This window comes from Chlorocebus sabaeus, chromosome 19 (assembly GCF_047675955.1).
Source record: "Chlorocebus sabaeus isolate Y175 chromosome 19, mChlSab1.0.hap1, whole genome shotgun sequence".
In the NCBI taxonomy this organism is placed as follows: domain Eukaryota; kingdom Metazoa; phylum Chordata; class Mammalia; order Primates; family Cercopithecidae; genus Chlorocebus; species Chlorocebus sabaeus.
This window is the reverse complement of record NC_132922.1, coordinates 34391827-34536005: the sequence shown is the minus strand read 5'-3', so window position 1 is coordinate 34536005 and position 144179 is coordinate 34391827. Positions and strand designations below refer to the sequence as shown.

The 144179-nt window shown below is 46.0% G+C and overlaps 1 protein-coding gene and 2 pseudogenes across 1 annotated transcript; 2 read left to right on the top strand and 1 right to left on the bottom strand.

Moving 5' to 3' along the window:
* Positions 1 to 64707: 64707 nt before the first annotated feature.
* LOC103247859 (L-lactate dehydrogenase B chain pseudogene) lies at positions 64708 to 65557 on the bottom strand (annotated as a pseudogene).
* Positions 65558 to 85704: 20147 nt separating this feature from the next.
* Positions 85705 to 91478, top strand: LOC103247857 (tubulin alpha-3 chain). The gene is made up of 4 exons (XM_008019851.3): positions 85705 to 85929; positions 86879 to 87027; positions 87686 to 88366; positions 91130 to 91478. The coding sequence occupies exons 1-4, from the start codon at positions 85809 to 85811 to the stop codon at positions 91424 to 91426; spliced, it is 1248 nt and encodes a 415-aa protein (XP_008018042.1). The 5' UTR covers positions 85705 to 85808; the 3' UTR covers positions 91427 to 91478.
* A 2647-nt stretch (positions 91479 to 94125) lies between these two features.
* On the top strand, positions 94126 to 114265 carry LOC103247856 (sphingomyelin phosphodiesterase 4-like; annotated as a pseudogene).
* The last annotated feature ends 29914 nt before the right edge of the window (positions 114266 to 144179 follow it).

Genomic DNA, 144179 nt, shown 5'->3' with positions numbered 1-144179 from the left:
GGTATAACATTCACTAATTTAGCACATCTTTAATGTCAGTTATGGGAGACACATCTGAGGTACTGAGGATATATTGATGGCAAAGAACATTTCCTTAGACTTCAGTTTTTTCTTGAGCTCTTAGAAAACTTTGCCTGAAGATATTTTGATGTTTGAAGTGGAGTAATTTTGCGAAGTTATTTCCCATGAGTTTAAGTTTTGTTGTTTATTGTGTGTTCATTTAAAGCCCCTGTTAACAATATCTTAGTTTATAATATTAGAAAATCACATTGTCTTTTGCATCCTACTCCCTGGTTCTGGGTTCACTTGTGCCGAAGTACTTGTACTTATTTCATCAAAAGTCTGCAGTTGCTAAATTTCAGTTTTAGTTTGTTTAAAATTTTAAAAAGTTACAACTCCCTCCCATTTGTTCTACAATTTTGTATTTCTTCTTTTTTTTTTTTTTTTTCTGTTTTGCTCTGTCGCCCAAGCTGGAGTGCAGTGGTGCAACCTCAGCTCACTGTAACCTACGTTCTGCTTTTTTTGTAGGAATCACTCTTCTGTATTTTAAGTCTCTTTTGTATCCTTTAATGAAAAAAAAAATTTGCATAAGTCATTAGATGTTTGTGTGTATTTGTAAGCAAAAAACCAAAAATCATAACAACAAAACAAACTGGGTGCAGTGGCTCATACCTGTAATTCTAACACTTTGGGAAGCTGAGGTGGGAGGATTGCTTGAGTCCAGCAGTTCAAGACTAACCTCAGCAACATAGTGAGACCCCATTTCTACCCAAAGTACAAAAATTAGCCGGGCCTGGTGGCATGTGTCTGTAGTTGCAGCTACTTGGGAAGGCTTAGGTGGGAGGATCACTTGAGCCTGGGAGCTTGAAGCTGTAGTGAGCTGTAATTATGCCATTGTATTCCAGCCTGGGTGATAGAATGATACGTTGTCTCAAAAAAAAAAAAAAAAAAAAAAAGCTGTTTACCTTTTCTGTACCGTTTTTACTCTCTACATGAATATATATGTAAATATCTGCCTTATATTTTTAATGGCCATATGATATTCTTTTATATGGGTATAATTAGTTTAGTTCATTCTCTTTTGATAACAATTTCTCTTTTCAGTTTGTTTTTAAAAGCAGTGCTGCAAAGAATATATATGCATGTATCAGAAAATTTTTGTAAAAATTTTTTTTTTTTTTTTTTTGAGATGGAGTTTCACTCCTGTTGCCCAGGCTGGAGTACAACGGCGATATCTCGGCTCACTGCAACCTTCCACCTCCTGGGTTCAAGCGATTCTTCTGCCTCAGCCTCCTGAGTAGCTGGGATTACAGACATGCATCACCACGCCTGGCTAATTTTGTATTTTTAGTAGAGACGGGGTTTCTGCATGTTGGTCAGGCTGGTCTCGAACTCCTGAACTCAGGTAATCCACCCGCCTCAGCTTCCCAAAGTGTTGGGATTACAGGCATGAGCCACCACACCCAGCTGTAAATGTTGATTCTTATTACACATACGGGTACCTTATAATAATAATTGTTTCATTTATACTTTACTGATAGTTATTTAGTCCTTTCTAGATTAAAATCCCATTATACTTAAAAAAAAGTGTTTTTTGTTTGTTTGTTTTTGTTTTTTTGAGGTGGAGTCTCACTCTGTTGCCCAGGCTGGTGTTCAGTGGCATAATCTCAGCTCAGTACAACCTCCACCTCCCGGGTTCAAGTGATTCTTCTCCCTCAGGCATGAGCCACCATGCCTGGCTAATTTTTGTATTTTTAGTAGGGAAAGGGCTTTGCCACGTTGGTCAGGCTGGTCTTGAACTCCTGGCCTCAAGTGATCTGCCTGTCCCTGTCTCAGCCTCCTGAAGTGCCAGGATTACAGGAATGAGCCACTATGCCTGGCTCCATGACGTGTTTTTTTTTTTTTTTTTTAACTTTTATTTATTTATTTATTTAGAGACGGAGTCTCACTCTGTTGCCCAGGCTGGAGTGCAATGGTGCAATCTCCGCTTACTGCAACCTCTGCCTCTGCATTTCAAGCAATTCTCCTGCCTCAGCCTCCTGAGTGGCTGGGATTACAGGTGCGTGCCACCACGCTTGGCTAATTTTTTGTATTTGTTTTTTTTTTTTTTTTGAGGAAAAAAATTAATTCAGTGTCATAAATCCAGACAAATCAGAGGCAAAATAAAAACTGAAAGAAAAAGAAAGAGGAGACTAGTATTTTCAGAAAATGGAATTGTTAGATCAAAAGTTATACATTCAGTTTTCGTAACTTGTGCAATATTAAATTGAGAAAACACTTTCTCACAGTCTAGCAAATCAAAATTTTAATTTGTTTATATTCCTTTTTTCTGTATCTGATACATTGAAATTATAGCATATGATTTCATGTAATTTTATCATTAAACTTGTTAGGACAGCATTTTAATTAATTAATTAATTAATTAATTAATTAATTTGAGACAATCTTGCTCTGTCACTCAGGCTGGATTGCGATGGCACAAGCTCTGCTCACTGCAACCTCTGCCTCCCCAGTTCAAGCGATTCTTCTGCCTCAGCCTCTTTGACTAGCTGGGCAGGCGTGTGCCACCACACCCGACTTATTTTTGTAGTTTTAGTAGAGACAGTGTTTTGCCATGTTGGCCAGGCTGGTCTCAAGTGATCCACCCGCCTCGGCCTCCCAAAGTGCTGGGATTACTTTCGGAGGCCGAGGCAGCCTCCCACTTTGGTAAGCCACTGTGCCCAGCCAGGAAAGCATTTCAAAGTGTTATTTGGTTTAGTAAGTAATAAGTAATACTGTAGATGTTGCCTTCTTGTCTGTGGATGGCTTTGTTTTATTTTATTAAGAAAAATTCCCGAGTGTAATTTCCTGGATCAAAAGATAAAGACATCTCTAGTTACATACTTTTTACAGTTTTTTCCCCTAGAAAGATATGATCATGGCAGTGTACAGATGTATAAGCTTTAGTGAAATTTCAGGAACTTTGGGTATTAGGAACTTTAAATAATATATAATTTAGTAAGCATAAAATGGTAGTTTTAAGTTTATAGTTCCTTTAAGTATTAGGTAATTGTGCTTATTTGAGAATTTGATTGTTGAAACCTTTGAGCTAATCATACCAATGTTACAGGTAAGGTAAGAAGATCTGAGAGGTTAAAAGCAGCTTTGTTAAATTGCATAGTCTGTCAGTCCTGACTGCGGGGAGGCTGAGGTGGGAAGATCGCTTGAGCCCAGGAGTTTGAGGCTGTAGTGAGCAACCATCATGCCACTGCACTCCAGCCTGGGTGCCAGAGCGAGACCCTGTCTTTGAGAGGAAAACAAAAAGGTATTTACGTTTTTTTTATTTTTGAGACGGAGTTTCGCTCCTGTTGCCCAGGCTGGAGTGCAATGGCGTGATCTCCGCTCACCGCAACCTCCGCCTCCCGGCTTCAAGCGATTCTTCCACCTAAACCTCCTGAGTAGCTCTGATTACAGGCGTGCGCCACCACGTGCAGCTAATTTTTGTGTTTACTTAGTAGAGACGGGGTTTCTCCATTGTTGATCAGGCTGGCCTGGAACTCCCGACCTCAGTTGATCCGCCTGCCTCAGTCTTCCAAAGTGCTGGGATTGCAAGCGTGAGTCACTGCACCCAGTCAGGTATTTAAGTAATTCTAATGAGCATTTAAGGTTAAGAAATTACGTTATAAAGGTTCAAAGTAACTGCAATCATGTTTAACATTTTTAAGATCGTTGAGTGTTTTCTCTATGGGCCTATTATGAGAACTACCTGGTCCCTGTCTCATATACCAAAACAGACTTTTCTTAGCAATATCCCCAAACGCATATTTTTAAGTTTTCCAGTTGAGTCTGATCAACTAGGTTTGGCATACTTTTTAGAAAGAGCTTTGGAATAAGGAGAGGTTTGGCCTGGCATCCCAGTTGAATCATGTAGTAGCTGGGGCAAATTTATAATCTATCTGAATCCTTTTTTTTTTTTTTTTGCCTAATTTATAAATGTCTGTTTTTAATCTGTAAAATGGGGAGAATAAGATTTACTTCGTTATGGTTATGATGCCTGTCTTGCTATTATTATGAAGTTTGGGTTATTGGTACCTTACATTAACTTTAGCTATAGTATTATGTAAGTCAACTGTTGAGTATAGTGATTTGTTAAGAAACATTCAATTAAGGCAATTTGTTCACTTTAAATATTTCAGATATAAAGAGAAAAGGAAAATAAAAGCAACCAGTAATTGTGCCATCCAGAGTATTTTAACATGTTATTATTTTAAAATATATGCATGTATACATACATAATTTTGTACAAAATCACAGACAAAGATTTTTAGCTTTGGAGATTTTTAACATGGAAAGTTTATACACTACTTCTCAGATGTGCAATACAAATGTACTTTTCATTATCTTACTCTGGAACCCCCCCCATTCTTGGTATGGCAGGGATTGGTGATGGTGGAAATGTTTTTTTGTTGTTGAAAAGTCTTGTTTATATCAGCATTTATCTTTGCTTTCTTCTTTGAAGAACTCTCTCCTCACTCCTCTTCTTCATAAGACATTGGCTTAGTGAGGGAGGAATTTCATGCTAATTGTGTTGCGAGGGAGGTTCCTTGGGTTTTATGTCATGACTCCTGTTTGGTCTGGTTCTTAAGTAATCTCTGCTGGTGTCTCTGAAGGCATGTGTTTGGGCTTTGCATTTGCTGCTGAAAACAATTACAATGTGTTATTTTGTTTTATTTTAGAGACAGTTCTGCTATGCAACCCAAGCTGGAGTGCAGTGACGCAATCTTGGCTCACTGCAACCTTCCCCTCCTGGGCTCAAGTGATTCTCCTGCACCTTAGCTGCCCAAGTAGCTGCGACTACAGGCGTAGTCCACCATGCTCGGCCAATTATTATTTTATTTATTTATTTATTTATTTAGAGACAGAGTCTCACTCTGTCGGACAGGCTGGAGTGCAGTCGTACGATCTTGGCTCACTGCAATCTCCGCCCAGGTGATTCTCCTGTCTCAACCTCCTAAGTGGCTGGAATTAAGGCATGCACCTCCATACCCAGCTAATTTTTGTATTTTTTGTAGAGATGGGGTTTCGCCATGTTGGCCAGGGTAGTCTCAAACCCCCCACCTCAGGTGATCAGCCTGCCTTGGCCTCCCAAAGTGTTAGGATTACAGCCATGAGGCACCACATCTGGCCCTAATTTTTGTATTTTTTGTAGACAGGGTTTCACCGTGTTACTCAGGCTGGTCTCGAACTCCTCAGCCGAAGTGATCTGCCTACCTCAGCCTCCCAAAGTGCTGGGATTACAGGCACAAGCCAGCCTATTTTAGTTTCTTGACCTAAAGATGAATTTTTATTCATTTATTTGTATTTTTTGAGATGGAGTCAACTCACTCTGTTGCATTTGCTCTGTTGCATTTTATTTTAGAGACAGTTCTGCTATGCAACCCGCTCTGTTGCCCACCTGGGCCTCCCAAAGTGTTGGGATTATAGGCGTGAGCCACCGCGCCCAGCCAAGAGGAGTTTATGATGCTTTTTTCCCCCAACAAGAATGAACTTGTTTTTGTGATGGAGTCTTGCTCTGTCATTCAGGCTGGAGTGCAGTGGCACAATCTCGATTCACTGCATCCTCCATCTCCCGGGTTCCAGGCTCAGCCTTCTGAGTAGCTGGGACTACAGGCGCGTGCCACCATGCCCAACTAATTTTTGTAGTTTTGGTAGCATTGGGGTTTTGCCTTGTTAGCCAGGCTGGTCTCGAACTCCTGGCCTCGAGTGATCTGCCTCTCTTGGCCTCCCAAAATATTGGAATTAGAGGCTTGGGCCTCCGCACCTGGCCAAGAATGAACTTGAATACTCTTTTTTATATACATGAAGATACGTGCTCAGAAAGGATATTTATTTGATTAATTACCCAGCTTACAGTTTATTATAAAATGAGTAATATACCAATATATTGCCAGTGATAGAGAACTTCTATGCTTATTGGTATAAAAATGTAGAAAGGGGAACTAAAAATATTAATGTGCAGTCATTATTTTATAGAACTAATGAGGCGTCAAGAAGAACTCAGACGCTTGGAAGAACTCTGAAACCAAGAGTTGCAAAAACAGAAGCAAACACAACTGAGGTAAAAGAAGATCAGTGTAAGAAACATGAATTGTATGTCTTATTAATAAAAATGCCCCACCACCTGTTACAAGTTGTATAAGTTGAGTATCATGGGAAAAATAGAAAAGTTGCCCATTTTAACCACACACAGTGAATTACTTCATAATGTAGCATAATTCTTTCCTATTGTTAGTATTTTTTAACAGGTTAAGGGCACTTTGAAGTTAAGCAAGGGTTTTAGGTATAATTATATGTAATTTATTGTAAGAATATGCTGTGAATATCAACTTTTCCAGAGATGGATATATTTGCATTGCTCTTAGTTTTTATTTTGTTATGTTTATAACTCTACTATGAATATCTTTATGTATCTTTATGCTTCTGATAATGTTTAAACAAGATTTCTGAGGCTGGGGGTGATGGCTCATGCCTGTAATTCCAGCACTTTGGGAGGCTGAGGTGGGCAGATCACATGAGGTCAGGAGTTCGAGACCAGCCTGGCCAACATGGTGAAACCCTGTCTCTACTAAAACTAAAAAATTAGCCAGCTGTGGTGGCACATGCCTGTAATCTCGTTTACTCAGGAGGTTGAGGCAGGAGAATCACTTGAACCTGGGAGGCGGAGGTTGCAGTGATCTGAGATCTTGCCACTGCACTCCAGAGCTACAGAGCAAGACTCCATTTCAAAAAAAAAAAAATTTCTGGAAGTTGACTCTGTGCTAAAAGGGGTTATGGGCATTTAAAATCTCAGTACATAATAGATAATCATGATGGTCAGCTTAAAATCGTTTAGGTTTCAGTAAGGATGTTTGGGAGAATGGTTAATTCAAGATGTATAAACCCACACTGACAGCTTACCTTGTGCCTGTGGTATTTAATTGCAAAATATAATGGTATAAGCATTACTCTTTGAAGGTTCAAAAATCATACTAGTTAGGAAATATTATGAACAAAGCTATGATAGTTGAAGCAAAGTTAGAAATCTGTTTTTGAAAATAATGTTTGTTTTAAAAATATCAAGTGCTTGTGGTAAGAAAATAAGGTGTTCATGGGGAAGGAAAAGTAAAGAAAAAAGTGACAAACCGTGAACAAATATGAAGTTTCTCTGGTCAGCAAATAGGTGATGTTCTGTATATTTTGATGTATTTTTTCAAACTTTGTACCTGAGTTTATCAATTTATAAATATTTCTATATGATTTTGCTCTACCCAATTCATTCTTAAATCAGATTCCCTGGACAGACAGCATTAGCATTTCACTTAGGGAACTGTTAGGAATGTAGTCTCAAGCATCCCTGCAGAACTACTGAATGAGAAACAAGAGTGGTGAGGCCCAGCCACCTGGAATCCTCCAGTATTCAGATATATCTGAAAACTTAAGAACCGCTGTTTTTTACAACTCTCAACATCATGAATGTGCCTTCCTCAGGAACCTTTTTAAAAACTTCTTTCTTTTTTTTTCCTGTTTTTTTTTTTTTTTTTTTTTTGAGACAGAGTCTCACTCTGTCACCCAGGCTGGAGTGCAGTGGTGCAATCTCAGCTCACTGCAACCTCCGTCTCCTAGGTTCACGCCATTCTCCTGCCTTAGCCTCCCAAGTAGCTAGGACTACAGGCGCCCACCACCACGCCTGGCTAATTTTTTGTATTTTTAATAGAGATGGAGTTTCACCATGTTAGCAAGGATAGTCTCGATCTCCTGACCTTGTGATCTGTCCGCCTCAGCCTCTCAAAGTGCTGGTATTACAGGCGTGGGCCACCATGCCCACCAAAACTTCTTTCTTTTTTCCTTGTTATATAGACATGTTCAAATCTCTTCTACCGTTTTTTTTTTTGTTGTTTTGTTTTTGTTTTTGTTTTTTTTTGAGACGGAGTTTTGCTCTTGTTGCCCAGGCTGGAGTGCAGTGGTGCGATCTTGGCTCACTGTAACCTCTGTCTCCTGGGTTCAAGTGATTCTCCTGCCTCAACCTCCTGAGTAGCTGGGATTTTAGGCATGCACCACCATGCTCACTTAATTTTGTATTTTCAGTAAAGATAGGGCTTCACCATGTTGGCCAGGCTGGTCTTGAACTCCCAACCTCAGGTGATCTACCTGCCTCAGCTTCCCAAAGTGCTGGGATTACAGGCGTGAGTCACCACGCCCGGCCAGTTCTTTTCTACTTTTAACAAAGACAAGGAAACCTCCTCTCCCCTAACATATAGTCTTACCTGAATCCAGCTTTTTCTTCTTAAAACTTAGAGATGACAGCTAGACTTTTTGAAATTGTACCTACCCCTCATGTAAGCAAAATATAAATCATTAAGCCAAACAGAATATGAAGGGTGGATTCCAAAATAGGATACAAAAATACAACAAATTAACCTAATTGTCTTACAAATGAATAACATAATCACATTGAAAGGGGATAGGGAAGAGGCTGGGCACGGTGGCTCACGTCTGTAATCCCAGCACTTTGGGAGGCCGAGGCGGGCAGATCATGAGCTCAAGAGATTGAGACCATTCTGGCCAACATGGTGAAACCCCATCTCTACTAAAAATACAAAAAAAATTAGCTGGGTGTGGTTTCATGTGCCTGTAGTCCCAGCACATGCAGGAGGCTGAGGCAGGAGAATCGCTTTAACCCGGGAAGCGGAGGTTGCAGTGAGCTGAGATCGCGCCACTGCACTCCAGCCTGGATGACAGAGCTAGACTCTGTCTCAAAAACAAAAAAGAAAGAAAGAAAAGAAAAGAAGGAAGGAAGGGAGGGAGGGAGGGAAGGAAGGAAGGAAGGAAGGAAGGAAGGAAGGAAGGAAGGAAGGAAGGAAGGAAGGAAGGAAGGAAGGAAGGGAATAGGGAGGGAAACAAGGAACCTAAATAACTGGAAAATAGAATCTTGACTGGATATCATAATACTAATGATAAAAACCATACATAAATTCTGTAAGCTAGTTAGGCGTATGGGCTAGTAGTTCTGAAACTACTTTGTGTGTATACTTTTTACATGAACAGATTAGTACATACAGTCTTTTGTATCTGTGGGTTCTACATCTATGGATTCAGCCAACTGTGGATTGATAATATCTGGGGGAAAACTGTGTATATACTAAACATGAACTGACTTTTTAAACTTGTCATTCTCTAAACAGTGCAGTATAACAACTATTTACATAGCCTTTACATTGTATTATGTATTATAAGTAATCTAGAGATGCTTTTAAGTGTGTAGGAGGACTTTTTTTTACTTGTCATTGTCTGTAAACAGTGCAGTATAACAACTGTTTACATAGTCTTTACATTGTATTAGGTATTCTAAGTAGAGATGCTTTTAAGTGTGTAGGAGGATATGCATAGGTTATATGCGAATATTATACCATATGTCAGGGACTTAAGCATCAGTGGATTCGGATATTTGGGAGAGGTTCTGGAACCAATCCCCTGCACATACCAAGGTATGACTGTATATTGGGGATAATGAGACTCAGGTTGCTCATTATTAGAGAAAGATGAACCACTAAAATTAAAATCCTGCGTGAGTGTGATTTGAATCAGAGGTATGAACTCTGTGGTGTTTAATATTGACAAATACATACAGAACTATGGATGTGTGTTTATGTATGGGTTAATATGTATACATATACTGTATTTTATTTTTAATTAAAAAAAAAATATTTCTTTTAAGAGACAAGGTCTTGTCCTGTCACTCAGGCTGAAGTGCAGTGTCGCAATCATAGCTGACTGTAACCTCGAACTCCTGACCTCAAACAATCCTGCCTCAGCCTCTCAAGTAGCTGGGACTATAGGTGTGCACTACCACACCCAGCTAATTTTTTAATTTTTTTTTTTTTGTAGAGATGGGATTATGCTATGTTGCTTAGGCTGGTATCAAACTCCTGGCCTCAAGTGATCCTTCCCACCTCAACCTCCCAAATCACTGATATTACAGGCATGTGCCACCATGCCTGCCCCATGTGCTGTATTTTGTGGCTTTTTCTACTGAGAGGCCCTAGAAGCGGTGATGCTTTAGTAACAATGAACACAGCTGGTGCCTCGATTTTTAATAATAATTGTTACAGACAAGCTTTTTTGATGGATGCTAAAGTTGGTGGGCAGAAACTTGAGAAACAGGGTTTTTACATAGTCGCAAATTTGTATTAAGTACAAATGGAAAAAATACTAAAGTGGAGAAACCCAGTAGACACCACCATAACCAAACACTAAATTTCATATCACCTGGAATAAGACAGTTGACATCAGGAGCCCCTTGATACGATTCACTGAATGGGATATAACATTATTTCTGTGATATTTTTGCCAGATATATATAATCTTTCCAGTCATGAGAAAATATCAGACAAACCCAAATTCAAGGACATTCTACAAAATCAGTTCTCTTTAATAGTGTCAGGTTCATGAAAGATAGAAAGACTGAACCGTTACAGACTGGTGGAGACTAAGGAGAAATAACAACTAAATGCAATGTGGGATTCTGGATAAGTTCTTGGAACAGAAGAAAGGTGTTAATGGGCCTGTAGTCCCAGCTCCTTAGGAGGCTGAGGTGGGCGGATGGCTTGAACCCAGGAGTTCTGGGCTGTAATTGCACTATGTCGATTGGATGTCTGCATTAGGTTTGGCACCAATTTGGTGACCTTCTGGGAGCAGGGGACTACCAGGTTACCTCAGGAGGGGTGAACCGGCCCAGGTCAGAAATGGAGTAGGTAAAAACTCCTGTGCTGATTGGTAGTGGGATAGTGCATGTGAATGGCCACTACACTCCAGCCTGGGAAACAGCAAGAACCTGTCTCATAAAACAAATAAACAAACACAAAGAAAAAACATAGTAAGGCCCTGTCTCTTTAAAAAAAAAAAAAAAGATTAGTGGGGAAAGTGGTGAAATTTTAATAATGTCTGTAGTTAATTATAATATTGTGCCAGTATTCATTCCTGGTTTTCATAATTTTATACTATGGTTATACAAGGGGTTAATATTAGGGGAAGCTCGTGAGGCACATAGAGGATAGGTTGCTGATTTAATCATAGGCTGAGATATGGAATGCTTATTGTATACTTGGTAATTTTTTATTGCATGATTTTTTTTTATTATGTAATCCCAGTATACCAGGGCATCAGATTCAATTTAAAATTCAATTAACTGACAATATTTCCACATGAGGTGATAATTTGATGAGTAACCTTTATGTTTGGCTAAATTCTAGTAAATACAGGCAGTGATAAATCTGTTACCAACTTAGTCTTGCCTGGTGGCTGGGGAGTTTCTTTTGAAAATAACTGTAAGAATCTTGATTTAAGACGTGTGAACAACTTGCCTTAAAATTGAGTAGTTTTGCAGTATGTGTAAAGGAAAGAAAAAAGATTATCTCTAGGGACTCATATATATTTGCAAGATGGAGCAAATGAAGAAAATTGTCACAATTAAACTGAAGAGATTTATCCGGCTGAGGCTGCTACGAGGTAAGATAGCTTTAATTGTTAACAAGCCAAATAATCTGAGCTCTGCCTTTGCGTTTTACTTTAGTTGGAAGATAGAAAACTTGGCCTAGGACAGTACATTTTGAGAGAAATGTATTTGGAGTATACAAGTTTCTGGTTTTACTTTCAATGCTATAAATAAATTATTTAGTTTTTCATCCGTAACTTAATTCTTCAGAGGTTGTGGCAGGTACTGAAGGAAGACCAGGATGAAGGGCTTACAGGAACTGGTTCAGCCTGTGACTTGACCACTTAGTAGTTATTCCTTTGTTTTGTTCATTCACTTATTCCTTCATTCCTTCTCTTTCTCTCTTTCTACCCATTTACTCACCTACCCATTTCCTTTTGTTTTTTTTTTTTCCTTTGTTTTTTTCTTGAGACAGAGTTTCGTTCTTGTCACCCAGGCTGGAGTGCGGTGGCACGATCTCTCCTCACTGCAACCTCTGCCTCTTGGGTCCAAGTGATTCTCCTGCTTCAGCCTCCGAATAGCTGGGATTACAGGCGCCCACCACCATGCCTGGCTAATTTTTGTATTTTTAGTAGAGATGTGGCTTTACCATGCTAGCCAAGTTGGTCTCAAACCCTTGGCCTCGGATGATCAGCCCACCTTGGCCTCTCAAAGTGCTGGGATTACAGGCGTGAGCCACCGCACCTGGCCCCACTTCCTTCCTTTCTTTTCTTTTTTTTTTTTTTGAGACGGAGTCTCACTCTGTCACCCAGACTGGACTGCAGTGGCGCCATCTCAGTTCCCTGCAGCCTCCGCTTCCCAGGTTCAAGCAATTCTCCTGCCTCAGCCTCCTGAGTAGCTGGAATTACAGGTGTCCACCACCATGCCGGCTAATTTTTGTTGTTGTTGTTATTGTTGTTGTTTTTGAGAAGAAGTCTTTCTGTGTCACCCAGGCTTGAGTGCAGTGGCGTAATCTCGGCTCACTGCAACCTCTGCCTCCCAGGTTCAAGAGATTCTCCTGCCTTACCCTTCCAAGTAGCTGGGATTACAGGCGCCTGCCACCATGCCGGGCTAATTCTTGTATTTTTAGTAGAGACGGGGTTTCGCCATGTTAGCCAGGCTGGTCTTGAACTCCTGACCTCGTGATCCACCGCTTTGGCCTCCCAAAGTGCTGGAATTACAGGCGTGAGCCAGTGCGCCTGGCCCCCACTTCCTTTCTTAAATCATTTAGCAAATTATTTTAACGCCCTTCTTATGTCTTGGGCTCTGTGTTGGATGTGGAGTCATTGTGCCAAACAATGACAGCGAGGAAGTTTTATCCAGTAGGCATCTTTCAGAATCCTGCAAAAGTATTTGAGACCTGATAATAATTAATGGGCCTCAAAATAAAACAAATTGTAAAATTGAAATTTTATTAGTTTTCAATTAAATGTAACGTGAAGGATGTTAAAATTTGTAATAATTATCAGTTCTCCTCTCCTTAGTAGTTCCATTTGTGAATATAACCTAGGAAGTAATAATCCTTGACCTGAAGAGGTAATTTATATAATTATAAAGGTGGTCATTAAAGCATTTATGGAGTAGAAATAATTGAAAGCAAACATACATGGACAACAGGAATGTTTCCATCTGCTGTCATTGAATTTAGCTTATAGAATCATCTGTGCGGTATAATTGCAAGGGCAATGCTCCTGTTCCCCTAATCATTTCCAGTGTGGTATAAACTTTTTCATACCCTCTTCTCTGGTTATAAAAATGATTTTTATTTTATTTTTAGACAGAATCTCACTCTGTCACCCAGAGTGGAGTGCAGTGGTGTGATCACGGCTCCCACAGTCTCAACTTCTGGGGCTCAAGTGATCTTCCCACCTTAGCCTCCCTAGTAGCAGGGACTACAAGCCTGTGCCAGCATGCCTGGCATATATATAGAGAGAGAGAGAGAGGAGAGAGAGAGAGACAGAGAAAGAGAGAGAGAGAGAAAGACAGAGCCCTGCTCTGTCACCCAGGCTGGAGTGCAGTGACATGATCTCAGCTCACTGCAACCTCCACCTCCTGGATTCCAGCGATTCGCCTGCCTGCGCCTCCTGAGTAACTGGAATTACAGGCGCACGCCAACACGCCTGGGTAATTTTTTTGTAATTTTAGTAGAGATAGGGTTTCACCATGTGGGCCACATTGGTCTTGAACTCCTGACCTCAAGTGATCTGCCTGCCTTGGCCTCCCAAAGTGTTCAGATTACAGACATGAACCACCGTGCATGGCCCTGGCTAATATTTTCTATTTTTTTGTGGAGAGAGGCTGTCACTCAAGTGATCCTCCCACCTTCACTTCTGCCTCCGCCTCTGAAAGTGCTGGGATTACAGGTGTGAACCACCAAGTTAGGCCATAAAAATGATTGTTAAAAGCAGTAATAGGAATACCATTCTTTTACTTGCAGTATGTATAAAGGAAAGAAAAAAAGATGATGTCTAGGAACTCATATATATTTGCAAGATGGAGCAAATGAAGAAAATTGTCACAATTAAACTGAAGAGATTTATCTGGCTGAGGCTGCTACGAAGTAAGATAGCTTTAATTGTTAGCAAGCCAAATAAGCCTTTTTCCTGACATTTGCATCGCAGACATTCTTTCATGCCAGTAGATAGTAATCTCCCTCTGTAACAGATGTGTTTCTTGATGTCAGTGAACCTTGTCTCCCACTTATAACTGATTAATGTGTCCTTGACCTTTTGCTTTTATAAATAATGCTACAGTACATATCTCTGTATACATATGTCCCTGCACATTTGTGCATATATTTCTGTTTATGGGAAATGGGTTTGTTTGTTTAAAATTATGTGGGAGAAGTTGGCCCCAACAAGATCGTTGTGTCTACAATATTGTCTTTGCAATTCAGAAGCTTTGAGACTAAAAAGATTTTTTTTTGTTTTTTGTTTTCTTTTTTCTTTTTTTTTTAAGATGGAGTCTCACTGTGTTGTGCAAGCTGGAGTGCAGTGGCACAGTCTCAGCTCTCTGCAACCTCCACCTCCTGGGCTCAAGTGATTCTCCTGCCTCAGCCTCCCGAGTAGCTGGGATTACAGGCACACGCCACTGTGCCCAGCTAATTTTTGTATTTTTAGTAGAGACAGGGTTTCACCATGTTGCCCAGGCTGGTCTTGAACTCCTTACCTCAGGTGATCCGCCTGCCTTGGCCTCCCAAAGTGCTGGGATTACAGGCGTGAGCCACCGCACCCGGCCAAAAGTTTTTCTATGTATCCTTATTGAAGTGGCAATCTGATGTGAATCCATTTGCTGGCAAAGGTTGATCTGAACTCCTGTTATGTGAAACCTTTATTATCTCCAGAGTGTGAATATTTTGTCTTACTGCAGAAATATTAATATGGGATGATTGTGGGGTGTTGCCCTAGATCCCACTGAGCATATAAGTAGTATTAGTATATCATTAGTATATTGATCCTTTTTATTAAGTAGTATTAGTATATTGTGAGTATATTGACCCTTTTTAAAATGAGAAAAACTGAATTTCAACACATTTGGCCTTATTGGATCTTCCCGTCCCCACCCCCACCCATGAATGTGAAGTATTTTCTTCCCTGTAAAATGTATGAAATGTGTTAATATCCAGGAAAAGGATTAACCAATTTACTTGAAGATTATTAAGGATTATAATAAGAGTTATATTTTAGAGAGCAAGACAACAGTCTTAAAATAGTCCAGATTTTGCTTGAAATCCCTTAGGAATATTTGTGTTCCTGTGGTCTGACATGAAGTTCTGAGTTTTTCCTCTGGCAGTGGAAGAAATCACCATATCTTTTAATCAGTGGACTCAGATTTAGCAGGAGTGTTATGCAACTAATAAGAGCAAGGTATCTTGAAATTTGAGAGGTTGCAATTCTAAATGTAGGAAAAGTACGCTATAAGAGAAACATACTGGAAAACGAGACCTAATAAATCGGCATCTTCATTAGGTCCTTTTAGGTCCTTCACTATTTAAATTACTGTTACAGTTTTATTGGTGGGTGGGCATACATGTTGAGTATCCATTATGGGAAATGTTTAACACCAGAAGAAGTATTTTGGATTTTTTCACATTTTCAGTATTTGCATTGTGTTTACCAGGTAAACATCCTAAATCTAAAATGCTCCAATGAGCAATTTTTTAAATATCCCGTTGGCTATCAGAAAGTTCCAGCCGGGGCGTGGGGGGCTCACACCTGTAATCCCAGCACTTTCGGAGGTTAAGGTGGGCAGATCACTGGAGCCCAGGAGTTTAAGACCAGTCTGGGCAACATGGCATAACCCTGTCTCTACAAAAGTACAAAACATTAGCTGCGCGTAGTAGCACGTGCCTGTAGTCCCAGCTGCTTGGGAGGCTAAGGTTGGAGGATTGCTTGAGCCTGGGAGCTCAAGGCTGCAGTGAGCCAAGCAGAGATTGGGACACTGTACTCCAGCATGGGTGACAGAGTAAGACCCTGTCTCAAAAAAAAAAAAAACCAAAAAATCCAGATTTTGGAGCATTTCAGATTTAGAAAGATTCAGAAATGCTTTCAGATTTTTGGATTAGGGAAACTCAACCTGTGTATATTTGAATTTGCATTGGTTTAAATGCCAATATAATGTGAGTCTGTTACTTCAATATTACTATATAGGTTTTTCCTCTTAATCATTTATAACTTCATTACTGATTTAATCGTAATCCTGCTATAAGTAGGTAGTGATTTTCCTTTGAAGACACCTGTAGTGCAGGGGTCAGCAAACTTTTCCTGGAACTAGATATTAAATATTTCAGGCTTTGTAGGTTAGATTGCCTCTGTCTCAGCTACTCACTGCTTTAGCCCCAAAATAACTATAGACAGTAATGTGCATGTTTATGCTATAACACTTAATTTCTAAAAACAGATTGTAGGCCGACACCTGCTTCAGGGGATTTATTTTAGTGGGTTGATGAAAATGGGGAGAGAGGAGTTGGTAAAGTTTCCTTTTGGAAATAGGATTTTTGTCTAGGCATTATGGTTTTTTGAGGTGGCTTATCTCTGGGTATGTTCTGAGTACCTTTAAGAACTGTGCAATGCCAGTGATAGATCAATAGATCTCAGACTTTTTCCTTTCTTTCTCTCCTTTTTTTTTTTTTTTTTTTTTTTTTAAGTGACATCTGGAGTGCAGTGGTGCGATCTCCGCTCACTGCAACCTCTGCCTCCTGAGTTCAACCTATTCTGGTGCCTCAGCCTCTCGAGTAGCCGGGATTATAACACACCTGGCTAATTTTTGTATTTTTAGTAGAGATGGGGTTTCACCATGTTGGCCAGGTGGGTCTTGAATTCCCAACCTCAGATGGTCTGCCCACCTCGACCTTCCAAAGTGCTGGGATTACAAGTGTGAGCCACCATGGCTGGCTGAGATATTTTCCTTTTTATAGTAAGAGAGTACATGTTTGAGCCTTTCTTTGACTCTCAATTTCTTGAATATACACAAATAACTGTCCTAGTTATGATTTTACTTTGTTTTTCTGGTTTACCTTAGCTAAGTTACTTTATGTCTTTGGCTTATTTGATTTATTAAAGGCTTGGAGCGACATAGAAGGAAGGTAAAATTTAGGGTGCTGTGGCCAGTCGTGATTACATGTTTAGCATAATGTGATTGCATCAATGATTTTATTTTACATGAAATAAAATGTCCAATGACAGCTCACATGTCATGATGCTGAAATTTTTATTTAAAAAATATTCAGAGCATCGGCGGCGTGAGGAGGAAATGATCTGACACAGAGAACAGGAGGGACTGAGGCCACAGCAAGACGGCTTTAAGCCAAACTATGTGGAAAATGTAAGTAAACTACTACTTAACTAAAAGGATTTTATATTTTCAGGTGTATGATGTATATTTAGAATTCTTTAGATTTTGGTTTATACAGTAGTCTTTAATCTTTCTAAATTCATCATGTTTGATAAATTAGTGATTTTCTTTTCTTTTCTTTTCTTTTTTTTTGAGACGGAGTCTCGCTCTGTCGCCCAGGCTGGAGTGCAGTGGCCAGATCTCAGCTCACTGCAAGCTCCGCCTTCCGGGTTCACACCATTCTCCTGCCTCAGCCTCCCGAGTAGCTGGGACTACAGGCGCCCGCCACCTCGCCCGGCTAGTTTTTTGTATTTTTTAGTAGAGATGGGGTTTCACTGTGTTAGCCAGGATGGTCTCGATCTCCTGACCTCGTGATCCACCCATCTCGGCCTCCCAAAGTGCTGGGATTACATACAGGCTTGAGCCACCGCACCCGGCCCAATAAATCAGTGATTTTCTTAACCTGTCATGGGTGGTAAAGTAAAACTAGTTTCTGAATATAACATTTACGTTTTATGAAGTGGATGTTATATTTTTTCCTATTATTTTAGTTGATCTTTAAAAACATATGCTATTAAATTAGAAATATTGATATATACATCATTTCCACTTGACTGATTTTCACCATATAGTAATATTGAAACATCTTTGTTTTGGAAGATTTCAGACATGTACAAAAGGATTCTAGTGTGTACTCATCATCAGCCATAACACTTATAAACATATGGCCGATTTTTTACATCTTTAAGTATAACCACTTTATTTCCCAATTTATGTTATTTGAAATACCTGGTTTCATAGAATTTTATTATTTTCAGTATGTATCTCTAAAAGATGAGGACTTTAAAAAAAATCTTTATCATATTTTAAAAATGGCAGTTCTTTCGTTTTTAACTAATTAAAGCCCAGATTTGCACAGGTCTTAATTTTTTTTTTTTTTTAACATTTGGTTTCTAATTGGCTGATATATTCAGGCTCTTTTAGTCTATAGGTTTTCTCTTCCTGTCTTTAATTTTTTAGTAACCATTTTTTTTTTTTTTTTTTTTTTGAGACAGAGTCTTGCTCTGTCAACTAGGCTGCAGTGCAGTGGCATGATCGCAGCTCACTGCAACCTCTGCCTCCCAGGTTCAAGCGATTCTCCTGCCTCAGTCTCCCAAGTAGCTGGGATTACAGGTGTGCACCACCACACCCGGCTAATTTTTGTATTTTTAGTAGAGACGGGGATTCACTATGTTGGCCAGGCTGGTCTCAAACTCTTGACCTCAAGTGATCTGCCTGCCTCAGCCTCCAAAAGTGCTGGGATTACAGGTGTAAACCACCACGCCCAGCCGACATTTCTAAAATAGATCATCTATTGTTTCATAAGATTATGCTCATAGAAAAGCATTAGGTGACAATATACCTTCTTTTCTAGTAGCTTCTTAACGTGTGTATCGCATACTTGAAGCATCATGATAAATAGTTTGGCTAGAGTGTAAGTTGGCAAGCTATAGCCTGGGACCACGGCCTGGTTTTTATTACTCCACCACAGAGATATTGATGGTGTTTATGTTTTTAAAGGGTTATTGCAAAAGAAAGAAGAAGATTAGAAATGATTTGTGACCCACAGTAACTTAAAATATTTGCTTTCTGATCTTTTTATAATGTCTGTGGAAACCTGGGCTGGAATATTTATTTTTATTTTTTTCATTTTAAAATTAGTATTGATGGTAGATAGACCACAAACTTACTATGCTCTTAACTTTTTGGAGTATCCACGTTTCAAATAGTATGTAAATGAGGTATGACAATTGTGTAACACTGACTAGTGTTCTATTAGTTTATTTGCGACTAGAAATTATATAAATCTGCACAAGTTTTTCATTATTTTGCTGTCAGTTTTATTTGGTTCCAAGCTTCACAATGCTCCTTGTTACTATAAACTTAATCAAGCACTAAAAGCAGTATGAATGAAAGCTCTACCTATCTCAAATATTTTGTGTTAATAGGAGTGTATTATTAGGAAAACATTGTATTAAGAATGCATTGAGGCTATTCTGTCAGTTGTTCTTCATTTACTTTGAAAACTGTCTTTGGAGAAAATTATTAAACAATTTGTGTGTGTGTGTGTGTTTTAAGCTTTGAAACTAGGCCCTCTTATGTGCTTTCTCTTATTTCACTGTTCAATTTAAAGGGAGGAATCAAATGGTAAGTGTTCAACTTGTCCAAGTAATGAGTAAAGTTGATTTTCTTCGTCAATTTTAAGATGCCGCCTCTCTCTTCTTGTCTTCCTAATTGAAATACTTCAACACAACTAAGGGTTATGGAACTTTTAAGTATAAAATAAATATTCATTTACATATTTCACCTTTTAAATAATAATTTCATGTAACAAAGAATGACAGAAAACACATGTCATGTCTGGTCATCTTTTTCTTTGTCAGTCTTCAACTTGACCATAATTTTATCACACATGGGAATATATTTTTAAGAGTTTCAAGGATATAAGCCAGTACTTCATCAATATCAGTTGTCATTTTTATTTAATACTTTATTTTTCCTTAGAAGACAAACTATTTGATAATTGCTGTTGAAACTATAAATTAAACAACATTTTTTACTCATTTAGGATAACATTCAACTGCCTTAAGAATGAATACATTTTTATAATATGTCTTAATTGCATGTAGGTTTGCCTTTACCATAATATAGAGTGTATTTGATTTTTTTTCCAGGCAGTATTTACTAAGTGGAAATTTTCTACTTATCACAATTTTTGGACACATTAAAAGCTATTATTCTGGAAGCAATGAGAATTTCATGAGATTGTTTTTCATAATTGTCTTGTGATTGTTTTCATATTAGGTTACTCCACCACCTGTAGATTAAGTAGTTTAAACACTTCAGTACTTACCAGTCTTTATTTATGGGAAAAATTTGCATTGGAGTAAATGACAGATTTCAGTTCTAGCATTTTGTTGATGCAGTTTCTTGGAGTAACATTGCTTCTTGGGAAAATGTTAATGTCATAAAAATATCCAAATGTCCATCTTATTTTAGCTTTAGTTTTTGTATCATGTAGTTATGAAATATTTGAGTTAGGAAAATTGGGGTGGTGTTTAAATTGTACGTTACTTGATTTTAAAATCTGAGAAGTTTCTTTTTTTTTTTAAATTTATTTATTGCGACAGAGTTTCGCTCTTGTCGTTCAGGCTGGAGTGCAATAGGTCGATCTCAGCTCACTGCAACCTCTGCCTCCTGGGTTCAAGCGACTCTCCTGCCTCAACCTCCCGAGTAGCTGGGATTACAGGCAACTGCCATCATGTCATCATGCCCAGCTAATTTTTGTATTTTTGGTACAGATGGGGTTTCACCATGTTGGCCAGGCTAGTCTCGAATTCCTGACCTCAGGTGATCCGCCCACCTTGGCCTCCCAAAGTACTGGGATTATAGGCATGAGCCACCATGCCCAGCTGAGAAGTTTCTTTTTCTTGTATGGTACATATTAATGTTTGCCTTTTCAATAAAGAAAAGAATAATTCTTCATACCCTTTTCAGGTTTCCTGCATTCAACTAAATATATACCTGACTTGCTATTAAAGCTTATTAGTCCTATTTGAGTAGTTGGGAATAGCCCTGAATATTTCAACACAGTTTATTCAACACACATAATAAACTTGAAAATAAAGATATGTTATTCTAAGGCAACAGTTTGACTCAGTTGTATTTCTTTGCTTGTCAGAGGCGTTCCATTGTAGCACCCGAGGGACTGTGAGGCCAGAACCATTAAGGAAATGTTGGCAGAGGCTAACAGTATAGTGCTTCTTCCAAAGACAGTGTAAAATTTTTTTTTCTCTTTTAGAGATGGGGTCTTGATATATTGCCCAGGCTGGGCTCAAGCAGTCCTCCTTCCTCATTCTCCTGAATGGCTGAGACAACAAGCATATGCCACTGCACCCAGCAGAACAGTATTTTTCCAGTGTACATAATTAACCCTCAAGGAGCTTTTTAAAAATGTGGCTTCCTAGATCATATTACTAATAATTGACTTGTTTGGTGATCCAGGTAGATTGTAATACATTGATCTTTGATGACTTTTTTTTTTTTTTTGCTAAATCTAGTAGTTTTCAACGTTGCAATATATTTGTGGAACTTAAGGAAAAATGCCTGAGATCCAGTCCACCAAGTATTTGGATTCAGTATGTCTAGGTTGGTGCCAGGGGATCTACGTGTTAAAGAAAACTCTACACCTTGCTTATTTCTTTTTGTCAGCAAAGATTCAAAACTACTGGCCTTGTATTGAAATGAGACATATTGAAATGAAAATAGCTGAATTTTTCATGGGTCCTGGGAGTGTTAGTGGAAAGCATGCTTGATGTGGTTTAACATGGTGTAAGATTTATATAGGACGCAGTTTGTTTTTTTATTGATGGTGTCTTGCTGTGCTGCCCAGGCTGGAGTGCAGTGGCTATTGACAAGTGTGATTATAGCACACTATAGCCTGAAACTCCTGGGCTTAAGTGAATCTTCCTGCCTCAGCCTCCCAAGTAGCTGGGAGAGTAGGCATGCTGCTGCACCCATCTTTCTTTGTTGTTTTCTTTCTTTTGATTGTGTCTCCCTTTGCTACCCAGGCTGGTCTTGACCTCCTCGAGCTATCCTCCTGTCTCAGCCTCCTGAATAGTGGGACTATAGTTGCCTACCACTGCATATGGTTATGTATCCATCTTTAGAACGCAGTTTAAACAATATGACATTCTACATGAATAGTACCCTGCAGAATTTGGGTGTGGCAACCTTGATTTGGGCTTTCAGACTATATGTGCAGGACATATTATCTCAAACTATGCATTAATTTTTCGTGCATAGTTCTAATAATTTTAATTGTCCCATCCAGACCAGGGGTTGACAGCCTAGAATAGACCTGGCTCAGTTCACGTGCTGCCTATTTTTGTAACACTTGTCTTTGTTTTATGACTTCTTTGCCCTACAAAAACTGATTTGAGTAGTTGTGACACAACTATATGAGACTGTATTGAGACTACATGGCCTGCCAAGCCTAAAAAATATTTACATCTGGTCCTTTACCTGAAATGTTTGCTGACCTCTGATTTAGAGCCAATCTGAGAGTTGAAGGGAATCTATAAAAAGTGGCTCATGTGAACCAAACTCATAGAACTTGTGAAGAATAATGCAAATCTATTTATTTATATATTCTTTTCCAATGTTTTTAGGAGGCTCACTGAGCACAGGACCTCATATTCCAGATCCAAGGATTCCTGAGGAATCCAAATTAGTATCCAGAAGGTTCATTGGTAGTCATGGTTATAAACCAGAGCAGAAGTTATGGGAAGAAATGGTAAAGAGTCACTGCCTTGCAACTGATACCTGAGATTTTAAAATCTTTTTGTTTTTTGAGACGGAGTCTTGCTCTGTCGCCCAGGCTGGAGTTCAGTGGTGCGATCTCAGCTCACTGCAACCTCTGCCTCCTGGGTTCCAGTGTTTCTCCTGCCTCAGCCTCCCAAGTATCTGGGATTACAGACGGAGTCTCACTGTCTTGCCAGGCTGGAGTGCAGTTATACGATCTTGGCCCACTCCAAACTCCACCTCCCGGGTTCAAGTGATTCTCCTGCCTCAGCCTCCCGAGTAGATGGGACTACAGGCACACGCCACCACGCCCGGCTAATTTTTATATTTTTAGTAGAGATGAGGTTTCACCATGTTGACCAGGATGGTCTCGATCTCTTGACCTCAGGTGATCTGCCTGCCTCAGCCTCCCAAAGTGCTGGGATTACAGGTGTGAGCCACCACACCCGGCCCACGCCCAGCAAAGTTTTGTATTTTTAGTAGAGACGGGGTTTCACCATGTTGGTCAGGCTGGGCTCGAGCTCCTGACCTCATGACCTGCCTGCCTCAGCCTCCCAGTGTTGGGATTACAGGTGTGAGCCACCGCAACCGGCCAAAACCCCTTTAGTTCTAGTCAGCAGAGGTATAAAGCACTGTTCTTTCAAATGTTAACCTCTCTTGGTCAGTATTGTTGAATTTGGCCATTCTTTAACCAGTCAGCCTCTTTTCCTGCCTCCTGCATGGGATTTTTGTTGTTTGTTTGTTTGTTTGTTTATCTATCATCTCTTGATTTAATCATAACCTAACTTTCCCTGATGTGTCATGTGTAAAACTCAAAAACAGAAACTATCCAGTAAAAAAAAAAAAAAAAATTCCATTAATGTATGCTGTCAGAGAAGAGTGATCGCATTGTTATTTATTAATGAATAGGTACAAATTTATTTTCTGAAATGGTTTGTGAAGATTCCAGAGCAGAAGTTAACAGTTTTGTGGTTTCCACATGGCCGTCCCTCTTTTTCTACAGTTTTTGAAGCTCTAATGAGTTGTTTATGTTGCTTAAGAAGATTCATTTTTTGAAGCCTAAACTCCTGAAGCATTCAAACAAAAGACACATTTTACAAGGGATTTTGATGGCCTGTTCATTCACTTACGGAAATGACTAAAGAATTATTTGCTGAAGGATTTGATGTCAGATTTAAGTGTGAGCTGCTGGGCTGGTAGGCTTATTTCTGGTATAATGATGGCCTAGTCCCAATGGTTTGGACATGTTGGTGAAAATCAAAATGGATAATAACAGACATTGCAACGGTCTCATATGTAATGTTCTAGTTGTGACTAGTTTCGGTTGTTAATGTTTTTACATATTCATTAAAATAATTTATTACAAGCCAAGGATTTTTCTCAATATTTGGCATGGTACATAATTGTAACTTGACTTAGACTTTTGTGATCAAATAAAAACAAAAAGATATGTAAGTTTGTAATGTTTACACGTATTCTTGGAATTGATTTGTAGGATTTTGCTGATTTGGGATATTTGGGTTGCAGGTATGTGTCAGTTTTAACCAGGTGTTGAGCTATTTGATCACTCCTCCAAAGAATTATTTAATAGTTTTAATAATATCTAATGATGTGTGGGAAACCATAGAATTCCCACTGGGACAAGTGAACATGGATACTATTAAAATACTTGCTACAATAGGCATCAAATGGACTTCCTTAGGTGAACCAGGAGGTATGGTTAGCCTAATCATATGCTATGATTATTAATAGTGGTTTTCTGTGTTTTATCATTCATATTTGTAAATCTGTTTTGAATGACTACTTGGAAATGATGACTGAATCTCTTATACTGTGTACACACTTCATCAGAGGACCCTTCATTGTATTGATTAACAATGTTTTTGGTCTTCCAATAGAGTTTCAGAGAGGTTCATAATCCAGAAAAATTATCATGTTTTCTTTTTTCCCTTTGGAGAATATCTGTTCAGACTCAGGTCATGTATTTCTTCTGATTCCTCACCCCAGCTGTGATCCTTTTCATTAAAATAATTTAAAAGAAATTTTTTTTTTTTAAGGATGGAGTCTTGCCCTGTTGCCCAGGCTGGAGTGCAGTGGCGTGATCTTGACTCACTGCAACCTCTGCCTCCTGGGTTCAAGTGATTCTTGTGCCTCAGCCTTCCAAGTAGCTGAGATTATAGGTGAGTGCCACTACATCCGGCTAATTTTTGTATTTTTAGTAGAGACAGGGTTTCACCATGTGGGCCGGGTTGGTCTTGAACTCTTGACCTCAAGTGATCCACCTGCCTCAGCCTCCCAAAGTGCTGGGATTACAGGCATGAGTCACTGTGCCTGGCCAGAAAATTTTTTGTTTGTTTTGTTTTTTGAGATGGAGTTTTGCTCTTGTCACCCAGGCTGGAGTATAGTGGCGTGATCTTGGCTCACTGCAACCTCTGCATCCCGGGTTCAAGTGATTCTCCTGCTTCAACCTCCCAAGTAGCTGGGATTACAGGTGCCTGCCACCATGCCCAGCTAATTTTTGTATTTTTAGTAGAGACAAGGTTTCATCATGTTGGCCAGGCTGGTCTTGAACTCCTGACCTCAGGTGATCCACCTGCCTCGGCCTACCAGAGTGCTGGGATTACAGGCGTGAGCCACTTCGCCCGGCTGAAAATTGTTTTAAGACAGGCTTTCACTGGGTCACCCACACTGAAGTTCAGTGGCATGATCATAGCACCCTGTGACCTTGAACTCCTTGGCTTAAGTGATCCCTCTGCCTGAGCCTCCCACATCCCTTGGGACTACAGGTGTGTGACACCAGCCCCTCCTAATTAAAAACATTATTTTTGTAGACATGGAGTCTATGTTCTCTAGGCTGATCTCGAAATCCTGGGCTAAAGCAATCCTCCTGCCTCTGCCTCCCAAAGCGCTGGGATTCCAGGTGTGAGCCACTGCACCTGGTCCTTTTTATGTTTAATATTGTTTATTCTTAATACTTGCCAAGTTGTGTTCTAATTTTGTTCTGACTTTGTGTTCTCTGAATTTTTCGAGGTCACGAACTTTATGTTTGTCATATTATGTTACTGAGATGTGAACTGAGAGAATTAAGTGGCTGTTTGAAGTCTTGTTTTTCCAATGCCAGTGCAGCTCAGTTATGGTTTTCAGTCTGTATGCATCACCAGACCTTGGCATTTATTAAATGTTAATGCCTCAGGTGTTACACAGTTGGTACTTTGGAAAACATAGGTGGCATTGAGATACAACTGCTGATACATTTTTATAGACTTCATACGTGATTAAATAATGAAGAGTAATTTTTAAAAGCAGCCAAATAAACCATTTTTTGTGGGCTTGGTTTTCTTTCTTTTTTTCTTTTTTCTTTTTTTTTTTTGAGACGGAGTCTCGCTCTGTCGCCCAGGCTGGAGTGCAGTGGCCGGATCTCAGCTCACTGCAAGCTCCTTCCGGGTTCACACCATTCTCCTACCTCAGCCTCCCGAGTAGCTGGGACTACAGGCGCCCACCACCACGCCCAGCTAGTGTTTTGTATTTTTTAGTAGAGACGGGGTTTCACCGTGTTAGCCAGGATGGTCTCGATCTTCTGACCTTGTGATCCGCCCGTCTCGGCCTCCCAAAGTGCTGGGATTACAGGCTTGAGCCACCGCGCCCGGCCGTGGGCTTGGTTTTCAACACACCTAACTTTTTACTTCAGAGTATTAGACTTACAGGAAGACTGGGAGGTTTCCATTTAGGAAGAAAAATTTGTTCACTGTTTCCTGTATTCAAAACGTAGTGCTGAGCAGAGGATGTTAGAGAATTTTAGGTGCTGAGTACTTATACAGAGCAATGTTAAAAGAAACAGTTCAAACGTTCTGAGAGTTTAGAAAATGAAATTCTCTACTGAAGGTGTCCAGCCTGTCATTAAATAGTCTTGGCACTATTGTGGTACTTTTGTGTATGTGTTTATAAAACGATGTGATTTGTTTATTATTCCTGCTGTGTTGTAGCAATACCTCATGTCTTTTCATTTGAAATGGTTAAGTTCTTCTAACAATTTTTGGTTCCGAATGGTAAGATTTTTTAGCTAATGTTAACCCTTTTTTTGAGCAACTGGAGAAGAGGAGAATCAAGACCAGCAAATAGACATGGTTAACTAATGTAAACATATCTTGTGCGTTGTCTAATATATAATAGAACTAATAATAATTTTAATTGTTAAATAGTTTGACTTAGTAACAGAAGAGCCTCAGAAGGCATAAAAATTTAACTTGTTACTTCTGCTTTGTAACTCATTTAATGTATTTCGAGCCACCTTACAGTGCTTGTTCTACACAGTGACAATAAATTATATTTTAGGCTAGTCAGTATCTAAGATCTTCTATACTTTATATTGAAGATAGTATCTCTGTAGTATCATCTAAAATGTTAGAACTTTATACTAAAACTAAAAAATTATAATGTCTGTTTATGTTCAGTATTAAGAAACAACTAGTGAGAAGTAGGCTGTAGGAACTCTGGTTTGTAAGCATCTTCTACTGATGAGATGCAGTTATATGAGTTAGATTGGTAATTATTATAATTACAAAGTTTCAAAAGCTTTTACTTCTTTGAGTTAGATTGATAATTATTATAATTACAAACTTGCAAAGACTTTTACGATTTAAGGTAACTGAAAGTTTATGGGTAATTTTGCTTCTTTTCTGAATGGTATCTTACACTATACTGTGTACTGTTTCAAACCCTGGCTTTTCTGTTTGTAAGTTTACCGTAGTTTCCTTAAGGTAACTTCTTCATTTGGTTTATTATTGTATTTTCTATATTTGATTTTAACCAATTGATATGATTGTTATAGTAGTTTTTTTATAATGGCAAATTTTAAATAACTTTGATTTTTATTTTGGTACCACTTAAATGTGTAATAAATGACTATGTATTTGAACCTGTAGCTTTGTGTTAGCTACTTAGAAGAAAACATGTATTAACTTATCACAATTTCAAGGCCTCTGGTAAATTATTAAGATGATTTATCTAATGCCTAATATCACAAACATAAATGGATACTCTCCTGTATAAAATGTGTACTTAACTCATCATGCACTGGCCTTCTTTCCCTTTTCTTCTTTTCTGCTTTTTTCTGTTGATGGGACCAGTTTGGAAGTGCTGCTTGCGCAGTTTATTTTTGTTCTTTTGTTTCACCTTTCATACCTTGACCGGGCCAGTTATGATAGTTTTACTCTGGTAAGGAAATGCACTGGATAAGAAAGAGGTTTGGGATCAAGAAATGCAAACCAGTCACCAGTATTAAGTGAGCTTTGGTAAGATTTTATTGCTAGTGTTATTTGTCTTACAGCTGATATCCTTGCTCTTTTTTGGGGGAGGGGAGTTCTGTGTAAAATAACTAAATTTGAAGAATAATTAAATACTATTCAATTTTAGGTTTTAGAAGCGCCTCTTCAGAGTGAGTTTACAGTGACCATTGAAAATGGTAATCTTGAAAATACTCTCAGGTGTATGCATTATAAATAAAATTCTCAGAAGTAGTGTTGTGTACCTTGTAGTCTCAGCTACTTGGGAGGCTGAGGTGGGAGGATCAGTTGAGCTCAGGAATTCGAGGCCAGCTTCGGCAACATAGTGAGAGGCCTGTCTCTTAAAATCTCAGCCGAATAGAAGCTTCTTTAACAATTAATTTATGTAAAATACTTATTTCCTTCTGTCCCTTGATGTATGCTAGATTGTGTTTACATTTAATTGATCTTTGATTAGAAAGCCACCCTATGTATTCAAAAACAGCCATTAATTTTACTACACATTCAGCTGATTTTGACAGTAATATCTGAGCAATCTATTCACCCAATTTCCTGAACGAGGCTTTCAAAATACATTGTTCAATGTGTTTGGTTTAAGAGGCACAGGTCAAGTTAATGAACACAGTAAGTTTCCATACTTCTATTTGTCGTTGCCTCTATTTCTGATTTAGTATTTAACAAGTAACAACTACTTTTTGTTTGATGACTAAACCTTGCCGTATAAATTAAGATGTAATTAGCTGGGTGCAGTGGCATGGTTGTAGTCCCGGCTACCTGGGAGCCTGAGGCAGGAGGATCAGTTGAGCCCAGTGAGTATAAGTCCAGCCTGGGCAACATAGTGAGACTTGTCTTTCTTTTTTAATGTACTTGATTATTCAAAAGGATTCATTTTAAAGTTTCAATATTTTAGTAGTCTTTTTCAAAAGAGCTTTAGGTTCACTGCAAGATTGTGTGGAAGGTACAGAGATTTCCCGTCTACTCCATGCCACATACATACAGCTTCTGCTATCAAAATGTTTTACCAGAATGATACATTTATAACAATTTCTGAAGCTACATTGACATGTTCTTATCAACCAGAGTCTATAGTTTACCTTTAGATTTGCTCTGGGTGTACATTCTGAGGGTTTTGTCAAATCTATGACATGAACCTATCATTATAGTATCATACAGAGTATTTTCACCTCCTTGGAAATCTTCTGTGCTCTGCTGCTTTATCCCTTCCTCCTATCCCTTGGCAACCACTGATCCTTCTATCATCTCCATAGTTTAGTTTTTTCTAGAATGTCATATAGTTGGAATCATACAGTATATAGTCTCTTCAGATTGGCTTCTAGTCACCTGGCAATGTGCATTTCAATTTCCTCTGTGTCTTTTCATGGGTCAATAGCTCATTTCTTTTTAGCACTGAATAATATTTTGGTTGTACCACAGTTCACCCATTCACATACTAACGGACATCTTGGTTGCTTCCAGGTTTTAGCAATTATGAATCAAGCTCCTATAAATATTCATGTGTAGGTTTTTGTGTAGACATAAGTTTACACCTCCTTTGGGTAAAAAGCAAAAAGTGATACTGCTATATCAGATGGTAAGAGTATATTTAATTTTATCAGAAACTGCCAGCCTGTCTTGCAAAATGGTTATACCTGTTTGTATTCCCTTCAGCAATACGTTAAAGTCCTGGTTGCATCACATCTTTGCCAGCATTTGTTTTGTCAGTGTTTCGGATCGTCACCATTCTCGTAGGTTCTGTAGCACTATCTCATTTTAATTTGCAGTTCCATCAATGTAATTTGCAATGCTGTCAATGACATACGATGTAAAGTTTCATTTTAACAGTCACATAACTGAGGAATAATTTCCCAAATATTCATGGGTGAAGATATTTAGGAATGCATGTATTGAGGGGAGAAAACCCGCCTTTGGGGATATATATAAAAAGATTGTCTTATGCTTTTTAAACTACCCCTCACTAACTAGCAGCAAATAATATAGTATATTCGAAATTATTGTTTGTAATTGCCTGAATTTAAAATGTTAAGTTTTCCAAGCATTCACTATTGGTTAGGTTGGAAAGTTTACATGCTATTGAGTTGTATCAATAAGAATGTATATATTTTTCCTTTTCAGTTTAAAACTTTAAAAAATTTTTTTGGAATGAGGTCTCATTCTGTCACCCAGGCTGGAGCACAGTGACGCAATCATAGGTCACCGTCACCATACCTCTAATTCCTGACCCCAAGGGATCCTCCTGTCTTGGTCACCCAGAACCCTGAGATTACAGGCACTGGACACCATGCCTGACCCTAATTTACTTTTTTTTTTTTTTAAGCAGTCTCCCTGTGTTGCCCAGGCTGGAGTGTAGTGGCATGATCTCGACTTACTGCAACCTCCATCTCCTGAGTTCAAGTGATTCTCCTCCCTCAGCCTCCCAAGTAGCTGGGATTACAGGGGTGCACCATCACACCCGGCTTTTTTTTTTTTTTTTTTTTTTGAGACGGAGTCTTGTTCTGTTGCCCAGGCTGGAGTGCAGTGGCATGATCTTGGTTCACTGCAACCTCTGCCTCCCGGGTTCAAGGGATTCTCCTACCTCAGCCTCCGAGTAGCTGGGACTACAAGCACCTGCCACCATGCCCGGCTAATTTTTGTATTTTTAGTAGAGAAGGGGTTTCACCATATTGGCCAGGCTGGTCTCGAACTCCTGACCTTGTGATCTGCCCACCTCGGTCTCCCAGAGTGTGAGCCACTACTTTCAGCCATATTTCTTTAAATACTTCTTCAGCTCCCACTCTCCTTGCTTCTCAAATTCCAGTGATGAGAATGTTAGATTTTTTGTTCCAGTCCCACAGGTCCCTGAGGCTGTTCTCCAACCTCCAGCCACCCCTGGCCACAGTTCTATTGTCTGCCTTTTTTTTTTTATACGGAGTCTCGCTCTGTCTCCAGACTGGAGTGCAGTGGTACGATCTCAGGTCACTGCAACCTCTGCCTCCCGGGTTCAAGCGATTCTCCTGCCTCAGCCTCCCAAGTAACTGGGACTACAGGTGCGTGCCACCACGCCCAGCTAATTTTTGTATTTTTAGTAGGGACAGTGTTTCACCATGTTGGCCAGGATAGTCTCCATCTCTTGACCTCGTGATCCACCCATCTCAGCCCCTCAAAGTGTTGGGATTACAGGCGTGAGCCACTGCGCCTGGTCTATTTTCTGCCATTTAAAAAATTTATTTTATTTTTTCTGAGACAGAATCTTCCTGTGTCGCCCAGGCTGGAATGCAATGGCATGATCTCAGCTCACTGCACCCTCTGCTTCCCAAGTTCACATATTTCTCCTTCCTCAGCCACCCGAGTAGCTGGGATTATAGGCGCCTGCCACTACGCCCAGCTAATGTTTATATTTTTAGTAGAGACAGGTGGCGTTTCGCCATGTTAGCCATGCTGGTCTCAACTCCTGACCTCAGGTGATCCACCCACCTCGGCCTCCCAAAGTGCTGGGATTATAGGTGTGAGCCACCCCACTCAGCCTTTTCTGTTGTTTAGACTAATTCCTATCGTTCTGTCTTCAAGTTCATTGATTCTTTCTTCTGTTCCCTTCATTCTGTTGAACCCATTCATTAAATGTTTTTATTTTGGTTATTGTATTTTTAAGTTCTAAAATTTCCATTTGGTTCTTTATGTGTCTGATTTCTTTGCTGAGATTTTCTCTTTTTCACCTGTTTCAAGAGTGTTTGTAATTGCTCATTGTAACATTTTTATGAAGGCTGCTTTAAAATCCTTGTCAGATAATTCCAACATCTGTGTTGGTGCCTCTTTGTCATTCAAATGGACACGTCCCTGGTTCTTGGTATGATGGTTTTTTATTTTATTGGACATTTTCAGTATAATGGGATACTGGATCTTCTTTAAACCTTCAGTTTGAGCAGCCTCCTCTGAAACTACCCCTACAAAGGAAGCAGGTGCTTCTTCGCCTACAAAGGAGCACAGGTGTTTCTTCTCTTTCCCCTTCATCCCTTTTCAAATGTTACCACCCTTCATAGCATCAAGTGGATTCCATCGCATGCACCTGCACACATCCAGAAGCACATTCACAGAACACTGCATGGAGCTACATGCACCAATGGCTCAGGAGGCCCCGCTGCTGGTTTTGACTTACGATGTAGTTTATGCCCTTGGGTGGAGGACACTTTGCAAAAGACACAGCCTCCATCCCTGCACACCCAGCCACCACCACAAGGCTGGGAGGGTGGGGAACAGGGGGTCCTCATTCTTTATTCGTAGCCTCATGAACTTCAGGGAGCACAGGCAACGTTATCCCCAGGAGGGTTGCCCCTTCCTTCCTTCCTTCCTTCCTTCCTTCCTTCCTTCCTTCCTTCCTTCCCTCCCTCCCTCCCTCCCTCCCTCCACAAACATATTCGGAAAGTGTATTTCATGATTAGCACTGTGGCAGACACTGGAGATAATAAAGAAAAATAGCACTGGGCCTGTAATTGGGAGTCTAGATATACGATACGGAAATGCAACTGACAATGCAAGGAGCCACTCAGGAACTGCTGTCCCTCAGGCCAGCTGGCTGGTGATGGGCTTTTGAAGACTCTGCTCTCTCTCCTGCTGGAAGAGCTCCCCAGGGGCCACCAGGAGCCAGGTGATCACTGTCAGCCTCTGTGAGCTACTGGAGATCACCAGACCTTCCCACACCTGGGCGGGTGCCAGGGCCTTTAAGGAGGCTTTCTACTCTGCAGGAATGTTCTGTGGGCTCCAGTATTCTGGTGAGCATCAGCTTATTCTGGGCTTGGTCTTCTGGCTCTATCGCTCCTGCCTCTGTTTTGCTTCCTTTTAGTGATGCCCTGTTTCCGTCTTGTGAAGAGGGCCTGTAAAATCTAAGCTCTGCACAAACCCCCAGGGATTGTTAGGAGCACAGAAGAAGGACTGTGTGTTGGCCACTTGGTTGGATTTTACATCCCTTGGACTCGAATACTTATAATTTAAATTTGAGTCTCTGTCAATGTAACTTATATATTTTCTTTTCTAAAATTTCTTTCCCAAAAGTCTAGGGTATATGTAAATATGCTCAGCACCATTAATCTGTTCTGAAATTTTCCTTTCTGCCAAGATTCTTACACAATTCATCTTCATAGATCAACAATAAATCCAAATCAGAGTTCCCTTTATTGCTTCCTCCTTTTATTTTTCATTTTATAACTAATTCAATATTTATTTGGAAATATTGTGAAATATTTAAAATATACACAATGCATATAGAATAATTCAGTGAACTACTGTGCATCCACCATCCAATGGAAAAAATAAAACATTATAGGTACATTGGAAGCACTCTGGGTACCCAGTCCCAGGCTGCATATTGACCTCCCCACAAACACAAAAACACCACCATGAAGTTAGGGTTTATAATCATCATACTTTATACCTTTAGTACATATGCTTGTATCTCTATGTAGTATGTAGTGTATTAAGTGGTGCTTGCATTGATATAAAGAGATACCCGAGAAGAGCAGATTAATTGGCTCATGGTTCTGCAGGCTATATAGGAAGCACAGTGCCAATGTCTGTTTCTGGGGAGGCCTCAGGAAGCTTACAATCATGGCAGCAGACAAAGGGGGAGCAAGAGTGGCAGGGGAGATGCCACACTTTTTAAAAAACCAGACCTCATGAGAACTCGCTCACTAGCCTGAGAACAGCATCAAACCATGAGGGATCTATCCCCATGACAAAATCACCTCCCACCAGGCCCCATCTCCAGCACTGGGGATTACATTTCAACAAGAGATTTCAGTGGGGACAAATATCCAAACAATATCATTCAGCCTCTGCTCCCTCCCCCGACAAATCTCATGTCCTTCTTACATTGCAAAGTACAATCAGGCTTTCTCAATTGTCCCCCAAAATCTTTCCTTTTTTTTTTTTTCTGAGACGGAGTCTTGCTCTGTTGCCCAGCCTGAAGTGCAGTGATGCGATCTCGGCTCATTGCCAGCTCTGCCTCCCGGGTTCACGCCATTCTCCTGCCTCAGCCTCCTGGGTAGCTAGGACTACAGGCACCCGCCACCACGCCCAGCTAATTTTTTGTGTTTAGCTGGGGTGTCACCATGTTAGCCAGGATGGTCTCAATCTCCTGACCTTGTGATCCGCCAGCCAGGCGTAGTAGCTCATGCCGGTAATCCCAGCAATTTGGGAGGCTGAGGCAGGAGGATTGCTTATGGTCAGGAGTTCAAGGCCAGCCTGGGCAACATCATGAGACCAGTCTCTACAAAAAAAAACAATAATAATAAGCTGGATGTGGTGCCACGCACCTGTAGTCCCACCTATTCAGGACACAGAGGTAAGAGGATTGCTTGAGTTTGAGGCTGCATTGAGCTATGACTGCACCACTGCACTCTAGCCTGAGTGACAGAGCCAGACCCTATCTCTAAAAGAAAAAAAAAAATCATAGAAATTTGGAGATGAGTGAAGTGTAGGCAAATTTAAATGAAGTAGTATTTTGATGGGCTCAAAGTCAAGTAGGGCTGTGTGTAAAGGGGCCAAGATCTAGTCTGGACTGCAAAGTGGTCCTCTTTCCTTGGAGACTACCAGGTTAACATAGATGTGCAGGATTATCTCCAGAAGCTCCTTCTCTGAAGCTCTGCCCTGGTTTGGAAATCGAGGTTGCTTCTATGTGTCAGAGCGACTTTGATTCTCCAGGAAAGAGTGGGATGTTTTATTCCAACTGATAAGACTTCAAATTGCAAAGTTTCTGGTAGTCTGTCATTGTAGAGGACAACATTTTTAAATAGTTAGAAAGGAGTTGCATCCAAAGGGGGTTTTTGTAGCTGCAGTGGGTTCTTAGGAGAAATGCCGTTTCCTGTTGACTTTGTGGCTTCATTGACATTATGTCCCAGCTCTGTGAATGGAGGTGGATTTTGTTTTCTCGAGGAGGAGGTAGGAACAAGCTTCCTGTCCTGGATTTTTGATGACTGGCTCCTCTCAGGCCTCTGGTCGCAGTGTGAAGCTCACCTCCTCAGAGAGATCTCCTGGAATGCTTCCCCCATGGAGTTCCTACACGGTTACTCTCTATCCTTGAAACCCCATCACGGGATGATAACAGACCTTTATGTTTACTTGTTTATTGTTTGTCTTCCCAACTAGACTTTCCCCTAAGCTCCAGCAGGATAGGCACCATGCTGGTGTAATTCACTCATGTGTCTCCTGCACCCAGTGCAGGGTTGGGCACATGGAAGCTGCTCAGGACGCGTCTCATGAATGAGCAGCTGGACGTCAGTGGTGGAGGTGAAAGGAGCGGACTGGGATGGAGAGGCTGGTGAGGCAGCCCAGGGCTCTGATGGGGTTCCCCACGGTGCTGCTCCATCCTGGGGCTTGAGAGCCCAAGGACATCTGGACTGAAGGCAGGAGGAGGGCTCCTGGGGAAGATGGGCAGAACCAGCCACACAGCCACCTGTGGAGAAGGGGCTGGAAATGACAGTGAGCAAAGGATGTTTCTGGAGCACTCAAGTCCCATCTGAGGAGGGCTTCCGAGTTGCATTGATGTCGTGTGTTGGGGTTCCTGGGTACAGGTGGATTGGGGCTTGGGGAGGGGCTGGAGGGTCTTGGCTCTCTGCGTCCTTGGAACCCCTCCTCCCCTCCACCCGGCAGCTGTCAGTGAGACAAGGACCTGCCGTGTTGGAGGCCATGGGTCTTCCAGTCTTAAGACAACACTGGTGGCCCTAATCTCAGTCCCGGCCTGTGTACAACAAGGGATGTAAGATGCCCGAAGAAGGCAGAAAAAGCCTCAAAAGTGAGACTCAGGCTCCTCATGGCGGTCCATGGGTGAGGTGATGGAGGCCCAAGTGAAGGAGGGGTCCTGGCCGGGCCAGCATCTGCAGGAATGTACTGCACTCCCCTAAGGGATTCGGTGGACACCTCTGGCTGGGCTCGCCGGGTACCCAGGGTTGTCCCTCCTCAGCCTCAGCCTACCCTGTGGAGGGAGGGGGCCCAGTGGCCAGGAGGCAGCCTGGGACTCTGTCTACCCATCTGTGCCACGGACCTCACCCTCTCAATTTGACTGTCACAGGGCAGTCAGCACCAACACCAAGGTTAGGGGAAAAGCCACAGCCAGGGGCATGCTTGGACCCACATGGGCCTGCGGCACCCAGCCGCTCCCCATCCAGGCGCACACCCAAAGATGCAGATCCAGGTCTGTGCACTGCACACCTGGACAGGATCCTTGCATGACACCTGGCTCACAGGCTGCCTGGTACTCAATGGGGGCTGGGCTGCAGACACCGGGCCAGCCCAGGTGCAGCACAGGGTGGAGCCCGGGCTCCAGGAGATGCTGGGCAGCCGCAGAAGCCCCTTCCAGGGCCCAAGGTGCCCAGCTTCGGTGAGTCCTCACAGCAGTGCTTTGTGGGGATGGACCCAACTAGCACCCAGACAGCTCCACCAAGATCCAGACGCTGAGCCCAGGGAGCCAGCCAGCCTAAGGATGCTTGGGGCTCCAGAGCCCGGGCCTGGAGAGCGCTGTACACTTTATCCCAGTGGCTGCGGGGCTGAAGGTGCAGGGATTCCTGGGGGGCCACAGGACAGCCTCTGGCTGGATCTGGCAAGGACAGGCCAGGTGCCCAGGCAGCCTGGGGGTGTGCAGAGAACACCCAGCTCTTGTGGGGTCCGGCGGAGTGGCTCAGGCTGTGGGAGTGCCCACGGCTCAGTGGCATCCAAAATGCCTGGCAGCCTAGGCAGCCCCAGTGTGGGTCCCAGGCACCACCTGGGGGCAGCATTGGGACCCCAACCCCACCCTGCAGCCCCCAGGTCCTGGAGGGGTCCTTCCTGGGGGCTTGACCACCACACGTGGTGGGAGCATCCCCCGGATCACCCAGCAGGGACTGGAGGGAACAGCTCAGAGCGAGAAGGGACTTGCCCACAGGCAGCCCTAGGTTAGTTTCCTGTGCCACATGACAAACTGCACGGAGTGAATGACCACAGACCTGCAGGTTGACAACCCACCCCAGAATCTCACAGTGGTGGGTCGGACTCCCAGCATGGCAGGCCCCTCTGCTCAGGGTCTACTGGGGAACCTACTTCCCGCTTGCTCAGGGTGTCAGCAGCCAGGGCCAACCCTGCTCAGCGACCTACAAGCTAAGCGACCTTGGGTGACCCGGGCCAAACTCCTGTCCCCAGCGTCTTATCTCACTCTCAGTTCCCATCCCAGGGCAAGACCCCATGTGTGGGGGCTTGGGCCAGTCCAGCTGTCATCACACCCCTTGATTCTCAGCGTCTGCACTGCCCAAATGGCCCGAGGTTATTCGTGTTTCTTCGATAAATGCCAAATGGCCTGTTTATCGGTGGTCCTCAATGTTGTCACCAGCGCCCCCACTCGTGCAACCCCCACCCCCCTGCACAGACTGACCCAGGCCTCACCCGTGTTCCAGCAGCCCTGCCTGCCACACACCATGAGCAGCAACCCCAACCCTGCACTCGGCACCCTCCCTGGGCTCGCACCATTTGAGTGCCTGTCAGGCAAGGGCTGTTCCTGCTGGTTCACTGTAATATGAGACGTAGGCTGGAATCATGCAAGGGACTGAATGCTTCTGGGTGTGCATCCGTGCTGGGGTGCACACGTGTGTGCCCACTGGACTCAGCCAAACCCCACATCTGTGAGTCCAGAAGAAGGTTCTAGAGACTTCCCGAGAACATCCTCAGGGCTGGGACTGGCAGAATGTGTGTGCCCACTGGACTCAGCCAAACCCCACATCTGTGAGTCCAGAAGGTTCTAGAGACTTCCTGAGAACCTCCTCAGGGCTGGGACTGGCAGAATGTGTGTGCCCACTGGACTCAGCCAAACCCCACATCTGTGAGTCCAGAAGAAGGTTCTAGAGACTTCCCGAGAACATCCTCAGGGCTGGGACTGGCAGAGCCAGGGTCTCAAAGGCTGCTACCACCCCCACAGTCCCCGAGGGTCTCTTCTGTCCACTCCTGCCGGCCAGCTCGGGGTGCTGCACGTGACTTGGTGGGGCAACCCAAGGCTTTCCATGAGGGACACAGGTGGCCGCAGCCTCCCCACCACCCTCGCTGCCAGGATGAACAACTACAGTCGAGGCAGAAATGACACAGACATCGTTCTGTACAAAACCTGAAATATTTTTAAAAACTTTGATCTAAGTTGCCTTAGACCTCATGGACTTGATGCAAGAGTCATATGAATTGGGAAATAAAGCACTTTAATGCACAATAAACTTTGTTAGAAATGTATGTGTTGCCAAAATAATAAAGTTAAAAAAAAAGGGAAGAGCTTGATGTCCAGGTTAGATTATATAAGTGTTCAACAAGGGCAGGGTAAAGGAAACTTGAAACACGCCAGTTCTGAATCAGCCTGGGGCCCCACGAGACCCCCTCTCCCAGCCTTGGGCCCTGGGGACTATGTCCCTCCAAACAGAATAAGTGCGAGTGGATAAGGCCAAGCTGCCTCTCCCCGTGGACAAAACATCCAGGCAATGGGTATATAAACAAAGCTCATAAAAAATGTACAAATATAAAAAGCTACAAACATTAATAAATTATAGCATCACAAAACATGGAAATATTTCACAGGTTGCTAGTAAAATAACTATCCCCGCATCCCTTCATCATACAAGAAGGAAAACAAAGAGCTGGTATTAAAGTTGAAGATTCACCTTCAAAATGAGTCTGGAATAGGTCTTTTGTGTACTATTTGCTTCTGTAAAGAGAGTGTAAGGCTGCACAGACATCACTTGTTTTTCAGGCGATACCTTAGTTCTTAAAAGAAAAAAATAACAAAAGGAAAGGAGAAGGAAAAAGCATCAGAACCTGACCGTCCATCTGACTCAGCAAAAAACTCATATAAATGTTAATGAAGAAGTCTACAGAAATGCCTAAAGATACTTTTACTCTTATATAAAAAAAGTTATTTAAAAAGCTCTTCACACGCTACATTCTATGAAAAATATGCTTCAGGAAATACATCTAAAACTAAAATACAGGATTGCCTGAGAAACAAATCCAGCCCCTCCGTGTCAATGGCAGACACACCATCCACATATGACCCACGCAGGTGACACCACACGCTGACACTGGAGGACAGAGAAGTGCCGACCCTAAGTCCTCAGACCGCCTGGCCACTGTCCCTGCCCAGCCAGTTCCGGGGCAGGGGTGCCTTGGCTGAGAAGTGCTTCTTCGGAGTGTGGCCAGGAGGGCAACGGTCCCTGCCATATGGCTTAGCCTGGGCCTCCCAGACCCCAAGATGTGGCTCAGCCCTTGCCTTTTCCTGGGGACCCCACAATGCCTCCTCTGCCCACTAACACACCAACCCAGCTGCCAGTCTTAGCTGCCCCCGAGAAATGCCCCTGGCCATTCAGGCTGGACACCCCCACCATCCTGCTGCCACCTGCCAACCAGGGAGCTCGGGGCAGACCCTTCCTCGCCCGCCGAGCACTGTCTGGACTTGGCTGAGAATCACTCAGGGAGAGAAGGGGGGACATAAACAGCCCACTCGCTCCTCCTCTTTCTGTGCTGTTTGCCTTTTTTTAAGCCCCAGGAGGCTGCCAGCCTGTGGCCAGCTCTGACTCTAGGACTGATGAGCACTGGCTCACTCCGCCTTCCCTGAAGGACTCATGCTCTCAGCAGAGTCGCAGAGGCCGCGCAATGACACCCATGCTCAGCGGGGCCTACAGCTGCCCTTAAAGTGGTATGAACAGTCCTCAAACTTGCAGGGCCGCCTTTCTGGGACAGGTCACTCTTAGCAACTTGAGAAAAGACGTCCATTTGCAAATCGAGGGGCCACGTGGAGAAAAGACGTCCATTTTCAAAGTAAGGGGCCACCTTGAGAAAAGACGTCCATTTGCAAATCGAGGGGCCACCTTGAGGAAAGACGTCCATTTTCAAATTGAGGGGCTGCGCTGGGCTTGCTCCGTCGGCGCAAGGGACAGATGCTCGTTGGGGAGATGGCAGCCGGAAGTCACCCCCTGGTGAGGCAGCTCAGCACCCTCCTGGGAGGCAGATGTTTTCACGGGACTCCTGGGGTCCTGAGCAGAGGACAAGGATCCTGGCTTTCCAAACCTTAAAGGAACAATTTCCTGTTCTGATGAATTTTCAACATTTTCCCAAGCCTCTGCTTGGCGGTCGCCATGCCCTTTTTTGTATTTTCCCAGGGGAGTGGGGGAGGGCACACAAAAAAGGAAGATGAGCTAGATGGCAAGGGGCGTGGCATACCGGTTGTGGGGAGGGTCCCGCTGACACCAAGGAGCAGCCTGCAGTCTCCCATCTGTAAAATGGGCCTATGAGGCCCCAGCTCTGGGCTCAGCACCCCTCAGGAGTTCAGGATTTCTGGCAAAGCCTCCACCTCAGAGGCCATGTCCTCAAGGGCCCCTGGCAGGTAGGATGGGCATGGACTTGGGGATGGCATTACGAGGAGGACGTGAGGATGCTTGGGCCCCACCCCCAGTAACAAGACCAGGAGCCACTGCCAGCACTCTGTGCTCCATCACCCAGTCTCCACACCTGGCCAGCCCCACGGCCGGGTGCAGGGGTACAGGCAGACCAGGGGCCGAGCATGTCCACTGAGCAGGGGGATGAAAGCACGCATATTCTGTGCCGTGGGACACGCTCACACGAAGACGCAACTAACCTGAACCGCAGCACCTGCCACCCGGGGCCCAGAAGCCCTCCTGATGTGGCTCCCCTCTACCACAGGCCGAGTCTGCATGTCTGGGGCTGCCCAGGGGGGCAGACAAGGCAGGGGGACTGCGGGCTCCCTCTGGCAGCCACAGTACCTTTGGCAGCGTGTTGTTTGGAGACAACACAGAGGGCCACCTCTGTGTGAGAAAGACGCCGGCAGCCATGGGCTGGGAGGCGCGGCCAGCCTGGGCCCTGGTGAAGGCACCGGCCACTGTATACGCATGGTCAATCAGGCTGCTGCTATGCAATTCGGGCGGGGGCTCTGGTGAGCTGCCCTCCTGTGAGGCCTGGCTGGCCATGCTGGTGGAGGCCGGGGTGGTGGAGGCTGGGGTGGTAGCGGCCAGTGTGGTGGAGGTGGAGGTGGTGCCGGCACAGACGGTGGTGGAGGTGGAAGGGGAGGTGGTGTTAGGAGTCAGCTTCCTCTTGGCAGTCTTTTTTTTTTTTTTTCCCTGTTTTTCTGCCCCTCCTTTGAACAAAACATACAGGGCAGCCTCAGACACATGGTCCACTTGGGCAATCAGAGCAGGGAGCTGCCTGCATGGCTTTGCTGGGGGCAGTCAAGCACAGCAGGGCTGGGCAGTGTAGGGAAAAGAAAGAGAGATCAGACTGTTACTGTGTCTATGTAGAAAGGGAAGACATAAGAAACTCCATTTTGACCTGTACCCTGAAAAATTGCTTTGCCCTGAGATGCTGTTAATCTGTAACTTTGCCCCAACCTTAAGCTCACAGAAACATGTATTGTATGGAATGAAGGTTTAAGGGATCTAGGGCTGTGCAGGATGTGCCTTCTTAACAAAATGTTTACAGGCAGTATGCTTGGTAAAAGTCATCGCCATTCTCCATTCTCGATAAACCAGGGGCACAATGCACTGCTGGAAAGCCGCAGGGACCTCTGCCCTGGAAAGCCGGGTATGGTCCAAGGGTATTCTCCCCATGTGATAGCCTGAGATATGGACTCATGGGATGGGAAATACCTGACCATCCCCCAGCCCGACACCCGTGAAGGGTCTGTGCTGAGGAGGATTAGTAAAAGAGGAAGGCCTCTCGCAGTTGAGATAAGAGGAAGGCCTCTGTCTCCTGTCTGTCCCTGGGAACCAAATGTCTCGGTATAAAACCTGACTGTACATTTGTTCAATTCTGAGATAGGAGAAAAACCGCCCTGTGGCAGGAGGCGAGACATGTTGGCAGCAATGCTGCTCTGTTACTCTTTACTCCACTGAGATGTCTGGGTGAGAAAAGCATAAATCTGGCCTACGTGCACATCCAGGCATAGTACCTTCCCCTGAACTTATCTGTGACACAGATTCCTTTGCTCACATGTTTTCTTGCTGACCTTCTCCCCACTATCACCCTGCTCTCCTGTCACATTCCTCTTGCTGAGATAGTGAAAATAGTAATCAATAAATACTGAGGGAACTCAGAGACCAGTGCCAGTGCAGGTCCTCCGTATGCTGAGCACCAGTCCCCTGGGCCCACTGTTCTTTCTCTATACTTTGTGTCTGTCTTCTTTTCTCAGACTCTCATCCCACCTGGCGAGAAATACCCACAGGTGTGGAGGGGCTGGCCCCCTTCACTCTAGTATATATACACAAGGGAATACTTTTCAGTTATCAAAATAATGAAACAATGTCATTTGGGGCAACACAGATTAACCTGGAAAACATTATGTTAAATGTAATGAGCTAGGCCCAGAAAGACAAACAGTGCATGTCATCACTCATGTGAAATCTTAAAACATTTATCTTAAGGAAGTAGAAAGCACAATTTTGGTTACTGGGGTGGGGCATAGAGGGGGAATGAGGAGGAATTGGTTATAGAAACAAAGCTGCCCTAACATGAAAGAAATAAATTTGGGTGTTCTTTTCCTCAGCCTGGTGGCTGGAATTAAAAATAATATATGTTTCAAAAGGGCAAGAAGGGAGGATTTTCAATGTTCTCTCCATCCAAAAATAATACCTGTATGAAGGAATAGAAATGCTAAGTACCTCAATTTGGTCATCACCTAATATATACGTGTGTGAAAATGTCCCAGAATACCTCTTTATTATGGACCTTTATGATATGAAAATTAATAAAAATGAATACACATTGCTCAAAATCACAGGGAACCACAAAGCTCTGAATAGCCAAAGAAATCCTGAGAAACAACAAGAGTGTGAGGACTCACTATCTCTGATATCAAATGACACTACAAATCTATAGTTATGCAAAATCCATGGCACTTGCATAAAAACAAAGACCTACAGCCACCACGGGCAAAAAAGGGGAGGCAAATGATCAACACAACTGTATCCATAGTCAACTCACTTTTATAAAGCACACCACAAAGACACAATGTAGAAGGCAGAGGCCACTCAGTAAATAGTTGTCAGAAAAATGATATCCATATGCAGAAGATAGAAACTGAACCCTTATTTTACATGATGTATGCAAATCAACTTGAAAATGATCTCAGAACAAATCAAAAGACCTTAAGCCATAAAATGCCTTTAATGAAAACACAGGTTGAGGGTGCACTTTGAGACCCTAAATCTGTGTTCCACTTTGAAAGAAGGGCAACACACACACACACACACACACACACACACACACCTGAAGGAAAAAACTCATTGTTAGCCCAGTGTGGTGGCTCACACCTATAATCCTAGCACTTTGGGAGGCTCAGGCGGGCAGATCACTTGAGGCCAGGAGTTTGGGACTAGCCTGGCCAACATGGTGAAACCCCATCTCTGCTAAAAAAGAAAAATACAAAAATTAGTAGGCAGGGTGGTATATGCCTGTAATCCCAGCTACTCTGGAGGCTGAGGCAGGAGAACTGCTTGAACCCTAGACCTGAAGGCTGCAATGAGCTGAGACTGCACCACCGCACTCCAGCCCAGGTGACATGGTGAGACTCTGTCTCAAAAAAATAAGTAAATATAAATAATAACAGAAGCTCACTGGGTCCAGTGTGTACTTGCTCGGGTGATGGGTGCACCAAAATCTCAGAAATCACCACTAAAGAACTTATCTTTGTAACCTGCTGGGAGGAAAGCTGAGTGTTGGGAGAGAAGCTGAGGCAGGGCTTGGAACATGTCCAGGGTCGAGGGTAAATCTCCTCCTGGCCTTTGGAATGTGTCCAGACTTGCTGGCTCCTGGCTTCTAGCACTCCCATTATCCCATGTAGCCATATGTTTCAAAGAAAATGCTAAACAATCACAGCTGTAGTTCACTCACTCTTGATACATCACTTCCTTTCAACCCCACATCCTCACCACCTGTTTCTTTGTTTAATCACCAATAAATAGCATGGGCTCCCAGAGCTCTCCAGACCTTCCCAGCCTCCATACTAGCATTGGCCCCCTGGTCCCACTTTCTCTCTTGTCTTTTCTCATTCCTTTGACTCCACTGGACTTCGTCACCTCCACAGCCTGGTGTCCGTCACCTCCACAGCCTGGTGTTGGGTCTGATCACCCCAACATAGCCAAAAACCACCTGTTCCCCAAAAACCATTGAAATAAAATTTTACAAAATAAAAATAAAAACAAATGCTGGCAAAGTTGTGGAGAAAAAGGAATGCTTATACACTGCAGGTGGGAGTGTAAATTCATTCGACCATTGTGGAAAACACTGTGGCAATTCCTCAAAGACCTAAAGACAGAGCAATCCCATTACTGGGGATATACCCAAAAGAATATAAATTACAAAGATACATGCACGTGTATGTTCACTGCAACACTATGCACAATAGCAAAGACATGGAATCAACCTAAATGCCCATCAGTGGTAAACTGGAAAAAGACAATGTGGTACATATACACCATGAAATACTATGCAGCTATAAAAATGAACTAGATACGCCCTTTGCCCCCAGATGCCCACGAGGAAGTCAGGGCCCAGAGGCAGGGAGCCGCAGGGAAGAAGCCGGGCCAGCCCGGGCGAGTCCCCTGTGGGCTGCAAGTGCCCTCCACTTACGGGCGAGGTTGCCTCATCCTCCACCGCCCCGTGGAAGCTGCCGCCACCGCAGCTGCCTCTGCCCTGGCCCTGATGTGACGACAACGAGGACGCCTCTCCCCAGGCCTCGCTCCGATGCCAGCAACTCGGCCCCGCAGCCCTCGCGTCTCTGGCGCCCAGGCTCAGGCACCGCCCCCTCCTAAAGGAGCCGCGGCTCCGGCTGGCTGGAAGCAGCTTTGGGTCGCGCGGCACAGGCTGAGCCTCTGCCCGAGGGTGGATGAAAAGTCCCCCGTGTCTCCTCCTCCCCGGCTCTAGGGCTGCCCTAGGGCTGCCCTAGAGGTCACAGGAGTGCTCCTTGTGACCCCAACCCCGAGGTCGGCTCCCTTTTCCTGGGGAGCCCCGGAAGCTGCCCCTGCCCTCCTCTGGACCTCAGCTTCGCCATCCGCAAGGGAAGCGTCTTGGCCCGAGCTTGGGGTCCCTCAAGCTCGCCCCCTCAGGATCCAGTCCCCACTGCAGAGGGGCCCAGAGAACTACGGAAAGCTGGGGGCTAGAGGGGCCGTCCCGCGGTGGCAGCAGGGCCTCGTGGCCTTGGCGTCCTCATCTGTCCCGTGGGAGCCGCAGGTGCCTCCCTAGGAGCCTAGACACACGCGGCCCCACCGGGGCTGCCATGGTCACCGGGCTCACAGAGGGCTGTGCCTGCTGTGGTCATCACCACTTAGGAGTCTCAGCTTGCTATTTGTCCTTCTAATCCATGTCAAATATTATCTGTATAACATTTTATTGGGCTATTTCCTCATTACCAAGGAGATGGATTCTTTTTTTCATATATGGTCTTTTATCTTCTGTTAAGTATATTTTGCTTACTTTCTTATTTGGTAATTGTGTGTTCATTCCTTTCTACTCTGCATGCTAATTTCCTTTGTATTGTGCATAGTGCATATTTTTATTACACTGTGTTTCTTGTCTTTTAAGTCTCCTAGGTTCAATACATTAAAATTTGTCAGACCCTTTTCCTTTATTGATTACTCTTCTTCTTATATAAAAAAAAACTGCTGAAACTGGCCACTGTGGGAGTGCTTGTTGTCTCAATTATTCAGGAGGCTGAGACAGTAGGATTGCGTGAGGCCGGGAGTTCAAGGCCACAGTGCACTGTGATTGTGCCTGTTAACTAGCCACTGCACTCTAGCTTGAGCGACATAAAGAAAAAATCTGGCCCCTCTGTCAGATACACATTTGCTTGTGAGTCTAAACGTTCTACTTTTATCTTTCATGTTTGAATCTATAGTGCCTTTATTATTATACGGAGAATAGAGGGGAATACAATTCATTTCCAATTAAATACCAATACCAGTTAACTTTGCCCTAGGTTTAAAAGTGCTTAATAGGCTGGGCGTGGTGGTTCAGCCTGTAATCCCAGCACTTTGGGAGGCCGAGATGGGTGGATCACGAGGTCAGGAGATCGAGACCATCCTGGCTAACACGGTGAAACCCCGTCTCTACTAAAAACACAAAAAATTAGCCGGGCGTGGCGGCAGGCGCCTGTAGTCCCGGTTACTCAGGAAGCTGAGGCAGGAGAATGGCGTAAACTTGGGAGGCGGAGCTTGCAGTGAGCCCAGTTGGCGCCACTGCACTCCAGCCTGACCGACAGAGCTAGACTCCATCTCAAAAAAAAAACAAAAAACAAAAAACAGTGCTTAGTATTTCCCCCCACTAGTCTACAGTGACGGCTCTATCTTTAGTCAGCTGTCAGTATACATGCCAGCTCATTAAAGACTCTTCTTCTTTGTCTTCAACTATTTGTTTGTCTCTGCTAACTCTATGCTCTTCCATGTATCAGTTTGAAAATCTGATGTGTAGTCCAGGCACAGTGGTTCATCCCTGTAATCTCAGCACTTTGGGAGGCGGAGGCAGGTAGATCACCTGAGGTCAGGAGTTCAAGACCAGCCTGGCCAACATGGCAAAACCCCGTTTCTACCAACAATAAAAAAGTTAGCTGAGTGCAGTGGCAGGCACCTATAATCCTAGCTACTCTGGAGGCTGAGATAAGAGAATCACTTGAACCCAGGAGGTGGAAGTTTCAGTGAGCTGAGAGCCTGTCACTGCATTACAGCCTGGGTGACAACAGCTAGACTATCAAAAAAAAAAAAAAAAAAAAAAAGAAAGAAAGAAAAAAGAAAATCCTTGACTGGGCGCAGTGGCTCACTCCTGTAATCCCAGCACTTTGAGAGGCCAAGGTGGGCGGTTCACGAGGTCAGGAGATCGAGACCATCCTGGCTAACACAGTGAAATCCCGTCTCTACTGAAAATACAAAAAAAATTAGCCGGGCGCGGTGGCGGGTGCCTGTAGTTCCAGCTACTCCGGAGGCTGAGGCAGGAGAATGGCAGGAACCCAGGAGGCAGAGCTTGCAGTAAGCCCAGATAGCACCGCTACACTCCAGGCTAGGGAAAACAGCGAGACTCCGTCTCAAAAAAAAAAAAAAAGAAAAGAAAATCTTTGATGTGTGTTAGGCAAGCCCTCACACTGTTGTTCAGAAGACTGACAATTGTTAGATACGCTGTTTTTACACGTTCAGAAAAGTAGTTTTTGTTGAGTACAAAAAACATTGGGAATTTATGGAAATTTATAAGGATATCATTTATAAGAAGTGGCATTTAGGTGACATTATTTTCTAAGAACATATTCAATCTTTTGATTTATTCCATTCTGCTTTTACATTAGCTAATAGAAATTTTCACATTGTGCTGTTTGCATCAGTAAATACTGATCATTAGTTTTCTTTGCTTCTTGATTAAATCCGGTCTGCAGCAAACCAATTATAAGCTTCTGATTATTCTCTCTTGGTGCAATCCCATGCAATGGGCTCGATTTCTCAATTATCAACTTGTGACAATACATTTAAAATGCCTACCAGGGAAATTAGTTAAATACTCAGCCCCTAGTGTTTTTAAGGGGTCGATCCCTTAGGCACTGCTGTGAGAATGGGACAAAATACACTTTCAGATGGAAACAATATTTCATCCAATACCATATTGTTTGGATAAACTAATTATTAATTATAACTTTCTAAGTCTAGATTTTAGGAAACAAATGGGAAGACCAGAATATTGAAGATCAGTACAAAAGTTCTCGAAAAAATCTAGGGTTGTCCGGACACAGTGGCTCATACCTGTAATCCCAGGACTCTGGGAGGCTGAGACAGGCGGATGACTTGAGATCAGGAGTTCGAGACCAGCCTGGCCAACATGGTGAAACCCTGTCTCTACTAAAAATACAAAAGTTATCCGGGCATGGTGGTGCACGCCTGTAATCCCAGCTACTCAGGAGGCTGAGGCAGGAGAATCACTTGAACCCAGGAGACGCAGGTTACAGTGAGCTGAGATCATGCCACTGCACTCCAGCCTGGGTGACAGAGTGAGACCCTGTCTCAAAAAAAAAAATCTGAACTGATTTAAAATCAATAACTCCTCTTAGATTCATCAGAAAACGGTGACAGGGAATATCCCTGCCCAAATTGCTGAGACAGACAGAAGGATGCCTAGAATCACGACCGAACTTTGGATAAAAACTTTGAGCCTTGAGCTCTGTGTGAGCTACTACACAGGTAGGAAATACAAAATTTAATTGACCAATTGTTCAAGGTTGAGTTTAGGCAAGTTTGACAGTATAAAATAGGAGGGAACTCATTCATAGGGGTCCTTATGTGCTTATGAGTTTTACATCCAGAAAGTATTCTAGGTTCAAAGTGAAAATCAGAGAAAAAAACCCTGTGTGCATCCAGCAGAGGTAGAGGAAAATATGCCTGGGGAAGGGCAGTTAATTGAAATTATGTCAGTATTATGCTTTTTTTTTTTTTTTTTTTTCTGACAGAGTCTCAATCTGTCACAGCAGGCTGGAGCGCAGTGGCACGATCTCAGCTCGCTACAGCCTCTGCCTCCCAGGTTCAACCGATTCTCCTTCCTCAGCCTCCCATGTAGCCGGGATTACAGACATGTGCCACCATGCCTAGCTAATTTTTGTATTTTTAGTAGAGACGAGGTTTCACCATGTTGGCCAGGCTGGTCTCAAACTCCTCACCTCAAGTGATCCACCTGCCTTGGCCTGCCAGAGTGCTGGGATTACAGGCGTGAGCCACTGTGTCCGGAGCATGCTTCTTAACACGATCTGCCTTCAAAATAACCTATCTTACCAAAACACAAGTGACTGGGATCCTATCAGAGCCCAAATGATCTCAGGCAAAGGAAATACCCACTGCCATTCCCCTCCACCCTTTCTGCCTCAATCAAGGTGGGAGGACTAAAAAGCACTTGTGAAAGTCACAGCCCACAAGCACAGGCTCACAAATCATAAGGCCAATTATAGGACTATAGAAAATGCTTATTCCCCACCAACTTTACCAGCACCTTAATAGGGCCCCTAATAATTACAGGGGATTATATCTATAAGAATTGCATGCCTGAGACTATTAAGAATTTTCTAGAGCTATTTCAACAAATTGGATAACCTAGGTAAAATGGACCAATTCTAGAAATACACAACCTACCAAACTGAATAACAAATGAATAAAAATTTGAACAGACCTATAACTAGGAGGGAGATCAATGCAAGAATCTAAAGCCTTCCAGCAAATAATTACCTAGGACCAGCAAATAGTGAAGCAACTATGTAGAGGCTACTGTTAAATGTTTTGTAGGTTAGAACATCTTTTAAGGCCGGGCTTAATCCCAGCACTTTGGGAGGCCGAGGCTGGCGAATTACGAGGTCAGGAGATCGAGACCATGCTGGCTAACACCATGACCTGTCTCTACTACAAATACAAAAAATTAGCCGGGCATGGTGGCGGGCACCTGTAGTCCCAGCTACTTGGGAGGCTGAGGAAGGAGTATGGCGTGAACCTGGGAGGCGGAGCTTGCAGTGAGCCGATATTACACCACTGCACTCCAGCCTGGGGAACAGAGGGAGACTCCGTCTCAAAAAAAAAAAAAAAGAAAAAGAAAAAAAAGAAAAATCTGTTAAAAGATAGTCACACCTCAAGTGATTTTGAACCCTAAGTAACTGGATCTCCACATTGCCACAGTGTGGCGGAATAGTGCCAATAAAGCAACAGTAGCAGCTAATACAAAATCAATCAGCTCTACTAGTTCATGGAAGAGTGAAATCTGAAATTATGTGTGGGTCCATGTTTCAGTCGTATAATTAGTAACCAGGACTGAAAAATTGACCAAGTGAAAAATATGTAACATAAATCAGTATAATGATAATACTTTAAACAATTGATTATTTGTAATGACATAGGAGTTTGATTCTGAGCAAGATTTCTGACTGGTGCATGACAACGTACTGCTTTAGTTCCTTTACATGGCCATGGAGCATACCATGAGAAGCATACCTGTAAGTTCGGGAGAACCCTCCGTAAGCCGTGGTTTCCTCTTTGATAAAGCAAAGACAGCGTAGGACTCCTCATGCAGGGTGGTAAGATTTAATGAGCACAGGTGAGGCAAGGATTCCGCATCGAGCAGGAAAGGCACCGGAGCCCAGACAGTGGCCCTGCCTCATGACCATGCGCTTGTGCTGTTCTCTGGGAGTGGTGTCAGGAACCCACGGTATCATCACAGTAGTATTAGGATGGCTGGGAAACGCCAGTGACACCCATGCACATACAAAACCAAAGCTGAATGCTGGGAGAGCCCATCTGGCCCTGTCCAGGCCTATCTAAAATCTCCACAATGCCAGTCACGCTATTGTGTTACACTACTGTCATACACACTTGCCTGAGAAAACCTTTCATCTCAGCCTTTCTTGTGTTTTGTTTTTGCTGGTGGTGGTGGTGGCGGCTGGGTGGGGGGTAGGTGGGGATCTCTTTCCCGGGGCTGCACAGGATCCAGAAAGCTTGGGTATTACCTGGGGAAGACGTCACATGAGATGGGCTGTCCACCTCATGCCCTCCAGCAGCTGACACCGCCACATCCAAATCTGGATGGTCCCTTGAGGTCAGGGAGCTTCCGTTCTAAGACGGGATGAACTGTGACACTCATGGCTCCCAATAGAGTGAACTCCAAGATGTTTACCCTTGTTTTAGTTATCTGTTGCCAAATAAAGTTTGTTGTTTTAAGTCACTAGGTTTTGGGATGGTTCATTACACACATCCCACTGCTGGGCATCTACCCAGAGGAAAAGAAGTCATTATATGAAAAAGACACTTCCACACGTATGTTTATAGCAGCACAATTCACAATCGCAAAGATGTGGAACCAACATAAGTGCTCATCGATGAACAAGTGGATTAAAAACGGTGGCATGTATACACCATGGAATACTATTCAGCCAGTCAAAGGAATGAAATAATGCGCTTTGCAGCAACTTAAATGGAGCTGGAGGCTGCTATTCTAAGTGGAGTAACACAGGAGTGGAAAACCAAACACCGCTTGTTCTCATTTATACCAGAGAGCTAAACCAGGAGTACACAAAGGCATACAGAGTGGTATAATGGACTTCAGAGACTCAGAATGGGGAGGGCGGGATGTCAGTTAGGGATAAAATACTACACGTTAGCTACAATGTACACTATTAGGTACAATGTACACTATTCAAGTGCACTAAAATCTCAGAATTCACTACTCTGTAACGCACCTATGTAACTAAAAACCTCTTGGAGCCCAAAAGCTACTGAAATAAAATTCACTTTAGAAATTGCTTTGTGGGGTGCAGCACCTGGTAGATGGTCTGAGGGGCTTGAGAGGGTTCTGTGCCTTCGTAGGTTGATGAATGCTACATTGTTTCTACCCTTCCTGGAGGTTTTTCCACATTTACTAGCACAGTAAAGGCTCTTGAAAGTCCTGCAAAAAAACAAAACCAGGCAAATTCTTTTTTTTTTTTTTTTCTTTGAGAGTCACCCAGGCTGGAGTGCAGTGGCTTGATCTCAGCTCACTGCAACCTCCGCCTCCCAGTTTCAAGCGATTCTCCTGTCTCAGCCTCCTGAGTCGCTGGGATTACAGGAGCCTGTCACCATGCCCAGCTAATTTTTGTATTTTTAGTAGAGACGGGGTTTCTCCATGTTGTTCAGTCTGGTCTTGAACTCCTGACCTCAAGTGATCTGCCCGCCTTGGCCTCCCAAAGTGCTGGAATTACAGGTGTGAGCCACGGTGGCTGGCCTGAAAGCAAATTCTTGAAAGGAATAAGGGACTGTTGTCTCTAGAGATTGGTCTAAAGATCACACTTTGAATTGGAATATCAAGAATGGAAATTCACATGTACAGTGCAGTTGCAGTCCCCATGTAGCTGCCCTCCTGGTCCTATTCAAAGAGCCCAATCCAGTAAAATGTGTGCTTGGTGGTGGTCAGAAAATCCCACACGGGGAAAGGCCTAACTCACCCAAGCAAAGTCAGTAAAGATGCGGACATCTTTACTTACATCTCTCACTCGAGTGGAAGATGAAGAGGGTCAGGAACTGGAGGGCAACTAGGGACTTTACCTTAGTTTCCTAATCTATAAAATGGAAATAATTACAATACCTACCTCCCAAGAGTGTCCTCCACATTGAGAAGACCTTGCCTATTGCCTCGGAAACACTAAAGTTGGCAATGGATATTATTAAGGGATACCATACTGCCTTTTGACTTAAAAAACATGGCACTTGCCTGAATTCTGTACCTCTGAGACCAAAACTTTTGAGTGTTTGCCTCAAAGGAAGTCACCCTCTGGTGCCTGGGTTCAGCTAGGGCTGCAAGTGCATTGCAAGAGTGTTATCAGGCCCTCAATGAAGCTTGTAGGGCCCAGTCAGGAAATCACCTACCTCAACATTTCCAAATATCCCTCCAGTGCCTGCCATCTGTTCAGGCCAGCTCTTGTCCCTGTATCTCCCCTTTGACACAATCTAGACCCTTGGTCCCACACATAGGGTTGATCAGAAGTCTAAAGTAGCTGTGAGACTTGTTCCTTTGCCCATTTGCCAAGACGTTTTTTTCATGGTTTTGACTTCAATTTGACTGCCAGAGATGCTAACAAGATAACTTTGGGGACCACTGGGCATGGACCCAGGCTGAGTTCAGGGCTCTGGCATACACATGGGGCAGCACCGACCCTTCAGTATGAATTGTGCCTGCATCTGCTTATTCAATCTTATGTGTTCATTTCCAAGTGGCATCTCTGGTCTATAGTATTCAACAGGGGCAGGGATGGTGACTGGTGTTCTTTCGTCTGTGCACTCTCTGCTTCTGGCACCCAGGATGGTCACTGGCTCCACACCACTTATGGGTCCACTCCCCAAAGACACCCATGCATCTGTCCTTCAAGTGTTTTGGCACCCTGTCCTGCAAGGCCAGTGGGCCCTTCTAGTGGATATGCCCTTTGGCTCCAATTGATGTGGTGACTTTATGGTTTCCTGGTTTGGTCTTAGGCTATGCCGTATGAAGGATGGATAATCTATTCACAGTGGGACTTCCCTTCTTATGCGGCATGCGGGCCCCTCACCTCTGCTTCCTGTTGATGCTGACGTGTGGAGTGTCAACACAGAAAGATCATGCTTTAAGAATGAGGTAATTACATCCACAAAAGATCAAAAGACAACATGGTCAGAAGATGTATTGTACTGTGTTTATACCATTAAATTATATTAGTAAATAAAAACCAAATAATCCTTCCCATTATCCTGCATACCCAAGGTGAGATGTTTATGTGTGATCATCAGCACTGAAGCCAAGTCACGACAAGGTCCTGGGACGGCCTCTACCTACTTCTTGTTCAAGAGATCATTGCCTACTCCTGGAAAAAAATCCTTTCATGGAATTTTGAAATCAGCTTCAATTCCTCCAAATTTTGATATATTTCAAAAGTATATTTGCATCAGATTCATAGATCAACTGAAGAAGAATGAACATCAGTACAATATAAAGTCTTCAAATCCATTAACACTGTGTATCTTCTTTTTACCAATGCTTTATTAATGGGTTTATAAATATGATTCCATTCTTTTTTTTTTTTTTTTTTGAGACAGAGTCTCGCTCTGTCACCCAGGCCAGAGTCCAGTAGTGTGATCTCAGCTCACTGCAACCTCCACCTCCCAGGTACAGGCAATTCTCCTGCTTCAGTCCCCTGAGTAGCTGGAACTACAGGCATGTGCCATCAGGCCCAGCTGATTTTTGTATTTTTAGTAGAGACAGGGTTTCATCATGTTGCCCAGGCTGGTCTCAAACTCCTGACCCCAAGTGACCCACCCACCTCAGCCTCCCAAAGTTTTGGGATTACAGGCGTGAGCCACCATGCCCAGACAATATAGCTTTTTAGAACAACAATAAATAATTAACATCTTCATAATATTGAATTTTTAGCCACAAATGTGATATAACTCTCCATTTATTTAGGTCCACTTATGTATCTTCATACATAAATTTGGAATTTTCACTCAAAAACATTGAACTATTTGCAGTTATTATGACCCCTTAATCTGTCTGTGCTATGAGAAATGTTATCTTTCTAAATATTTCTTTTTCTATTAGTTTCTTCTTGATTCATAAGACCAATTAATCTCTGTACTGATTTTGAATTCAGAAAACTTGCTACACCCTTAAGATTCTAAAGGTGTGCGGCCAGGCGCGGGGTCACACCTGTAATCCCAAGCTTTTTGGGAGGCCGAGGCAGGCGGATCACAAGGTCAGAAGATGGAGATCATCCTGGCTAACATGGTGAAACCCCGTCTCTACCAAAAATAGAAAAATTAGCCGGGCGCAGTGGCGGGCGCCTGTAGTCCCAGCTATCCGGGAGGCTGAGGCAGGAGAATGGCGTGAACCTGGGAGGTGGAGCTTGCAGTGAGCCGAGATCGTGCCGCTGCACTCCAGCTCCAGCCCGGGCGAAAGAGAGACTCTGCCTCAAAAGTAAAATAAAATAAAAGAAAAAATAAAAGAAAACTAGCCAGGCTTGGTGGCACGTGCCTGTAATCCCAGCTACTCGGCAGGTTGAGGCAGGAGAATCGCTTGAACCCAGGAGGCGGAGGTTGCAGTGAGTCGAGATTGCGCTACTGCACTCCAGCCCGGGCTACGGAGTGAGATTCCGTCTCAAAATAAATACATAGGCCGGGCGTGGTGGCTCATGCCTGTAATCTCAGCACTTCCGGGGGCCGAGGCAGGCGGATCGTGAGGTCAGGAGTTTGAGACCAACTTGGCCAACATAGTGAAACCCCCTCTCTACTAAAATACAAAAAATTAGCCGGGCATGGTGGCGGACACCTATAATCCCAGCTACTCGGGAGGCTGAGGCAGGAGAATGGCGTGAACTCGAGAGGCGGAGCTTGCAGTGAGCCGAGATAGCGCCACCACACTCCAGCCTAGGGGACAGAGCGAGACTCCTTCTCAAAAAAAAAAAAAAAAAAGAGTCTAAAGGTGTGCATAGATCCTTCGGTCTCTGAGAACACAATAATGTCATCTGTGAAACAATGATAGTTTTGTATCTTCTTTTCTAGTTTTAAGTACTTTTGTTTATTTTGTTTGTTTTTGTTTCCTTTTGGTTTTACTGCCTTTGCTGGGACCCTCAGTATAATGTTGAGGAGAAGTTGTAACTGCTAGAACCCGTGTATTTTGCCTGTGCTAAAAGGAAATGTTTTTTTCTTTTCTTTTCTTTTCTTTTTTTTTTTTTTTTTTTTTTTTTTGAGACGGAGTGTCGCCCTGTCACCCAGGCTGGAGTGCAGTGGCGCGATCTCGGCTCACTGCAAGCTCCGCCTCCCAGGTTCATGCCATTCTCCTGCCTCAGCCTCCCGAGTAGCTGGGACTGCAGGTGCCCGCCACCAAGCCTGGCTGATTTTTTTTTTTTTTTTTTTTTGTATTTTTAGTAGAGACGGGGTTTCACATGTTAACCAGGATAATCTCGATCTCCTGACCTCATGATCTGGCCGCCTCAGCCTCCCAAAGTGCTGGGATTACAGGCATGAGCCACTGCACCTGGCCTGTTTGGGTATTTTCTAAGCCATGTCAAAGACACATTGTAGAAAGATGGCACCATGGGCTTGAGTAGAACATAGGTTGAGAAGGGTAAGTCTAGATCTACAGCAATTGTTCAGCCCAGAAACCTTGATCCTTGAGCTGAAGCAGAAGCAATGGCATGAAGACTACCGGGAGTTCTCAGGAGAGGTCCAGCAGGCCGGGGTGAAATTCTTGTAAGGTACATGAAAATCAAGGAAAGCTCAAAGACAGGTGATAGCTGGTCTAGGAGGGCTTTTAAATGCCATGCTGAAAGGTTAGGAGGGGATTCCCCAGGCACTTTCTTCCAGTTACCTAGGAGCTCTAGATAACTCCAAAGGAGGTCCACCTCTTAAAAAGCCTGGAAGTCCTCCATTCTCTACCCTCCTCCATAAAGTATGCTCTCCTCTTTAACATGTTACAGGTATTGTGATGATCTTGAAAAATGAATTCTTGTTTTATATTGTTTAATCTATGGTTTGCAAGCATGTGCCACACACACACAAACACACATGCTTGCAAGTAACAAATAAAATTAAGCATCAGAACCATAGATAAGTAGTTTGGTTTATAGCAAATTAGAATGGAGGTTGGGCGTGGTGGTTCACACCTGTAATCCCACCACTCTGGGAGGCTGAGTTGGGTGGATTGCCAGGTCAAGAGATCGAGACCATCCTGGCCAACATGGTGAAACCCCATCTCTACTAAAAATACAAAAATTAGCTGGGCGTGGTGGCACACACCTGTAGTCCCAGCTACTCAGGAGGCTGAGCCAGGAGAATCACTTGAACCTGGGAGACTGAGGTTGCAGTAAGCTGAAATCATGCCACTGCGCTCCAGCCTAGTGACAGAGTGAGACTGCATCTCAAAAGAAAAGAAAAAAGAAGAATAGAGACAGTGGAGAAACCATCTAATGGACGACATCTCCCCAGCTCCAGAGGAATCTGATTGGGGCTGAGGGGCTCTGAGTCCCCACAGGGATACTTACATGAGGGTGAGGGCTGAGCCATCTTACTACTTGTAGATGCCTTTTGAGTATCCTTTCCTAGGGCCAATTCAGTAGGTAGCATCTTTAGCTAGACTCAAGAAATTCAAAACTAAAAGAAGGCAGGTTGAGTCAAGACATATGAGACCAGACCTACATGGCCCCACAGGCAGGGAGCATTGTCCAGTGTAGCAGTTGCATACACTGGATGAAAGCTCTGGATCGATCTTGTTTCCAACCTGACCACAGAATATGTGCTCAGTAAATCATGGCCCCTGTGATCCTCAGGCTCTTCATCTGTAAAATGGGGATACCAAAGGCAGCTGCCTTCCAGATATTTCTGACGGTTCAGTGAGGGAATAAGAGCGTGCTATGGATGAGTGGTAGTGAGGAGTATCATTCAAGGACATGGAAGACAGGACGAGGAATTTGGGCTCCGCTCAGAAGCAGTAGTGCTGGCAATCAAATGGATTCCACTGACAAAGGTGCAGTCCTCCTGTATGTCCAGCCCCGTGCCAGGCACTGTGGACTCAAAAGCAAGTAAAATTCAGTCCCTGCCCAGGGGATTCCTCATGGTGTGGGGTAATGGTGCCATATCTGTAAGTAGAGTCCAGAGTTAAGGAGATCAAGGGAAGGATATTAATGGATGATGTTTGAGCTGTTCATGAAGTAGTAGGAATCATCCACGCAGATTAAAGGAGAAAGGGCATTCTAGACAGAGGGCAGTGTGAATAATTGCTCAGAAGCCAGGCACCAGTGAATACTGACCACTCTATGTCCTGAAGTCGATGTAAATTGCAAAGAGTAGAATGAAGAATTTGCACTCATTTCTACAAGGATCAGGAACAGGAGTTTCCAATGCCTTGAAAGTTCCCTAAAATGCCCCTTCTCTCTTCCCACTTGCTCTGCTTGGCTGTTGGTGATGGCCAGGTGAGCTCCCTCTTCAGCACAGTGATCCTTGACTTGGAACCAGGTGTGTGTGTGTTTGTGGAAAAGTTGTAACAGGAGTCCTCAAATGTCACCCAGGCTGTGGGGCAGGGCTCGCAGGAGGATGCTGCAGAGGAAGGCAGGTCAGTTCTTCTGGGGCTGGGAGCTGCACCAGCCACCAAACTGAGCCTCCAACAAAGCGGAATGATTCAACCTGACCCACCAACTGCATCCTTCACACATTGCCATGGGGAGCACTTGAACTCCCTGGGCATACATTCTGAGTGGACATGACCAAGGCAGAATATTGTGAGGCAGAATGACTCAAACTTGATGTCAGCGTCAACTGCGAGTGGAGGCTTGGTTAAAATAACCCTCATAGATTCACAGGCAGCAAACCCACTATTGTCAATGCTGTGAAGACAAACATCCCATGTTTTCCCAATTCTCACGCCTCACCACTCAACCCGGCCTTGTGCCCCCTTACCATCTGCCAGAGCATTTCTCCCCAAAAAGTATCTCACATACGTCCAGCATCTGCCAGACCCTGTAGAGCTAAGCGACCTATGGAGGAAAAATGGTCAAGACCTGGAGAGGAGAAGGGGCCGGAGGTCGGGAGGAGGCCCACTGTTTCAATTCACACTCACACTGGGCATCCAGTTGCTTCAGTTCCTGCTGCATCTTTTTTTTTTTTTTTTTTTTTTTTTTGAGACGGAGTTTCACTCTGTCGCCCAGGCTGGAGTGCAGTGGCCGGATCTCAGCTCACTGCAAGCTCCGCCTCCCAGGTTCACGCCGTTCTCCTGCCTTAGCCTCCAGAATAGCTGGGACTACAGGCACCTGCCACCTTGCCCGGCTAGTTTTTTGTATTTTTTAGTAGAGACGGGGTTTCACCGTGTTAGCCAGGATGGTCTTTATGTCCTGACCTCGTGATCCGCCTGTCTCGACCTCCCAAAGTGCTGGGATTACAGGCTTGAGCCAGCGCGCCCTGCCCCTGCTGCATCTTGTACATAAACTGCAAGACTTGGGGGATGGGAGCACAAAATAATACACTCTAGATCTTTAAGCTACTGCATTATTTTCCTACCTCTAATATCTCCTGGTTAGGGTGGGGAGAACAGATTCTTCCTAAAATCCGATGTCCTAAGACAGCGCAACCATCCCTTCCTGCTCATCACTGACAGGCCCTCCTCTGAGGATGGCAGGAGTAGGAGGGGCCAGGTGTCTTCCCATCACCCATTCCCACAGGTCTGGCCACCTTATCTTGAACCAGGACGACACCAAGGATAAGAGAAGCAGGATCAGGGTCATTATCAGGCAAAAAAAACTTCCAAGGATCATCCTGCCGCAGCTTTGGATCTTGCTGTGCTGTGAATAGAGTCAAGATCAGTGCACACAGGCTCAGAAAAGTGCTGGAAAAGTCAAGACCTTTAGGATGGTGGAGGGAGAAAGCTGAATATCTCATCACTGGAGTGGTGAGACAGTGAGAGTGGCCACTGGCATTGAGGAGGGGTTACAGGGGTTATGAGCATCCCAACCTTCCTCCACCCACAGTGTGCTTAGAGCACTAAAGTGTACACAGGACCGGCACACCAGGGTGGATCTATCTACTCCTGCCCCAAGCTTCTCGACTCACCTGGCTCCCCAGACATGGGCAGAGCACTTTCCCCAACTGGTATGAAGTCCTCTGCAGCCTCCAAACCACGAGGCCTGCTTTCCACCATGGCTGCACCTTGTTCTGCTCAGAGCTGCCCACAGCCCTCAGGGTTATTATTATGGGATGTGGATGAAGTCCACATCCCGTAATAGAAAATGTCCACCCCGAATAAACCATGCTACATGTCGTTCCTGACTCAGCGAAGTGCCCAAATCTCTAGACGGCTTATCACCAATTCATGTCATAAGGTGATGACACCGACATCTGGGAGAAGATATTTTGCTCCAAGTATTCTCTTCAAATTTTATTTCTAACTTGGTGAGGGCAGTAAGTACCCCAGGAATGTGCCTCGAGGTCCCTAGTCCATTTGTCTTCTAGGCTTCTGGTCACATCAGTTTCTGAAGCTCTTGCAGTTTCTCAGAGATAAAACTGTGCTTATTTCAACATAGGAGTCACTCCTATAATTCTTCTCCCTCCTCGTGCCAAGCTGTTCAGGGCCAGGCCCCCTGGGCTGGGACAGGGACGGGCTGCTGGTGGACACAGAAGGCCTTGGGGCCCTGCTGAGTGGGCTGCCTCATAGTGGTGTTTGGTGTCCTTTACTGCAAGATGAGGCTGTGCCCTCCACCTCTCAGGGTGACTCTGATCTGGGGATCAGATGCCAGGACTGAGTAGCTGGAGTTAGGACCCAGCTGGCACTTCATGCCACACTGTGGGAAGGCAAATCACACAGGCATGACCATGTGTGTGCATCACAGCACCAACCCCGTGTGCACAGCTGGACTGTAGCAAAGTGACTGGAGATGTCACCAGCGCCGCCAGTGATAGCCCGGCCCCCGTTTAGGGAGTCTTCTGCCTAGGGGCCTGGCTTAGCTGCTGTGATGCTTCCTGTAACCTGGATCAGGGCACCCGCACTCATGGCACCTCTGCTGCGTGTCCAAATGCATCACTCTGGGTGCTGGATAGTATCCCATCCTGTGAATGCCGCAGTTCACTCCAATAGCCGATAGTTCATTTTTCAAAAGTGGCTGACACTCGCACGTGCACTTTTCAGTCCTGACTCACTGCAGTGCCGGGTGCAGAACAGGAAGCAAATCCTTGCTGACCCCAAACCACCTGCTACCCGATGCTCGCCCCACACTCATGGATGTGACTGTGCCAGCAGGGGCCTGCCCCTGGCGGACTGTGGAAGGAAATGGAAATGCTTCCATTTGAGTTGCTTGTTCCCGCAGCAGCCTGGGCTGTGCTGCCTGACTCAGAGCTGAGGGGTCCCGAGCAGCCCCTGCCGGGTGCTGGGCTGCCTGTCGTGGCCCACAGTCTTCTCCCTGCATGGCTGTCTTCAGTAGGTGCTGTCACTGCCCTTGTCCTACCAGGGACAATGAGGTCTCAGTGAGTAGCAAACAGAACCCAACTCCTCATATAACTCGGGGAAATTGACCCCCCTGAGCATCCCCTTACCCTGACCCAAGCCTCCCCTCCAGCTTCCACCTCTCCCCAGGAGCCCTGAGATCTGCCTTGCCTCGAACACAGGCCTGAGATCCAGGCTGGGTGGGTTTTCCTTCAGGCAGATCGTGCAGAAAGAGCTTGCAGTCAGATGACCATGGATGCCTGCTGCCATCCCTTCTTCACCACGGTGGGCTTTGGGACCTGAAAACAAACTGTCCACATTCTACCAGGCCAGGGAGGCCACCGGCCCCATTATACTCATTCACACTTCTTCTAGCTGCCAGGGACAGCGCTCCCTGTGCCCCGCCCAGGCTGGAGGCAGAGCTGTCTGGACACAGATATGTTTGCCCAGGGAGGCTCAGGGCAGTGCCAGGGAGGGGTCCATGCATGGCAGTAGGTGGTGGAGGGAAAAGGTGGCAGCTCAGCCAATGGCAGGTCCCCCCATGCGGGGCACCATAGCATGCAAAGCTGGACAGGCATGTAGACAGCGGCGCAGCACGGCGGCTTTCAGACACCCCTGAGCTCAGGAGCCTTGACTTCTCCCCACGAGCCAGACGCTCAGCCCAGGAGGCAGGGAGCCCAGGAGCCCCAAACTTCAGTGAGCGAGCCTGGGGGCTTCCGGAGTCCAACATCATTCAGAGCAGCAGCCGCACCACCCTGAATATGATCATATCAAATCTAAGCACAAGGCAAGAATACAAGACAGAATCTAAGAAAATACTAATAACCATGACTAGAAGCAGAGACAAATAATCCTGAGTATTTCTAGATGACCTCTGTTCCCAGGAGGAGAGGCCTCCCAGGGCTGGTAGCAGGGTCGCATGCCGCAGCACAGGGACTGTTTCTGAGAGCAGCTGGGCGTGGTTATTGGTTATTGCACCTCACAGTCACTGCGGGCTGATCCAATGGAAGACGAGCCTGCATTCCCACACCTTCCCACATTGGCGTGGCCTCTGTAGGCTGTTCCTACGCCCCCGCTACATGTCCCTGCCATGAAGCCCCTTGGACTGCTCAGGAGGGACTGGGCACACCTAGGGGGCACTGTCTGTGCAGGAGAACACGTGGCAAGAAAAGGAACACACTGGAAAAAAGAAAGAACACTACCCTCAAAGCTTGCTTCTTACAGAGGAGAAGTCACTGTGAAACATACGTGCTGAAGGGCAATCTAACAATTACCAGGTCTCACCAAGAAAAGCCCAGATAGCCGGGCACGGTGGCTTATGCGTGCAATCCCAGCGCTTTGGGAGGCCAAGGTGGGCAGATCACTTGAGGCTACGAGTTCAAGACCAGTACGGCCAACATGATGAAACCCTGTCTCTACTAAAACTCCAAAAATTAGCAGGGTGTGGTGGCCTGCGCTGGTAATCCTAGCTATTTGGGAGGCTGAGGCAGGAGCATTGCTTGAACCTGGGAAGTAGAAGTTGCAGTGAGCCGAGATCGCACCATTGCACTCCAGCCTGAGCAACAGAGAGAGACTCCATCAAAAAAAAAAAAAAAATCCCAGATATTCAAGAAGGTAAAAATAGTTTGTAGACCACAAGCCACACAAAAGTGCAGGAATTTGGGTGTTGGATAAATTTTCAGCATGCTCAAAGAAGCACTCCAGGGCAAGGTGGGGGGCCTTGTAACAGGAAAGCTTTGCTGCAGAAGCTCGCTTCCTTTTTATCCCTGCAAGCCTGGGCCTCATCCTATGTGGGTGAGCTTCCAAACCTTCTCACAGGAACTAGCCTGCACATTGATCACAGGTGAGTGGTCACAGTGACATGCATAGGTCTTGGCAGCCAATCGAAATGCTCATGAGTTGAATTAACAAAAGAAAATGCTTATGCTATCACGGAACATGAGGGAAAATACCACAGCTGTTCAGAACAACAGTGCCCACTGACCCCTAGTTAGGAGTGTGTGCCCCGAGCCAGCACAAGTCTAGTCTCCAGCCCCAGGACAGTGTTGCAGCACGGGGTGACCTCAGGCTGGTTACTCATCTGTAAAATGGGGCAAGCACTGAGGGAATATGATCATACTAAATCCAAGCACAGGGCAAGAATACAAGACAGAATCTAAGAAAATGCTAATAACCATGACTAGAAGCAGAGACAAATAATCCTGAATATCTCTAGATGACTTTTTTTTTTTTTTTTTTTTTTTTTTTTGAGACAGAATCTCGCTCTGTTGCCCAGGTTGGAGTGTGGTGATGTGACCTTGGCTCACTACAACCTCTGCCTCCTGGGTTCAAGCAATTCTCCTACCTCAGCCTCCTGAGTAGCTGGGATTACAGGTACACACCACCATGCCTGACTAATTTTTGTATTTTCAGTAGAGAGGGGGTTTCACCATGTTGACCTGGCTGGTCTCGAACTCCTGACCTCAAGTGATCTGCCCTCCTCAGCTTCCCAAAGTGCTGGGATTACAGGCATGAGCCACTGTGCCCAGCCTACTAGATGATTTGGCAATGGAAGATTTTCTACAATTATTTTGCTCTCTGATTTTATAGAAGAGCCTTGGACTGTGCAATTTGTAATAATTCTCAACAGGTGACTTGGATCAGCCACAGCAGCACACTGGAGCTCCCGGTACAGCAGAGATTCACAATTCCAAAAACCTTGACATTTATAAAAATAAACCTGCCAACCTGGGCTCATGCCTGTAATCCTAGGACATTAGGAGGCCAAGGCGGACAGATCATTTGAGGACAGGAGTTCGAGACCAGCCTGGCCAACATGGTGAAACCCTGTCTCTACTAAAAATACAAAAATGAGCAGGAGGTGGTGGCACGTGCCTGTAATCCCAGCTACTCAGGAGGCTTAGGCACAACAAAAATTGCTTGAACCTGGGAGCTGGGGGTTGCAGTGAGCCAAGATTGTGCCATTGTACTCCAGCCTGGGTGACAGAGCAAGACTCTGTATTTAAAGAAAAAAAAAAAACTGGTGAAAACCACCTATGCAGTTGATGGAGCTGCAGCCAGAGAATAAACAAACATAAGCTTCCTTTGGTGGGGGAGCACTGGTACCAATAAAGAGGTCTTCTGGGCTGGAACACCGTGGTGCCAGAGCTGATGCTCTTTCTGGCTCGAGCTCCTGGCCTCCTGGAGGACCAGCACCAACTGACTCTTGGGGACTGAACTGCGGCCACATTTTGGGTTGGGCTGCACCTAGAGCAGCCCTTGTGCGTGTGACCAAGAGTCATGCAAGAAACATCTACAGAAAACAGTTCATGATAGCAAAACCCTGGAAAGGTCCACTGTCCCTCCTCAGGAGAATGGACACATTATGATTCTATTGGTAATGGAAAAAGACCTAAAGCTGAACGGAGGAGCATGGAGCAGATTATGCAGGGTCACCTGTTTATAAAGCTCAGATGTAGCAAAAAACAATACGGTTCTCAGGAAAACACACATAGGGGTCAAGCCATTTGCAAGAATTAAGGGAGTGATTAACACAAACTCCGGAGAGCAGTGGTGGGAATAGGTCGGGAAAGGGGCTGGGCCATCGTGACCGTGAGTGACACAAGAGCACTTTGCAGAGCTGCTGCTGGGTATCAAATATGTTAATTACATGAACAAGCTCTCAGCTTGGCCCCTAAGTCTACTAGAGTCTAAGTTCAAAAGTAAAACCCTTAATTAGTCTCAGACAAATTCTTTCTTCTTTTTTTTTTTTTGAAGCATACTATAGTAGTTAATTTAATTATGAGTCCTTGCATAAAACCAACCATGGGCTTTGATTCTGTGAGCCCAAATTCACATATTGAAGAGAACAAAAGAAAACTGTGATCCGTGCACATGGATGAAAACTAAAGGCTCAGGGTTAATCTCACTGTAGTTTTAAAATTTCTACAGCCTACACAGCTCAGGGTTAATCTCATTGTAGTTTTAAAATTTCTACAGCCTACACAACTCAGTAATCACAGATCTTTTAGGTCCTTTTGGATGTCTCACAGGGTATCTGCACTTTTCTTGAGCTGAGCAAACTCATCATCTTTTAGCTTCTGATTGATAATGCTGGTTAATTCCTGAGTATTGAGGATACATGGAAGGCTCTGGAAGACTTCATTCTCAATGCCATTCATCCCCTTCATCATTGTTCATTCTGGATGAATCCTGGATAGATTTTTCAACATCGATTCAACGAGATAAGCTACACTTAATCTAGTAGCTCAGTTGGTATATCCTTTTGACTTGTCAACCTCATAGGCACTTTCAACCACCGTCTTATGCAACTTCCTTCCAAGTTTCATGATCATTGTTGGTTCCCATTTCTGGATTCAGTTTCTGGAGAGAAACACCTGCCATGTTCACACCACTCCGAACAACAACGCTTGAATTACCATGTTCTCCCAAAATCCATCCATGGCAGCTGCTGAGACGAATGCCAAGTTTTTCAGCCACAAGGTAGCAAAATCTAGCAGAATCCAAATTATACCCACTTCCAATCACAAGGTGCTTGGGTAGTCCACTTAGTTTCCAGGAAACATATGTAAGAATCACCACTGGGTTAGAAACCACAATTATGATGCAATTAGAACTGTACTTGATGATCTGAGAAACAACAGATTTGAAGGCATTAACATTTCTCTGCACCAGATTGAGATGACTCTCCCCCACTTGCTGATGAACTCCTGCAGTTACCGCTACAATCTTATAATTGGCAGTCATAGAATAATCTTTATCTGCCATAATTTTAGGTGTCTGAGGAAATATGCTCCCATCTGCAGACCGATCCATCATGTCTCCTTTCAGTTTATATTCCAAAAAATCCACAAGAGCAAGTTCACCAACCAAGGAGTTTCCCAGATGCTGATAGCACACACCACACCCATTTGTCCAACACTCACTACAGCGGTCTTATTGTCTGGGACAGTTACCTCTTTCACAACTGGTGCAATGAGTTTTTCTTTAAGAGCTGCCATTGTGCACAGGAGGTGGCTCTGAAGACTGTTGTAATAGTTATGTGGAGAAGACAATGTCGGCTGCATCAAAATCTTGCTAATCTCATCTCTAGCTGGCATGGCAGCCTCTGGTTGAAGCCATAAACAGAGGCCATGTCTGCATTAACAAAAACAAAACCCATCATAGTACCTAGGACTAAATGCTCACTAGGCTTGAAACTTAGGGTGTTGCCACAACTGGAGATTTTATGATCTGTGTTGATGTTTATACAAAGAAAAAAGGCGGATACTCCAGGAGAAGCCGAGGATGGTACAAAGGATCAGGAGCCCTGTGTGTACCACCGTGCACGGCTCTCCAAGATGCATCTGTGAAAAGGATAAGGTTCAGAACTGCACATTCAGGATAGCGGCATTAATGCTGGGAAAATAATTCTCATCCACAAGCCACATGGCTCTGTAAGGTTGTCTAAGTCCAAAGAGATAAATAGAAATAAATTTGGAGAAGGAAGCTGATACATACAATACAGTGGTTGCCACTGGAGAGGGGAATATGGTTTTGGGAATGAGAAAAGGGGAATGGGGAAATTGAACACTGAACACTACCAAATAAAATGCATTAGTTGGCCAGGCATAGTGTCTTATGCCTATAATCCCAACACTTTGGGAGGCCAAGGTGGGCAGATCACTTGAGGTCAGGAGTTGGAGACCAGCCTGGTCAACATGGCAAAAACCTGTCTCTACAAAAATAACATAAAATAAAATAAAATAAAATAAAATAAAATAAAATAAAATAAGCCAGGCATGGTGCCACACACCTGTAATCCCAGCTATTCAGGAGATTGAGGCAGGAGAGTCACTTGAACCCAGGAGGCGGAGCTTGCAGTGAGCCAAGATCATGCCACTGCACTCCAGCCTGGGCGACAGAGTGAGACTCCGTCTCAAAAATAAATAAATAAATAAATAAATAAATAAATAAATAAATAAAATGCATTTGTGTCACATTGATATAATTAAGAAAAGGCAGGGTTCTGACACCTTCCTGAATTGCACATCATTCTCAACAAATTCACAACAGAACATGAGGGTCTTTAGTGTGTGTATGTAAAAATGAATAAGTCCATTTTACTTACACAAAAGTTATTTTCTAAAACTAAGAAGACATCTCAGGCCGGGCGCGGTGGCTCAAGCCTGTAATCCCAGCACTTTGGGAGGCCGAGATGGGTGGATCACGAGGTCAGGAGATCGGGACCATCCTGGCTAACACGGTGAAACCCCATCTCTACTAAAAATACAAAAAAAAATTAGCCGGGCGTGGTGGCGGGCGCCTGTAGTCCCAGCTACTCGGGAGGCTGAGGCAGGAGAATGGCGTGAACCCGGGAGGCGGAGCTTGCAGTGAGCCGAGATAGTGCCACTGCACTCCAGCCTGGGCGACAGACAGAGCAAGACTCCACCTCAAAAAAAAAAAAAAAAAAAAAAAGAAGACATCTCAGGTGAAATCAAGGCCCCAACCTTTGGTTCCATCAAAGTCAGGGCTTGCGTAACAGACAACAGCACAGCAGGCGACCTCTGTAGGGGTCGAGCCATGTCCAGGGAGACAAGCAGGACGGGTGAGCATTGGCCCATCTCAGCACTGCTCTGAGACGTCAGACTCCTCATGGGATTCACTTCTATCTAGAGTTCATTCATCATGAAGAGTTTTGCATTTTTAAATTGCTGAAATGCTGAGACATCTGCAGAGGCCTCCCTCATCTAGCTGAGGTATTGACAGTAATTCTCAAAAGGAGGTGGGCTTGCATGCCTGGACAGAGGTCCTCACTGCAAGCTGTTACACATGGACCAGGTGAATGGCTTCTGGTCACCAAGGGCAGCTGTGTCACCTGGACATGAGGGTAGACCTCAGGTGAGAGCATCAGCAGAACAGTGCTGTCTTACTTCCTGCGGTTCTCTGTTGCAGCCACAGGAATTGGTGGGGATGCTTCTGGCTTCAATGCTTGTGTTTCTTGCTCATTGGCTGAGCTGGTCTGTGATAAGAAGGAAAGATAGTGGGATGAAGACATATTCCACAGGATTCAGACTCTCCTTACCAGTTCTTTACTCAAAAAGCGCACTTTGCCTGGCCTGAGGTTCCCATGGTTCTTACTCCTGGATCCTATCACCCCTCGTGTCTCTACACAGACCCCCACTCCACTCCCAGCTGGCCTCTGGCCGGAGCACCACTGCCCTTGGCATCCAAGGCTGGAGTGGTGACCGCATGGAGAGGTGGAGTCCGACAAGTCGCAGTGATCACCAACGGCAAGAGGTCACCTGGCTTCACCTGCAATGCACAGCCCTGAGCACACACCCTCTGGCATGTGAGTTTATCCATAACGGAACAAAGCTGAGATGAGACAATTTCACCCCACAGCTTCCTCTTGTGGCATCCTGCAGTATGCTAGCATTATTAACACTGGAAGTTCTTTTGAAGATTTTGAGTTTTGTCATGAAATTTTTCCAAACTAGTTTAGAACATGTTTCCAAACATGAACTTAGGTTCAGGATATAAATTCTTTAATTGTATCTAATTTAAGTCACATTTCAATTCAAATCTAAATCTAAAACTGATAGACCTTGGCTGGGCATGATAGCTGATGCCTGTAATCCCAGCATTTTGGGAGGCTGAAGTGGGTGGATCACTTGAGGTCAGGAGTTCGAGACTAGCCTGGCCAACATGGCAAAACCCCATCTCCACCAAAAATACAAAAATTAGCCAGGCATGGTGGCACTTGCCTGTAATCCCAGCTACTTGGGTGGCTGAGGCATAAGAATCTCTGTGAACCCAAGAGGCAGAGGTTGCAGTGAGCCGAGATCCCACCACTGCACTCCAGCCTGGGTGACAGAGCGAGACTCAGCCTCAAAAAAATAAAGGCTGGGCACGGTGGCTCACGCCTGTAATCCCAGCACTTTGGGAGGCCAAGGTGGGTGGATCACCTGATGTCAGGAGTTCAAGACCAAACTGGCCAACATGGTAAAACCCCATCTCTACTAAAAATACAAAAATTAGCCAGGAGTGGCAGGTGCCTATAATCCCAGCTACTCAGGAGGCTGAGCCAGGAGAATCGCTTGAACCCTGGAGGCAGAAGTTGCAGTGAGCCGAGATCACACCACTGTACTCCAGCCAGGGCAACAAGAGTGAAACTCCATCTCAAATAATAACAATAATAATAAAATAAAACTTGGGAGGCCAAGACGGGCAGATCACGAGGTCAGGAGATCAAGACCATCGTGGCTAACACAGTGAAACCCCGTCTCTACTAAAAAATACAAAAAACTAGCCTGGCGAGGTGGCGGGCGCCTGTAGTCCCAGCTACTCGGGAGGCTGAGGCAGGAGAATGGCGTAAACCCGGGAGGCGGAGCTTGCAGTGAGCCGAGATCCAGCCACTGCACTCTAGCCTGGGTGACAGACCGAGACTCCGTCTCAAAAAAAAAATTAATTAAAAAAAATAAAATAAAACTAATAGACCTGGTAATTTCAGGTAATTAGTTACTTTATTTGTTTTTGTTTCTGTTTTTTTGAGACAGATTCTTACTCTGTCACCCAGGCTAGAGTGCAGTAGTGTGATCTCGGCTCACTGCAAACTGCGCCTCCCAGGTTCAAGGGATTCTCATGCCTCAGCCTCTCAAGCAGCTGGGATTACAGGTGCCCGCCACCACACCCGGCTAATGTTTTGTATTTTTAGTAGAGACGGGGTTTTGCCATGTTGGCCAGGCTGGGCTCAAACTCCTGACCTCAGGTCATCCATCTGCCTTGGCTTCCCAAAGTGCTGGGATTATAGGCATGAGCCACCATGCCTGGCCCTGTATTTTAATTTTGAAATGAAGTAACATAGTTGATCTAAAAAGATCTTTAAAAATAGGGTTGTTTTCCTTGTGTGTTTGTTTTGTTTTGTTTTTGTTTTTGTTTTGAGACAGAGTTTTGCTCTTGTCACCCAGGCTGGAGTGCAGTGGCACGATCTCAGCTCACTGCAACCTCTGCCTCCCAGGTTCAGGCGCTTCTCGTGCCTCAATCTCCTGAGTAGCTGGGATTACAGGCATGAGCCACCACACCCGGCTATTAAACAGGGTGTTTTCATTCAGTTAAAAGATGCTGTTTACCACGGGCATGGTGGCTCATGCCTGTAATCCTGGCATTTCGGGTGGCTGAGGCTGGTGGATCACCTGAGGTCAGGAGTTTGAGACCAGCCTGGCCAACATGGCGAAACCCCATCTCTACTAAAAATATCAAAATTAGCTGGGCATGGGGGCAGGTGCCTATAATCCCAGGTACTCGGGAGGCTGAGTCAGGAGAATCACTTGAACCCGGGAGGCCGAGGTTACCATGAGCCAAGATCGTGCCACTATACTCCAGCCTGGGAGACAGAGTGAGACTTTGTCTCAAAAAAGAATTAAAATACAGTCATGCATCATGTAATAATCAGAATACACTCTGAAAAATGTGTCCTTGTGCTAGCACCCTCGAGTATACTTACAGAAGCCTGGATAGCAGAGCCTGCTGCAAACCCGGGCTATGAGGTACAGTCTATTGCTTCAGGGCTACAAGCTTGTGCAACATGGTATTGTGTTGAATACCACAGGCAGCTGTAACACAGTGGTGAGAACTTTGGGGTCTAAACATAGAAAAGGTACAGCAATAATACTGTATCGGCCGGGCGTGGTGACTCACATCTGAAATCCTAGCACTTTGGGAGACCAAGGCAGGCGTATCACGAGGTCAGAAAATCAAGACCATTCTGGCTAATACGGTGAAACCCCAACTCTACTAAAAATACAAAAAACTAGCCAGGTGTGTTGGTACACACCCATAATCCCAGCTACTCGGGAGGCTGAGGCAGGAGAATTGCTTGAACCCGGGAGGTGGAGGTTACAGTGAGTCGAGATCGTGCCGTTGCATACCAGCCTGGGCAACAGAGCAAGACTCCATCTCAGTAAATGAATAAATAGATAAATAAATAAACAAACTGTATTATAATTGTGTGGAACCCCTGCTGTATATGCAGTCTGTCCTTGACTGAAACATCCTTATGCAGTACGTGACTGAATTTCAAAAAGAAACTAAACTTCCAAGATTCAAGAATGAAAAAATTGCCCAGGTGCGGTGGCTCATGCCTGTAATCCCAGCACTTTGGGAGGCCAAGGCGGGCGGATCATGAGGTCAGGAGATCAAGACCATCCTGACTAACATGGTGAAACCCCGACTCTATTAAAAATACAAAAAATTAGCTGGGAAATTGTAAATAAATTTTTTTTTTTTTTAAGATGGAATTTTGCTTTTTTCACTCAGGTTGGAGTGTAGTGGCGCGATCTTGGCTTACCGCAACCTCCGCCTCCCGGGTTCAAGTGATGCTCCTGCCTCAGCCTCCTGAGTAGCTGGGATTACAGGCACCCGCCACCACACCTGGCTAAGTTTTATATTTTTGGTAGATATGGGATTTCACCATGTTGGCCAGGTTGGTCTCGAACTCCTGACCTGAGGTGATCCGCCCACCTCAGCCTCCCAAAGTACTGAGATTACAGGCATGAGCCACTGCGCCCAGCGAGATATTTTTAATTAGTTTTTTTTTTTTTTTTTTTTTTTGAGTCTCTGTCACCCAGGCTGGGGTGCAGTGGCGCGATCCCGGCTTACTGCAACCTCTGCCTCCTGGGTTCAAGCAATTCTCCTGCCTTAGTCTCCTGAGTAGCTGGGATTATAGGCCTGTGCCACCACACCCAGCTAATTTTTTTGTAGAGACAGTTTTTCCATATTGATCAAGCTGGTCTCAAATTCCTGACCTCAAGTGATCCACCCACCTCAGCCTCCCAAAGTGCTGGGATTATAGGCATGAGCCACCGTGCCTGGCCTTAATTACTTTCTCATTTTCAGCATCAGTTTCTTGTTTTCCAACAGCTCTGCTCTTTCTTGTGCATATTTATCTTTTCTTGTATCTACTGCCTCCTCCATCTTACTATGCCTGTGAAGGTGAATGAGATAAACAGTTTTAGGGGCTCATAACTTCACTAATATTTGTTATCTATGGCGTGGGCATAAGCTTTTATTTTCTGCACTGAGGAGCACATGAAAACCTACTGCTCTCGTTTTGACATTTCTAATTTATCTTTTAACATCAAGATTTCTCTCTTCACGACCAACTGCTGGCTTTCTGAATCATGCACCTCCTTCAGGTTTTTCACTGCTAGCACATGGGAGGCCTCAGGTCTGACCAATTCCTCTTCACAAAATAAGATGTTTATCTCAAGCTTGCATTTTATTTTGGAAATCTCTTGCGGATGCTCTAAAGGGGCACCTGGTCCCTGGCCTCCTTGCTTCACCTGCAGAGGAAGGTTCACATAAAGTGATGAATCTGTGTGTCTTCGAGGGTCACACTGTCCTTTCATCCCGGCAAGTGCTGACACCTTCCCAAGGACCATTTGCATGCCGGACTACCCCGAATGATGTTGCTGACCTGCAAAATGTGATCCAAGCTCTAGGGGCTGCCTTGCAGGGAGATGTGTCCAGATCTTCCTGGGACCCCAGCAGCTTTGCCCCGCCCTCTGTTCATTCATCCACGCAACATTCTTTTGAGGGCTGACTCTGTGCCCAGACCTCTTCTGGTGACTGAGGTGACATTGGGGTGTCTACTCTCATGGGTGGGGGTACCAACAGCCAACCAGTAAAGGAGCAGATGAGACACAAGCACAGGCTGGGTCATAATGAATGGAGAGCTCACCTGATGGTTATGGAGAGCATCTATGAGGTGGTGACCTATTAAGTGAGTATCAGGCCAGGGGCAAAGAACAAGGCCTGGGTGAGGGGGTGAGGTGGGAATGCAATGCAGGTGCTCATGGCACAGAGAGAGGCCAGCGTGTCCGGGGTGGTGGTGGGGAAGGTGCGGGAGAGGTGCTTCCAGGCTGCTGGAGAGCTGTGGAGTGACGGGGGCCCTGGCTGTGAAAGTGATGTGTTCTGACTTCAGCCTGCCAAGTTCACCCTGGTTGCCATGTGGAGAGGAGACTCAAGGGCCAAGAAAGGGGCAGGGAGGCGCAGGCACCAGCATGCTGAGGTCCAGCCAAGCTGAGCTGCTGGTGGTTGGATCAGGCAGCAGCAAAGACGATGGAGAGGAACAGATATCTCAGGTACATATGCTAGAGGAAGAGTTGACAGATTACTGAGGCAGGAGGGAGAGGGGAGACCCATCACACCCGCCTCACACAGGAGGAGACCCAGGCCGCGCTACGCTGCCCGGAGACCCATCCACTGACCCAGGCCGCACTACACTGCCAGGAGACCAGTCCACTGACCCAGGCCGCGCTAAGCTGCCAAGAGACCCATCCACCGACCCAGGCCATGCTACGATGCCCGGAGACCCATCCACTGACCCAGGCCACGCTACGATGCCCGGAGACCCATCCACCGACCCAGTCCACGCTAAGCTGCCAAGAGACCCATCCACCGACCCAGGCCACGCTACGATGCCCGGATACCCATCCACTGACCCAGGCCGCGCTACGATGCCCGGATACTCATCCACTGACCCAGGCCGCGCTACGATGCCCGGATACCCATCCACTGACCCAGGCCGTGCTACGATGCCCAGATACCCGTCCACTGACCCAGGCCACGCTAAGCTGCCAAGAGACCCATCCACTGACCCAGGCCATGCTATGATGCCCGGATACCCGTCCACTGACCCAGGCCGCGCTACGATGCCCGGATACCCGTCCACTGACCCAGGCCGTGCTACGATGCCCGGATACCCATCCACTGACCCAGGCCACGCTATGATGCCCAGATACCCGTCCACTGACCCAGGCCGCGCTATGATGCCCGGATACCCGTCCACTGACCCAGGCCACGCTACAATGCCCGGAGACCTGCCCACTGAGCTCTTGCCCAGGCTCAGCCACTGTGGCCTTCTGTGCTCAGTCCCTCCTTGGCCTCCACGGCACCCTCTGGTCCCACCAGCTGGCCCTGACGATGGCCAGCCTGTCTTTTCTCTGGTCAGCAGCAGGTCATGGGTTTTAAGGAGCTTTTCTAAAACTGAACTGCACTGAATTTAGAAAACCAGGATATGAAGAAGGATATGAATTAATTGGACTGAACCAGGATAGGAGTTGATTAGATGTTAGTTTACTAGGACTTATTGTGAACTGTCTGAAACTTTTATGTAGAAAAAAAAAACTTAGTGATATAATTTCAAATCTCATGTGAAATTGTAATCCCCAGTGTGGGAGGAGGGACCTTGTGGGAGATGACTGGATTATGGGAGATCTCCCTCTTGCTGTGTTTGTGATAGTGAGTGGGTTCTCATGAGATCTGGTTGTTTGAAGGTGTGTAGCATCTCCCTGCTCTCTCTCTTCTCCTGCTCTGGCCACCTAAGATGTGCCTGTGTCCCCTTCCACCATGTTTCCTGAGGCCTCCCGAGAAGCAGAAGCCTGTATAGCCTGCAGAACTGTGAGCCAATTAAGCCTCTTTTCTTTATACATTACCCAGTCTCAGGTAATTATTTTTTGTTTGTTTTTTGAGACAGAATCTCACCCTGTCACCCAGGCAGGAGTGCAATGGTGGGATCTCGGCTTACTGCAACCTCTGCCTTCCAGGTTCAAGCGATTTTCCTGCCTCAGCTTCCCGAGTAGCTGAGATTACAGGTGCCCGCCACCATGCTCAGCTAATTTTTGATATTTTTAGTAGAGATGGAGTTTCACCATGTTGGTCAGGCTGGTCTTGACCTCCTGACCTTAGGTGATCCACTTGTCTCAGCCTCCCAAAGTGCTGGGATTACAGCCATGAGCCACCACGCCTGGAGTCAGGTAATTAGGTAATTCCTTTTTTTTTTTTTGAGATGGAGTCTCACTCTGTCACCCAGGCTGGAGTGCAATGTTGCGACTTTGGCTCACTGAAACCTCCACCTCCCGGGTTGCAGCAATTCTCCTGCCTCAGCCTCCTGAGTAGGTGGGATTACAGGTGTGTGCCATCATGCCCGGCTAAGGTAAATCTTCATAGCTGGGGGAGAATGGATTAATCCCCTTGGCTTTCAAACATGAAAGCAGTCAAGAAGGCAGGGGCCTGCCCCACCTCTCCACATCCCTGTCTTGTCTGGAACTGCCTTGGGACCAGCATATTACACAAGGTGATGTCCACGTGATGGCATCAGCAAGGATGAGCTTTCTGTCTCAGTTAAGAGTAAAGACCCTGGCCGGGCGTGGAGGCTCATGCCTGTAATCCCAGCACTTTGGGAGGCCAAGGCGGGAGGATCATAAGGTCAGGAGATCGAGACCATCCTGGCTAACATGGTGAAACACTGTTACTACTAAAAATACAAAAAATTAGCTGGGCGAGGTGGGTGCCTATAGTCCCAGCTACTTGGGAGGCTGAGGCAGGAGAATGACGTGAACAGAGGAGGTGGAGCTTGCAGTGAGTCGAGACTGCACCACTGCACTCCAGCCTGGGTGACAGAGTGAGACTCCATCTCAAAAAAAAAAAAAAAAAATGGAGTAAAGACCCTAACCCAGAACCACCTGGAGGGCCTCACTTCCTTCTTGTTCAGTCTGCACTGTGCTCATGAACTTTGCATTGCTTTGAGGCCTCAGCAACAGGGTCCTTGAGCTGAGCTTCCAGCTACAAAAGGAAGATGCGCTTTTCATTAACACAAAGGAAGCACAGCCTCACCAATTAGATCTTCACCCAAAGAACCTCTAAGAGAACAAGACCTGGAAAGACCTTTGTATTTTTTCATCCTTCATCAAATCTTATCACAAATTAAAGTTTCTGAAATACACTTCAGGGTTCTGCTGAAATGGTCCGTTAGTAATAAAGCAAGTTCAAATTTTAATTTAATTTGATACTTTAGATTAGATTTCAAGAAAGGAGACTGATTTGTGAAAACAAGTACTTCTTATATCTGCAAAACACTGATTCACTTTTTAAATGCATGATTTCAAATGCACACAGAAGAGAGGGTAATGAACCCCATGTGCCTGGCACCCAGCTTTGACAGTGAGCAACTCAGCCGAGCCTGCTTCATCTCTGCCTACACCCAAACCATTAGAGAGCAAATCCCAGGCAATGTATCATTGCATCCATATGTGGAATGGTAATCCTTAGTTAGGGGTTTCGTTAACTCAAGTGGCAACTGGCTACAACAATAAATATATTTGGGTTCCAAAATAAACCATCTAAGAAAACAAATAGGTATTCTGTGGCTAAAGGGCAAAAAGCCCTGAACCTGAAAGGAACATGAGCATATGCTTCCAGGCCTTCTCATTCGTGGAGTTCATTAAGTAAATTTTCATATAATTTTTTTGAGACAGAGTCTACCTCTGTCGCCCAGGCTGGAGTACAGTGGTGCGATCTCAGCTCACTGCGACCTCCACCTCCCAGGCTTAAGTGATCCTCCCACCTCAGACTCCTGAGTATCTTTCTTTTCTTTTTTTTTTTTTTTTTGAGACAGTCTTGCTCTGTTGCCCAGGCTGGAGTGCAGTGGCACGATCTCGGCTCACTCCAAGCTCCACCTCCCGGGTTCCTGCCATTCTCCTGCCTCAGCCTCCTGAGTAGCTGGGACTACAGGCACCCGCCACCATGCCCAGCTATTTTTTTTTTTTTTTTTTTTTGTATTTTTAGTAGAGACGGAGTTTCACCCTGTTAGCCAGGATGGTCTCAATCTCCTGACCTTGTGATCCACCTGCCTCAGCCTCCCAAAGTGCTGGGATTACAGGCCTGAGCCACTGTGCCCAGCCGATCCCTGAGTATCTTGTACCACAAGTGCATGTCACAACCCCAGTTACTCCTTTTTTTCTTCTTTCTTGGTTTTTTTTTTTTTTTTTTTTTTTTTGAGACAGGGTTTCCCTCTGTGGCCCAGGCTGGAGTTCTGTGGCGTGATTTCGGCTCACTGCAACCTCTGCCTTGAGTTCAGGAGATTCTCTTGCTTCAGTTTCCTGAGTAGCTGGGACTACAGGCATGTGCCACCACAGGCTGGCTAATTTTTGTTTTTAGTATAGACGGGGTTTCACCATATTAGGCTGGTCTCAAACTCCCAACCTCAGGTGATCTGCCCACCTCAGCCTCCCAAAGTGCTGGGATTACAAGTGTGAGCCCCTGCGCCTGGCCACAGTCAGTTTTTTGTACTTTTAGTAGAGATGGGGTTTCATTATGTTGCCCAGGCTGGTCTCAAACTCCTGATCTCAAGCCACCTGCCCACCTTGGCCTCCCAAAGTGCTGGGATTAGAGGTGTGAGCCACTGCCCCTGGACTTTAATCCAATTTTAAACTAAGCATTGCTTAAAACATGTCACTTATCAACAGCAGAACACTTAGAACACCCAGGGCAGCAGTTCTCAAAGTGGGGGCTGAGAACACTGGAATCCTGAGATTTGTTAGAGCATAAATACACTCTACTTACTTAAAAGTGAGTTTTAAAAACTTAGTACCACAGGAACCTCTTTGAATAATTAGCTTCTGTAGAAGCCAGGAGTTGTTTACATACTTCATCCAGAACAGTGTATCAAAACAGATTAAGTGCAGAAGCAGACATGAGGATCCAAGTGTTTTCTATTAAGCCAGATATTAAAGAAACATTAAAAATATGGCCAGACGTGGTGGCTCACGCCTGTAATCCCAGCACTCTGGGAGGCCAAGGCGGGCAGATCACGAGGTCAAGAGATTGAGACCATCCTGGCCAACATGGTGAAACCCCATCTCTACTAAAACTACAAAAATCAGCAGGGCATGGTGGCGCACACCTGTAGTCCCAGCTACTTGGGAAGCTGAGGCAGGAGAATTGCTTGAACTAGGGAGGTGGAGGTTGCAGTGAGCCAAGATCACACCACTGCACTCCAGCCTGGTAACAGAGTAAGTCTCTATCTCCAAAAAAAAAAAAAGAAAAAGAAACATTAAAAACATTAAAATGCCATTCTCACTAAATTTTTAAAGAAATAGTTACTTTTCAGTACAACTGTTATGTTAATATGTAATGGGTTTTTGCACTGAAAGAATTCTCAGCTTTGATTTCTGTTATGGTGCATATTGAGGTCTGTAATCTATGTAAGTAGAAGCTCTTTGGGGTCCTTTATAATACATAAGAGGGTAAAGGAGTGCTGAGGCCAAGACATGTCAGAAGCACTGGTTTAAAGCAAGTGGCTTGAAGAGTCCTAGGCTGTGATTTGCCTTTCTGCTGCCACTGGCCTTGTATGGACTGCAGATGCTCTTACTCACTTAAGCCAGGCTACAGCACAGCACAGCATAAATACCCTCTACTTACTTAAAAGAGAATTTTAAAAACTTGGTACCACAGGAACCTCTTTTAATAATTTTACAGATAGATATTGAGGGATGAGAACAACATACATGGTTGGCAGATCAACTTACTTGGTTTCCCAAAAATTTAAGATCCATTTTAAAGTAATTTACATAATGCAGTTCAAGTTTTCAAAGATGTTTTATTAAGATCATACAACGTACCCCAGAGCTTAAAGTATAACAATAAAAAAATGAAAGAGAGTTCAGTCAATACCATCGCTGAAACATCTAAACAGCTTCCTCTTTCTGAGCTTCGTGGATCTTCAGATCTCCTGCCGCATCGTGTTGACTTTCTGCATGGCCACCTCCATCTCCTCCTCCTTGTCCCACACCTTCTGCTTCTGGGAGCAGAGCTCTGCCACCAGCTCACTGAGCTCCAACAAGTCCTGCAGGGCCAGCCTTTGCTGCTGATGGGCATCTTTGAGTTCTTTGGCCTGGGATTTCAGTAACTCTGAGGCTTCAACCAATTGCTGAAAAAAAAATAATCACAATTCTAGATGTTTTATGTTTGCTTAACAAAGGCCTGGAAGGTTTAGTCTTACACTATATTAAAGAGTTACAAGTGACAGCCAATGCTGGTTACACATTAAAGTCAAAGATTGGAGAAATCCCCTGCTTGGAAAAAGCCCTGTGCTCACCTCACCCCAGCCAGATATGCAATGGGAAGACCACCTGGGCTCAGGGGCTGAGCACCAACCCCACACCAAGCAAGACCCTGCAACTGCATGGAGTAGCTTCCAGCAGGACAGCTGGCTCTGGAACGCCAACCTCTGCCTGATGTCATCTACACAAGTGCAAAGGTGAATAAAGCATTTGGGCACTCAATCTAGTTACTTAAACATAAGTGGAAACAGAAATACACACACATACACACACACACACACACACACACACACACAAAGTACTTAAGATTTAAATCAGGCCAGACACGGTGGGCCATGCTTGTAATCCCAGCACTTTGGGAGACTTAGGAGAGAGGCTCACTTGAGCCCAAGAGTTCAAGACCAGTGCCTGGGCAAAATGGTGAGACCTCATCTCTTAAAAAAAAATAAAAAAGAAGAAAGAAAAGAAAATTAAGAAGAAAAAGATTTAAATCCAAGTCTCCCTGGGGGGAGAGCCACAGCTGGACTTACCGTGAGATCAGCTGCACTGACAGCCCAACCTTACCACTTGCTGCCCTGATGACCCTGACCTCCGTGCAGCTGATCTACTCAGCAATCCGGCTGTTTAGTCGCCGTCACACCTGCTGGACTAAGACTGGAAGTGAGGAGACGTGGAGCAAGCTGGCAGGGCAGCCCCCCACGGGGAGGAAAGGCCTCCCCAGGCCTCTCTGCCCGGCTGAGTTACTGTGACTACGTTACGCAATGAGACGCCACACAGCCCACGCTGCAGTCCCAGACAAGTCCTGCAGGGAAATGACACCACAGATGATCTCAAGAAGCAATCTGAGTTTAAAATCTGGCACGTTTTAGAGGACAGATCACAAACTATAGGTCCAAGGACTTAAGTGTATAAATGAATGTATTTTAGAAAACAGAACCTAATTGTGTTATTACTACACTGGCATTTGAACATAAAGTTTCACGTATATTACTAAAAACCAAATGTATAACGGAGTTATGGGGGAAATACCCATATTTTACCAAATGGTCTCTTTTGCAGCTCCCTGTCATCACAAAGACACCCCTTCTAAGAGCAGGGGGGCATAGTGGAGAGAGAAGGGGGAGTCATTGGTGTCAGGCACAGCATGTCACTGCAGATGTCACAGACATAGTTCCTCATCAAAACTGGCAGGGGTGGAGGAGTTGCTGCTTACTTTGTGGGGTTGAACTGGAGAAGACAGATGACTGTGAAGTGGGTGCCTGCCACACGCAGGACGCTAGTAGGCAGCCATGACTGGGAGCCAGGCTCAGCCAGCTGACACGAGCTATGCAGCAACCAGCTGGTCCCTAGAACCAGGCTTGGCCCTGGTGTCCGGCATGCAGCAGGGACAGCCCATGAGCAGGAGTCCCAAAGAGGTCTTTAAACATCTATATGAACTCAACCTCACAAAGCTCTGCAAAGTCTCGTAAGCCTTTCTCACCCAGAACCGAGTCACCTACCTCGCACAGGTCCTCATTCTCCTGCCGCACCATGCTGCCTCTCTGGCCCCACCAGCTGCTGCATAAAATCTTGGCAAAGTGTCCTTGTCCTCAAGTTGTCACTCAAGCCTGTTTGAATCTAAGCAAAAGAGGAAATCATTTGTGCTCCTTTCTGTGTACTGACTATATGTAAACTTTGTTAGCTGACTTACTGCAAGGATTTAATAATTGACAAGTTTTTTTTTAGTACTGTATACTAAATAAAATACACAAGGCAGCAATACTTGTGTATTTTACACAAGGCAAGGCCAGTATTTTACACAATACACAAGGCCAGAAATACTGTCTACTACAAGTCAGTTATGGAATCATAACTTACCGTAAAAATGGGCACGTCCAAGACTCAATTTTTCTTTTGTCATTTACAGTCGAATAAATATTTTGTTGCTAATTTTCCACACTCTCTACTGGGAATATGTTGCTTTTATAATCGGAAAAATAAATATTGAAGTCATGTGGCGTATAACGATGTTTCGGACATCAGACAGCATATATAACAGTGGTCCCATTAGATTATAATACCATATTTTTCGTGTAGCTTTTCTGTGTTTAGATACACAAATCCTTACTGTATAGGTCTGTAGCTGAGGGGCAATAGGCTGTACCACGTGGCCTAGGTGTGCAGTAGGCCGCTCCATCTAGGTTGGTCTAAGTACACTCTATGATGTTCTCACATCAACGAAATTGCCTGATGATTTCCGAGAACGTACCCCAGCCTCTGAGGGACGCATGACTGTACTGAAGAGCACCGTGTGACACGGGCTACAGCTGAGTTCTGTGCATGATGTGGTTGGAGCCCTGAGGAAGGGGAGAGCTGTGGACTGAACTGTGTTCCCCCCATTATTAGACACTGAAGCTTCAGTCCCCAATGTGACTGTATTTGGGGACAGGGCCTATAAGGAGATGGTGAAGATTATGTGAGGTCATAAGTGTGGGCCCTGATCCAATAGGATTTGTGTCCTTATAAGAGACCAGGGAGCTTGAGTGCTGCCTTCCCCCACCCTGTGGGAGGACATAGTGAGAAGGCAGCTGTGTGCAAGCCAGGACAAGAGGCCTCTGGGACTTTTAGCCTCCAGAACTGTGAGAAACTAAAATCCTGTTGTTTAAGTCACTCAGTCAATGGTATTTTTTTTAGGGCACCCAGAGCCAACTAAGATGGAAGGATTTACCCTCCTGGGGAGAAGAGGAGGGGGCTAGAGGCCTCCTCAAGTTTCCCTGGCTCTCCACAGAACTCCCTCCCTGCCCCGCCTCCTTGTGCCAAAACATCCTTCTAAGGGCAGACCTGATCGCACTGTTCAGAGGTCCCCAAAGTCCACAGAAAAGTCTCAATTCACGGACCTCATGAGTCCCATCCCACTGGGGGAGCTCCCTCTCTCTTCTCTGCTCTCCTCTCAGGAGGGAAAGTTAAAGGCCTCCTTGACCATCCTCTAGGGAGATGCCATGATGGGGTGCTGAACCCTGGTGATGAGCTGGGGGAAAGCCAGCACGTCTCTTCTGGTGCCGTTCCCAGAACTGAATACATACTGTTAAGATGATCTTTAGGAATGGAAGAATCAAACTGGGAAGAATCCCGTGCCTGTAGTCCCAGCCTGCAAGAAAGGCTGAGGCAAGAGGATCACTTGAGTCCGGGGGTTTTGAGTCCAGCCTGGTCAACATGGTGAGAACCACTGTCCAAAACATAAATAAATAAACAATAAATAAATAAGGAAGAACCACGTGACCGTTCCAGACTCCTTCGATATGGGTATTGTGTCCACACTCTGGTCTTCCCAGGACAGGGCTGTGCCTTCCCCTTTCCTGGTGGCTGTAAACCCCGTCCTTCTCACTAAAGAGAAAAGAAAAAGTGTTCAAAGCACTTTGAGTTACGCGAGGTGTGCAGAATGCATCAGGCCGAGAGAGACAGGAACGTGGGACTTCACATATTCAGTCAGGGTGTGACTTCAGGCATTTTGTTTCTGATTAGCTTTATCTTCCTGCTACTGGAATTTGTGATACAAAAGACAATACAGAGCCAATAAACAGTTTATGTTATTTTAATGTACATTCCTCTGGCCAGGCCAGCCAAGGTGGGAGGCTCCCTTCAGGCCAGGAGTTCAAGACCAGGCTGGGCAACACAGCAAGATTCCGTCTCTATTATTTAAATTCTTGGTAAACAATTTAGAAACTGCCCCTTCTTTTCCTTTAAAAACCCATTTGTAACTGCTGCTAATTAGAGTGTATATTAAGGCAACTTGCATCTCCAGGGTTGCAATTCTCAAACTTGGCCCAAATAAACTAGTGTTTTTTTTTGTTTTTTTTTTTTTGTTTTTTTTTGAGACGGAGTCTCCCTCTGTCACCCAGGCTGGAGTGCGGTGGCACAATCTCGGCTCAGTGCAACCTCCACCTCCCAGATTCAAGCGATTCTTGCGCCTCAGCCTCCCAAGTAGCTGGGATTACAGGAACCCACCAACATGCCCGGCTAATTTTATTATGTTTTTATTTTTTGTAGAAACGGGGGCAGGGCGGGTCTCACCACCTAGACCAGGCTGGTTGCAAACTCCTGACCTCAAGCAATCCTCCCGCGGAGGCCTCCCAAAGCACTGGAATTACAGGCCTAAGTCACTGCACCCGGCCCAACCTCTCCACCTATATTAATTTTACCTCTGCTTCTTCCTTTTTATAATTTTTTGTTTGTTTGTTTGTTTGTTTGAGACGGAGTCTCGCCCAGGATGCACTGCGATCTCAGCTCACTGCAACCTCTGCCTCCCGGGTTCACCCAATTCCCCTGCCTCAGCCTCCCGAGTAGCTGGGATTACAGGCGCGCCCACCATGCCCGGCTAGTTTTTGTATTTTTAGTAGAGATGGGATTTCACCATGTTGGCCAGGCTGGTCTCGAATTCCTGACCTCAGGTGATCCACCCGCCTCTGCCTCCGAAGTGATGGGATTACAGGCATGAGCCACCGAGACCCAAACTGGGAAAACCCAAACTGAGACCCACTTTTTCCTTTCAGATCACAAAAGTGATCGAATCCCGCCACTTCCCGGGTGCCGGGTGGGAAGGTGGGGTGATTGCAGTGCTGCTGAGAGTTGGGTAGATGCCCGGAAGGCCTCTCAAAGGCGGCCCTGTTTGCAAAGATCTGAATAAGGCACCTCCAGAGAAGCCGGCCTGGGGCAACTGGGGAGGAGGCAGCGAAACAAGTTCGTGGTCAAGCCACTGCCAGGCTGAGAGCTTACTTACAAAGCAATGTACCCCGACCCACAAAGGCGCACCAGCAGCTCCAACCCAGCTCAGAGGACCCCCAGAAACGTCTCAGCCCACGCACTGCCCTCTGACCGCACGACCTTCCCGCCGCTCCTGCATCCAATCAGAGGGCCCCCTCTGAGCCTGCTGCCTTCCCGCCAATCCTGCCTCCAATCAGAGGGCGTCCCCACTACGTTTATTGAGCAACAGCCAATTGAAACTGGGATCAAAGCCTTGGCCCGCCTCCCCAGAGCTCTGGACCAATGGTGGCCTGGCACCAGCGAGCCAATCCCAGAGAGCGTGCGGTGGGAGGCTGTAGTTGGACGTGTGCAGCTGCAGCGGCCGTTTCTGTCGGGTAGTAGCGTTGGACTGCAGCAGCGGCGGAGCTCAAGATGGTAAGGCCTGGTCACTCCTAACCCGCAGACCTCCAGGCTGGAGGGTGGACGAAGTTGGTCTCTTGAGGTGGCTGGACGGAGGGATGCTGTTGCGGGTGCAGAGAGGAGGCCAGAGAAGGACGCGGGGCCCAGGGCGGGACACGGGGTCGTCTACTGGGTCTGCAGGCTCCAGGGCAGGGACGGCAGCTTTTGTTTTAGAGGAAGCTGCCGGCCTTGAGTTGTTGGACGGGGAGCATTGACGGGGTCCCGTCCCCCAGACAGCAAACAGCGGTGTCACGTCCTGAAGAGGGCGCTGCTCCCGCTTTCCGGTCTCCAAATGTCTCAGTGCTACTGGAAACCAGTGAGGAACCTCAGGAGCCTTAGCCGATGGAGGCTGGGGCTGTGGACATTGGTCAGATCAGCAATTAAAGCTCAGACGCTGCTAAAACATTGCCTCATTCACCTAAAAGCAACACGGTGGGTGGGCTCGTGGCTCACGCCTGGAATCCCAGCCCTTGGGGAGGTGGAGGCGGGGGATCCCCTGAGGTCAGGGGCTCCGCACCAGCCTGGCCAATATGGCGAAAACCCTTCTCTACTAAAAATACAAAAATTCCCAGGGTGGTGGCGTGGATCTGTGGTTCCAGCTACTCGGGAGGCTGAGGTGGGAGGGTCGCTGAGCCCAGGACTGACTTCCGGGCTGCAGTGAGTCACGGTGGTGCCACTGCACTCCAGCTTGGGTGACAAGAGAGACACCCTGCCTCAAAAAAAAAAAAAAAAAAAGCAACCAACACATTCACATAAAGAACAGATATGCAAGTCCCAAGTCTGAATAGCTATGGCCGTGGTCTGTCAAGTATCTTTGTTTTTTTTTTTTTTTTTTTTTTGAGGCGGTTTCAACAGCTCTGTTGCCCAGGCTGGAGCACAGTTGCAGGATCACGGCTCACTGCAGTCTTGAACCCCTGAGCTCCAGTGATCCTTCTTCCTCAGCCTCCTGAGTAGCTGGGACTACAGGTGTGTGCCACCACACCTGGCTAATGTTTAAATTTTTCGGCTGGGTGCGGTGGCTCATGCCTGTAATCCCACCACTTTGGGAGGCCGAGGCGGGCATATCACAAGGTCAGGAGCTCAAGACTATCCTGGCTAACACGGTGAAACCCCGTCTCTACTAAAAATACAAAAAATCAGCTGGGCGTAGTGGTCCGTAGTCCCAGTTACTTGGGAGGCTGAGGCAGGAGAATTGCTTGAACCCGGGAGGCAGAGGCTGCAGTGAGCTGAGATTGTGCCACTGCACTCCAGCCTGGGTGACAGAGTGAGCCTCTTGTTTCAAAAAAATAATAATAATTTTTTTTTTCATAGTTGCCCAGGCTGGTCTCAAACTGGTCCCAAGCGATCTCAGTTCAGCCTCCCAGGGTGCTGGAATTATAGGCGTGAACCACCACACCCAGCTTGGCAGGGTTTAAAGAAACCACTAAAGGACAGTGCAGTGTCCCAGCACTGATGACGTCTGGGAGCCATTACACTCCTAGGCTTCAAGGGGTGGAGGGGAGGGAGTGCTTACAAAAACTTGAGAGGGTTACTTTATGAAGAGGGCCACTTGGGAAAAGTGTGGCCTTGATGGAGGGATTTGGATCACCCATGAAAGTTGAGCAGGAAGGGGCCAAGGGGAGAGTACCCTGATGCCTCCTCCAGCCTCCTGGTCTCCTGCTGCTGCCTGTCATTGAACAAACCAGCACGAAGCCAGAGGGCAAGATAGGCCTCTGACACTGTCCTCATGGGTCAGCCTCTGGGAGCAAAGAGCAGGTGGTGAATGATGGAAGGTAGATCTGGGGGTGCAGAGAGAGGACACATACTGAACACCTGGGCTTGGACCACAGTGACCTGGGACCTACTCTCTATTTCTTTACCCAACCTGATTACCTTATCCTTTGATCAGGACATAATCAAAAACTGCTGTGTACTCTTCAGAGCATTACTGTGACTGGCTATAATGTGGGGTTGATTATTGGCATTACATGGCTTCCAAGTTTTAAAATAATCTAATTTTTGTGTAGTGGCAAACGTTAGGTTCTAGGGCTACCTCTGGAACTTAGCAGCTAGGATGGTTTAGATCAAGTAAGTTTTCACAGGGATTAAGGGGTCAGTCACCTAACCCTCCTAGGAAATATCAATTGTGAAAGCACCAGATACTGAAGCACTATACGAATATTAAATTAGAATATTTTGCATGCCATATAGCTTCAAGTTGCCTTGAAATGAATGGGTCTACATTTATGTTCCGGTTCACAGCGCGAGTGTATCTCTATCCACGTGGGGCAGGCAGGTGTCCAGATCGGCAATGCCTGCTGGGAACTGTACTGCCTTGAACATGGAATTCAGCCTGATGGTCAGATGCCAAGTGATAAAACCATTGGTGGCGGGGACGACTCCTTCAACACGTTCTTCAGTGAGACTGGGGCTGGCAAGCACGTGCCCAGAGCAGTGTTTGTGGACCTGGAGCCCACTGTGGTTGGTAGGTGCTCGGGCCCTGGATGGCAGCTTTCCTGGGAGGATGGGAGAGCATCATCGGTAAAGCCCCATGTGGGCTCCTTTGAATCCTCCTGCAGAAGGTATGAGATAGACAAGCATATGCCCATGGTGTTGTTAAGAGAGAAACTGAAAGGTTCACGATTAAAGTGTCTGTGAGACTCGGCTCCTCATTTAGGAAAACCTGACCTACAGGGAAAAGCTGCTTTGGCAGCAATAAGATGGGCTGTGGAGACATTCCCTCTGGCTGCCTCAGCCCTGCTCAGGTGGCCCTGCCTGCAGGGCACAGTGGCATTGGTTCCCTCCTGAATGCTGTGCACTCTCTTATGCTGGTGCACGGGAGTCTTGACCTGCATCTTAGGCATAGAAGGTTAAGTATAGCACAGTCATTTGCTTCCTCCAGATTAGTAGCCCAAGGTAGTTTCCAAGAAGAACTGCAAAGAGACAGCCCCTTTCAGTGGCCCCATATGAGATGACAGTGTCACCTGAAAGCCTGTGGGGCCCAGGCCACACAGGATGCCCTGATGGGACTGCTGCAGAAGTCACATTGACCTGGTGACTTCCCAGTTTGTAAGAGTTTTAACTTGCAGCCTTTGATGTAGCTACATGTAGGAAAGAATTATGTACCTGTAGAATTACCTGTGTGTGGGTGCTACAGCTTATTTCCCTTCACTGAGAACTGGTAGTGCTGACATTTGTACTGCAAGCTGAGTTTAACTTCCTAGAGTCATAAATTGCAGTTTGATTATCACACATTTGCACTTTGGTTATCACACAGAGACATTTTCTACCAGACCCTGCCACTGTTGAGCTACAACATGTAGGTCATGTACTTTGAACAGCATGTACTTTGTAGAAGTGAACAGTCCTGGAATGTGTTCATCTTGGTGAGTACAGGCCTTAAAGATTCACAGTACATTCGGTCTCTTTTGTAGATGAAGTGCGCACAGGAACCTACAGGCAGCTCTTCCACCCAGAGCAGCTGATCACTGGGAAGGAAGATGCGGCTAATAATTATGCCAGAGGCCATTACACCATCGGCAAGGAGATTGTCGACCTGGTCCTGGACCGGATCCGCAAACTGGTAAGAAGAGAAGGCTTCCTGTGACCATTGTCCTGCACAGGAGGATAGATCTTGGATTGTGAAGGGGAGGTCATTTTGTCAAAACTTAGACTAGCACTTTGGCCGGATCTGGTGACTCATGCCTGTAATCCCAACACTTTGGGAGACCAAGGTGGGCAGTTACCTGAAGTCAAGAGTTTGAGACCAGCCTGGCCAACATGGTGAAACCCTGTCTTTACTAAAAATACACAAATTAGTCAGGCATGGTGGTGCCTGCCTGTAGTCCCAGCTACTCAGGAAGCTGAGGCAGGAGAATGACTTGAGCCCAGGAGACAGAGGTTGTACCGAGCCGAGCTCATGGCATTGCACTCCAACCGGGGCAACAGAGTGAGACTCTATCTCAAAAAAAAAAAAAAAAAAAGAAAAAGGAAAAAAAAAAAACTTAGACCAGCGTCTTGAGTCCGATTGAGTCTGCAGTGGTCTTAGTCTGAAGCATGCATGGTGATTTGTCTGTAGATCTTTGTCTGCTTTTCTTTGCTTCAATGTGTACTGTGTGTTTATTATGGATGATTTGAATCCATATCAAGTCTTCAGGGGCAAAGAGAAGTGGCCCTGGCTTGGTGGAGGTTGGTGGTGTGGCTTCCACGGGCATTGGCTCACGTTGTCTGGTTTCTCTCAGGCGGATCTGTGCACAGGACTGCAGGGCTTCCTCATCTTCCACAGCTTCGGGGGCGGCACTGGCTCTGGGTTTGCATCTCTGCTCATGGAGCGGCTCTCAGTGGATTATGGCAAGAAGTCCAAGCTAGAGTTTGCCATTTACCCAGCCCCCCAGGTCTCCACAGCCGTGGTGGAACCCTACAACTCCATCCTGACCACCCACACGACCCTAGAACATTCTGACTGTGCCTTCATGGTTGACAATGAAGCCATCTATGACATATGTCGGCGCAACCTGGACATTGAGCGTCCCACGTACACCAACCTTAATCGTCTGATTGGGCAGATCGTGTCCTCCATCACGGCCTCTCTGCGATTTGATGGGGCCTTGAATGTGGACTTGACAGAATTCCAGACCAACCTAGTGCCGTATCCCCGCATCCACTTCCCCCTGGCCACCTACGCCCCAGTCATCTCAGCCGAGAAGGCCTACCATGAGCAGCTGTCCGTGGCGGAGATCACCAATGCCTGCTTCGAGCCAGCCAATCAGATGGTCAAGTGTGACCCTCGCCATGGCAAGTACATGGCATGCTGCATGTTGTACAGGGGGGATGTGGTCCCAAAAGATGTCAACGCGGCCATCGCCACCATCAAGACCAAGCGCACCATCCAGTTTGTGGATTGGTGCCCAACTGGATTTAAGGTATGACTGGGTAGTGTGGAGTTCTTGTCTCTTTCAGCAAGCAACAGACACACAGAGTAATGCTGCCCCTGAAGGCCCGCATCCTTTGAGGAGACTACCCCCGTTCCATGGGCTAGGCGCATGGACATAAATTAGTGAACCAGAGTGATAATTAATTCAGTGATGTCTTTTTTTTGAGGCAGAGTCTAGCTTTGTCGCCCAGACTGGAGTGCAGTGGTGTGATCTGAGCTCACTGCAGTCTCCATCAGCTTCCCAAGTAGCTGGAATTACAGGCACCCACCACCACGCCTGGTTACTTTTTATGTTTTTAGTAGAAACAGGGTTTTGCCATGTTGACCAGGCTGGTCTTGAACTCCTGACCTCAGGTGATCCACCCACCTTGGCCACCCAAAGTGCTGGGGTTAGAGGCGTGAGCCACCGCGCCTGGCCCAGCAATGTCTTTTGAACTCTCTGAGTCATTACACTACATATCTGTGATGAACTTTACTTACTTATTTTGTTGTTGTTGTTGCTGAGAAGGCTGGAGTGCAGTGGTGTGATCTCGGCTCACTGCAACCTCTGCCTCCCAGGCTCAAGTGATTCTCTCACCTCAGCCTCCTGAGTAGCTGGGACCACAGGCATGCACCACCGCACCCAGCTAATTTTTGTGTATTTAGTAAAGGGATTTCACCATGTTGGCCAGACTGGTCTCAAATCCCTGGCCTTAAGTGATCTGATCGCCTTAGCTCCCAAAATGCTGGGATTATGGGCATGAGCCACTGTGCTCAACCCTATTTATTTACTTTTTTGAGACAGAATCCCACTCTGTCAACCAGGTTGAAGTGCAGTGTGGTGATCACAGCTCTCCAATAAAAATACAAAAATTGGTTGGGCATGGTGACCCATGCCTTTAATCCAGCACTTTGGGAGGCCAAGGCAGGTGGATCACCTGAGGTCAGGAGTTTGACACCAGCCTGGCCAACAGGGCAAAACCCCATCTCTACTAAAAATACAAAAATTAGCCAAGTATGGTGGTGGGCACCTGTAATTCCAGCTACTCAGGAGGCTGAGGCAGGAGAATCACTGGGACCCAGGAGGTGGAGGTTGCAGTGAAAAGATATCACCTCACTGTACTCTAACCTAGGTGACAGTACAAGACTCTGTCTCAAAACAAAAAAAGAAAAAAAAGACAAGATCATAAAAATTCTAGGCCTTACAGGTCACACAACCACTGTCATGCCTACCCCACTCTGCTGTTGGATAGCAAAATCAATCTACAAATGAAGGGGTGTGGTGGCTATGGTGGCTATGTTCAGACAAGAACTTACAAAATTAGGTGGCTAGTCCAGCAGCTGTGCTAACCCCTGAAGGACAGGAAGAGATACTCACAGTAGGAAATCCCAGTCAGAGCTGACTGCAGTGGTCTCTCCCGACAGAGGTGGTGGGGGTCTAAGCCAGAGGCAGCAGGGAAAGCACAGCACAAGGACGCGCAGGCTCAACAGAGAAATGCCACAAGATTTAGTAACCAACTACTGATAAAGCTGAAAGAGGACAGCAAGGTTACTTTTGTGTCAGTGGAAGGTGGGGACAGATTTTGTGTCTGAGGCAAACCCAGGTCAAAATTACTAGACTTCCCAGAAGAGAAATAAAGACATTGCTGGTTTTTTTTTTTTTTTTTTTGAGACGGAGTCTCACTCTGTCACCCAGGCTGGAGTGCAGCGAAGTGATCTTGGTTCACTGCAAGCTCCTCCTCCTGGGTTCACGCCATTCTCCCACTTCAGCCTCCCGAGTAGCTGGGACTACAGGTGCCCACCACCACGCCTGGCTAATTTTATTTTTGTATTTTTAGTAGAGATGGGGTTTCACCATGTTAGCCAGTATGGTCTCGATCTCCTGACCTTGTGATCTGCCCACCTCAGCCTCCCAAAGTGTTGGGATTACAGGCGTGATCCACCACGCCTGGCCTTTTATTTTTTATTTTTTTGGAGACAGGGTCTTGCTCTGTCACCCAGGCAGTGGTGAGATCTCAGCTCATTGGAACCTCTGCCCTCCAGGCTCAGGCGATCCTCCCACCTCAGCCTCCTGAGTATCTGGGACCACAGGTGCATGAGATCATGCTCAGCTAATTTTTTGTATTTTTGGTAGAGACAGGGTCATGCCATGTTGCCCAGGCTGGTCTTGAACTCCTGAGTTCGAGCAATGGATGTCTTGGCCTCCCAAAGAGCTGGGATAATGGGTGTGAGCCACTGTAACTGTTGCTGTTTTCATCACAAAAAAATCATTGTTTTTTAAATCAAACCCTTCATGAGACAGTGGAGTGGAGGATGTAGTGAAGCAGTTTATGGTAATGCCCAAGTTAAAGTAAATATATACACCACCTATAAGATTCCCCAAAATGCCCATAAAATTCCTACTAAGTTCAACCTACCTTTTCCACATGAAGTTCTACCACCTAAGAAAGGGGCACAGAAATCCTTTAGAAAATACTTTATTCTAAAAAAATAAAAATAAAAAGCTGGGCATGCTGCTTCATGCCTGTAATCCTAGCACTTTGGGAGGCTGGGGGGGTGGATCGATTGAGCCCAGGAGTTTGAGGCCAGCCTGGGAAACATATGTTGTCTGAAACTGTCACCCTGCCTGGCACAGAAAAGGGCTTGGTGACATTTGTGTGGTGAACTGAGAATTCCGTTCACCTACAGGGCGTCTTCTGTTTGAGGAAAAGTAGCCACCATTTCTAAGTTTGATACAAGCTTCACAGACTGCTTTCTTCCCCTTCTCCGGCAGGTGGGCATTAACTACCAGCCCCCTACGGTGGTCCCTGGGGGAGACCTGGCCAAGGTGCAGCGGGCTGTGTGCATGCTGAGCAACACCACGGCCATCGCGGAGGCCTGGGCTCGCCTGGACCATAAGTTCGATCTCATGTATGCCAAGCGGGCCTTTGTGCACTGGTACGTGGGAGAAGGCATGGAGGAGGGGGAGTTCTCTGAGGCCCGTGAGGATCTGGCAGCTCTGGAGAAGGATTATGAAGAGGTGGGCGTGGATTCCGTGGAAGCTGAGGCTGAAGAAGGTGAAGAATACTGAGGGGAGGGTGTGGTGGGTTCTCCACTGCCACCCCCAGCATGGCTGCTTTCAAGTTCTTTGCAATTAAAGGTTCTGTATAAAACCAAGACCTCTGTATGTCATGCTGCTTAGATCTGCCTGCAGGAGCACGTGGGACCCCCAGAGCCTGCATGGACAGCGGTGGGGTGCCAGTCTGCCCTGCTGGTGTGGGGTTGGGTGCAGCGGGACGGTACATACTTAAGGAGCTGCCACAGAAGTAACTTGACACAGAGAAAACTCTTCAAAGCCAAGTGTTCAGTGTATAGATTTCCTAAATTCTAGGGAAGCAGAGTCAGGGTTTTCAACTGAATTTGCAATTTTGAGGGCTTCTCTATTGATGGGTGATGCTGGCTAAAAAGAAGAGCCTAGAAGTGCAGTGTTTAAATTTGAGGTCTGTGGATGGGACTTGTCCATGAAATCCCTAAAGCTGTGGGTCAGATGTGTAAGGTCAGGACATTTTAGAAGGGGGAAAAAGCGTTACTGTGTCCTGCACAGCATTCGTGACCCACAGAAGGTCACAACACACCCAGCCTTCCACAGAAACCTGGAAGACAGTATTTGCCCTCTGTGCACACACATGGCCACCCAGCCCCTCTTCCCTGACCATCAATCAATGTGGTAGAAAACCTCCCACTTTCACCTCAAGTGAAGCTTTGCTGACGTCTTTATAAAAGACTTGCCAATTCAGATGCCTTTTCTCAGAACCCAAATCAGGGCCAGGAAGTTGACCCATGGTGAAGGGACCTGGTTAGTTCAGCTGTGGCACGACCAGGAATGGCACAAAAACCTCATTCTAAGTTAGTGCCTTAATATAATAAAAAAATGGTAGAGAATGTCTGACCTGGATGCTCTGCATCTCAGAAAGGTGTATCACCAACTGAAGGAGACAACATGTAGCCTTTGCTGGGGACAGTGATGTGACAAGTCTCTGCCCCATCCGAGGTGCTGCTCTGTGTAGGGCTCTTCCCACGCCTGCCCCCTTGGGCAGCCTGGTAGTGCCGGGCAGGTGGGGCATCCTCTGGCTGGATCCTTTGTGGCTGCTGCATTCCGCCAGGGCCAGCACTCCCCCGAGGGCAGTGCTGCCTGTGTTTCTGAGGAGGCACAAATCACAATGATTAGGAATGGGTGAGCCCTGTAACTGTAGCATCTACTGTACTCATGCTCCTTGAGCAACATTTGTGTCTACATATTTCCATCAAGGCCGCTTCAGCTAGAGGCCCTGCATCAGCCCTGAGTCCTGAGGCTCAGAACCAGTAAAGACAGGTCATGCTCCAGAAGCCCTTGGCAGTGTGCAGGGGATCCTTTAGGATGTGTTCCAGGAGCAAAGCCATGCAAGGAGCACACTGCCATGGGAACGTTTTGAAAGGACACACATCACAGGTCCATTTAGGGGAAGGTAGGCACAGCCGGTCCACACCTGGCCTGGACAGCAAACCTGGTCTGCCCTGACGGTCCCAGCAGTGGCAGCAGCAGCAGGTGCTTGCCGCCTCATCCTCTAGGTGTGTTCATGCTGGACCGTACATCTGAGCTGCCCCAGACAATGACAGGCAGGAAGTACTGCAGTCACCAAGTCCTGGAATTGGGTTTCTGATTTCGATTTTGGAAACTCTTACGTTGTTTCCTACCTACCGGAGAGTTCTGCAAATAGTGGTCAAGCCTCTTGCCCTTGGGTTTAGCTGCGGATACCACGACTGGGTTCCTGCCACAGTCTGAATGCTTGAGACTTTCCTTCTGACCGCCAGAGTCTCACTCAGATGAAGGCCACGGGTTCAGAATTTCTTTGATTTGTAATTTGCTTACTTTACTCTTTTGTGTGAAGATAGCCAAGAAAGATCTGCAATCACACTTGGGCCAGAGCTTTACTTGAATATATTTCCCCGGGCTCAGGGTGTTGATAGCATTAGCAAGACCGAGTGAGGGGACCCACCAGGAGAAAAATGTGCCCGGGTAGCAGGCTTGCCTGTGGGGTCACAGCCCCCCATGTGGAGTGCCTTGGCCAGGACTCCCTTCTGCTGCAGGCTGGCAGGGTCAGTCCCGTGGGCTCTAACCAGGGCATGTGTCCCCTGCTTGATTCACAGTATTTGATCCCCCATTTCATCTCCCCAGCTTTTCCTTCGTCCTGACTGAGACAGTGCCTTGACCACCCTGTGACTTGGTTAGCTGCACGTTCCCCCTGCAGGCTCAAACCCTGGCTGGGGTCTTGCATCTTCCAGACACTGAGGTCAAGGCTGCAGTAAGTCGTGATTGCACCACTGCACTCCAGCCAGGGCAACAGAGTGAGACCCTGTCTCAAAAAATATGTATTTTGTTTATTTTAATTTTAATTTTATTTTGTTTTATTTTCTTCATTGTTTTTGTTTTATTTATTTTTCCTTAGTCTTCTGTCACACACACAAAAAATGTATTTTGTTAAGAGACTGACTTACTTAACTGGCCCAAGTCTAAAGCAACGCTGCTTGGTATGCCATGTACCACAGTGGAAGAATCCAAAGCTTCTCTTCTCATTGGCAGCATCACACCAGGGTTCCTTTGGGCGCAGGGCTGATCCCATGGGTCTCAGCCAGGGAGTGGCCTCCTCGGAGGGAGCTGGGCAGCAGGCAGTGCAGGACTAGAGCCGGGTGCCGGGCCTGCCTGCAGCCTCACCGCACACTGTTTCGGGATCTGCATACCATCTTCCATGGCTGGTAGAGAGCATTTTCGGCAGCCTGGATGGTGTCCTCATTGGCTGAAACCTCTGCTTCTTACAGGGGCACATGGATCCTGTGGAGTACAGCATCGTGGAGTTTCTCAATCCTGGGTAGGGAGGTTTGTTACCTGAGAGAGGCTGGGTGCTTTCTCATGGTGATTCTACCTTTAAATCACTCTCTCGATTTCTTAAGAAACAATCAAAGCAAGATAATTTGCAGTTTATTTGCCCTGTTTTTGTTTGTTTGGTCAATTTAATGTTCAGCGGCCCAATGATGAAGTTGGTTTATAAGCTTCAAGCTGAAGACTGTAAGGTTGACTTTCCCATCTCCTTCCTGCCTGTAAGTAAACCACAGTGGTGAGAGTGGTGCTCGGGACAGTGGACCTTGCACAGCTCTGCGGTGATGGGCAGTCTCCTCCAGTCCTCCAAGGACACATCGAGGAGTGATTTGCTCAGGGGATATGAGAGGGAAAGGACGTGGGTATTGCAGGACTGCTACCCTTGCTGTCTGCAGCTTTTTATGAGATGGTAGGAGAAGTTCTAAGCAAAGACTCTTGTTCAGGCACTGCTCAGAGACAGGGCACTGTCCCCACAGGTTGGTTCTGTGTGCACGTCTTCCGCAGCAGCCTTCCCAAAGGCTGCTGTGTGTGGGGCACCAGGTATCAGGCACTACGTGCCAGTACCTGCCCACAGCCTCGCTGCATCCCTCTGCAGGGTCCTCTGAAGGCGTCCATCCAGGAGCACATCTTCCTCAACAGTCCCCTGTACCACAATGAGGTCCAGTTCCCCCTCACTGGGGGCTTTGGCCTGAACCTAGTCCTGAGTATCCTTTGGTGGCCCTGAGGTAGGGAGGCTGTGGGTGACTCAGCAACCCTGTGTGTTTACCCCTGACGCTGCTGTCAGATCTGTTGGAGTGTTACATATTCTCCTTTGCCTTGAGCCTCATCACTCAAAAAGTAGGGAAGAGATGCCTCTTGCTGGGAGGGGCGGGGCCATGGCCCTGGGCTTCCCTGCACTTGCCGGTGCTTGGTGGCCAGGCGGTGGCCAGAGCCCACACTAACAAATAGCTTGGTTTTCCAGCCACTCCGTGTCCCTCCACGTCTGTACTTCAGGCGTACCTACTTCATCCCTGTGGACAGGTACCTGTTGTGGTTCCTGCCCACTGAAGGCAATGTGCCCCCACTCCACACTCTCCTCCAGCCCAGGGGGGCCAGACCCTCACCAACTCCCAGGTAAAGCTGTCCTGATTGTTATGAGCAGGTCTTGATAGGGAGACTCTGGGTCAAAGAGCCTGTTGTGCCAGTCCAAACAGGCTGGGCCTGATGCCGGACTGCACGGCGGGGAGTGTGAACCAGGAGCTCTCATGTCTGGCTGTGCTGGGGCCTCAGTGGGCCCTAACCCAGGGCCTCTTGGCTGACTTCCCAGGAGATCCCTTTGCTCCAGCAGCAGCTGCCTGTGCACCTCCGACTTTCCTCAGTCTCTCTGGTCTATCACCTTTCCCGGGAGGCTGCATGCAGGCCCCTCCCCGCAGATGCTGGCCCCTCCCAGATCTGCTGGTATGTGCAGACCACGCCGGGCCGCTACCTACAATTCATATGTTGAACAGGTGCCCCCAGAGAGTGGCAGGGAGAAAGGGGGCAGCAGGAGGAGACGCTGCCGGGGTGGCGGCAGTGATCAGTGGCCCTGAAATGTGGCTGATCCTGTGGAGGACTCGGAGGGGAGGCGGATTCACACCTCTCAGATGCACAGTCCAGCTGCCAAGCGGTTTATGCCTGATTTTTTTTTTTTTTTTTGCCTGTTTTAACATTTTGGGTCTTTTTACTTCTTTCTTTTAGAAATTTTATATATATATATATAAAAAATACATAAATTGTACATAATATACAATATATAATTATGACATATTAATTCATATATTTAAATATATTATACATATTTTATATATTATATATATACATTTTTTTGAGATGGAGTCTCACTCTGTCACCTAGGCTGCAGTGCAGTGGCACAATCTTGGCTCACTGCAACCTCAGTCTCCCAGGTTCAAGCAATTCTCCCACCTCAGCTTCCTGAGTAGCTGGGATTACAGGCATGTGCTACCACCCTCAGCTAATTTTTGTATTTTCAGTAGAGACAGGGTTTCACCATGTTGACCAGGCTGGTCTTGAACTCCTGACCTCAACTGATCTGCCCACCTCAGCCTCCCAAAACGCTGGGATTATAGGCATGAGCCAGTGAGCCACTGCACCCTGACCTTTTTTTTTTTTTTTTTTTTTTTTTCTTTTGAGACAGGGTCTAGCTTGGTCACCTAGGCTGAAGTGCAGTGCAACGTTGACCTCCTGAGCTCAAGTGATCCTCCTCCTTTAGCATCCCAAGTAGCTGGTACTGTAGGCATGCTGCACCCCCACACCCAGCCTTTACTTTTTGTAAGATGTGTCTAGTTATGTTGCCCAGGCTGGTCTAGAACCCCTGGGGTCAAGTGATCCTCTTGCCTCAGCCTCCCAAAGTGCAGGGATTATGGGCATGAGTCACCAAATTCAGCCATTATGTTTGTTTTTTGTTATGTTTTGGAGACAGGGTCTCGCTCTCTTTCCCAGGCTGGAGTGCAATGGCAACATCTCAGCTCACTGCAACCTCCGCCTCGGGTTCAAGTGATTCTCCCAGCTCAGGGAGAGGGCTGCCCTGTGGGCTGTCTGATATTTGCTGGGGCTTGCCCAGGGCCGCCCCTTGGGCTGATATCAGCTTGGGCTTTGTTGGCAATAGCACCGCAGTGGGACATCCGGTCCTTGCCAAGTGTCTCATCAGGAGGGCTGCAGTGCGTCTTTACCCCATTGCTGATGATGCTAGCGTTATCACTCGGCAGAAAGAATGTCAGCCAGGTTTGTCCCCATAAAATAAGTACTTTGTGCCTAGATTAAATAGTAGTGAAGCCAGGCGCTGTGGCTCACGCTTGTAATCCCAGCACTTCAGGAGGCCAAGGTAGGGGATCACTGGAGTTCAGGAGTGCGAGACCAGCCCAGACAACATAGAAAAACCCTATCTCTACCCAAAATTTACATCAGGCATGGTGGTGTGCACCTGTAATCCCAGTTATGTAGAAGGCTGAGGTGAGAGGATCATTTTCACCCTGGAGGCAGAGGTGGCAGTGAGCCAAGATCGTGCCACTGTACTCCAGCCTGGGCTACAGAGCCAGACCTTATCTCAACGATAAAAATTAGTAATGAGTGCCTGGACAACATAACATGATTTTGTTCCTGTTAAAAAGAAAAACATTAGCCAGGCATGGTGGTGTGCACCTGTGGTCCCAGCTACTTGGGAGGCCTAAGTCTAGGAGGTTGAAGTTGCAGTGAGCTGTGACTGCGTCATTGCACTCCAGCCTGGGCAACAGAATGAGACCCTGTCTCAAAAAAAAAAAAAAAAAAGAAAAGAAAATTTGGTAATGAGGATTTATCAGGAAGATGTATGAGGACTTTGTAATTTCACCAGTATTAGCATCTGGTGTTGATTCTCTCCTTTTTTCAAATTTATGTTATTTTATTTTGAAACAGGTTCTTGTTCTCTCACCCCAGGCTGGAGTGCTGTGATCTTGGCTCACAGCAGCCTTAACCTCCTGGGCTCAAGTGATCTTCCCGCCTGAGCCCAAGTAGCTGGGACTATAGGCAGGCACCACCACACCTGGCTAATTTTTGTATTTTTGTAGAGACAGGGTTTTGCCATGTTTCCCAGGCTGGAAATGTCTTATTGTTTTAGAAACAGGGTCTTGCTCTGTCACCCCAAACTGGAGTGAAGTTGGCATGATCATATATCACTGTAACCTCAACTCCTGGACCCAAGCCATTCTCCGTCCTCAGCCTTGTAAGTAGCTAGGACTACAGGCACACGCCACCATGCCCAGCTATTTTATGGCTTAATGCTTTTGTAGAGACAGGGTCTCACTTTGTTGCCCAGGCTGGTCTCAAATGCCTGGTCTCAAGAAATCCTCCTACCTTGGCCTCCCAAAGTGCCGAGATGACAGGTGTGAGCCCCCATGCCTGACCTCAGTGTTGATTCTAGACCAAATCAGCTCTTAACAGGGTGGTTGCCAAATGGTGGTTCTCTAACTTCATCCCTTCTACGTTGATTGGTGGGTCAGTGGTCACTCTGTGGTAAGGAACACTTCTCTCTTTGCTATTTATTCAGGGATATCAGTGTGGATCACGGGGCGGGGGGGAGCATTGTGCTATTGAACAAGTTGTAATCAGTCCCTACTGCCACTGATTTTGATGTCCAGATTGTCCCTGGCTATGCCAGTGGGAGCCTGTAACTTGGAGCTGTTTCCGTGTCTCCCTCAGGACACCAGCCATGCCCTTTTCTTCCTATAGCCTCCACCACACTAGCCTCCCGAAGCCAGACATCTCTCATCAGACGACTGTGAATGCAGACCCCACCTCCCATGAGATCCGGAGGTCAGAAACTGCTCCAGGTGAGAGCCCAGCTGGTCTCAGCTTCTGTTTCAAAAGAAACTGTTCAGCCAGCAGGCGCCGTGGCTCACGCCAGTAATCCCAGCACTTTGGGAGGCTGAGGTGGGTGGATCACGTGAGGTCAGGAGTTTGAGACCAGCCTGTCCAACATGGTAAAACCCTGTCTCTACTAAAAACACAAAAATTAGCCAGACATGCTGGCAGCCGCCTGCAGTCCCAGCTACTCAGGAGGCTGAGGCAGAGAATTGCTTGAACCGGGTGAGGCAGAGGCTGCAGTGAGCTGAGATCACACCACTGCACTTTAGCTTGGGTGACAGAGCTAGACTCCATCTCAAAAAAAAAAAAAAAAAAAAAAAGAAAGAAAGAAAGAAAGAAAGAAAAGAAACTGTTCAGCCACCTTCCACTATGTGGACGAGTGTCCCAGAGACGGCCCGTCAGCCAGGGGCTGATTCTAAATTGTTGGTATGTTCCTGCTATGACATTTAGAAAACATGAAAATAAATCTGCCCACCAATCTAGCTTATATGTCATTGACAGTGTTTTTCATCCCAGGATCTCCTGTCCACGGGAGTTGTTTTGTTTTGCCCGTGGTGATATAATTGTTTCCGTCTTTTAGTTTCCATTTCCTGTGTTGTTGGAGATGTTTCCTGTGATTCCCACCATGTGGATATTAAGCCCTGCCCCAGTAGCATTTTTATGACACTGAATGGTGAGGGGTCTGTGCAGCCTCCACAGGCCTTCCATTGATTCAGAGGATTTGAGTAGTAGGTGACAGAGTCCCCTGTCTGCCCAGAGGGGATCCAGCCTCTCAGGATGGTATGCGCTGGCTCACTTCCTGAGTGCTGGCCACCTCTCAGGTCCTGGCTGTGTGTTCTTGGCACACCTCAGAGAATCGGCAGGTGCTGCTTCTGACACTGGATCTTGGGCTGACCTGGTAGCCTCAGCCTCACTGTTGACAGTCTGGAATGTCTGGAATGTAAGACAGGATTCTTTTTCCCACCTTGTACATAACTCCTAGTATGTGGGGTGCTGCGTTTTTTGAAGTCTCCATGCCATTTCACAGCTTCCTCCAGGGGTGGAATGGTAGGAACCATCATTCCTGTTCAGAGGGGACCACAGTGCCCCGATGGCTCTCGGGTATGTGGACTGCGGGCTGTGCTGGCTGTGAAGTGGGCAGAGCAAGCTTACAGGACAGAACTGGAAGCTTCTGTTGTTTTCCAGACCAAAGCATTATTATTATTATTATTCTAGATGGAGTCTCTGTCACCCAGGCTGGAGTGCAATGGTGAGATCTTGGCTCACTGCAACCTCCACCTGGGTTCAAGTAGTTCTCCTGCCTCAGCCTCTGAGTGGCTGGGATGACAGGCACCCGCTGCTGTTGCAGGAAGTCAGGGACCCCGAATGGAGGGACTGGCTCTGTGTTCTTGGCAGAAGAACATAAATTGTGAAGACTTCATGGACATTTATCACTTCCCCAATCAATACTTACAATCTCCTATGCCTGTCTTTAATCTCTTAATCCTGTCATCTTCATAAGCAGAGGATCCTGTGATGATTGCGTTATCTGCACAAATTGTTTATAGAGCATGTGTGTTTGAACAATATGAAATCTGGGCATCCAAAAGGAACAGGATGGCTGCGATTTTCAGGGAATAAGGGAGATAACCATTGGGCCTGACTGCCTGAGGGGCCAGATAGAACAGAGTTATACTTCTCTTCTCACAAAAGCGAATGGGAGAAATAGTGTTGAATTCTTTTTCTCAGTAAGGAACAGCTCTGAGAAAGAGAATGCATTCCTAGCGGGAGGTCTCTAAAATGGCCGCTCTAGGAGTGTCTGTCTTATACAGTTGTAGGTAAGGGATGAAATAAGCCCCGTCTCCTGTAGCGCCCCCAGGCATATTAGGATGAGGAAATTTGTGCCTAGTAAATTTTAGTCAGACCTGTTGTCTGCTCTCAAACCCTGTCTCCTGATAAGATGTTATCAATGACAATGCGTACCCAGTGGGACATGAAACTTCATCAGCAACTCTAATTTCACCTTGGTCCTGTGATCTTGCTCTGCCCCCATTTGCCTTGTGGTATTTTGTTGCCCTTGAAGCATGTGACCTCTGTGACCCACACCCTATTTGTACACCCCTCCCCTTTTGAAATCCATAATAAAAGCTTGCTGGTTTTGCGGCTCAGGGGGCATCATGGACCCTGCTGACATGTGATGTCTCCCCCGGACACCCAGCTTTAAAATTTCTCTCTTTTAGACTCTTTCCCTTTATTTCTCAGACCAGCTGATGCTCAGGAAAATAGAAAAGAATCTACATTGAAATACTGGGGGCTGGTTCCCCCAATACGCTGCCATGCCCTGCTAATTTTTGCATTTTTAGTAGAGACAGGGTTTTACCATGTTGGTCCAGGCTGATCTCAAACTCCTAACCTCAGGCAATCCACCTGCCTCAGCCTCCCAAAGTGCTGGGATTACAGGTGCAAGCCACCACACCTGGCTCTTTTTGCTTTTTAATTAAGAAAAAAAATTTTAATTAAAAAATATACATAAAATGCACTGTCTTAACCATTTCCAAGTGTACAGTCAGTAGTGTTAAGTACATTCACGTTGCTGTGCATCCCATCTCCAGAATGCTTTTCACCTTGCAAAATTGAAACTGAATTGGCCTGGGAACGGGGGCCTCACACCTGTAATCGTAGCACTTTGGGAGGCCAAGGAGGGAAGCATTGCTCAAAGCCAGAAGTTCAAGACCAGCCTGGCAAACATAGTGAGACCCCATCTCTTTTAACAAAAAAGAAACTAAACCGTTAAACAATTCCCCACCCAGCCCCTGGCAATCACTATTCTGCTTTCTTTCTATGGATTTGACTCCTAGATCTCATATTGCATAATGGACTCAAGATTAATCCACAGTACAGATTGTCAGAAATGTCCTTCCTTTTTAAGGCTGAATAGTGTTCTGTTGTGTGGATGTACCACATCATGTGTATCCATTCATCTCCCAGTGGACACTTGAGTTGCTTCTGTTTTTCTTTTTTGTTTGAGACAGGGTCTCACTCTGTGTTGCCCAGGCTGGAGTGCAATGTCACAATCTCAGCTCACTGCAGCCTCAAACTACTGGGAACAAGTGATCCTCCCACCTCAGACTCCCAAGTAGCTGAGACTATAGGTGTGTCCCACCACAGCCAGCTCATTTTTGTATTTTTTGTAGAGACAGGTTTTCATTATGTTGGACAGGCTGATCTTGAACACCTGCCTCAAGCGATCCACCTGCCTCAGTCTCTCAAAGTGCTGGGATGACAGGCATCAGCCACCACACCTGCTGGTTGCCTTTTGACTCTATCAGTAGTATCTTTTAATAAAAGACTGTTGACTTTGATAAAGCCTGGTTGTCTGTTTCTTTTGTTGCCTGCGCTTTGGGTGTCATATCTAATTAATCATTGTGAAATCCAGTGTAACTTTCTCCCATGTTTTCTTCTGAGTTTATGGTTTTAGTTCTTATCCTTGGGTTGCTGACTGACTTTTAGTTTTTGGCAATAGTGTGAAGGAAGGGCCCAGCTTCCCTGTTCTGCATGTGGATATTCCGTGTTCCCAGCTCTATGTTGGAGGCACTGTCCTTTCTCCACTGAATGGTCTTGCCACCATTGTTGAGGATAATTTGACCAATGCTTTTTTGCAGATTTTTGTTGAAATGTTGCTTCGCTAGTATTCCTCGGAGATGTGCCAAAAAATGCAGTCCCCTTACACCAAGGTATGTTTCCACAGTTTTTGTTTCCACCGCCGCCTTCTGACCCTGCTCAGCCTGTTGCTTCTTACCCTGCCTGAGTTTGCCCAGGCTGGATGGTGGGAATAGAAACTCACCACCCACCCCTCACTCAGAAACCAGACAAGAGGTGGGCATAGTCTCTAGTCCCTGATGTGGGGGCAGGGGGCGTTGCACCCTGATGTGTGGACACTTGAGGCCTGGCCTCTCTGGAGCCCCCTCCCTGGCAGGGGAACAGATGAAGCTGTGGTGGTCTTGCTCTGGGTGTGGCGGAACTGTGGTGTCTCTGGGAGCCATGTTCTCGTCTCCTTGACCATTAGCAGCGACTTGGTGTTTTCTCGTGAAGTGGCTGCCTGGGGCAGACATCTGCCCACCGTGGTGACCTGGAGCCTCCTTTTCCTGTCCCCCCTACTCCCCCACCTCCTCCAGAGCATGAACAAGCAGCCGCTCTCACGGTGTGTGGGGCCTGGCGCCCTCCTGCATGAGGCCTGGCCTGCCTCCTCTCCCTCCACTTTACCTCTCCCTGTTCCCTCTCTGGAGAGCACACTAGTCACAGAGGCATGGAGGTGGCGGAGACCCTGGGTCACTCCTGCTGTTGCTGTCCATGGAGTTAACATCCCCCTGGACTGGTCAGAGTGAGAAAGCGGTAGATCCCCTATCGGTCACCCTCCGTGGAGCAGCCTGGCTCACACACATCCAGGACTCTGCCTGAGGTGGCATCAGCCACGTAGTCTGGTGCCCACAGTGTCTGTGCATCAGTGTGCTTTGGAGACTTTGGCTTTGTCACTAACACCATTCTTGAGGGCTTCCTCTAGAATAAAGGCTCTGTGGGTGATGGAGTTCAGAAGAGCATCCTGTCACTCTTCCTCTGTTTCTGGGGAAGAGCTGTGGATCTGCTTCTGCCACAGTCTCTGCAGCCAGTTCTACAGCCCCAGGCTTTGCAGTGTAGAGGCTGTCTTAAAGCATAGGGTCCCCAAATCCTCACCCTCCGCATTGCATGGGAGAACGGGGAAAAGCTGAGGACCCCAGCTGGGGCCTCCTGAGTCACCAAGAGCCTGCAGTGCCCTTCCTGCTCCCAGAGCAGACTAGCTGCATGCACCTGGGGGCCTGGTTGCTCCCAGGGCCCGCTCCTTCCATGGGGCTCTGGGACACTCAATGTTCCTGCATGTGGTTCTGGCCTGGCAGGAGCAGGGGCTGCTACACTGCATTGTGTTCCTGTTGCTCCTTCTGCCTTCTGAGTGGAAACACACCTACTTTCAAAGGCCAGCCAGAAAGGCTCTTCTGGGCTGTCACCTGTGAAGATTGTGTCCTCACGGGCCAGACGGAAAAGCAGGTGGCTGTCCCTGGAGAAGGCAAGAGGTACCTTTCCCTTGCCCACATTCACTTACCTTGGCCAGACCTGGGGGTGGGTAGACCCTGCTCAGAATGATTTGCAGTGCTGTTACCAAGTACCCAGAAATGATCCACTCTTTGCTTCTTCCAACTGAGGTAAAAAAAAAAAAAAAGTGAGAAAACTGGGTGAGTGGGAACGAGAGAAAGGCAGCTACGGATGTTGTGTCCTCTAAGGTCCCTTGCCACTTACCTGGGCCTGTGCTGCACCTGCCATACAGAAATCACTGCCCATTCCTGCTAGCCCTTGTCTCCAGACGCAAGAAGTGAGGCTCCTGGGGTCATCGTCCTCACCCTGGTTGAGTCCAGGGTGTGTGCTTGCTCCCTGGTGGCCCTGTGGGCAGTAAGGACAGCCATGGTGCTGCAGGCCACTGTGTCCCTGCAAGTGAGGAGACACCACACTGGGGACCTGTATGTCTGATTCCTGCCTGAGATCCAGATCTGGCACAGAGGAAGGGTGTGGAGGGCACCACCACCCTGCTCTGCCTGTCTTGATGTCTAGTAGGTGTGTTCTGCTCTCTCCTGATGTGGACCCCAGTGGATGCACTGCTCAGGGAGGGGCATAGTGCTGTCAGAGCAGGATGTGCACGTCGCTCTGGCTGTGCTAGGCTGAATGCACTTTGGCAGGCCATGGTGCTGCAAGGCGTGTAGGTTGGAGGGTCTTGTCTGGGAGCCAGCTCAGCCTCAGATTCCTGCTACCTCTGGGTGTGTGTGGTTCTGGCCAGATCCTCGGGAGCTCCTGCCCTTGGAAGCCCACCTTATCTGGAGGGTGAAAGTTCCTGGTGCTATAGGAGAGGCTGCCTCCTCGATTCAGAGCTGATGTGCACACCACCTCAGCTGACCTGCAGACTGTAGGGGTGGAGGGAAGGGCCTGGTGCCCTGAGGGACCTGTGTTCGTCCTTACTTCTCAGACAGCCCACTCATGGAGGGGACATTGATTGGGTTTTAGACACATAGGAATTAATCATGTCTTATACCAGTTTGGTAAATTTCTCAAGACAACCCAGGGAAATCCAGTCAATTTTGTGTGTCTTTTCTGGGCAAAGTTCACCTTCTGGAACATGCTCCACTGGTTTCTTTTCTGAGCCTCAGGATCTCGAGGTCTTGGTGACCGGCAGCATGTCCCAGTGAGGGCCCTGGGCTCTTGGAGAGCTCTGATGTGTATGTGTGACAGTGTGGCCTGAGTCACTGGGGAGGGTGGATCTAATCTGGAATGGTAGCAAGTTGGGCCCTTCCAATAAGGTAGGGAGGTCTTTAGGCCCCAGCAACATTGAGTGGCCACCCAGGTGGCCTGGAGGGTGTCTGCCTGGGCCTCCAAGGCTGATGAGTGCATGGCCACAGCCCTGGCCTGGCTGTGGAGCGGGGGTGCTGCACTGACCCGTGGTTGCTGGGACTGTTTGGATTGTCACTGTGGTATTTCTCACTTCTGGTCTCATTCTCATTGCTCTCTCTGCTTTGCCCTCCCATGTCTGGTCCCATCTCTCCCCTTCCCCAATCCAACCTCTTGTCCTCTGCTCTTCTATCTGCCGGCTTCTGTTGGTTGTCTCAGCTGGAGATTCTGCACTACTGTGTCTCCAGCACCCTCAACTAAGTTGAGCCCTGCCCAACTTAGCCTCCAGGCTCTTCACAGCCTACCAAGTACCGGCTGTGGTTCTTTGTTCCTTTCCCCTTGCCGAGAGTGCATGTCCATGCCTGGCAAAGCAAGGGGTCAGCTGCAGGTGACTCAAGAGTTTAGCTCCAGGCAGAATGAAATCCCTGTGTTGCGGAGGTGGGGATCAGCCTCCAGCCTGGCCCGGCCCCTGGCTTTGCAGAGTAGCCTGGTGTGGGCGGAAGTGTGACTATGAGGAAGAATGAGGTGCATGGCCCTGGCTGGCGAGGCTCCCAGACAGTGGAGGTGTCACAAGTTGTCTGCTGTTGGGGGCCCCGTGCTTGGTGCTGGTGTGAAGAGCTGGAATCGTCAGGTCTCTGTAGTGGTAAGGTTCACCCCCACTTTGCAGGGCTTGCCACTTGGGAAGATAGAGGCCTGGGACTCCCGGGTGGTGTGGTTTCTGCTTTCTTCAGAAGTGTCTGTCACCCCGCCTGGAGGTGCTGTGACCCACAGCCTGTGTGTGAGGCGGGGGGGGGGGGGGAAGAACTTGGGGTTTGACCCTATAGCCCACAAAGGCTGTCAGTCCTTGACAGCCCAGTCAGGGCCTGGCCTTCACCTGGGGAGCTCTGGCCACTCATACACACCTCCAGAGGTGGATGAGTGTAAGTGGTGACCTCATAGAGGTTGCAGCTATCTAGGCAGAAATGACAAGTGGGTGGATGGATTTGGGGTCAGTGAAGCAGAGTTCAGACCCATAGGGGACTTCAGGGATGGCAGAGTTAACGAATCTGTGAGAGTCGGGGAGACGAGCTGTGTTCACAGTCAGGGGTCTGTCCTGTTCACCTGGGAAGAAGCACAAGAGTGAACGGGAATTTGAAGACAAGATAAGAAAATGAGTTGGGCCCTGAGTGCTGGTGGCCTGGGATGCCAGCCACAGCTCACGGGGGCACCCCATTCTGCAGGAGCCACTGCAGAGGAGGGACTAGAGGGCTTGGGCCACCAGGTGAGGAGGACAGCTTCCAGGAAGCATCTGGCAAACCCTATGGTGGGAGGGGTGACTACTGAGGCCCACACGGGGTGAGCTGAGGTACTACAAGGCTGGGCCCAGTGGGAAACGTGGGGCTTTGAGGACATATCCTTAAGCAGCAAGCAGGTGCAACTGTCACCAGGGACTCCATGTGGGCACGTGGCCCAGGAGGGGTGCAAAGCTGAGGGAGAAGTTTGGGTCAGCAAACCTGTAGGAAAAGAGCATGAGAGGGTTCCATGTGACGCTGGGGACATGGGCAGTGAGCCCTCCAGACCCTTTGGAAGGACCAGGTGAGAAGGGTTGAGTGCACCAGTGGGGGAAGGCGGGTTTCCAGTTCCCATGTGGAGGTCATCGGCTCCCCTGAGCTGTAAGGAGGATGTCATGACTCAGGATCCCAGGTCAGGATCGGAGGGAGGGCCAGGGCTGAGACTGGAGGACCCTGGACCCACCCTGCTGGTGCCCTTCTGGTCGGGCAGTATAGGTACAAGTATCTCATACTTTTTCCTTTTTTTTTCTTTTTTGAGATGGAGTCACCCTCTATTGCTCAGGCTGGAGTGCAGTGATACGATCTCGGCTCACAGAAGCCTCCATCTCCTGGATTCAAGCCATTCTCCTGCCTCAGTCTCCTTAGCAGCTGGGATTACAGGTGCACGCCACCATGCCCGGCTAATTTTTGTATTTTTAGTAGAGATGGGGTTTCACCATGTTGGCCAGGCTGGTCTCAAACTCCTGACCTCAGGTGATCTGCCTGCCTCAGCCTCCCAAAGTGCTGGGATTACAGGCATAAGCCACCATGTGTAGGCCTTCCTTCCAAAACAATGCAAATTTACTGCCCAAAGACTTAACAGTACAGATAAATAGAAGTAAACAGCTGGGCACGGTGGCCCACGCCTATAATCCCAGCACTTTGGGAGGCTGAGGCAGGCAGATTGGTCGGAGACCAGCCTGGGTAACATGACAAGACCCCCGTGTCTACAAAAAAAAAAATACAAAAATTAACCAGGTGTGGTGGTGTGTACCTGTGGTCCCAGCTACTCAGAAGGCTGAGGTGGAAGAATCCCTTGAGCCCAGGAGGCAGAGGCTATGGTGAGCCAAGATCACGCCACTGCACGCCACTGCATTCCAGCCTGGGTGACAAGAGCGAGACCTTGTCCCAAAAAAGAAGAAAATACCCCTCACCCCACAGCTCGATCCTCAGACTCAGACCCTGATCTGTGGGGTGTGTCACCTGGACCTGTGGGACATTTTCCTGACAGGGAGACTTGAGTGGATGGTGATGTGGGCAGTGGCCCCTGCGGGGTCTGCAGCATCCCAGGATACACCTAGAGGCCATGCCCTGTACCAGCCTCAGCAGCACGGATGTGTTGAGGCGCAAAGGGCTGGAGGGCAAGTGTGGAGAGGCGAGCATGTCCACTCAGACTCAGGTCCCGCCCTCGGTGCCCCCATTCCCCTGCCCTCATCCACTGGATGCTCCCACCTGCCCTCCCAATGCTGAGCAACCAGAGGAAGCCCACAGCCAGCAAAAAGGCTTTCCTCTCAGGCTGGGTCTCCAGGATCCTGCTTGTGTGCTGCAAATCAAAGGTTTGGCTTGTACACTCCACTGTGCTCATCTTGGGGTTTTCCTGACCACAGGTCCACGGGCAAGAGGAAGTGATGCCTGGTGCCTCTCCTGGGCTGATCCCTAGTCTGGCTGTGTCCAGCATGAGGAGCAGGTGGAAGGAGTTGGGGAGGAAAGTGAAGTCATGGAGTTTAATTTTTTGAAAAGGGTCTTACTATGTCACCCAGGCTGGAGTGCAGGGGCATGATCCTAGCTCACTGCACTCTCGAACTCCTGGGCTCAAGTAATCCTCCCACCCCTGCCTCCTGAGTCACTACAGTTATAGGGGTGCAGCACCCCATCAGCTAACTTTTAAAAATCTTTCGTGAAGACAGGGTCTCCCTGTACTGCCCAGGCTAATCTCAAACTCCTGACCTGAGAGATCTTCCTGCCTCAGCCTCCAAAGTGCTGGAATTCCAGGTCTGAGGTGCCGCGCCTGAGTTCCATGTGCTTTCTGCACACACTTGGGAGGCAGGTGGGAGACCCTGGATTCAGAGCTTGGGGGTGACGCCGGCCTTCTCCTGCCCTGAGGATCAAGCAGTGCCTGCGGGCACAGCCTGGTGAGCCCTATCCTGTGCCGCCCACTGCAGGTGGACAGCGGTAGGGAGGGGAGAGGTCAGGCCTGGGAGGGCCCCCGCAGATGTGTCTCTCTTAGTGAGCCCTGCCCAGGGTGGGCTGTGTGGGTGTTGGGCCAAGTGCTTCCCTACCACGTGCTGGCTGCCGTCTAGGCCAAACAGTGCAAGGTAGATCCGCTGGGTACCAGGCACAGTGGTGTCCCAGGGCACGGTGGCCCTACTCCCGGCCTGGTTCGTGCCTCCTGTGGGAAAGTAGAGCAAATGGCCCAGAGCAGGATGTGGTCAGACCTGGAGGCTGAGTGCTGTGGGTGTCATAGTCCTTCCCATCCCTGACCCCTCCTTCTCCACCTAGCAGTGGTTCAGGCCCACTGGGGAACACGTGCTGGTGGTGCGCCTGCTGCTGAAGCACCTGCTTGCCTTTGCCAACAACCTGAAGCCAGAGCAGGTCTCGCTCTCTTCCCACTCCCATGCCGCCAGCCCCCTGGAGGAGTTGAAATGGTGGGTGGCCCTTGCGGCTTCCCTCAGCTGCCGTCTCCTCTTACCCTCCTCAGGTGTCACCCACAGCAACCTCACCCCAGAGCATGGTGAGGGGCAGGGTGAGGAGTCGTCCCTTCCTGCTCACAGAGCATAGAGGCCTCTGGAGGGCTAGGAAGGTGCTTTTTCACCATGCCCAGATGGCCTGGTGGTACTGCCAGCTGATCGCTAGCTCCCAGAGCCTCTCTCCAGACTACCCAGAGAGGCCCCACTGTGCCACCATCTCTTGCTCCTCCCCACCTGTCTGGAGAAGGGCTGGGGTGACCCTGACTCCCAGGCCCACCAGGGCCAGCAGAGTGGGCTATTTGTGTAGGACTGAGGTGGTGTGCGTGCAGGAGCTGCACTGGCTTGGCTGCCTGCGTGCTGTGTGTTCTTGGGATGTTCCCTGACCTCTCTGAACCTTGGTTTCTTCCTCTGAGGAGTGAAGCTTAGGCCAGCTCTTACCTCTCAGAGATACATGCTCTCCCGCAGCAGATCCAGCCCTTGTTGATGAGTTCTGGACTCATCTATGAGCAGGGCCTCCTTACTGGGCAAGCAGCAGGTGACCCACCCTATTCCCTGCAGGGCCGCCGTCCCGAGCTTTGTCCAGCAGAAATGCTACCTCTTCCTGCAGCATTGCTTTGGCCACTGGGTGCACTGTTCAGAGCTGTACTGGCCCTGTCAAACGGGTGCCTGTGTCCTCTGTGTACCCTAATGAGGGAGGTCTCCTGGAGTGGATGAGGAGGAGAACAAGTGTTGTTATGAGGCCTTGGAGAGGAGGGGATCCTTGGAGAGGAGGGAGCTCTTGGAGGGCCACGTGGTTCTGTTTCAGTTTCCAAAGCCAACCCTCAGGTGTAGGAAAGCCCTGCCCTGTCCCACCTCTCTGGAGCCAGGCAAGTTCGTAGCCCTTACCCCACCAGGGAGCACTGGACCCCCTGGGCTGGGAAAGCCCACCCACGGCCCTGGCTTCTGAAGAGCCAGCAAGAGAGCCACACCTCACAGGGCGGAGTCTCTCCTGCACCCTCTGGGGAACATGGGAAGAGCCAGTCCTACCCAGCTGCCGTCTGGGACCAGACTCCGGGCCAACGGAGGATTTGGCCCCCGGTCACTGGGCCCTCAGCTCACACCTCCCACAGGTCCTGGAAATGTGACTGAGCTACCTGCAGCCATGGCGGTACATGCCTGACAAGCAGGCTCCAGGTAGCGACTCCCAGCCCCAGTGTGTGTTGGAGAAATGGTGAGCCTCGGCCCCTCTCCTCACAGCCATACCACTAGCTCCCCAGCATGGACATTGCTCCAGTGGTTGGAGACCAAGTCAGCGGCCTGTGCTGGGGTCAGCCTGGCCCTGGCCCAGATGGCCTCCTGGGTTCCTCTCCCAGGCCCTGCTTTATGGAGCACAGACCAGCCCTTCCTAGGCTCAACTTTGCCAGACCCTAGAATTGGTCTCTCATGGAAGCAGTGGGTGACGTATCTTGCCCTGTCTCCTCTCCCTTCTGGCCCAGACATATGTTCGGTGACCCCCAAACCATCCGTTGACCCTCACCAGCACAGAGCAGAGCAGGGGCTGCCTTCCCCTCATCCCCTGCTTGATCCTCATGTCCATCTCAGACCAGTGTGTAGAGCGCCCCCTGGCTACTCCTTCCTGTCATGGCTGGGCTTTGGCCCCACGTCACCAATGGCTCCTACCCAGCCAACGACCCGGACAAGACAGGGCAGGACAGTGCCCGGAGACAGACAAGTACCTGGAGGTGGCCCTGGAGTACCTGCACCAGATATTCCTGGTACGAACTATGGAGCCTGCCTCAGGCCATCAGGGTCTCCTTCCTCAAAGGATCCACTCCCCCTCAGCCTGTGGTCAGCCCAAGCACCAGTCCCAGGCCCCACTCAGAGGGAGCCAGTGTTGTGGGAGGTAGGCCCACACCCTGAGTGTCATGTCTCACTGTTAAGTGGCTCATGGAGTGAAGACCAGTCCCCACCCTTCTCCTTGGTGCTTCTTTCTGGCAACTCAGTGGAGCACAGCTCACACAGTTCACTTGCCTTGGGCACCACCCAGGACGGGAACAGAAAGCAGCAGCTCCTTGACTGCATCGGGGGTGAGGACAGACTCACCCTCATGCCTCTGGGTCGGTACCAGGTGAGAAGCCCCTGTCCCAGAGGTGCAGGCTGGGCCCTCAACTGTCCCCAGCTCCTTCCTCCCCTGTGAGCAGATGTAGCTCCGCTCCTCTGAGTTGCGTCCGGGCTGTGTTTTCTGACCTGTCCCTGTGGCCTGAGTTTCTAGATCATCAATGCGCTGCAAAAGTTTGACATTGAGTACCAGGGGGACCCAGAGCTGCAGCCCATCTGGAGCTACAAGATTGCCATCTTGGTCTGTGTGCTCTTCCAGTGGTCGCCTGCCATCAACCACAGAGAATGGGGAGGAGGGACAACCTGGCCTCTTCAGAAAGGGTTCTCAATGCTCCTGCCCAAGGTGGCCTGTGTGGGTGGGGTGCTGCCGTCCTGAGGTCTGTGGTGCCACCATCCCATGCCCTCCTGCCTCTGTCTGTGCATCACTTCGCAGGCCAGATTGCGGTCGGCTCTGTGTTCCTGGGACGACTTCCTTGGCAGCTTCTGTCTCTATTGTTTCACTAGCCTGCGGTGGCCAGCAGGCACCTGCTAAGCCTCATGGGCAGAAGCGGGCAGCTGGCCACGCCCGTGGCCCCAGGCTCAGCCTCAGTAGCTACCAGATTCTGTTTTGGCCGCTGCTGGCCTTCTTTGGGGCCTCTCTCTGTTCTGAGTTGGTCCTCCCTGGCACTGCTGCCTGCGCTGGGCTATGTCCTCTATGCCTCTGAGTGGGGAAGCTGCAGCAGCCCTGACGGTGTCAGCCGCTGTCTTCAGAGAAGGTTGGGGGCATTTGCCACACAGCTCCACCCTTGGGCTTGGGAAATGATGGGAGCACACCCCCCAATGACCCTGCCCCTGCACCTGCAAAAGCCCACCACACTTCCGCACTGTGTGCTCATCTGTCAGCTGTGAAACGTCAACATCTTGCAGGCCCAAGAGGTGAGGCCCTGGGTGGTGGGGGTGGGCCTGGGCAGCCTGGCGCTGCCGTGGGCCCCACCATGCTGACGTCCCTGTCTTTCAGCTGCGTACCTCAAGTCCCTCCTGGAAAAGGGCCAGAAGCCCCGGTGGCCCCAGAGGAGGCTGGGTCTAGCCCTCCCAGGTGAGTGCCCGGTCACCCCTGCCCCATCCCTGGGGCCTGTTTGGGGCTCACTGCTATTCCTACACCCAGGGACCAGGAAGCTGTGCAGTTCCCCAAGGTCTCCACCAAGAGCCTCTTCAAGAAATGGTGAGTCCCCTGGCATGGAGACAGCACAGCAGCCCTGCAGCCTGGGCCCCAGGGAGGGAGTGGGGAAGGAGGGGTGGCAGCACAGAAACAGAGGCGGCTGTGGTCTCACTGGGTCCCAGCGAGGGCCATGCAGGCCCTACTCCCAGCACACTCCACTCCTGGGGATGCTCAAGGTGACAGTCCCTCCACCCGCCCCCAGCCTGCTTCTGAGCCCCACACCTGTGACAGCACATGCCATCCTGCCCAGAACTGAAGCAGACCCTGAATAACAACTTTGCCAAGGGGCAGAAGAGGCTACAGGCACTGCAGAACTGGCACCTGCCCCGCTTGGTGCTTTGAGCCGCCTGCATCTGTGTCTGCAGCTGGTCAGTGCCAAGCACATGTACCTGCAGCTGGAGACTGGCTCTCCATAGCATTTCCTGATTAATTCCACTACTTTTCACCCCAGCTAAATTCCAAGATAAATGACACTTAATATAGAAAAAGCACTTGATCTCCAAACTGACAAACTGTTTATGTTCTAGTATTTTGCTATTTCGTATTTACACAAAAGCACACGACGAAGTTAAGAATTGCCCTACCTTGGCCGGGCCCGGTGGCTCACACCTGTAATCCCAGCACTTTGGGAGGCAGAGGCGGGCAGATCACGAGGTCAGGAGATTGAGACCATCCTGGCTAACTAACATGGGGAAACCCTGTCTCTACTAAAAAAAAAATACATAAAGTATTAGCCAGGCGTGGTGGCAGGTGCCTGTAGTCCCAGCTACTCGGGAGGCTGACACAGGAGAATGGTGCGAACCTGGGAGGCGGAGCTTGCAGTGAGCCGAGATCGCGCCACTGCACTCGAGCCTGGGTGACAGAGCGAGACTCTGTTTCAAAAAAAAAAAAAAAAAAAAAAAAAAAGGTATTGCCCTACCTTTTGAAGACTGAAAATAAAGCTCTTTATTTCCTAGTCATATGCCTTGTTCCTCACTGGCTATCAGGTGTTTCTTCATAGCCCCTGCTGCCTTCAGGGACCTTCCTGGGCCGCCAAGGAGTCTTGCTTATCCCGGGACCTGCCAACTGCCCTGGAAGACAGGCATAGGCAGAGCCGCACACATCTCCCTGGAAACAGGAGGGCTTTCCTGGTCCCCTAGCTGGGCTGGAGCTGCCTTCCAAACACACGATCACTCTGGGTTTCCTGCCCAGACTGTATTCTCCTGGGGGCAAGACACTGTCCCCTCCCGCCCTGACAATACCGCTGACAGGCCTCAGAAGGCTGTCTCCAGAGTGCCGTGGCCACACCTGCACCGCCCCTCCCACCACAGCACAGCTGTGTCCACTGTCTGGGAGTGGCCAGCTCAGTGCCACCCTCGCCCGGCAGCACAGTCCTCCCAGGCCCACAGCCCCATTTCCTTGGCATTATCTCAGCCTCTTCCTGCTTCAGGGAGCAGGAACTTTGCCAGGAAGCTGGAGGATGAACCACAAGCCAAGTAATGGGACAGTATGTCAGAAAAGGAGAGCTGAGGTCAGTGCTGGCCCCAAGGCTGACAGCATCCTGACAGGACAGCAGGCCCAGGTTCATGGAGAAGGGTACACAGTGACAACTCCTGATGAACACAGGAATCATGAATTTATAACAATCACAAATGATGGGGTAGTACACATGAAAAACGGGAGCCCTCTTATCACCACAGGGCTGCAGGCCATTGCCCAGAGTGGCGGGCAGCACAGGGAGGCGCTCACTGCATGGCCCCGCCAGCTATCAGGTCGCCTCTCAACGGGTGGTGCAGTGCGTGGTACTCTGAGGACGCAGGTCCTGAGGGCCTTGCTCTTCATCCTTCACGGTGAGAACACGGTCCTCATGCGAGCGGCACGGGGTGCCTGCAGCAGGATCCCTGATGCCCGTGTGCCCTGCTGAGCACAGGTGCCCCACAGTGCTCAGCAGGAATGCCAGGAGGGCTGAGGCCCAGCTGGTGGTGGGAAGCCGGCAGCCCCCACGAGCCAGCCCTCCCTCTGAGGGGCAGCCTGTGTCCTGGACTTGGGCTTCCCCCTGGGGTTGGGGGGGTGCCCCACTTGCCCAAAGCAGCTCAGCCTGAACCCAAAACTGTGACCAGAGAATCACATGTATGTTTTAAAGGTTTCCTATGTCCTCTGTGTTCTCCTATAGAAGTGAGTAGGGGTGTGTCGAGCACACACAAGACACTCTAACAACACCGAGTGTGTCCTCACATAGCTGAGATGGACCCGGACCATGGACAGGCTGCAGCAAGAGCAGCCCAAGGATTCCGACTAAGAATTCCTAAGCCTAGCTGTGGAAGGAGACCGCACCACACCCACCTTTAAACACGGGGCTTGTAGCTCAGCTCACAGCCAATCAGATAGTAAAGAGGGCTCAGTAAAATACAAATAAGGCTAAAGCAGGAGGTAAAGAAATAGTCAAATCATGTATCGCCTGAGAGCACAGGGGGAGGGGCAATGATCAGGATATAAACCCAGACATTTGAGTAGGGAGCGGCAGCCCCCTTTGGGTCCTCTCCCTTTGCATGGGAGCTCTGTTTCCACTCTATTAAATCTTGCAATTAAAAAAAAAAAAAAAAAAAAAAAGGCAGCCCAAAGATCTGGATTCCTGGAGGAAGCCACATGGAGGGCCTTCTCTAAGATGGCGGCCAATGCCCCCAGACAGCCTGCCCCACTGCTTCCGTCCCAGTTCTGTCCAAGTGTGCAATTTCATTAATCAGGAACTGGGCAGCCCCAGCAGTGCCCCCTACCCAAGGAGATCATGCTGTCCTGACCTGGCCACCAAGGAAGGACAGACCTGTTATCCATCACCTTTACTGGTTCCATTACAAATCTATATGTAATAGGTTGGCTGAGATACAATTCACCCATTTAAAACATGCCATTCAGTGGTTTCTGGTACTACATTCAGAGTTGTGCAGTATTATCAAAATCAATTTTAGAACATTTTTTCTCTTCCTTTTTTTTTTGAGATAGAGTCTCCCTCTGTCACCCAGGCTAGAGTGCAGTGGCATAATCTCAGGTCACTGCAACCTCCGCTTCCAGGTTCAAGCGATTCTCCTGCTTCAGCCTCTTGAGTAACTGGGACTACAGAAGTGCACCATGACTCCTAATTTTTGTATTTTTAGTAGAGGCGGGGTTTCACTATATTGGCCAGACTGGTCTCAAACTCCTGACCTCAAGTGATCCGCCTGCCTAGGCCTCCCGAAGTGCTAGGATTACAGGCGTGAGACACCATGTACAGTCCAATTTTAGAACATTTTCATCATTCCAAATGAAAACTCCATTTCCCCCAACAGCATCCTTGGCCCTTGACAATCACTAATCAACTTTCTATCTGTAGTAGGCTAAATAACAGTCCTTAAAGAAATCAGGTCCTACTCCCTGAAACCTGTAAATGTTACCTTATTTGGGAAAAGGTTCTTTACAGGTGTGATGAAGTTAAAGATCTTGAGATGGAGGGTTATCCTGGGTTATATGTGGCCCCTAAGTGCAATTCCATGTACCCTCCTAAGAAGGAGGCAGAAATTCACACACAGAGGAAAAGGAGATGTGAAGATGGAACATAAAGAGAATTTATTTACTCTGTGATGTTGGCCCTGAAGACAGGAGTGATGCAGCCACAAGCCAAGGAGTACGAGCAGTCACCAGAAGCTAAAAGATGTGAGGAACAGGTTCCTCTCCTGTAGCCTCCCTGTTGCCACTGTGATTTTTTGCCCATGGTACTGACTTTGAACTTCTGGTCTTGAAAATTGTGAGAGATTAAATTTCTGTTCTTTTAAGCCACCAAGTTTGTAGTAACTTGTTATAGCAGCCACAGGAAACATAAATTTTGTTACCAGGAGTGGGGTGCCTAAAAATGTGGCAGTGACTTTGGAACTGGATAATGAAAGAGCGATGGTAGAATTGTGAGAAGCATGACAGAAAAGGCCTAGGTTGCCTTCCAACACACTGTTGATAGAAATGTGGATGTTAAAGACTTTGTCACCCAGACTCTGCCTTAAAGGAAATGAGGAACTTCATACAGAAAGTCTGTGTTCTCTTCAAGAGAACACACATTATCATAAACTGAATGCTGAGACACATGGACATTAAAGGTGATGCTAAGGGCACAGAGGAAACAAGGAACATGTTATTGGACACTAGACTAAAGATGATCTTTGTTATATAATGGCAAAAATTTAGTTGGATTGTGTCCTATAGCTGTGTGGAAGGCAGAATCATAAGTAATGAGCTTGCACATTCAGCTGAGCAGACTTCCAATCAAAGCATTCACGACTCAGCTTCGTTTCTTTTTCCTGCTTATAGTAAATGCAAGAGGAAAGAGAATAGAGGGTATAATAAAAAATATAAAGAATGTAAAAGTACAAAAAAATAGAAAAACTGAGGGAAGAATTGTTATGCCAAAGAAACCTAGACTTGATTATTTGGGAAATTCTCAGACTACCTAAGATTGGAAAAAACCAAAATGCGAAATCTAGGAGATTCACTGTTAGGAAAGTGTGTTCTGTAGAGGAATGCCAAGGGTGTGGCATGTCTTGCAAATTTCCCTAGTGCCAAAGAGATTACACATGAGACTCATGAATCCCCTCAATCATCTCACAGAAGTGAGGAAGAGAGACAAAATTATCTAGGAAAAATCTGTGGAGAAACCTCATCTGATGCCATGAATTCCATCAAATACAGAGAAGTTCCACAAGGATTTTAGAATGTTCTCCTAGCAGAAACACTGCCAGCTTGGACTAGAAAGTTTAGAGACCAGACAAAATCAAAGAACTCCCAAAACTAGAGAGGCAGGAAATAGGCTGATAGAACTACTCAACCTCAAACATGTGCCACCCTTTAAGAAAAGAAAGATGACCATCAGGGCAGAGCCATGTGCTCAGAGGCCAAAGCCATGGGCACAGAGATACAGAACTCATGGCTCTCCATATCGTTGCTGGATTTACTGTGTGCCACGCCAGCTTTCTTCATGGCATCCTCGCTGCAACACAAAAGGAGAAGAGAGATTTGCACACACCACTGAGTCCAATGCTGCGGGACCTTGGCCAACAGGCCCTGCCCCGACTCCCTGTGATCAATAAATGAATAATCAATCAATGAGCAACTACCCCACCCAGTTTTCCTGCGATCAATGAGCAACCACCCCACCCAGACTCCCAGTCTTCAGTGAGCAACCATCCCAGCCTGACTCCCTGTGATAATAAGCAACCACCCCACCCGACTCCCTGTGATCAGTCAATGAACAACCACAACACCCCGATTCCCTAGGCCCCCCCACAGAGAGGTTCCAGAGCCTGTGACACTTTCCTTTCCCAGCCTCTCTGCCAGAGGGACTCACCCGCTATGGACTTACCTGGGGCTTGGCCTTCAGGAACACATGGCTCTCCGTATTGTTGCTGGATTTACTGTGCGCCATGCCAGCTTTCCTCATGGCATCCTCGCTGCAACACAAAAGGAGGAGAGAGATTTGCACACACCACTGAGTCCAATGCTGCGGGACCTTGGCCAACAGGCCCTGCAAAGCAGCTGCCCCTGGTGACAAGGTGCTGTCCCCAGCACACCAGCCTGGCTGAGGTCCAGGAGAGCCATGAAGGAAGGGGCACTCAATGGAGAGCAATGACAGGCCACTGAGGCAGGGAGAAAGCGAGCAGGGTGATGAGAAAGAAGGGACAGGAATGCTGGTTGCCATGGAGCAAAGAAAAACCCCTGGCATGAGGGGGTGGGGGACTAGCCCCTAGAGATGGCTCACAACCCATTCAAGTTGAAGGAAGTACGCATTAGATTACTGGGCAGCAGCTGGCCTTTAGTTCCTAGTTCCTGCTCTCTGAGTGGCCTGCACCAACTCTGCCAGCATGGTAGGACCCAGATTCCTCCTCTGTAAAATGAAGGGGCCACATGAAGTCATCACTCAGTCCCTCCTAAGGCAAGGGTCTGTCCCTGTGTGGGACAATACAGGTTTCATATGTGGGATCAAAGAGACAAGCCCCAACTTCAACAACTTCAAGCTAGGGACAAGAGGAGAAAGACCACAGAAATGTGAACAGTATCTTTAAAAACATTTACCAACAATTTTGTACTGAGAGATGGTATCCTGTGAAAGGTTTTTCATCACACTGCTGCTCTGCAGGGAGAGCGAGCCATGTGGGTCAGTTAAGCTGGAGCTCCCTTGATTGCAGCACACACTGCCCCCAGCATTCACACAGGGCAAGACAGGAACAGGTGTGTATCTTTTAGGAAAGCCTGGCCTGTGGCTCCTGGGGACTGGCTGCCTGGTCTGCTCACACCTGCCTTCTTCCCAGGAGGAGGGGTCTCTTTACTGCCTGGCCTCCCTGCAATAGCTTTGAGGTGATGGGATGACCATGGTGGTGCAAGACCACGAGTGCACCTCACCTTTGGGCTCAGTGATGATGTGATGGACTCCAAGTCTCTGGCAGACATAATGGAAGGCTTGATTCCCAGGGTTACATCACTGATTGACAGAGTCATTCGAGCACGTCCATAACATGTTGTTCACTGAGTCCTAACGCGTGCCTCCAAAAGCAGCACACTTTCTTCAGTTGTGATGCCACTAGCTACCTGTACACACATTGCACACAAGCACTGCTCAAAGATACAATGGCTCTTTAATGTTGAAAACACACATCCCTACTCCCACAGATTTACATGGCAAAGCCCTAGGCTGGGACTTGGAAAAAGCCAGGATGTAATTTTTAATGTGGTTTAACTCCTATGTGAGAAGGAGTTAAGTCTCACAGAAATAGATAGTAATTGATTTATGTGTGACCTAATTCCAAAAAGGATATAAGGGGTTTACATTAAAAATCCAGGTAAGGCCGGGCGCAGTGGCTCAGGCCTGTAATCCCAGCACTTTGGGAGGCTGAGGCAGGCGGATCATGAGGTCAGGAGATTGAGACCATCCTGGCTAATATGGTGAAACTTTGTCTCTACTAAAAATATAAAAAATTAGCTGGGCGAGCTGGCAGGTACCTGTAGTCCCAGCCACTAGGGAGGCTGAGGCAGGAGAATGGCGTGAACCCGGGAGGTGGAGCTTGCAGTGAGCTGAGATTGTGCCACTGCACTCCAGCCTAGGTGACAGAGGGAGACTCCGTCTCAAAAAAAAAAAAAAAAAAAAAAAAAAATCCAGATAAAAGAAGACCAATTAACAGTAATACACAACAAAAAGCCCTAGTAACTGAGCCCAACACTTAGACATAAGCTTCCTACCATCCAGGGCAAATAGAAAATCCAATGTATTACATAGTGTTCCCTTTCTCAGAGTAACAAATGTACCAGTTGCTTACAGGAAATAAACCTTTTTATAGTATAAACCTTGATAATTTGTTACAGGCACTATCACACAACCTAATGAACAGTATCTTCAACTGCAGTTTATTCAGAGTGATTTCGCATATGGAAATTTCTTATACCGGGTCCCAAACTTAAATAGTACAAAAAATTCTTTCTGGCTAGGTGCGATGGCTCATGCCTGTAATCCCAGCACTTTGGGGGGTGAAGGCAGGAGGATTGCTTGAACCCAGGAGTTTGAGACCAGGCTGGGGGACATAGTGGGACCTTGGCTCTATAAAAAATAAACAAAATTACCTGGGTGTGTTGGTGCGTGCCTGCAGTTCGAACTACTCAGGTGGTTGAGGGGGGAGCCCCAGAGGTGGAGGCTGCTGTGAGCCAAGATCATGCCACTTCACTTCAGCCTAGGTGACAGAACAGATTCTGTTTTAAAACAGAACAAAACAAAATTTCTTTCTTTTCAAGGAAACTAGAATGCCATAGAGAATTGGCAAGATATTTCAGGAAAAATTTGCTAAAATTTTAAATTTTCCAAAGAAACATGTTTATTTCTTATGCAATCCTGGTACAAGAACACTAAGGCCCAGTGAGCTCTCAGCAGCAATGAGGTCTGCATGACTTATAAACTGACCATCCAAAATATGATACACCAAGCCAGAGGCTAGGACTTTGGAAACAAATATTAAGCTGTTTAATGAGTTTGGAGATTATTTTCAAAGTTTTTAAGTTTTAGGATCTTTACAAGATTTTTCTAACAATCACACCCTTTTGTTGTTGTTGCGTATTGGTGGTAATTAGTGGTAAAGAGATGGAAAATACACGCATAAGACCACAGAAAGAAAACTGTCACCACACATCTTCCTAAATTTAATACTGAACCAGAGTTTTCAAAGTGTTTCCAAAATGGCAACTTTTACATGAAGGCTTTTCCCGATATACATGAATTATCAAAAGGATAACTGCAAGAGGGGCTACGATCATTAACATCACAAGGTAAAAATGTTCGTAAGAAACACTTTGTAGTTTGTCAGTGCTCAATAAGGTTTAGTATACACGCAAACATAGCTCAGCTGCAATCCTTCCAAATACTAGCTCCAAAACCAGGAAACACCTTGGCCTTTTCCCTCACCACAGGACAGTGCAGCGATAGCATGGACTCCAGGCTCCAGAGGTTGAATTCCAGCTCTAACACTTTTGGGTGGCCCTGGAAAAGTCATGGAATATCTGTTTCCTCATTTGTAGAGTGGAAATAATAAAAGTACATACCTACCTTATACAGTTATCGTGAAGACTAAATGAGTTAAATGTGTCAATGATAACGATCCACACCAGCATGCATACACACACACACACACACACACACACACAGTTTTGATCATTCATCTTATTCCATTTGCCACTTTCAAACATAACTTTAGCACTGTGTCTCTTGAGTTTGTTTCTCCCGAATAGCTGGGACTACAGGCGCACCACCACGCCTGGCTAATTCTTGCATTTTTAATAGAGATGCTTTCGGCCACGTTGACCAGGCTGGTACCAAACTCTTGATCTCAGGTGATCCAGCCACTTCAGCCTCCCAAAGCGCTGGGATTACAGGAGTGAGCCACTGCGCCTGGCCTGAGGAACACTTGTTTTCTATACATTATTCCATTTAACTATGTGCCCATTCTGAAACCAAAAATACACTGCTTTAATTACTATAGTGTGCCTCCTTATAAAAATATATGTACATTTAAAAATAAGTCAGTATTTTAGGCTTTGCAAGCTGTAAGGATGCTGCTGCAACTACTCAACTCCACTGTTACAAACAAAGCTGCCACAGACAACGCATAAACAAATGGACATGCTAGTGTTACAATAAAATTTTACTTCCAAAATAGGCTGAAATTGGCCAGAGAGGGATGGTTTGCTGACTCCTGCTTTAGACTGATCTAATAAAGGTAAAAAAGAGTGACACTCAATTGAAGCATGTAAAGAAAAGGACCTAATCTTATCGAGAATCTTCTATGTGCCAGACCTTTTGCAAGATCCTTTGTCTGCAAAATGCATCCAATCTTTTTTAACAACTCCAGTAGATAAGCATCATTATGAACATTTTATAAAAATTAAGAATTCCAAGAGGAAAAATAACTTATCTAGGTCATACAGTTAAGGAGCCAGGCTTTAAATCCAGGAGGTCTTTCTCCTCCAAATCTCCATGATCAACATTTATGTTTTTAACAGTTCTTCCCTTATAGCCACAAAATACCTCCCTATCCCTTTTTGGAGTGAGGTATAAACATTTGTGCATATGACATAAATACGTTGATTTCAATTCCACCAACATTTACCTAGTACATAGTATGTGCCAGGCAGGCATTGTGAAATGTGCTGGAGATTCAAAATTGTAGAGACTATCTCTTTCTACGAGTTGTCAAAACTGTAGCTTGTTAATGTCAGGCTCTGAATTTCAAAGTATGTCATGTTCTTTTTTATTTTGCTAGTACTGCTAATGGTGCTCTCTACCATATTAACGATGTGTCTTCCGTGGCCCCTTCTGCCCTTGTAAACAACCACAGGTGTGGATTTTGTTTTGTCTGTGTGCAAGGCTTGCTGCTGAGTAGTTTCCCCATTAGACTGCTGCCCACAGCACCAGCTGTTGTTACAAACTGCTGATTCCCAGCCACACAGCTTTTCGTTTCCCGTTTCTTCAGATGGTATAATTCACTGTGTCCTTGAAGCCTGCATCCATATTCAAAATACCTTCTCATCCTCACTGGACCAACATAATATTAAGAATGCTATTTCTGTGTTTTTCAGACAGGTTTAAGGGTAAAGATGTGAATATACATGCCGCTTGAGTCCAGTTTTTAAAATATCTGCTTCTCTCCGGCATTGTCCTGTGTGACTTAGAGTTTAACCAAAAACAATCCTATATTTCTTATCGTTATTAAAATTATATCTCCAAGTTAAAAACCCAAAATAACCAAAACAATATGTTTCTATATATTTTTTCTATATTGTGTGCTTAATAGTTTATATACATCCTAAAACATGTTTTACATGCTTATTTTAATAGTTTTGAAATTCTATCACAGTGAGTAGAGTTCTTGCTGTCATCCGAAAATAATGTGGGAAAATACTTTATTTTCTAAAACTTTGTTGAACTGATTATTATCTCGACTAATTTTACAAGATGAGAGTTTTCAAAACTATACTATTATGTCAACCACAAAAATTATATTTTTAAATCTTCCTACCCTATATTGTTAATTGGTACTTTTTGTAATCAGAGCTATTGCACACTTTTTTTTTTTTTTTTGAGACAGTCTCGCTTGGTCACCTAGGCTGGAGTACAACAGTGCGATCTCAGCCCACTGCAACCTCTGCTTCCTGGATTCAAGTGATTCTCCTGCCTCAGTCTCCCAAGTAGCTAGTATTACAGGCACCCAAGTAATTTTTGTTTTTTGTAGAGATGAGGTCTCACCATGTTGGCCAGGCTGGTCTTGAACTCCTGACCTCAGGTGATTCACCTGCCTTGGCCTCCCAAAGTGCTGGGACTACAGGCATGAGCCACCACGCCCGGCCACAAACAACTGTTTAACAAAGTAAGTTTAAAGTAACAGGAAAGCCTTAAATTTTAGAATTTGAGATAAATCAAGGAATGAGCCACAAGTAAAAATCACTTACTTTTCAAAGATCACAAACCATCTGTTCCACCAAAAGGACAGCAAGTGGCAGAGCTGCCTGATCCCCCTGGAGGGGGCACCAGCATCACCAACCTGGTGCCATAGGTATGCGTCTTCTGCAGCATTTTTAGAGGCAGCCCACAGTCAGTATTTGCTGGAGAAAGGAATGAAAATGCTAAGTCCAAATATTTGACACAGAAATTAATTTGATTACCAAAACAGATTTGGGTATAATGAGGGAGCCCCAAACTGAAACTAATATAAATCCAGATTAGGAAAACAGAGCAAGAAGTAATAGATAAGGGAAAAAAAATAATTATCTTCTGACTCCACAGCCTGACCCCAATTATATGGTCTGTTATTATATGGCCTCCTATGATATGATCTGAACATTTCTTGAAGGTGTTCCCAATCCTCAATATGCCCTCATACCTCTACAAATTATTCCAAAAAAATTATCACATGGACTAAATCTCAAAATAAGAGATTCTTCTTCTATTTGTGTTTCCCCTAAAAAAAACAATATAGGTTGAATACACTTATCTGAAATGCTTGGGACCAGAAGTGTTTGGATTTCAGATTTTTTCAGATTTTGAAATATTTGCATTACACTTAAGAGTTGAGCATTCCTTGGCCGGGTGCGGTGGCTCATGCTTGTAATCTCAGCACTTTGGGAGGCCGAGGCGGGCGGATCACGAAGTCAGGAGATTGAGACCATCCTGGCTAACACGGTGAAACCCTGTCTCAACCAAAAATACAAAAAATTACCCGTGGTGGTGGGCATCTGTAGTCCCAGCTACTCAGGAGACTGACGCAGGAGAACGGCACGAACCTGGGAAGTGTAGCTTGCAGTGAGCCGAGATGGTGACACTGTTCTCCAGGCTGGGTGACAGAGAAAGGCTCCGTCTCAAAAAAAAAAAAAAGAGTTGAGCATTCCTAATTGAAAAATCAAAAATCCACAATACTCCTATGAACATTTCCTTTATTTTTATTTTTACTTATTACATCTGAGATTAGTGAGATTATTTCCTTTGAGCATCACGTCAGCACTCAAAACGTTTCAGATTTCCGAGCACTTTGGATTTTTTGCTTTGGGATGAACAACCTGTATTCCAATCAAGATCTTGGGCTCTTTTTTTCCATTTTATACAGCACAAATTCTTGACAGGTTTGTGATACTACACTCATAAAAGCTTTCAGCATAAAATCAGCCAAAAATTTCACCCCAATGAAAGCTTTCAAATATTACATAACAGTTTTATACCTGTGTAACTTATTATAACCCTTTATATATATTTTATTTTTCTTTTATAAAGACTCAATGACATAAACTATCATTAGGAAAATAATTATTGTTTCTAGTGAAGAGGTGCAAAATGTACTTTAATCTCCCTTACTGGCATATCTAAAATATGGAGTGAGTTTATGGATTTTCTGTACACAAGCCTAGTGAGAACTTGTGGGGAAAAGGAAGAGAGATCAGCCTGTTACTGTGTCTATATAGAAAGAAGTAGACATAAGAGACTCCATTTTGTTCTGTATTTGAGATGCTGTAAATCTGTGACCCTACCCCCAACCTTGTCCTTGCAAGAGACATGTGCTGCGGTGACTCAAGGTTGAATGGATTTTGGGCTGTGCAGAATGTCTTTGTTAAACAAGTGCCTGAAGGCAGCTTGCTGGTTAAAAGTCATCACCATTCTCTTAATTTCAACTACCCAAGGACACGTACACGGCCAAAGGTCGCAGGGACCTCTGCCTAAGAAAGCTAGGTGTTGTCTAAGGTTTCTCCCCATGTGATAGACTGAAACAATGCTACTAAAAGGTTTATGGAGATGTTTGCATACGCATCTCAAGGCACAGCATTTTCCTTTAAACTTATTCATGTCACAGAGGTTTTTGTTCATATGTCTTACTGCCGATTTCCTCTTTTTCTTTTATCCTATTGTCTTGCCACTCCCCTGTCTTTAAGATGGTAGAGATAATTATCAATAAATACTAAGGGAACTCAGAGACCAGTGCCGGCGTGGGTCCTCTGTAAGCTGAGCGCCGGTCCCCTGGGCCCCCGCTTTTCTTTCTCTATACTTTGTCTCTGTGTCCTATTTCTTTTCTCAAGTCTCTCGTTCCACCTTACGAGAAACACCCACAGGTGTGGAGGGGCAGGCCACCCCTTCATCTGGTGCCCAACGTGGAAGCTTTTCTCTAAGGTGAAGGTACGCTGGAGCGTGGTCATTGAGGACAAGTTGACGAGAGACTCCCGAGTACGTCTACAGTCAGCCTTGCGGTAAGCTTGTGTGCTCGGAAGAACCTAGGGTAACAATGGGGCAAACTAAGAGTAAATATGCCTCTTATTGCAGCTTTATTAAAATTCTCTTAAAGAGAGGGGGAGTTAAAGTCTCTACCAAAAATCTAATTACGCTATTTCAAACAATAGAGCAGTTTTGTCCATGGTTTCCGGAACAGGGAACTTTAGATCTAAAAGACTGGGAAAAAATTGGCAAAGAATTAAAACAAGCAAGTAGGGAAGGTAAAATCATTCCGCTTACAGTATGGAATGATTGGGTCATTATTAAAGTAGCTTTAGAACCATTTCAAACAGAAGAAGATAGCGTTCCAATTTCTGATGTCCCTAAAAGCTGTGCAGTAGATTGTGAAAAAGAGGCAGGGATAGAATCCCGGAAAGGAAAGGAAAGGAAAGTTCACACTGTGAATGTGTATCAGAGCCGGTAATGGCTCAGTCAACGCAAAATGTTGACAATAATCAATTACAGGAGGTAGTATATCCTGAAACGTTAAAATTAGAGGAAAAAGATCCAGAATTAGCAAAGCCATCAGAGTCTAAACCACGATGGCCAACTCCTCTTCCAGCAGCTCAGATGCCTGTAACTTTACAACCTCAAATGCAGGTTAAACAAGTACTAACTCAAAAAGAAGATCAAATAGGAAAAGATAAAGTCTCTGTCATGGCAATGCCAATCCAAATGCAGTGTCCACAATATCAGCCGGTAGAAAATAAGACCCAGCCGCCAGTAGCCTATCAATACTGGCCGCCAGCTGAACTGCAGTATCGGCAGCCCCCAGAAAATCTGTATGGACAGCCAGGAACATTTCCAGTGCCACAGGGCAGGGCGCCATATCCTCAGTCGCCCACCATGAGACTTAATCCTGCAGCACCGCCTAGTACACAGGCTAGTGCGTTACATAAAATTATTGATGAGGCAAGAAAACAAGGAGATATTGAGGCGTGGCAATTCCCAGTAATATTAGAAGCAAGACCACCTGGAGAAGGAGCCCAAGAGGGAGAGCTTCCCGTAACTGAAGCCAGATATAAGTCCTTTTCTATAAAAATGCTAAAAGAAATGAAAGAGGGAGTAAAACAGTATGGACCCAACTCTCCTTACATGAGAACATTATTAGATTCCATTGCTCATGGACATAGACTCATTCCTTATGATTGGGAGATTCTGGCAAAATCCTCACTCTCACCCTCTCAATTTTTACAATTTAAGACTTGGTGGATTGATGGGGCACAAGTACAGGTCCGAAAAAATAGGACTGCCAATCCTCCAATTGACATAGATGCAGATCAACTATTAGGAATAGGTCAAAATTGGAGCACTGTTGACCAACAAGTAATAATGCCAAATGAGGCCATTGAGCAAATTAGGGCTATCTGCCTTAGGGCCTGGGAGAAAATCCAAGACCCAGGAACTGCCTGCCCCTCCTTTAATACAATAAGACAAGGCTCTAAAGAGCCCTACCCTGATTTTGTAGCAAGACTTCAAGATGCTGCTCAAAAGTCAATTACCAATGAAAATGCCCGTAAGGTCATAGTGGAGTTGATGGCATATGAAAACGCCAATCCTGATTGTCAATCAGCCATTAAGCCATTAAAAGGAAGGGTTCCCGCAGGATCAGATGTAATCTCAGAGTATGTTAAAGCCTGCGATGGAATTGGAGGAGCTATGCATAAAGCTATGCTCATGGCTCAAGCAATCACAGGAGTTGCTTTAGGAGGACAGGTTAGAACATTTGGGGGAAGATGTTATAATTGTGGTCAAATTGGTCATCTAAAAAAGAATTGCTTAGTCTCAAATAAACAAAATGGAGTCTCTTATGTCTACTTCTTTCTATATAGACACAGTAACAGGCTGATCTCTCTTCCTTTTCCCCACAGAACTGATGATGTCAACAGAAAATCAGAGTGGTTCACTTAGAAAGTTGCCAGGCTACAAAATATAACTTAATGGCTGGGCGCGGTGGCTCATGCCTGTAATCCCAGCACTTTGGGAAGCCAAGGTGGGCAGATCATGAGGTCAGGAGTTCGAGACCAGCCTGGCCAACATGGTGAAACCCCATCTCTACTAAAAATACAAAAATCAGCCGGCTGTGGTGGCGCCTGCCTGTAATCCTAGCTACTCAGGAGGCTGAGGCAGGAGAATCACCTGAACCCAGGAGGCAGATGTTACACTGAGCTGAGATCAAGATCATGCCACTGCACTCCAGCCTGAGTGACAGAGCAAGATTCCATCTTCAGAAGAAAAAAAAGTAGCCTAGATAGATGAAAATTCATTTTTAAATGATTTAGATTAGAAAAGTAAGTAGAAATGAATCTGTCCGGTATTTGTTTTGAACGCCTGTGCTTCTAAAAAGCTTCATTTTTTTTAAGCTACATGCCCCAAGAAGTATATTCTTCACTCAGGACATAAATCCAAGAGGATAAATTTCCACTGGTAAGAAACCCAAAAAGGAGAATAACTGAAAAATTAGCAACTTTGTTAGCATAACATTTTTACCAAGATGTTTTTAACAGGCACACTCTTATTAACATGGTAATAGGTAGTAATTCATAATGGAATAAAAACTTATAGACCTCCTGAATGTTCACCTAATTTTCAAAACTTTATTCAGTTTATAACTGGTGAATTTCAGTGTAGCGACATCATGTTATTAATACACAGAGAATGCATATAAAAGTACAATCCTTACTTGGGCCCTGGAGTTCGAGACCAGCCTGAGTAACAGAGCAAGACCTTGTCTTTCAAAAAGAAAATAAAAATACACTGAAATTAAATGTTTAAAATATACAAACCAATTTCTACCAAGTTCTAAATATACCCTTACCTTCTGAAGGCTTTTTTTTTTTTTTAATACTGCACACATTTTCAACAAGCATTCCTTTAGTATTTCCATTTTTTAGAGTAAGATTTAATTTTCTCCCATGGGACAAGCCCAGATAAAGCCTTCAACTTGTCATGACCATGTTTATTCAGGTAAAACAAACAAATTGTCCTCTAAAAAGTATTTTCTATGGCTCAAATTATCCAATTACGCAAATTATAACCACTATTAACCATTTTATCATTTATATTTGATACAATAGAGGCGTATGAAAATAAAATACTGTCCTTAAATTCTGGTGTGGACTAATAAGTATTTCATTTGGTGTAAGTATTTAACTTCGTAGTCTCATAATGAATTAATCATAAATATTTTCTGTTTCTAGTATTTCCAACTATATAAGTAAAGCATAAACTTACACTGAATTCATTAAATGCATATTAATTCAGATGCATTTTTCTACATATGGCATCTTTCTCTAGCATTATCTTTTTACTACAGCTCATGGTTTGTTACAAATCCAGGTATTTCATATGTTATGTGTAAACTCTTATGGAATGATGATTTTTAATCTTTTGGGGGGGGTCACAGATGACTTTGAAATTCTGATGAAAGTTATGACCAGATACATATAAAATGATATTTAAAACTTTGAGGGAGTGTGTTTAATAATCCCTTAAAGGTTTATGCTGGTTAAGAACTACTCCTACTTTAAAAAAAGTGCAGTGGGCCGGGCACAGTGGCTCACGCCTGTAATCCCAGTACTTTGGGAGGCCAAGGCAGGTGGGTCACCAGGTCAGGAGTTTGAGACCAGCCTGGCCAACATGATGAAACCCCATCTCTACTAAAGATACACCAAATTAGCCAAGCGTGGTGGTAAGCGCCTGTAATCCCAGCTACTCAGGTGGTTTAGGCAGAACTGCTTGAACCCGGGAGGCAGAGGTTGCAGTGAGCTGAGATCACGCCACTGCACTCCAGCCTGGGTGACAGGACCAGAATCCATCTCAAAAAAAAAAAAGGTACGCAACAGCATATATAGTATGCTACCTTTTTTTAAGGTAGAAATTAAGAACATATGTAATGTGATTATATTTGCATGAAGAAATCCTGGAAGAATAAGTGAAAACAAATATGGTTACCTGTGGGGACAGAATATAGAATTCATCAACAGGGTGGGAATAACACTTCTCTGCATAAACCTTTGGACACTGTTTTGACTTTCTCACACTGTATATCTATTTTAAAACATTAAACTACAAAAATAATGGTATATTCTAAAAACAAAATATCTCCTATAGAAAGCTTTTACTTGCTTGGTCAAGACTGTATTTAGCAAAGATGATGCTAAGTATCAGGTTTCCACATTCACAAAGCATATGCAAAACAAGAAATCAACTAATTTATACTAACAGTGATGATGATAAAGTGTTTACAGTTAAAAATGGGGCTGTTTTGCATTCTTACAGGTTCATGCAAATTTGTCCATAGCCTACATGTATTGACTGGAATAAAAATCTGGACAATGATTGGAAGAAAAAAGAAGGTCAAGTATGCATAGGTAAGGGCTTTGTAAAGCACAGAGTAAGTGCTCAATAAAACATAGATGAACAGGGCTATACAGGGGAACAAGTCTGGGAAGCTCAGAGCAACATAGCTGCTTGATCCTGTTTCAGAGTGTTGGAGATGGTGGGACCAGCCATGGCAGCGAGTGCTGCTGACGGGGAGACTCCATATCGAGAAAGTCTACTTAGTTAGAAGCATCTCATTAACGCTTTTTGCAGACTCGCCCTCTTTTCTCATTAGTATTGTATGTTCCTGAACTGGATTGGCTACAAATACATCATTTTCAATCTAATATATAAAAAAAATGAGGTCCTAAAATGATGTCTGTTTCCATTTAGTTAGCAAACTTCTACTTCAGGACACTATTGTCAGTAGTAGTTCCTCAAAAATATTTCAAAAACTGCACCTGAGTAGACATATACCTTAAAACTTCAATATGCCGTAGAAACTACTACAAACAAAGGCAATTATGCTAAGTTTGAGAGCTTTCATTTTCCCTAACAGCTCAGATTCTAAATGTAACAAGCCAAGTTTAATAGGTCTATGAAAAATGGTTGATTAAAATTCCTTATACTGGATTCCACAGGCAATGCTTACTACTTACAGGCCCCTGACAGGTCAAAGTGAAATGAGAGGAAAACAAATCAGTCTTTTATTTACTGTTAAGAACAAACATGAGAACAATGTCTTCTCAAAGTATCAGTGACTAAAATCCAAACTCTCTGAACAGTAGTTAACATTAGCACCAGTTGCTCGGGTCCTGGCAGAGCAAGCCTGAACAAAGGCTGACTTTGCTAAAAAACACATGTCAACTTCAAGTGGATCTTTGCTGGTGCTTGGCAGTTTCTTCATTCTTCACTTGGTTAGTCCCCAGAAAAATCTTTGGAGTGGTAACTCCAAAATTGCTGCAGCAATTAAGCTTGACTTTCAGCAGCATCCTGGCTTGCTTTTTTTTTTTTTTTTCCAACTGACTTTCTGTATTGCTAAAAAGATCCAGACCAGTTACCATAAGCTTATCCCACTCATGTCTCTTCCAACTCAACAATCTTGGAATTCAGCCTCATTTAGCCTCCACACTGACATTTCAACTTGAACAGCCTCCTGTCACCTAAAACTCAACACATCCACCTCTTACTTCATTGTCTTACCTCAACGCTCCTGCTAGGTTAACCTTTAGCACGTACAGCTCCATTTATGTCACACAATTCTAAATATACCTCTTCAAAGGCATCCAAGATAAAAATCAATGATTTTAAGCTTGGCATTCAGAAGCATTATCAATCCGGTCCTCTGAGAAAATCAATGGATACCTTAAAGACAAACAAAATGCTGTATTATTGTAATTGCGTACTTTGAAAAGACTGCAAAGAAAAGCTGATAAAGCACCTGTGCAACGTAAGTAGGGCTGAGGATTGCTCCAAAATGGTAAATCTGCTGGGAATCCCTGCTTCAGCAAAGACACTCTTCAGGGAAAGAAGCTGCTGATTCAGGAAGGCGAGGAAGAGCTGGGAGGAGTGAGAAGGAGTTTGTCATCACAAGGGGCTTTCTTCCTGCCAACCACTCTGGTCCAAGTCAATATCATCTCAAGACAGATGACTGGACCAGCGTCCCAACCTGTCTCCCCACTTCCACGGGCACCCCAATGGTTTGCTCTCTGTGTAGCCAGTGATCATTTAAAAATGTAAATAAAGCCAGGCACAGTGGCTCACTCTTGTTATCCCATCACTTTGTGGGTGCCAAGGAGGGAAGATCACTTGAGCCTGGGAGTTTGAAACCAACCCGTCTCTACCAAAAAAAAAAAAAAAAAAAAAAAAAGGCCACGTCCAGTGGCATGCGGCTGAAGTCTCTGCTACAAGGGAGGCTGAGGTGGGAGGATCACTTGAGCCCCAGAAGTCAAGGTTGCAGTGAGCCGTGATTGCACCACTGCATTCCAGCCTTGGCAACAGAGGAAGATCGTATCCGCACCCCCAACCCCAAAAAAGTAAATAAAACCACATCTTCCCTTGTTTAAAACCCTGGAGCTATTTTCCAAGACAGTTACAATAAAATCCAAATTACTGACAGGGCCTCAAAAGGGCCAGTATCTGCCGACCTCCTCAGCATCATCTGCCTCAACTCAACCCTCTCTCACTACATTTTCAGCCACACTGGCCTTCTGTCACACCTCCAAAACACCATGCTGCTTCTTCATGTTGGGTCTTGGCACTTGCTGTTCCCCCTCTTCTTGGACTACCCATCTATTCCAGTTTGCCTGGGACTGTGCTGGTTTTAGCACTGAAAGTCCCATGTCCTGAGAAATCCCTCAGTCCCAAGCAAACTGGGATAGCTGGTTACCCTGTCAGGATAGAGGGCTTATCTTTCAGATCTCAGCTCAAGTGTCTTTCCTTAGAAAGGCCTTACCTGCCCCCCAAACTAAAAGAGCTCCCACCTCCACCCCAGGCGCACTCCCTATCATGTTATCCTGTTTTATATTCTCCCCAGCACTTATCACTGGCCGAAATCAGTTTGTTCTGGTTATTTTCTTACTGTCCAACTCCCCACACTCTTAATATAGGCTCCGCAAAACAAACGCGTATTTACTCTGCTCCCCGGTAAGGCAATATAGTAGGCACTCAATTAATACAGAATGAAGGAAGGGTAGCTTAGTCATCTAGATCATAACTGGAAGGAAATAATAAAACTTTAGGGGAGGAAGAAGGAAGGACACCTAGTGTGTCCATTACTACACTGATAGTATCTTTAGGAAGTAACATAAACAGGAAAAAAGCAATAAAATTGTCACTGAATCTAACCACTTCTAAAACAGCAGTTTATATAGAGCATATGGGGGCAGAAGACAACTCAGAGTAAAACACAAGGATGTTAAAAAAAAAAAAAAAAAGCCTCTAAAAGGTGAAAAAGAGCTATAGGCCAGGTGCAGTGGCTCACACCTGTAATCCCCCAGTACTTGGAGAGGCAGAGGCAAGAGCATAGCCTGAGCCTGGAAATTTGAGACCAGCCTGGGCAACACAGTGAGACCCCATTCTTTAAAAAATTAAAAAAGGAGTTATGGAAGATTCTCAAGCACGTATGTGTCCAGTGTAGAAGTAACCAAATCAGGCAGAAAGATTCCATGCCTCAGCTATTAGCTGTTCCGTCGTCTGAAAGGCCACACATCCAAGTGCCTAGAATTTCAAAAGGCCTGTGACTCCTCATGGGTAGACTGTCACACTGGTGGCCCCTAATGAATGATACATCCTTGTGTTCACGCCCTTATTCAGTTCCTGTTCCACATGGAGTCTGGACCTGGTAACTTGATTTTTTTTTTTTCATGTTAGAAAGCAACATGCAGCTGGGTGCAATGGCTCATGCACTGGAGGTCAAGGCAGGTGAATCACTTGAGCTTAGGAGTTCGAGATCAGCCTGGAGAACATGGGAAAACCTAGCCTCCACAAAAATTACAAAAAGTAGCCAGGCATGCACCTGTAATCCCAGCTGCTCGGGAAGCTGAGGTGGGAGGAATGCTTAAGCCCAGAGTGGGAGTCTTCAGTGAGCAGAGATAGCACCACTGCACTCCAGTCAGCGCCACAGAGACACACCGTCTCAAAAAAAAAAAGCAAACATGATGCAAGCAGAGGCCTGATACTCCCTTGTCCTCTTGAAAAGCTCCTTCCTGGAAACCAACTTCCATGATGTCAAGAGCTTCAGCCTAGATTACTGGATAATGGGTTCCCAGTGGAGAGAGACCCTGCAGAATGAGAGGCCATCTTCGGGGTCACAGCCCAAGCTAGGCTTCCAGTTGAATGAAGCTGCAGATGTGACTTCAGCTTCACCGTGTAGAGGAGAAGAATCACCCAGTTGAGCCCCACCCACGTAGAACTCATTGTTGCTTGAAGCCACTTAGTTTGGGGGTTTTCACTGAGTGGAAGTAGATAACTGAGATATCCTCAAAGTCAAGAGAAATTCTGTGATTCAAGTGCTAGAGGTCATTTTATATTAATAACAGTTTAAGTTCGTGAAGCAGGATAATCTCCACATTCCATTGATTTACATCATGCTCCTAAATGTATTTCTTTTCTTTTCTTTTTTTTTTTGGAGACAGGCTCTCACTGTATGGCCGAGGATGGCGTGAAGTGACACAATCACGGCACACTGCAACCTCAAGCAATCCTCCCGCCTCAGGCTCCTTAAGAGCTGGGACTACAGGGGTGCACTACCATGCCAGGCTAATTTTTAAAAATCTTTTGTGGAGACAGAGTCTCACTATGTTGCCCAGGCTGGCCTAAATATATTTCTATAATCTACTTTTTATAGCAATCAGTTATCCAATTCCACACTTAGTTAATATCATTTTGAGAGGGCTGATCTTAGTTATTTCAATCCATTAGTTTTCCCCGAGTCTTAGGTACCAAGAGACCTATTTTGTAGATTAAACCCAGCTGACTGTTGTATGAAAAATGACATAATGGAGGGGTACAGATGGCGTTCCAAGGAGTTTTTTAATGTTTAGGGTGTTTTTGTTTGTTTGTTTGTTTTGTTTTTCTAATGATAAAACTATGGTTACTCTTGAAAATCTGGGGCAATAAAATAAAACTATAAATAAGAAAAGCCATCATTATTTTATCTTTTAAAAGAACTAATCAGTCAATGTTTTAAGTTCTAGCATTTAAATCAGGTCAGACATATTGGCTCCCACCTGCAATTCCAGCACTTTGGGAGGCCGAGGCGGGTGGATCACTTGAGCTCAGGAGTCTGAGACCAACCTGGGCAATATGCGTGGCTAATATTGTTTTAAAAATTCTGTAGCAGTAGGGTCTCACTATGTTACCCAGGCAGGCCTCAAACTCTTGGCTTCAAACTATCCTCCCACCTTGGCCTCCCAAAGTGCTGGGATTACAGGTGTGAGCCTGGCCTGATAAGGTGGTATTTGAGCAGACACATTTAACAAGTGAGAGAAACAGCCATGTGGTTATCCAGAGTCCAATATTCCAGCATAAGGGACTGAGGAGGAACATGCTTGGTGTGTGTAAGCCAGCCATCTGTGGCTACGTGGCGTAAACAAGAAGGTGTGGTAGATGCAGAGGGTGTAGGTGCAGCAGGTAGTAGGCAGCAGGTGCAGATGATGTACATGCAGTAGATGTAGGTTCAGAGGGTGTAGGTGCGGAGGATGCAGGTGCAGCAGATAGTAGGTGCCAATGATGTACATGCAGTGGATTCGGGTTCAGAGGCTGTAGGTGCAGAGGGTGTAGGCGCAGAGGGTGGAGGTGTAGACGGTGTAGGTGCAGTGGATGTAGATGTAGAGATTGTAGGTGCTGAGGGTGTAGGTGCAGTGGATGTAGATGTAGAGATTGTAGGTGCGGAGGGTGTAGGTACAGTGGATGTAGGTGCAGTGATGTAGGTGCAGAAGGGGTAGGCACAGATGGTGTAGGCACAGAGTGTGCAGGTGCAGTGGGACCCAATCATTCAGCATCTTTACAGAAGTAATGGGGCATGGGATACATCTGGAAGATAGAGCAGACAGCATTTGCTGACTAAATATGGAATTCGGCAGGCAGGGGTAGGCGGAGAAGGCAGAGTCCAAAGCGATGCCAAAAGTCTCTGGACAGCACTGGAAAGACATAGATACCAGTACCTGAAATGCGAAAGATTTTGGAAGGAGCAAATCGAAGATAACCTCAGGAGTTTGGCTGGGGGCATATTTAGCTTGAAGTGACCATCAGTTTTCCAACCAGAGAAATCTAATATTCTGTGCACATACAAGCAAACAGTCACATCAATTAAAAAAAAAAAAATCCGATCCCCTGGCTTCAAAGATTATCACTATGTTTTTAACCTATTTGCCTCTAGGCAAATGCATAACACAAGACAAGTAGGTATTAGTAGAGATAGGAAGCTGGGAAACGGGAGACTATAACGGACACTTCATGGATAATATTAAGTTGGTGCAAAAGTAATTGCAGTTTTTGCCATTGAAAACAATAGCAAAACACACAATTACTTTTCCACCAACCTATAGTTCTGTCCAGATCATATACTATGAAACAATTAGAGGGTTCTAGGTCCCAAGAGAATTAAGACAGTTAAAAGGCAGAAATGGAGACGTGAAGAAGCAACAAGGTATTTTTCGTTTCTGCCAGGAGTTAGGAATGGGATGAACAAAAAGTAATGCTAACAACAGACTTCTGCCTAGGGCCAGTATTAACACAGGTCAATGTAGTGGTACCTGGACCTGAAGAAAAGGATTTGTTTTTTCACTTGTTTTATGAAAGTCAGTTATTCTGGTGAGAAAATATTCATAAACTCAAAAATGTGAGGTTATTTTAACAATGCTAATAAGATCATAGCCCACCTTAATATTTGCGCATAAAATTTAAATAATAAGCCAATAAAGTGGACAGCCTTCAAAAAATCCAAATGGGGAAAATGTAATGTGTACTACCTTCTCATGGAAATCCAAATAAAGTGCAGCTATAAAGTACTGTTGCTCTCCAAGCGCACTGCAGTAGTGGACAGCCACCCTACACACTGGAGCAGTTTAGACACAGAGTTCACAGATCCACCCAAAGTTTTCTCTCTGCAATAAGAAACCATAATATTCAGATACAGAGGAGCAAAAGTGTTCACAATTTCCAAGCTAACGCTGAATATAAAGGAAAAAGTTGGTGAAGGCTGTAAAGCTATCAGTGCTCCAATGTATAAATCACTTTTTAAAAAATCACAGTGATTAACCATAAAACTACATTTAGCCTTTCAGGGAACCATTAAAATGAATTCATAGAACATTCTAACCAATCAGATACTACTAGTAAATATCTATTAAGCTCCAAGCAGATACGAAAATTCTCACGTGAGAGATATAAAAACCACTAGAAAAACAAGTATTCCATTAACAGTTAAGGTGGGAAAAAAGTTCACATAAAAGTGACATAAAATATACGGGACTGGGCGCAGTGCCTCACACCTGTAATTCCAGCACTTAGGGAGGCCAAGGGAGGCAGGTATCTTGAATCCAGGAGTCTGAGACCAGCCTGGGCAACACGGAAGAAAACTCGTCTTCAAAAAAAATACAGAAATTAGCTGGGGTGGTGGCGCATGCCTGTAGTTCCAGCTACTCAAGAGGCTGAGGTGGGAGGATCGCTTGAGCCTGGGAGGCAAAAGTTGCAGTGAGTGAGACCGCACCACTTCATTCTAGCTTGAGTGACAGAGCAGGACTGTTTAAAAAAAAAAAATTCAGGCCAGGTGTATGGCTCACACCTATAATCCCAGCACTTTGGGAGGCTGAGGTGGACAGACCACCTGAAGTCAGGAGTTTGAGACCAGTCTAGCCAACATGGTTAAACCTCATCTCTACTAAAAATACAAAAATTAGCCAGGTGTGGTGGTGGGTGCCTATTAATCCCAGTTACTCGGGAGGCTGAAGCAGGAGAATCACTTCAGGAGGTGGAGGTTACAGTGAGCCGAGATTATGCCACTGCACTCCAGCCTGGGCAATATAGCAAGATTCTGTCTCAAAAACAAAATTCAGAATAAAATGTGAAAATGGACAAAATGGCACAGTAAAATAGAAAAAAATGAACTAATTTATCCCAACCAAATCAAAAATGGTTTAAAGGAATAAATGTTAAAATCACTTTAGGAATCATTTCCTATACTGTCAGTAACATTGCAACAAAGATGGAAGGAAACCTACAGTACACAAATCAAAACTCAGTTTTGCCTGAATTCCTGAGCTAAAATGCTGTTAAAACATATTTTCACTTGAATTTGGCCAGGCACAGTGGCACACACCTGTAATCTCAGCACTTTGGGAGGCTGAGGGGGGCAGATCACCAGAGGTTGGGAGTTTAAGACCAGTCTGGACAACATGGTGAAACCCCATCTCTCCTAAAAATAAAGAAATTAGCCAGGTATGGTAGCTCACGCCTGTAATCCCAGCTACTCGGGAGGCTGAGGCAGGAGAATCCCTTGAACCCAGGAGGCAGAGGTTGCAGTGAGCCAAGATTGTGCCACTGTACTCCAGCCTGGCCTGGACGACGGAATGAGACTCTGTTTCAAAAATATATATATATACACACACACACATATATATTTTAAAAATAAAATATATTATATATATTAAATATATATTCTTACATATATTCATATATTAAATATACATATATATATATATAAATATATATGCAATTTTCACTTGAATTCAATTGAATCCTAAATGGGAATTAGCACAATTTTTTCATTCTTCTAGTGAAAAACAGATCTGGCTATCCGGCTATTTGATATTCTCCCCAGATCAATGGATGGAGCCTCTTACAGCACACATGGGTATTAGTTAAATCCATCCATCTACTCACCCATGCCCTTCAATCCCATGATAAATGGATGAGGAAAAGACAAATTTGAATTCATAGCTTTACCCTCCTATCTAGGTACTCAACAATGGTTATGCACAAGGAAAAGTACATGTATAATCTTAAGAGTTTCAGAGATGATGATGACTCTACTACTGCCCACCACCATGATAGTTCAGGGCCAGGGCAATCAAGGAAGAATCAGGAGACCATTCAAATAGGTGAGCATCTACACATAGCCAGTTATTTGCAAAACTGTATCTTTTTTTTTTTGAGATGGAATCTCACTGTCACCTACACTGCAGTACAGTGACACAATCTCGACTCATTGCAACCTCCTTCTCCTGGGTTCGAGCAATTCTCGTGCCTCACGCTCCTGAGTAGCTGGGATTACAGGCATGCACCACCACACCCAGCTAATTTTTGTATTTTTGCTAGAGACAAGGTTTCACCATGTTGGCCAGGCTGGTCTCAAACTCCAGACCTCAAGTGATCTGCTGGCCTCGGCCTCCCAAACTGCTGGGATTACAGGCATAACTGTACCTGAACTTTTGGCAGGACTTGACAACGGTGTCTGAAAAAATTCGAAGCAATGATGATTGCTCAGAGCAGCCTCTTTGGCATTTGGATGAAACAATTCAGTGTTCAGGACTGCCTCTTATTACCCACCCACTGGAGCACACTGAGCATCCCCACCTGCCACATACTAAATGATGGTTGCAGCCTCTTCCCAGTCACTGTGACAACCAGAAACGCCCCCGCTTCGAGAACCACTGTTGACAAGTTTTCTACCCTTGTCTTATGACATATAACTACAATTTACTCCCTTTTTGACAGTGATATGGCATATGGTCACATGATAGAAATACGGCATTACATCTATGTTTACTAAATAAAAACAATTAGTGAAAACTTGAGCTATACTATATAATGCCAAATACTGATATGACAACCAAATTATCCACATGTATGTACATTTATTTAGAACTTTAGAAAGCAGAATTCCTTTTAAAATTGTTTCCCTTACTTATGACACTAATAAAAGAGGAATCCTAAGATTTTGGAAAGAGAATACAGAAAATTGTAAGGCAGCTATTTCAGGGGTACCAGAGACTTACACTGCAAGTTGGCCAAATATTGTAGATGCAAACATACTATTTTGTTAAAATCTCTTGCTCATCTGGGGAATAGAGAATGAACAGCCCATAGAAGGGAAGGCAGGTTAGGGAGAACCACAAGTAAAAGAGAGGAATTTTGGGCTGGATGTGGTGGCTCACGCCTGTGATCCCAATACTTCGGGAGGCCAAGGCAGGAGGACAGCCTAGGAGTTCAAGACCAATCTGGAGGACACAGTAAGACCTTGTTTTTACAAAAAAATAAAAGAATTAGCCAGGTGTGGTGGTGCACGCTTGTGATCACAGCTACTCAGGGACTGAGGTGGGATGATCACTTGAGCCTAGGTGGTCGAGGCTGCAGAGAGCTAAGACTGCATCACTGTACTCCTGGGGGACAGAGAAAGACCTTGTCTCAAAAAAAGAGGGGTAGGGGGCAATTTCAAAAGTACAATTCTTGATGTAATTTAGGCAGAAGAGATTAAACAAATATTTGAGTTTCTTTATAATAGTGCTTCTCGAACTTCAGCTTGCACCAGAATTTCGGTAGTGTTAAAACAGATTACTCTGCCCCAACTCCAGAGTTTAATTCAGTAGGTCTAGGGCAAGGCCTGAGATTTGCATCTCTAACAAGTTTCCACGTTCTGCTGACGATCCAAGGACCGTATTTTGAGAAGCACAGTTTTGCAAGATGTTTACGACCCACTAACGCTCCATTTCCTTCTAAAAGTGATCAGATGTATATGGAAACAATGTAATAATGAATATGAAAAATTAAAAACAATTTTCCAGGCCTTAAGAAACTTCTGTTCTATATTCTCCTACCAATGTAGGAAACCGCTAGAGGGATAAGAACTTACAGAAAAATCAGTCTGGGCCCATCTTTTAACTAAGCTAAACACCAGCTATTTATAACTGAAGCTAAGGGGAATTTGAACATTGGTTAGATATTTGAAGATATTAAGAACTATTGGCTGGCACGGCGGCTCACGCCTGTAATCCCAACACTTTGGGAGGCCAAGGTAGGTGGATCATTTGAGGTTACGAGTTCAAGACAAGCCTGGCCAACCTGGTGAAACTCCGTCTCTCATAAAAACACAAAAATTAGCTGGGCGTGGTGGCATGAGCCTGTAGTCTCAGCTACTCAGGAGTCTGAGACAGAAGAATTGTTTGAACCCGGGAGGCAGAGGTGGCAATGAACTATCATCACCCCATTGGACTCCAGCCTGGGCAAGGGTGAGACTCTGTCCAAAAAAAAAGTACTATTAATTTTTTAGGTGTCATAATGGTACCATTTTTTTTTTTTTTTACAGTTGAAATGGGAGCTGAGTTTTGCTTAAAAATAATCAAAGAGAAAGGTGAAAGGTCTTATAGATGAAAAAAAGGTTAACAAAAATTAGCCAGGTGTGGTGGTACACACCTCTAATCCCAGGTTCCTCCTGCTGAGGCAGGAGAATCACTGGAACCCGGGGGGTGGAGGTTGCAGTGAGTCGAGAGGGCACCACTACACTCCAGCCCAGGTGACAGAGTGAGACTCTATCTCAAAAAAAAAAAAAAAAAAAAAAAGAAAAAGAAAAATGAAAGAAAAATCTTGTCCAGGCACAGTGGCTCATGGCTGTAATCCCAGCACTTTGCGAGGCTGAGGTGGGCAGATCCCTTGAATCCAGGAGTTCGAGACCAACCTGGGCTACACGGCGAAACCCTATCTCTACTAAAAAATACAAAAATTAGCTAAGCATGGTGGCACATGCCTGTAGTCCCAGCTACCCAGGAGGCTGAGCTGGGAGGATCACTTGAGCTCAGGAACTAGAGGTTGCAGTGAGCCCAGATCATACCACCGCACACTAGCCTGAGCAATGGAATGAGATCCCATATCCAAAAAAAAAAAAAAAAAAAAGAAAGAAAATCTGTATTTCCCCACCTACCTTACCCTTGTCACCATATTAAAGAAAGGTATGAAGGGCCGGGCACGGTGACTCATGCTTGTAATACCAGCACTCTGAGAGGCTGAGGCAGGCAGATCACTTGAGGTCAGGAGTTCAAGACCAGCCTGGCTAACATGGCGAAACCCCGTCTCTGCTAAAAATACAAAAATTAGCCAGGCGTGTTGGTGGGAGCCTGTAATCCCAGCTACTTGGGAGGCTGAGGCAGGAGGATCACTTGAACCCGGGAGGCAGAAGTTGCAGTTAGTGGAGATCACGTCATTGCATTCCACTCTGGGAGACAAGAACAAAACTTCATCTCAAATAAAAAAGAAAGAAAGAAAAGAAAGAAAAGAAAGAAAGGAAGGAAGGAAGGAAGGAAGGAAGGAAGGAAGGAAGGAAGGAAGGACGGACGTTTTTATGTTCACACGGTAAGGGGACAGGATTTTACTTTTTTTTTTTTAGACACGATCTCGCTCCATTGCCCAAACTGGGTTGCCGTGGCATGATCTCAGCTCACTGCAACCTCTGCCTCCCAGGTTCAAGCGATTCTCTGGCCTCAGCCTCCTGAGTAGCTGAGATTACAAGCGTGTGCTACTACCGCCTGGCTAATTTTTCTATTTTCAGTAGACATGGGGTTTCACCGTGTTGGCCAGGCTGGTCTTTACCTCCTGATCTCAAATGATCCACCTGCCTCGGCCTCCCCAAGTGCTGAGATTACAGACGTTGAGCCACCATGCCCAGCTGGTCTTTTCTTTTTAAAAACAATTTTGAGAAACACAGCTCTACCCTCCGTGTGAACCTTTTCTACATAAACAACCTGAATAGGTAGTCATTAAACCGCTGCCTGATCTACTCCACTGTCAAGAAATCTATCACCTCTGAAAGTCCTTTATTCCATCATGAGTCTGCTCTACCTCTAATGAGATACTGCCGTCTATCTACCTGTTCCTTGCAGCCTCACAGAGATCTCCTTTTATGTGACAATCCTTCAAATATTGGAGGGGAACCAGAAAATCTTAAGTCTTTTTTCCTCCCAGCAAAATATCCCTAGTTCACTTACTATCTCAAGTTGGAAAGCTTCACGTCATCTTGCTTCCTTCACACTTTATCTTCAGTCACCATATCCTATCAATTTTGTTTTCCTTCAAAATATCCTTATTCATTTCCTTCCCAATCCCACTATAACTATCCTAGACCAGGCCTTCACATCTTTAAGGCCCCTTCATCCTCTTATCACTAGTCTCCCTCACTGTGTATCTCCCAAACCCCAATTCTTTCCTCATGGCTGCCAGACTCATTATTTAAGCACTCCATCCACTGCATCCTCTTTCTTTCCAAGAACTTGCAATGTACATACCATTGGCAAAGGAACAGTACCTTTCTTTTCGTCCAGTAATCTCACTCCTATAAATGTATGCCAAGGGAAGAGTTTAAAAATATTCTACATTATGAAGATGCTCAACACTGTTATTTATTCTGACAAAAGAAATTGGAGGCCGGGCGCGGTGGCTCAAGCCTGTAATCCCAGCACTTTGGGAGGCCGAGACGGGCGGATCACGAGGTCAGGAGATCGAGTCCATCCTGGCTAACACAGTGAAACCCCGTCTCTACTAAAAAATACAAAAAAATAGCCGGGCGAGGTGGTGGGCGCCTGTAGTCCCAGCTACTCAGGAGGCTGAGGCAGGAGAATGGCGTAAACCCGGCGGAGCTTGCAGTGAGCTGAGATCCGGCCACTGCAGCCTGGGCGACAGAGCGAGACTCCGTCTCAAAAAAAAAAAAAAAAAAAGAAATTGGAAATAATAATATTTGCCAGGTATAGTGGCTCATGCCTGTAATCCCAACACTTTGAGAAACCAAGGTGGGAGGATCATTTCAAGCCAGAAGTTCGAGACCAACCTGGGCAACATAGTGAGACCTTGTCTTTACAAAAAATTTAAAAATTAGCTAGGTTTGGTGGCCCACGCCTGTAGTCACAGCTATTTGTGAGGCTGAGGTGGGAGAAACCCTTGAGCGCAGGAGTTCAAGGTTACAGTGAACTATGCCACTGCACTCCAGCCTGGGTAACAGAGCAAGATCCTGTCTCTAAAAGGGAGAGAGAAATAATAAATTACTAAATACATTAAGGTACTAAGGACTATGGCGCCACTATTGCTAACATTATGACTATGTGGAAACATGAAAATTATTATGCAATGTTAATTATGTATTCTGATTTTTTAATTTATGTCCACTATGGTTGCAACTGTATGGAAAATGATAAATCAATAAGGACAGATTGAAAAATTAATATTCCAAAATAAATATAACAACATTAGTGTGGATTTGTGGGGACTTTCCCATGCAAAATTCTCCTGTGAAAGTAAGTTGTTTGCTGATAGGTGTAACTGACCAGGCCCATACAAAACACACTGAAAATGTGAAAATATTTTAATAGACTGTAAAAATACTACTCATTTATTAGACTAAGCTGGGTAATTAAGCTATACAACAAGGCAATAAGGCAATAACTAGTTACTACAGGCCTCAGAAAGTAATGTTTAGCTAATTCTACCTTATTTCACATTCCTGTTACCCTTAGTCAGTTCCCAATATGTAAGCCCCTTTAGTCACTTATTCTTTCTTGTCTCTATGCTTCTTGTCCCATTTAATTGATCCTATCCTTTCCAAATCTCAATTGCAGTCTCCAGAACCTCTGTTCTGTGGTAGCCTAAACATACACCTTCATAGTCTAGAAAGTATGCTTTCTCTGTCTTCTTAATCATTTTCTAGCTCACCTTCACCACCAAACCAGGA

What these genes read in the sequence shown, in the direction of transcription:
- LOC103247857 (XM_008019851.3), top strand. Translation starts at nt 85,809, where the DNA reads ATGCCAAGTGATAAAACCATTGGTGGCGGGGACGACTCCTTCAACACG. An exon ending in CCTGGAGCCCACTGTGGTTG is followed by an intron (nt 85,930 to 86,878) that starts GTAGGTGCTCGG and finishes TCTCTTTTGTAG; the next exon opens with ATGAAGTGCGCACAGGAACC. An exon ending in TGGACCGGATCCGCAAACTG is followed by an intron (nt 87,028 to 87,685) that starts GTAAGAAGAGAA and finishes GGTTTCTCTCAG; the next exon opens with GCGGATCTGTGCACAGGACT.